This window comes from Mesoplodon mirus, assembly GCF_964341445.2.
Source record: "Mesoplodon mirus genome assembly, chromosome: 18".
Classification (NCBI taxonomy): Eukaryota; Metazoa; Chordata; class Mammalia; order Artiodactyla; family Ziphiidae; genus Mesoplodon; species Mesoplodon mirus.
Window position 1 is genome coordinate 8,791,478 of NC_138994.1, and position 115,328 is coordinate 8,906,805.

The 115,328-nt window shown below is 50.5% G+C and overlaps 1 protein-coding gene across 10 annotated transcripts; it reads left to right on the top strand.

Moving 5' to 3' along the window:
• Positions 1-11,448: 11,448 nt before the first annotated feature.
• MAPT (microtubule associated protein tau) lies at positions 11,449-112,602 on the top strand. 10 transcript variants are annotated; one of them, XM_082603436.1, is made up of 15 exons: positions 11,449-11,571; positions 65,029-65,148; positions 69,261-69,347; positions 71,883-71,969; positions 76,098-76,163; positions 80,208-81,320; positions 83,931-83,986; positions 86,567-86,764; positions 87,826-87,958; positions 89,161-89,214; positions 90,954-91,219; positions 101,116-101,208; positions 105,295-105,376; positions 107,301-107,413; positions 111,958-112,602. In XM_082603436.1, the coding sequence occupies exons 2-15, from the start codon at positions 65,046-65,048 to the stop codon at positions 112,171-112,173; spliced, it is 2,667 nt and encodes an 888-aa protein (XP_082459562.1). In that variant the 5' UTR covers positions 11,449-11,571; positions 65,029-65,045; the 3' UTR covers positions 112,174-112,602. The 10 variants fall into 10 exon arrangements, with proteins under 10 accessions (XP_082459562.1, XP_082459567.1, XP_082459569.1 ...); XM_082603441.1 differs by having other exon boundaries at positions 80,415-81,320; XM_082603443.1 differs by having other exon boundaries at positions 81,015-81,320.
• The last annotated feature ends 2,726 nt before the right edge of the window (positions 112,603-115,328 follow it).

Here is a 115,328-nt window from a genome sequence, read left to right on the forward strand (position 1 = left end):
CTGGCCATTGCCTGCAGTTCCGACCCAGACAATGAAGTGAACCTGGGCAGGAGAGGCAGCCCTCCTGCGAATCCTCACCCATCACAGCCCAGATTGTCTTCCCTGCCATCCCCTGCTATAGTCACAAGAGTGTGAGCCAGGGGTGGGTCTGGTCTCAACCCACATCACTTAATTCTTTTTTTTTTTTTTTTTTTTTTTTTGCGGTACACGGGCCTCTCACTGTTGTGGCCTCTCCCGTTGCGGAGCACAGGCTCTGGACGCGCAGGCTCAGTGGCCATGGCTCACGGGCCCAGCCGCTCCGCGGCATGTGGGATTTTCCCAGACCGGGGCACGAACCCGTGTCCCCTGAATCGGCAGGTGGACTCTCAACCACTGTGCCACCAGGGAAGCCCCACATCCCTTAATTCTTAAAGCTGGTTGCGATAAATTGAATGGCGTTCCCTCCAAAAGATAGTCACGTCCTAATCTCTGGAACCTGTGAATGTTACCTTATATGGAAGAAGAAAAAGACGACTTGGCTGGGGTGATTGTTAAGGATCTTGAGGTAGGGAATCTATCTTGTATTATCCAAGTAGGTCCTACATGTAATCACAAGTGTTCTTATAAGAGGAGGATTACACACACAGAGGAGGAGAAGGCAATGTGAAGATGGAAGCAGAGCTGAGAGTGATGTGGCCACCAGCCAAGGATTGCCAGCAGCCCCCAGGAGCTGAAAGGGGCAAAGAACAGATTCTCCCGGGGAGCCTCCAGAAGGAGCACTGGCCTGCCGACCTCTTGTTTTCAGGTCAGTAGTCCTGATTTCAGACTTTTGGCCTCCAGAACTGTGAGAGAATGAATGTCTGTTGTTTTAATCCCCCGAGATTGTGGTAATTTGTTACAGCTGCCACAGGAAACTAGCACACTGGTCAGCAGGTAACCCTGACACAAGCTGCCTGAGTGCCCAGCACTGTGCCTGAGAATTAAATGTCTCACAGAGCAGACGAGGCAAAGACACAACCCCACAGCAACACACCTGGTCCTTCCCGCTGGGGAGAGCGGGGCACCCGGAGTCAGTGAAGGAGAGACAGGAGTTGGCGGTCTCCACTGCAATAGCCAGTGAGTGTTTCCCAGTTCTAGCTGCTTTATCAGGCTCCAGGGATTTCTTTTTATCGTGATTTTATTGTGCTTTGGAGAAAAAGTGGAGAGCACAGAAAAGTAGGAAAAAAGCACAATTCCTGTTAAACTTTGGTATATTTCCATGCAGTCATTTTTTCCCCATTCACAGGTTTTTATTTGTGTGTTTCATTTACATAGTTACTATCAAAATGGATATATACATTGGTATTCTGCTATGAATATTCTATGTACCCTTTGAACCTTTATTTGGAATGGGCTATGTATTTATTCCATAGCAGATATAACTTCATAGACTTCACATTCTCTTTATTGGATGTTTGATCTGTTTCCTACAGCACCGTGAGGAATATCTTTGGCAGTAAATTACTTTACATGTTTTAGGAGATTTCTGTAAGATAGATCTAGTGGTTGTACTTCTGGGAAACTAGGGGTATGAAAATCTTTAAAGATGGTAATGCATTTTGCTAAATTACTTTCCAAATTGTGTGTGTGTCAATTTATCCTCTGCGTGTGCTGTAAAACATGGAAGTAACCATTTTACCACACTTTCACCAGGATCTTTTCCAATTTACTCTGATGAAAAACAATATCACTTTCAATCTGCATGTCTCTACTTAACAGTGAGGTTGGACTTTTATTTCCACACTCTGGTTTATTAACAGAATACTCTCCATTCCCGGGCTTAGCACGGTGTCCAACCAGTCACAATTTCCTGGTGATTCTATGCTAGGAAAACCTCTGGGATCTATTTTCTCCTTCCCATTTTTACAGGCTTATTTCAAGGTGTCACCTCTCACCTGGGGGTGAGAGGTCATTAGGATCCTTGCGAAAAAAAAAGAACACAACTATTCCTGGTCGTGTCCTTCTGGCTGAAAGACCTTGGATGCCTCCCCACTGCCTGTCAAACCAAGCCCAGCTCCTCGGCTTGGTGTTTAAGGCAGTCCGTGATCAGCCTTCCCTACAGCCAAGCTTGCCTGCTATATCCCCCAGCCACCCTGTGTGTGTAGCCCTCCACACAGGCTCGCCCAGCTCTGTGCCTGTGCTCACCTCCCACTCACTTGGAATGTCCTCTTGCACCTTCCCCTAATACCTATGCACGTTGTATCCAGAGATTCACGCCACACTCTCCAGCACCCCTGTGCAGGGCCCTGTCCAAGGTCCTGGACACAAACATTACCCGGGATGTAGTTCCTGCCTCAGAGGGTTTCACCTTCAGGAGCGGGTGGATGAGGGCATAGATTCGTACATTCTGATTAATTCAGGCCCTTTGGCTTCAAGGAACAGGAACCCATTCAAAGTATCTCAAGCAAAAAGAGGAGCTTATTGGAAGGACACGGGGTTTCTCAGAGCACCAGGGCAAACAGCCCAGATGGGGCTCATGGGAATTGGGAATTCGAGAGCTGTCAGAAAGCAAAGGCATCCTCTGCCTCTCCAGGCTGGACAGGCTCTGTGCATCCACTTCCTCTCTTCCCCTCCCGAGCCAGCTGCCTCTGCACACTCATTTTTGCTCTTGTCTCATCGTGGCACTGGTCCCAACTCTGCATCGTGGTCTCTGCCCAGGGACCACCACTAGTGGGCAACGGTCTCTATTCAGACACCATTCTGATTCTCAAGAGAGGGACTCGGCTGGGCTTAGATTTACTCTATGTGGTCAGGGTCTTTTCATTGGTTGCTGGTGAGCCCATAGGCCCTTGATTCAACATCTACTCTTGGTCCAATCCGCTGAGGCTGGAAAAGGACAGCGAGAAGAGCAGGGTCAGATAATACAAAGGGTTGTCAGAATCTGAATTATAACACGAATACTAAACATCCTTAATGCTTGAAGGGTCCATGCCCTGGTGCTTACCCCACCCCCATAGAATCAGGTCACCTTGAATAAGTGACCTTATTGTGAATAACGAATTCTGTGTTTCAAGACCCCCAGGGCATGGACCATTGCTAGGTGAGGGGGACTCCCCATTTTGTCCTCTGGTGCCCCCAGTGCTTGTTCTTGTAGGCCCACAGGTGTCCCTTCCCACACACAGCACAGCGATTATTCACTGTGTTTGTGAGCATGTCCCTTCCCGTCACTGGTTTACTTTCCAGATGCTTAGTTTTATCTTTGGGAATACTCACTCTTCACAATGAAGAGTGGCCCCTGCTTGCCGCAACTAGAGAAAGCCGTCGCACAGAAATGAAGACCCAACACAGCCAAAAAAAAAAAAAAAAAAAAAATTGCATCCTCAAAGACCCTTTTTCCTAATTAGGTCACAATCACAGATTCTGGGTGGACATATATTTGGGGAGGGGGGCACCGTTCAACACACCACACCACTGGCCCTGCCAAACATTTGGGACCAGACTAGGGACAAAGGGTGTCTCCACCCCATCTCCTTCCTTATCTAGAGTAACTACAAGTGACAAGATTTCTGTTTAGCCCCATTTTAGAGCCAGAGGGAGAAGAATATCAAGACACAGCCCCCCTCCTCAAGGAACTGATGGTTGGGTGGAAGCAGAGCAGCCAGGAAGGGCGCCACCTTTGCACCCCCGCCCACGGCAGTGCCCACCCCCGCCTGCCATCTCCCGTCAATTTCCGGAGCTGTTGCTGGAGGATGAGGGAGTGGCCTAGAGGGGGCTTGGAGAGCCCTGGGCGGTGTTCTGGGAATTGCAGGGGCCCCAGCGATACCAAGATGCACACTCCCTCCTTCTGCAGTTTCCATTCTGCCAGGGCAGGAGGTTTTATGATTGCCAGGACAGCAATTAAAGAAGGGACAATCAGCCAATGGCACATTCTTGGACCTCGGCAGCCAACTTTCTCTGCAGCCTGCCTCAGAGGGAGATGAGAATTTCCAGAAAGCAAGCTGCTGTCCAGAAAAGGCCCATCCCAGATGGCCTCTAATGTCATTAGCCCAGCGATGATGAGTGAAATGAGGTACAAGCGAGCAGCCCTGGCCCCACTTGATTCTCTGAGAGATGCTGATAAGAACATGGTCTCCCAGCTGGGGACCACAGAGCATGGACCAGGAGAGAAAGGAAGCAATTGAGAGGCAGGAGAACTGAGGACAGGGTGTTTGTAGTGGAAATAGGCAATCAATAGACCTGAGTTTTCATTTCACTAATCAGCTGTGTGATCTTAGAAGAGTTCTTAAATAAAGAGCCTCTGCAAATCATTATAAAAAGACAAACAGTCCAGGGCTTCCCTGGTGGCGCAGTGGTTGAGAGTCTGCCTGCCGATGCAGGGGACACGGGTTCATGCCCCGGTCCGGGAGGATTCCCACATGCCGCGGAGCTAGTTAGTAACATTGGCAATAAGGAATCCTAATAATTAATCAACACTCAGGGTTTCCATGTGATGTTTGCAAACTATTTAAGAAAAAATGTAGTAATGAAAACTTATCCTGGACAGGTATGACTTTTTTTTTTTTTTTAAGGCTTAAAGTTTAAGCCATAGGGTTTTTTTTTAACTACATGAATATTAAATTGAATTTTTCTCTTTTGTGCATTTATCTACAAAATGTTTTATCTTTTTTGTCAAATGGTAATGAATCTTAGCTTCACATTTCTTTGCCGTTTACCTCCACTTCTGGAATCTCAGGATCTAGAAGCAAACACTTCAGGGCACCAAGGGAATTAGGACAGAAGACTTCTTTGTAAAAGAGTTGCTTTAGTCATTGGTCACTCTTTCTGGTTTATCTAGTTTGAATATTCACATTTGTCTTCCTTAAAGAGACATGCACCCCTATTGTTATCATGTCTGGTAAAATTTTTCTTCTCTAGACTGTTCATAATTTTGATTCCACACCCCAAACCCAAAGTCATTGGCCTGAACTTACAAGAAGAAAGTAGTTATTGTGGATGAATATGCAAAGCACATGGGCCCTGAGATGCTGTTGTTGGACACAAAAGCCCCTCTGTGACTTTGTAATAGCCGGTCCCCCACATCACACAGAGCAAGAAAAAGGGCACACGCTGTGCTCACGCTCTGTTTCACCCTCTTGAATTTGTAAACAACTGAAACATAACACAAACAAGCCGTTTCTTTTTTTAGCTTGCTGGCGTTTTTAACTCAATAAAATGTTTGTTAATTAACTTCATGAACTTTTTTTTTTTTTAACCCCAGATTATCTTGGCATTTGAATGGACTCCACTGGCTGGTTTGAATGGGATGGTTTCTTTGAATATGGGTTGATTTCTGTGTATGCCCTTGTAACAGTCAGGATAAGCTAGATTATGGTGCAATAACAAAGGATACCCGAATCTCAATGGTTTGACAGAAGTTTGCTTTCCTCTCATGTTACATGTCCCATGAGGATCAGGAAGGAGCTTGCAGTTTATGGTAATCACTCAGGGGCCCTACCTGAAGGAGGCTCCATGTAACCTATGCCTCCACTCACCTCAGTGGACGGAGAGAACTCCGGAGGGACTCACACAAGCAATCAAATGCTCCAGCCTGGAAGTGACACCCATCACAACTCATTGGTCTGAACTAGTCACGTGACCCTGCACATCAGTAGGTCCATTGCCCTGTGTGCTCACCAGACCTCAGCATATACACACACCACTCACAAGAACCCCACCTCCATACCGTGTCCAGGGAAAAGCCTCTCTAAGGAGAGCCCAGTGCCGAATCAACTGGTCAAACATTAAGTACCAATTATGAGCAAGGCCTGGATGGAACTAAGGAATAAAGACAACCAAAGTCATAGAAAATTTTCACCTAATTTTATGGTACATGAGTTATATTTCTTTGTTTTTTAACATCTTTATTGGAGTACCACTGCTTTACAATGGTGTGTTAGTTTCTGCTTTATAACAAAGTGAATCAGTTATACATAAACATATATCCCCATATCTCTTCCCTCTTATATTTCAATTTAAAAAAATTGATGGGTTCTTCCATGGAGGAAAAAAGTCATAGAGGTGCTACTGATATCTACCGGGTAGAGGCCAGGGATGCTGCTACATGTCCTACAACGCACAGGACAGGCCCCACAACAAAACTTGTTGTCTAGAGTTCTTCCAGGCACATAAATCTGAGGCCAGGTCTCACACCTCACTCCTGAGCCCACCTAGGATCATGGGACAAGTTCATTGTCCCATGGTTGCCATGGTTGAGAAGCCCTGTATTAGAGTAATGCAAAATTCACATTCTGAAAACACAAAACAAAAACAAATCCCCAAACCAAAACAAGCAAAAGTCTGCCTTGACTTCGGCCCCTGCATGTTGGATTAGCTGGGAGGTTGTGGTTCCCATTGCTGAAGCCACATGGAAGCATCCATTAGATGGGCTGCAGCTGGGCCCTGCATGGGGCGGTGACCAGATCCCACTTCTGATAAGTGCTTACAAGTGGCCTTGACTCTCCAAACACTTGTTAGCACTCCTTCCCAGCAGTGAGGGCAACCAAAAATGTCTCCAGACGGTGTCAAATGTCCCTGGAGGCAAAATCTCCCCCAGTAGAGACCCTGTTTTAATAAAATTTTCAAGTTTGCAGAGAGTACAATTCCAGTTGTGCTGCAGAGGAACAAACCCTGGACTGGGAAATGGAGGGCCTGATTTTAAACCCAGCTCTGCCATTAATCACTCAGGGCTTCCCTCTTTGGGCCTATGCTTCCCTATCTATAAGATGAGAGGCTCGAACAGGACGATTTCTAAAGTCTATTCAGAGCTTTCTAAGGCTCTAGGGCTGGGGTGCTGGAGTTTTTCATTCTAATACTTTTCCAGTCACAGCCTCACCCTCTCCCCAAAGAAACAGTGGAGTGAGGATTTCAGCTGCACGGTGACACAGTTCATGTGACAGGAGGGGGCTGATAAAGGGACCAAAGAACATGGAGGGCTGACAGCCAGTGGGGTGGCTGGGCAAACAGGAGGAGAGGGGAGAGGCAGTGGAGGTCCTGAAACCACCAAAAGGCAGTTCCAGCGCTGACTCTGCACTAAAAAGTCATCTGCGATCCAAGGAATAAGAAGAGGTGGGCAGGTTACTGAATGGTTTTTGGAGAAGTTTAGATAAATAGCATGCAAAGTACACAGAGAAAAGAGCAATGTACCAAGAATGGGAGGGAATTGTGTGTGTGTGTGTGTGTGTGTGTGTGTGTGTGTGTGTGTGTGACTCTGCTGTTTCCTTGCTAATGACAAAAGAAATTGAACAATTTCAATTCAGCTTGAATCTGCCTGTGAGCTTTAAAAAATCATAATCACAGGATTATTAGATTTGCTGGTCTTTTACTGGCCTCTTGACTCTTGTTCAGCTGTAATCAAAAGACAGGGGCGAGGGCTTCCCTGGTGGTGCAGTGGTTGAGAGTCCGCCTGCCAATGCAGGGGACACGGGTTCGTGCCCTGGTCCAGGAAGATCCCACATGCCATGGAGCGGCTGGGCCCGTGAGCCATGGCCACTGAGCCTGCGCGTCCGGAGCCTGTGCTCCGCAACGGGAGAGGTCACAACAGTGAGAGGCCGCGTACCGTAAAAAAAAAAAAAAAAAAAGACAGGGGCGAGAGGAGAAAAGAAAGAGATGCCCGCTTGCTCCTTGCCATCCACATTTCCTCCTGGTCCATCTCAGAATCCAATCAAGCTTTACAGTGCGGTTGAATGGGAGTGAGAGGTATTTAACAAAAGGCTGTTCCATCTAAACAATGATTCAGGACTTTTTGGAAGCTGGGAGAGACAAGCTGAATGGCCCACTCCAGGTCCCCTAAAGAGGGTTTATGCATATCTTTTATTTGTCTTAGGTTTGTACCTGTTCTGTTGCTTTCTAGCCACATCAACACTTCTCTGGATTGCCAGTTGAGCTCTCAGGCTCTGCTGTATCCCACAGTCTGAAACTGTTTCTCAGAAATGTTTCACCCAGTTCTTCTTTTATCCATCCAGTCTACAGGCCTCTCATCAGCTGTTTATGAAGCACCTACTGTGTGTCAAGTACTGTGTTATGCAGTAAGGTGAATAAAATACAGTTCAGGCCTTCCAGGGCGTCACACTCAGATGGGATAGACAGGTACACAAGCGATCACCCCCCTCCCAGTGTGGTAAGTGGGCCTCCCAGGGTAACACCCGGCCCTAAAAGGCAGGTCTCAGGGGAGGCCTGCTGAGGAGGGTGTATCGGAGCTAAGTCTTAAAGAACAGGAGGAGGGGGTATCGGAAAAGAACAGCTTGTAAAAAATAAAGTACAAATGCCAGACTATAGCTCGTGAGATGTGACTCAGGTCTCAATATTTTGGTAACTTTTAGAATTCTTACTTTTTTCAGTTTTATTAAGATATAATTGACATACCGCACTGTATAAGTTTAAAGTGTACAGCATAATGGCTTGCAGATGTATATTGTGAAATAGCTGCAACAATAAGTTCAGTTAATATCCATCACCTCATATTGTTACAAAAAATTTTTTTCCTTGTAATGAGAACTTTTAGGATTTAGTCATCATGTTGTACATTACATCCCACTTTTAGAATTCTGACTACATCTTCTATAGAGTGGGATTTTGCCAGTGATGGTACAGTTTAAGTGAAAGTTAATATTTAACTTGATTTCAAGTTCTGTATTTGGGGCTCCCCTTTGAAAACTCCCCAAATTACCTGACACTCTCCTAGGCAGGCAGATCCAGAGTGTCTGGGCAAAGCCAAATATAAGGAGAGGCTGATCTCATGGATCTGTTATGCCTTGTCCCTATTTCTGGGCCCCAGGATGACCTTCGCTTTTTTGACAATAGAGCTACACTGTTGAGTCATGTGTAACTGAAACCCTCGTCTGCAGTTTGTCCTGCTTCTTGCTGGAATCCAGAAAACCTAGACAAGGGGCAATGTTCTCAGCAGGATAATGGAGGGAAGGAGAGGTGGGTAAGAGGCATTCAGGAAATATAAAGACAGAAAGGAAAATTTGGGCCTAAGCGATAATTAGCGAGAGGTAAGTCCAGAGAAACTAAGGCATGGATCTGCCTCCTTTTATGTAATTGAGGTGTTTACAAATTTGCCTGTAAATCAACTTACATTTCAAACGCATCAGGGGAACTGACATTTAGGGGAATCTGGATATGGTTCCTTTTGCAGAGTAAAGCATTTGTCTGTAATGTTAATACTCACTTTCTAATCTAGCTGTATTATTGGAAGGCCAACTGGCCCGAGGCAGGGGAATGCAATCAGATTCACAGGTTGCATCAGACCGAAACTCTCCGGACCACCCAGTTCCAGGAACTGACCTGGGACCTTCCACCCGGCCCAGCCTTCCCGCCTTTCGAGGGGCGGGACTAGCGGTCCCAAGACCGATGTAACCCGCACCAGATATTGCCACGATACCCGAAGAGACCACCAAATAAGGAATACCCTGCGCCCTCCCAGATTCACCACACCCCTTTCCCTTCTTCCCCTATAAAATCTTGCCCAACCCTCGCCGGGGTGCAACTTCTCTGGCCCGTTTCTCTCGGACCAGTGAACCTTGCCCGGTAGCGCCCCCTAATAAAGCTCACTTGAAGCTTTCCTCTGTTTCGCAATGCCGTTTGTTAAGATCCGACCTTACAATTATATTGATATTCCCCTACGTTGGCTTTGAGAGAGGACTGTAGGTGTCTCATCAAAGCACCTTGCCTAGCAGACAATTAAGCAGGACAAATACACTTCAGGCTGTGCAAATACTCTGCCTGGTTGTAAATATGCCTTCCAGTTGGAATGATTAGGGGAGGTTTTGGTAAAATTTGAGCTAGGTTTCGAAAGTTAGGTAGGATATTGGTGAAGAAAGAGCAAGAACTTTGTAGGCAAAGGAAAACCCCAGGGTAGAGCAACAGTTCCAGTCAAACAAGCTCAGTTGGCCATAGAGTAGATAAGAGAGAAAACTGGAAAGGACAGAGGCTCAGATGATGGGCTGGTGGTGAGGGGCGGGCGGGAGGTGCAGATGAAGAGAAGTTTAAGGCTAAGGACTTTAATTTCACTTAGGGAGAAGTTAGAAGCCTTTAGGCAGGATGAGCTGATATAGAAAGAAACAGAGAAGGGACACCAGTAAGGTCACTACATATCGAGAACCAAGATAAGGGTCTTTAGGATGGTGGCCGTTGGAACAACAAAAGGTCAATTCTAGAGACTCAGAGCTTAAGAAACTGGCCCCCATCTCCATCATCCACTCAGTGCTCCCAATAATACATTAATTAAACCCCTGTGAATAAAGCATCTTTAATTACCTGCTTTTGTATTAATCTGTAACATACAATACTGCTTTGAAAAAAATATATGAGCTATGCAAATTAAAGCTTTAAGGCAAATTCCCATCTTAGGACAAGATGGCTGTCTCCAAGCCCTCATACACTTAAAACCTCCCACTGCCAGGGCTTAAATTAGATGTTGGGGAGACCAAGCTAAGGACAAAACCTAGATGCTGGCTGACTGAGAGAATGAAAGCCTCTGGTCAGTTTCAGCCTGAGGCAGTGTTATCCAGGTGAGAATCTCCAGCAGGCATTTAGAAATTCAGATCTCAAGCTCTTTTTACAGTTTAACAGTGTTTCACTGTAAAATAACAGTGTTTCACAGGTAAAAATAACTGTATATGTGAAGATGCTCTGTAATGTGATAAGTGCCATTTGAATCTTCATCTAATTTAAGATTTTATTCTTGGGTCACAGATGAATAATAGATTCGAATGCTCCTTGTTAAAACAAAAAACCAAAACCCCCCAAAACCTTGCACTACCGTATTACAATTGAGTTAGCCTGTTTTCAGCATATCTGCTAAGGAAATAATTCACCTTGATCAGTAACAAAAAAGGTGGACAGATTGAAAGGAAGCAGATCCGGGGAACTGATCTCCAACAAGGGGAATCATTTCGGGAAATTCAGGGGAGGGTCAGGGTGCCAGCGATAAGGAGGGCAAGCCCGAGGGAGGTTTAAGGTCCAGGGTGGACGGACTGGAGGGCTGGCCATGTGGAAACCCGCTCAGAACCTTTCCCAGACAGGACATCACCCCAGGGGAAAAAATGGGGCAGCGGACCTGGGGGCGGAGCACCCAGCCTCTTCTCGACCCAGAGAGCACCCAAGCCTCCCTCCCAAGGGAGGAGACCCCTCAGACAAGACAAAAGCTCCCCTAGCAGGAGGAGGGCCAGAGTGCGCGTGCGCGTTGCGGTCAGCGCCGCGGCCCAAGTCGTGGGAGGGAGGCGAGACCCGGGAAGGAAGCCCAGAGAGGAGAGAGCCGAGAGGCGAGGATAGGCCGATCCTTGGAGCTCTCGCGCGCGCCTTCTGGTGGCCGGAGGAGAACACGCTCGCGGAGGCCTCACGGCCCGCCCCTCCCCTCGGGAGGCTCGCGCTCCCGCTGCTCGCGCCTGCGCTGCCCGCCGGTCTCGGGAGCGCGCCCTCTTCGCTCGTGCGCGCGCTCGCAGTCTCCACCACCCACCAGCTCAGACACCAGCAGCAGCGCCGCCGCCGCCGCCGCCCACCTTCTGCCACCGACACCACAGCCACTCTCTCCTCTGCTTCCCTCTACTGTCCTCGCCCTCTGTCGACTATCAGGTAAGTGCGAGGCTCCGAAATCTGCCTCACCGTCCTCCCTCCTGCAACCCCATGCCGCCTCCCCTCGCCTCAGAGATGGGTTTCATGAGGTGAGCATTCGTCGGGGGCAAAGGCGGCGGCCCCTCCTTGCTCCCTCAGCGCTCCGGCGCCTGGACTGGGGCGATTTGGAAAGGGACCCATGCAAGGGATGTACGCGCGCGCGCGCGCGCTCGTGTGTGTGTGTGTGTGTCCTGAGGGGGGGGGGTTGTCTACACGACCCGCTTCTCGCGGACCCGTCAGATGTTGTGCCCACAGGGTGGGGCGCGGATGGCGGTGATCTGGGGGAGGGGGCTGCTATGCACTCTCGAACACCGCCTTTTGCCGCAATGGGCGTATGACTGTGTGTGGGGGGCGGGGGTGGAGGGGAGTCCGGTGACGACCCCCGAAACCGAACCTGTAATCCATTTTCTCTGCCTCGGTTTGCCATCAGCTCTAAGGAAGGTATTGATCGGGTTCTAGAAAAGATGACTCCCTGCCTGCCCCTCCCCGGCAGCGATTCCAGTGAGGCTTTCGCTGCCCTTGGTTTAAGGCGGTGGCCCACCCTCTCCTCGGTTTCCTCCTTCAGAAACCCGCAGGGGACATTTGAGGGCTGGGAGTGGAATCGGAGAAATGGGGAGGGGTCCCGGCGCTGTCACTTTAGTCGCCCTTCCCCCTGCGCGCTCCTGGCACCGAGACGCAAGCAGCGCCGTGCCCGAGAGAAGACAGCGCGCGGATCCCAAGGTGGAGGCTCGAAAAGGCAGGGGTCACCTGGCCTTGCGATGTGGAAGGATTCGGCCGCTGCCGATCCCGGCTCGAGGGCGCGCACAGCCGCAGCCCGGCACCGACCCGCTCAAGGGCTGCAGGTGCATTTCGGGGCGGGCCCCATTCTCTGCGCTCCGCGCCGGGCGTCCGGCTTGTGCGCTCCCTGCCGGAGGCGAGGGGCTGGCGCGCAGGGCTCGCCCCTCACTGCGGCAGTGGGTGTGGACCCGGGTGGGCTAGGAGGGGGAGGGAAGGCTTTGCCTCCTCCCACTTCCACCCCTGCTTTTCTCCCCTCCGAACGCGAGGTGCCATCTTTTTGCGGTGTGTCACGTCTTCACAGTACCATGCCAAGCCGGGTGGCTGGGCTTAGAGGACAGGGCGGGGACTGTCATTAAAGGGGGGAGCGCAATTAGCGCTCAAATCTTGGCATTTTGCTGCTGCGGTCTTGAGCACCGGGGGCGTTCACCCGGAATCTTCCTCGGGGGCCCGATGCTTTGTTTGTAGGGCTTACGTGATCTGCGTTGCCAGCACTGGTTTTTGGCTTTTATTCTACGAAGGTGGTTAACCAAGGTTCCCACACCTCCTCCCGCTTTTTGCCCCTCATTTCCGAGCCCTTTGTTCGCTCTCAGAGCTCGCCGGGGTCGAGGAACTCGAGTTAGCCTCAGGGCACGCATGGAAAGGGCGTCACCCCGCGCAGCCCCCTCCCAGAGCCGGGCCACGCGCCAGAAAGCATCCGCGGGGCTGAAGGGGTGGGGTTCCAGGTCTCCGCGCGCCTTGCGGGTCGCCGCGAAGGGACGATGCCCCTCCCCACACCCGGAACGTCCCGGGGGCCGTGCCCCACCAGGCTGCCCACCAAGGAGCACCAGTGACTCCCGGTGGGAGCTCGCAGGCGGGGCCCCGCTTCGCTTCAAGCCCTGTTGCTTCGCCAGGCAGGAGATTGTGAGGAGGGGCCGTGAGGTTTCCTCGGGTGCTGCGGGCCACACCCATTTTTATCCGGAGGACTCGGATGGGGGGCGCCGAGGGGAGGTTGTCATGGAGACCACACGCTCCCCGGGCCCTTGGGGCGTGCCCCGCCCCTTCCCAGCAGAGATGGAGAACCCTGGGACAAGCAGGGCCGCCCCTTCTGGCTCCTGGAGGACGCTGGAGGGAGAGCCGCACCCCCAACCCTGAACCCGTGCCTGTTCCTAATTGGACTGCGGCGGCCGCAGCCACCCAGATAGGCATCTCTCGTGTGTTTTTATTATTATAGCCGAATATTATTTTAGAACTGTGCGGGATTTTCACTTAAGATCCCGAGTTCGCCGCCGCCTTGAAACCGGGAGGCGGGGGTGGGGAGGGAGGGATAGAGAGGCGGGTACGGACCCCGGAGAACAAATCCGAGCCTCGCCCTCCTTCCATTAGCCGGAGCCTGGCCGGCTTTCTGGTTAATTCTATCGCTGGAGACTGGTGCGGGGGCGCAGTTCTGAGAGGGATGAGCATTTTAGGGGCCCAATCGTCCTCTCGAGCCGCGCAGATTGATCTGAATATTCGGGAATGACTCGGCGGGGGGTCGAGAGGCTGCCCGGGGCCAAGCCGAACCTTCTCGTGGCTTCAGGATCAGAGCCTCCCTGCAGGGCTGGGCTCGGCACGGGTGGGCTGGAGAGGTTCAAGCATCAATTCGAGCATCGTCCCCGCCCCTCCCCCCCAATAGAGTTGGACAGGAGATTCTGGTACCAGAGAGAGCGAGGGTCTCAGAGCGGCCCTGGGGACGGGGAGCCCGCGGCCACCGCTGCTCGGGATGGACCGGGGGCAGAGAGGTCATCTCCTGTCGGTTGGGGGAAAAGGTGCGCGGCAGAGGCGTTTAGCTCAGTGCCGGGAACAAAGCGCAGTACGGGCACCCGCGACTTTACTCTTTGGAAATGTGTTGGCGGTTTGGTAGGGCTCTCTGGTCGGCAAGGCCGGGGTTGGGGGGCTGTTAACGGAGGAATCTCGGGGGCCGGGGACGGTCCTTCGTACGCGTATCGGGAAATTCCATCCCTGGCTCTGGGCGCGCTTTAACTAAACGGCTTCCTACCCGGGAACGCGAGAGATGCCCCGTTTGCGCCCACGCTCCGACGCTGAAGCTGGGGCCAGCCGCCGCGCCTGGGTTTCCCGGGCACCAATTCGAGGGCCATAGACTCCTGTCCCCGAATCTCCAGCAAGTGGGGGCTATTTTAAGTCCCGGGAGACCCCGCTTGGCGTCAGGCGGTCCGGACCCGTAACTCCATGCGCGAGTCTCCGGCTGGTCCGGGTTGGGATGGATGGTGGGGCCTGGGACAGCGAATGCCAGCCTGCTCCTCTGGGCCACCGCGCGCTCAGGCTCAACAGGACAGCTTTGAGTTTTGTCTGATTCCCGTCCCTCCAACTGACCGATCCTACGACAGAAAGAGAATTGAATGCCTTTCCTACCATAATTAATTAAGGTATTTTTTGTGTTTTATGATGTTGCTTATGTTTACCACATAAGAATTGCTTATCCATTCCTCCATCTCCAAACCTTCCCCTAAACAAATTAATAACACGCTTCTCCCAGAGCCCGCTTCAGAGTGGCTCTTGAAGCTAATCAATTTCTTGACCAACATTTGCTTCTGTAGCAGGTTGTGTTTACTGCAGTAACCTAGCTTGACTCTTGGCGTTCAACGTTGGACAATTTGGGGAAGGTGTTTGTTGGTTATACTGGTTTTGGATGAATGACAGTCTGTGTCTGTCCGACCTCCTCTGCACATGCCCATCTTTGAGTGGTTTCTAATATCAGGCACAGATCCCCCAACAGGAACAAAAGAAAAGGATTATTCCCACAAATTACAAGAAGAAAACTTACAATCAGTTTGATTTAAGAAGGGTCAGATTTATTCCAGTTGGGGAAAGAGTCCCTGCTATTGCACATGCCCTTTGAGAGCTGTGGCAGCCTGGAGATGTGGTAGGATTGGGTGCCCTTTGTTTAGGCTGAGTTTTTCTTCTGCCCTTTTAACATCAATTCATGAAGCCCATTGGTTGAAAATTTTAAGAAATTGTTTTATTCTACCTTCCCTCGAGATTTATGTATATAAATGTATGTATATGATTTGGGTGGCTCCACAGCTGTGTACATGAACATATGTTAGTTTTCAATTAGATTGTGCCTTCTATTTAGTTAATTAGTACCTTCCTTCCTCTCACCTTGAAATCAAGAATCACTCAAAAACAAATAGGGCTTCCCTGGTGGCGCAGTGGTTGAGAGTCTGCCTGCCGATGCAGGGGACACGGGTTCGTGCCCCGGTCCGGGAAGATCCCACGTGCCGCGGAGCGGCTGGGCCCGTGAGTCATGGCCGCTGAGCCTGCGCGTCCGGAGCCTGTGCTCCGCAACGGGAGAGGCCACAACAGTGAGAGGCCCGCGTACCGCAAAAAATAAAAATAAAAAGATAAAAAATAAATAAAAGCACCCTGAGGGGCTTAGTACAGTGCTAGACATACAATAGGTCTTTGGGCCCTGCTCATTTAACAAATAAATGGATAAAATGGGAAAATGCAGGTTAAAAAATGTGGTGAAAAGAAAGCAGAATTGGAGGAGGGCTTTATTCGAGGTCATGGCATCAAGAAGTTTGGGGGACAAAGCCAGTCCAGTTTGTCCCCTGCTCTGTGTCAAAATGACACCCAAAAGCTGCCTGTGCCCCTTGGTGCACCTCCATGCCCTCCCCTCCCCCACTGCTTCCCTGCCTTCTCCCTTCCTGCTGCATATGGTCCCACAGCCTGGTCCCCACTGCTCACCTCACCCTCATTGGCCAGCAGGGTGGAAAGGGGAGAGACCACATGCCACCCCCAGGGGGAGGAGGACCCTGCCCTGCGACCTGCAGGTGCTACTCCTGCAGGAGGTCAGAGGGACGGCGGTGGGAAACCCCCTTTGCCTCTGCTCTTTTTTTTTTTTTTTTTTTTTTTGCGGTACACGGGCCTCTCACTGTTGTGGCCTCTCCCGCTGCGGAGCACAGGCTCCGGACGCGCAGGCTCAGCGGCCATGGCTCACGGGCCCAGCCGCTCCGCGGCATGTGGGATCTTCCCAGACCGGGGCACAAACCCGTGTCCCCTGCACCGGCAGGCGGACTCTCAACCACTGCGCCACCAGGGAAGTCCTGCTCTTTCTTCTTCCTCCCACTTTTCATCATCCCACTTAGAGGACCCCCCAACCCCTCCACATCCCCAGAAACACCCACCTGCCCGACCATTCCTAACTTGCCAGCCTAGATGCTTCCACTAGTGACTTGGAGCTGGCATGGGAGGGCCACCTCAGCAGGTGAGGGGAAGAGAAAACCCCAGCCTCACCAACTGGGCTACAGCAGGGAGAGGAATCCAATGTTCCAGCTGGGACTCTCAGCTGTTTTCCTGTAAAACAGTGGTTCTCAAGCCTTGGGGCCACTTTAATGTCTAGAGACATTTTTTTGTTTTGTTTTCACAACTGGGCAGGGGTGCTACTGGCATCTAGTGGAGAGAGGCTAGGGATGCTGCTAAACATCCTACAAGGCCCAGGGTGCCTAAATGATCTGGCCCCAAATGTCACTAGTGCCAGGGTTGAGAAGCCCTGCTATAGAAACATTGTTACCCTGGCACCATCATCTTAGTGGCATCTTATGTTCATTGAGTAGCTTCTTGGAGGCACTGTTCTAAGTGTTCCTCAGAGATTATCTCATTCAATCCTCACAACAACCCCTTTAAGTAGCAGTTTGTATTATCTCCGTATTACATATGGGGAAACTGAAGTGCAGAGAGGTTTAGTAACTCACTAAAGGTCACACAGTCAGTGAGTGGTGGAGCTGGGTGTCTGACAGGAGCCCCTGCCCCTTCTCAGCTACATGTGGGCTTAATAGGCCTTTGTGGGCTAGCGGGAACCAAAGCGCGATCTATAACATTGACCCAGTGGAATATACTAATACCAAAACCACTGACGCGCATAAATATACTAATTCCCAAACCACTGACACGCATGTGAACTTTTCTAAGAGTCTGTAATTGGAGCACAGCCTAAAGCTTGGAATTTCGGCCTTGACACATGGAACAAGAGATTTTACTCAACCTCTGTGCCTCTGTTTATAAAACAGGGAAGATATCCTGGGGACCTTAAACCTCTTCCCCCAAATCCAGGATTTCAGGACTGCTCTGTCATACAAAGGAGCAGCCAGGTCTGACTGGCTTAAGGCTGGAAATCAAGATCGGGGAATCATGACATAGACTCAAAACCAAATCACTGAAGTTTTAGAGACATTAGATCTCCATCTTAGGTTCTGCACCTCAGAGGCTGAAGCTTTGGCAACAGCCACTGGGACCCAGCTCGGAGCCTGTGGGTGTGAGAGGAGTTGGGCAGGCATAGGAAGGACCTCAAGCGAGAATCTCAGTCTCCCTTGGCAAAGGTGGGCGTGGGAGCTTTTCTCACTTCCTGGGGCCTGGGCTCTGCAGTAAATATCCCGTTATACTGTGGTGTAGAGGGACAGACTGGAATCCTCCATCCACAGGACTCACTGCCACTCCACCCAGCTACGATTCTGCTGCTTTCCACAAGCGCCTGTGTGGGCGATCAGACACACACCACACACACCGGACTCACTTCTGTTCCCTTGCCAAAGGGGTTGCTGTCCAAGACCTCTTTCCCTGCCTCAGGTGCCATGCTCCTGCCATCTCTGCCAGGTTCCTTTCTTGCACAGATGGCCCCCACCTGAGTGTGGGGAGGGAGCTTGAGGCCAGCTCGGGGTGGTTTTTAAGCTTTGGGGGTTCTTTGATTAGGAAACATTCTGTAGGTGTAGGAATCGGCTTCCACAAAATGCCAGCTTGAATGACCTCCAGGTGGATTATCTGAAACTGTGTTTTCTTTGTCGATATTTCTGTGCTTGCCCCGATCAGGAAGACTAAGAATTCACCCCCAAAAAATGCATTTTGTGCCTCAGCTATTCAAGGAAAGTTTGTGAATGCCTGGAGGGCAGATGCTGGTTTTCCCTGGGTGGGTTCCCCAGTGCAGGGCAGTGTCCTGCATGTAGACACAGTAGGTTTGGCCTAATGGTTAAGGGTGGGGCCTGGGATCAGAACTCCTGGGTGCAAATCCCAGCTCCCCTACTCACTGCGGGGCCTAAGCTGTGTTGTTTAGCCTCTTGGAGAGTTGTTTTTGTTTGTTTGTTTGTTTGTTTGTTTTGCGTTACGCAGGCCTCTCACTGTTGTGGCCTCTCCCTTTGCGGAGCACAGGCTCCGGACACGCAGGCCCAGCGGCCATGGCCCACGGGCCCAGCCGCTCCGTGGCATGTGGGATCTTCCTGGACTGGGGCACGAACCCGTGTCCCCTGCATCGGCAGGTGGACTCTCAACCACTGCGCCACCAGGGAAGCCCTTGGAGAGTTTTTTTTTTTTTTTTTTTTTTTGCGGTATGGGGGCCTCTCACTGCTGTGGCCTCTCCCACTGCGGAGCACAGGCTCCAGACGCGCAGGCTCAGCGGCCATGGCTCATGGGCCCAGCCGCTCCGCGGCTTGCGGGATCTTCCCAGACCAGACAGGGGCACGAACCCGTGTCCCCTGCATCGGCAGGCGGACTCTCAACCACTGCACCACCAGGGAAGCCCGAGAGTTTTTTTATTGTTTGTAACTTGGGGTACCTATCTCACAGTTGCTGTGGGGTTTAAATGGGGTAGTGCTTAGCCCAGGGCTCAGCACATAATAATTGCTCATTAAATGGCTTCGTGGGCAGCAGCCTGTGAGCAGCCCCTTGTGATTGGATGAATGTGCAAACTACTGACCTTGGTGATGGAGTTAGTTGGAACAGATACACTGTTACACTGAGCAGGGATCAAGATAGAAGTGGGCAGTTCTTCCTGGAAGCAGGCGCTGTTGTCTGGCTGGTAGTGGAGCCCCCGAAAATCACACACACCCAGGTTTAACTGCACACAACAGAACTCTTGCCACAGGCAAGCAGAGTGACTTGTCATTTGTTGTCCCTGCTTCTGCCCTCTTCCTTCCTGAAATCTGCTGCATGCCAGGAATAGCCTGTGTACTGTCCACGCCAGCCTGAGCTGAACCACCCTCCCTCCCACCAGCCTGGGACTGGTGACCTGGCTTAGCAGGTCGGTTCCGAGATCTTACTAGCTTACTGATTGAATAAAAAGTGAGCACTGATGAGATTGAGAAAGTAACAGAACTAATGGAAGACAATGGAGGAGAGATTCTACAAATGAAATAATGAAGCAGTGCTGAACTTGGTAAACTCAAAAGTAGGCTTCAGGGCTTCCCTGGTGGCGCAGTGGTTGAGAGTCCGCCTGCCGATACAGGGGACACGGGCTCGTGCCCCGGTCCAGGAGGGTCCCACATGCCGTGGAGCGGCTGGACCTGTGAGCCGTGGCTGCTGGGCCTGCGCGTCCGGAGGCTGTGCTCCGCAACAGGAGAGGCCACAACAGTGAGAGGCCCACGTACCACAGAAAAAAAAAAAAAAGAAGAAGAAGAAGTAGGCTTCATGGTGGCAGCTGAGAGTCAAGATGAAAAATGTTAAATAAAGCAAACTCAACATGCTCTGAATCCAGGGAGCGCCAAGCATTCGATAACCATAGTTATATCTGAATTAATAAATCCGGTTTAAGAAGCTTTCTTATCCATGGAGTGAATACTGAGAGTGATAATACATGTTTCTTTAAAAAAGTCATTAAATCAGAAAATCAAAGGGACTTCCCTGGTGGTCCACCAGTTAAGAATCCACCTTCCCATGCAGGGGACACAGGTTCGAACCCTGGCTGGGGAACTAAGATCCCGCATGCTGCAGGGCAACTGAGCCCATGTGCCACAACTACAGAGCCCACATGCTGGAGCCTGTGCTCCACAACTGGAGAGAAGCCCGCCTGCTGCAACTAAGACCCAATGCAGCAAAAAATAAATAAATAAATAAATAATTTTTGAAAGAAAATCATAAAAAATGATACATATATATTTTAAACATTTAAATTAACCAGATAGTTGTGTATTTATTCCTCCATCTTTTGCTGTAGGGCCCAGGCCTCCTTTTGGTGTTTGGGTCAGCTGGTTGGAATTCCTTGTCTTTTTGGCCTAAGCAACACCCATAATGCATTGTCTAGGACTTCCAGCTGGTTGGAACAAGGGCTTACACTGTGTATAATCTGAATGCAGAGTCTCTCTAGAGTTTTACTACTTTTTTCACAGTCTTTAACATCCTATTTGATGGTTAAAAATTTACTCACCTTTATGAAGTCTCTCCAAGTATTCAACTTGATTTTCTTAGAGTCAGTGAATGATTTTCAGAATTCATCTTACACTTAACACTTGAATGTCATCAGCTTGCACTGTATTTAATTTGTGTGACTATTGTAACAAATATGATGGACCTAGAAGGCTGGTGGTGGTAGGAGGAGGCCCTGGCTGTGGACATCAGGCCTTGTGGACCCAGCCTTGAATATTTACACTCCTTCATTTCTGCTTCTTACTTGGTGTCAGGCAGGAGAGGGCCTGCTGTGGAGACTTTTGTGTTAAGTAAATGGTGGGTGTCATCTTCCCCACATCTCTTGCCTGTCTTCCAGGACTAGCATGGCACTTGGAATTCATTCACATAGAATCCCAACTAAAGGGGGCATTGCAAAATTCTCCCCATAAAACTCAACATAAATTTAAATTCTCTTTACCATGTTAACTCCCCTTAGTGAAGGAGTTTTAGATCAAGATCCAACAATTAAAAAGCCATTTTTAAATCAGCAAGTTAGAATTAAATCTGAAGCCATTGATAATGATGTTTCATTCATGGGCCTCCCTTTGGTCCTGTCTGCTTCACTGCTAAATCAGGCATCAAAGAGAAGAGGGACATCAATTATCTCTGGTCCCAGCTGCTGGTTTTCCTTCCAGCCTATCGCCCAGTTTTCTGGTTTTCCGGGAAGGCTGGGTGATGTTGTCTTGGGACCTAAGCTTGTAGTTCTACAAAAAACCTCAGGAGGCACTTTCATCCTTGTGTCCTCCTCTTCAGGACATTAAGGATATTAGAAGACCCCTGGGTCCATAATCGCCTGTGATGTGATCCACAGCCTAATGCCAAGAAGGAAGTGGCAGAAAGGACCAATTCATGGAATCCTAGAACTGTGCCCCTCACCCAGGATAAAGGACAGCCCTTCCTCCAGGAGTAGAACCAGAATTCTAAATTATGTGTCAACAGAATTGTCCTGGATCAAATCCAGTTCTGCCATTGATTTACAGATCATTTCAGAGGTGCTTATTTTCAGTTGTTCTTGATTGGACAGTGATACCAAACCACTGTCTTACCTCATTCCCTCTCCCATGATCTCAAAAAGAGGCTTATTGGATAATTAATAATCTAAAGGCTTAAGGACTCCCCTAGGGGTCCAGTGGTTGAGACTCCACACTTCCAGTGTAGGGGGCACGCGTTTGATCCCTGTTCAGGGAAGTTCTGCATGCCATGTGGCACAACCAAAAAAAAAAAAAAAAAAAAAACACTATAAAACTCTTAGAAGAAAATACAGGATAAAAGCTTCAGATCATTACATTTGGCAGTGATTTCTTAAATATGATACCAAAGGCACAGGCAACAAAAGAAAACATAGACAAATTGGAGCTCATGAAAATTTTAAAAATTAAAAAATAAATAAAAAATAAAGGCTTAAGTGCCCAAAAGAAGGTTACAATTGACAGAGTCTCTTTGGTTTAATATTTAAGTATGAATTTTCACTACCTTATTTATTTTATGTCTGGGCTTTTAATATTGGGTTTGCTGAAAACTGGAACAGCTTTCAACTTTGGTACTGGTAAGGCATCAGAATTTAAATCAACGTATGTTGGTAAGCCAAGCAAAAGTTCTACATACAAATAAAATAGTTGTATGTAACCTGCTACTTTGGGGCAAGGTAATAATCGTTTGGTTATTGGTATTACTTGGTAATAATGGTTTGATTCACATGAAACTTGTCCCTTCCGAAGTTGCCACTTGCCAAGAATCACCGGGAATAGCTGTTTGGAAGAGTCGCTAACTCTTCTGCCGTCCATTTTCTGCCTTATCTTTTTCCTAAGAACAGGGAAATTCTACACTGTCCCCACTCCATGGCACAGCAGTTCAGCTTCTGCCTCTGCTGTCGCCATGAGGTTGGCTTAGAAACGAAGGATTTTGCAGAACATCCCTAAACCCGCTTGAATAAAGGACTGATCATTCAGAGACTCACCTGAACCTTTTTTAAACCTGTTTAATCTTTTCCCCGGGGTTAATCTTGTGGGGATAACATGCCTCCTGGGTGTCTCTCCACTGGGTGCATTTCTTCCCCCTTTAGTTCTGAAGTCCCTCCTTTCTTAGCAGCACAGTGAGAGATGGCTGCACTCTGTTCCCTGCAGAGTATTAATACAGACTGAATACATTGAAATAAATCCCTTTTAATGTCACTAACGTGCTATGAATAATTATGAACCAATGTTTGATGTCTCATGGGAAATGCAGGAAAAAAAAATTTTTAACCGACAGGATTCATGTTATAAGTTGACAATCTGGGCCAAGTGAATATCTTTTTAAAACATCTCCTGATCTGAACAATAAATCTTGCCAGCAAGACTGAATTCCAGAAGTTAGCCATCCTCTTATTTTGTGGGGCCTCTGTTATCACTCACAGCTTGGGCTTACCCAGCCCTGAATTTTTTTTTTTTTTTTTTTTGCAGTACACGGGCCTCTCACCGTTGTGGCCTCTCCCGCTGCAGAGCACAGGCTCCGGACACGCAGGCCCAGCGGCCATGGCTCACGGGCCCAGCCGCTCCGCGGCACGCGGGATCCTCCCGGACCGGGGCACGAACCCGCGTCCCCTGCATCGGCAGGCAGACTCCCAACCACTGCGCCACCAGGGAAGCCCCCCAGCCCTGAATTTAATTGCAATCTTCCTGTTTACCTACCAGTTGCGGCAATAATTAAGATTTCCTGGAATTCCCTTGCGGACCAGTGGTTAGGACTCCGAGCTTTCACTGCCAAGGGCTCAGGTTCAATCCCTGGTTGGAGAACTAAGATCCCACAAGCCGTGAGGTTCGGCCAAAAAAAAAAAAAGATTTCCTGAACCTTCATTTTCCCATCTGTAAAATGGGGATTATTCAATCTTCCTTCTCAAAATGGACAATAATGTAGTCTTTCTTCTCACTGGGTAATCACAGAACTGAAATGAAACAATCTAGGAGAATTCCTTTGGGCTTTTCAGAAAACAAGTGCCACAGGGATGGGGGATGCCTCCTGGGAGCCACAGTCATGCACCTGATCTGAAGTCCCTCTTGGGCTGAGCCTGGAATAGTATAGCCGCTGCTGCTACCTCTCTCCTTTAGCGCCAGCCAGACGGTGCACACTGCTTCCCAGGAGTGCGCACCCAGTCAGCTGGGCCTGAGCCCTGGATGGATAGACAGATGGCCGCAGTCCAGCCTGTACTGGTCTTATCTGCCTCTTCTTTGGAGGGGAAGCCGTTAGCCAGGTGCAGGACAGTGGGTGGGGTGCCTTTAATATGACCTCAGATGATACCCCATCCTGCCAGTGGGACTTCCTTGGCTCATGCTGTGACCCTCAGAGGGAATTAATTTCCTGGGAGCCTTTCTGTTTTCTCAGGGGGGTTCAGTTTCCTCCTAATCGAACAGGGACTTGGTGCAGAATCTCATATTCTAATTATGCCCAGGGGCAGCCTCTTCCCACCACTGTGTTTAGCACGTGCCGGAATCGATTAGGTCAAGAGCGATTAAAGTCTGGAGTTGACTTTGATGGTATAATATTCTGATGGCTGTTTGGCCGCAAGAGGCATAGTGAAGGCTCATTAATTGAACATTTGCACTGGGAATTTGAATTGAGCTGGGGCTGGGCTGCAGTCTGTTTGCCTTTGCCCTGGGAATGGAGGGTTTCTCATGCAAGTGGACAGTGGGAAGTATTTCAGGGGCTGTGTCACCCCGCCCTGACAACAGCCCGGCTGTTCTACTGAGTGGCTGGCCTTGAGCATCAGTCCTGGGTACCTGGTGTCCCCACATCATCAACCTTTGTTTACCCTGCTATCCCCAAAGCTGTCCTTGTTACATACGCCATGGTCCTGTCTGCTTTGGTCATTGGAACCTGCCATCCTCAAGTCCCCATGTAGCAAACCTTGGAGTCTTACACTTTTCTCCCCGCCACCCACCCCCCCCCCCCGCTTTTCCTGGAACAGACTTAACCATCATTTGCTTCCTCCCAGATGTCACCTGGACCTGCCCCTCCCTTTCCAGTGCTTCCTCACCAGCACTAAAAGGGATGTAGGTCTTATCACTTCACCCTCGGATCACTGTGGAAACAATAATGGATTGTTCCCAAGTTCGGTTCCGAAATTGACATCCAGTCCATTTTGCAGACCATTGCCAAACTCTTCTTCCCAGAGTAGCCCTGTCCTCTGCCCCGCCCCCTCCAAGCATGAGTCCAAGATTGCCTTTTCTGTCCCTTGCTAAGTCATGTCCCACGTCTCGCTGCCTGCCCAAGTCCGCATGCCTCGACCTGGCCTCCCTGTCTAGTCCTACGGGTCCGGTCCCACCGCTGGCCAGCCTGCCTCTTGGCTCCTTCATAAACATCGTGCTCTTTCTGCCCCAGCTCATCCATGGTACCTTTGCTGAGAATGTCCCCTCCTCCTTCCCCTCTCCCGACCTTCCCTAACCTCTATCTCCTCTGAAAGCCTTCTCCGGCTACTGCACTCAACAAGATCCATGGATCTACACGTTTCATCTCTCAGCAGTCATCAGCACTGCAGTGGTTAACGCTTAATTGTTTGACCTCTTGACTTTCTGTGTGTGCCCGTCTCGTCTTCCCACAGGTTGTATGTTCTCTGAGGGCAAGGCTTGTGTCTTGTGTGGCTTTCCTGCTCCCCTGGGTCACAGAGCTTGCCCAGTCACAGAGCTGAGCACATACATAGCTCAAAATAATTACTCTTGAATCACGAAGCTGGATACTAATAAATCAAACAGGCTGATGTCAAATGAGTTTTACCCTTTTAAATAAAGTACATTCTCCACCTCTTAGTACATGGTTCTATTGTTCTATATACTTAAAATAACAAAAGTCACATTTCCTTTAATATATTCTATAATTGTTGCTTTGCCTTACTTCAGACCAACTTAACTGTTAGTCCGTATTCGTTTTGCTCTGTGAAGATGCTGATAATAATGGTAGTAACAGGTTGCTTTTATTTTCCTAAAAACATTGCTGCATTGAACCCTCACTCCCCTACGAGGCAGGGATTATCATCCTCATTTTGCAGAGGAGCAAACTGAGGTTCAGGGATTTCACAGCTGGGGAGGGAGCCAGATGGTGCCTCAGTCCAGGACCTTGTCTTGCTGCCTCCCTGCCCTCAGAGCGCCCCCGTGGTTCCACCCTCCGTGCCAGCGGGCATGTCTTTAGTGCTAATGACTGGAGAAGCCGTGCCCTCCGGCGTCGGTGATCGGGTCATATGTAATATGAGCCCGGAGAAAATATTTTAAACTGAAAGCTAGTCTCTAAACTGGGCTGCTGCTTCATGTCACCGGTGACGGCAGAACCAAATTTAGTGTCGTGGGCAGGTCTACACTTACCAAATAGTGAAGCTCATTTTTCTGCCAGCCTGAAAAATGTTCACACCTGCCACACTTCCATGGAGGGGTACATGGGACCAAAAGCCTGGAAAATGTGGCCCCAGAGGAGCCCTGGGGTATAGACTCAGGGAAGATGACATTCAGGTTCCCAGGCAGTGTCTGCAGGGAGAAATTTAATTCACCGTGAGTGGTTTCCCTGGGCGGCCGAAGCAAGTCAGGCAAGTCCCCTGCCGGCCGTTAGGGAAAACGGGTTACAGTGGGAGAAGAGGGAGGGAGGGAGGGGTTGGGGCCAAACCTGCAGCACCAAGTCCCCTGGGTACTGTCTCATCCTCCTTACTCAGCAGTCCACTTTATATCCCGCAGGTCTACACCACTGCCGTTCACGCTCTAGGACCAGGAAAAGTGACGGGGATCAGGGAAGAGAGGGACAGACAGCCATGAGGTTGAGGTTGCACATACTACATTACTTAAAGCCACAACCTCACCAGGCAGTTTGGTGGTGTTGAAATACACTTCCCATAGCCACCCTTCCATCTATAACTAAAACAAGAGTCTGGTCTCAGTTCTGTTCTTGCCTCCTACTTTCTCCCCCAAATTACAAGAAACAAAAAAACACCGGCTATAAAACCAAGATACCACCTGTGAGATCCTGCCCTAGTTTCTGATCTGTTGGGGTTTTTTGTTTTTTGTGTTTTTTGGCGGGGGCGGGCACAGGGATCATTTCAGTCTATACATTGCCTTCAGGGTGAGTAGTAAGTGTTTCTTCAAGAAAATTCTTTAAAACACCGCAAACAGAAAGTTGGAGTGCCTGGTGGTCCTTGGCGCTGGGCACAGACCTGGTTAGCTACGTGGTTCCAGGCAGGAGCTGAGGGGTGTGGGACCCTTTGCACACAGACCTGGATGCAAAGTTAAGAGGGGGAGGGATAAATTGGGAGATTGGGATTGACATATACGCACTGCTATGTATAAAATAGGTAACGAACAAGGACCTACTGTACAGCACAGGTAACTCTACTCAATACCTTGTAATAACCTATAATGGAAAAGAATCTGAAAAAGAATAGATATATATGTGTATGCATAACTGAATCACTTTACTGTACACTGCTTCCCCCCCCCCCACAGGGACAAAGAAAATGTTTTTTTAAAATTTATTTTATTGAAGTATAGTTGATTTACAATGTTGTGTTAGTTGCAGGTGTTCAGCAAAGTGAATCAGTTATACATATGCATATATCCACTCTTTTTTTAGATTATTTTCAGGCAAACCATTTAAATCCCAGCCATTTCAGGAGTGGCTCAGGCCCAGGTAGGGCTGTCAGAATTAGCAAGTTAAGACACAGGATGCCTAGTTACATTTGGATTTCAGGTAAACAATATATTTTTTTTAAGTGTAGTAGGCGACATAATGCCCCCCCCCACCCTGAGATATCAGATCGTAGCCTCCAGAACCTGTGAATATGACCTTATTTGGGAAAAGGATCTTTGCAGATATGATTAAATTAAGGATCTTGAAATGAGATTCCTGTATTATCTGGCTCCTAAATGCAATCACATGTGTCTTATACGAGCCAGACAGAGAGAGATGAAAAACGTGGGAGAGAAGATGATGTAATGACGGAGGCGGAGATGAGAGTGATATGTATGCCTGCAGCCGCCAGAAGCTACAAGAAGCAAGCAAAGGATTTCCTCCTAGAGCTTCTGGAGGGAGCATGGCCCTGCCAACACCTTGCTTTCAGCCCAGTGACACTGAGTTTGGACTTCTGGCCTCCAGACCTACGAGTGAATAAATATCTGTTATTTTAGGCCACTCAGTTTGTGATAATTTTTAACAGTAGCCACGGGAAACCAATACAATTAAATACGTCTCATGCAATATTTGGGACACACACTCAAAAAATTATTTGTTGTTTATCTGAAATTAAAATTGAACTAGGCATCCTGTATTTGATGTGGAATCCTAATTCCCAGGACCAAAGAAAGGGGCTTTTGAATTTGCAAGAAAGCTAGTTGAGCCTGTCAGGAAGTGTACCTCCTTATGTTAGGAGTCTTTGTAAACACAGTCCAACTGAACCAATTTGAACTTTACTAACTACCCTCTGGACAAAAGAGGGGGGCAATTAGACAGGTGTTAATGATTTATTTTTGAGCACTTCCCATAAAACAGAAGCTCTGTGTAAGGGTGGAGGAGATAGCCGTTAATCTGGTACATCTAGGCTAAATTACAAACCATTCCAGCTACATCACATGAAAAATGGCCATTAGCAGAGCCTAAGTGATGCCGCAGTGCATTGCTGATACTTGAGCTGCCCCTGGGAATCTTGTACCCTTTCACTGTTGGATGGTGGGGCCCGAGCAGAACAGCTGGGTAAATCCCAGTTGCTGAAGGAGAGGACTTCATGGCAGACCTGAAATGGAGGGAGGGAGCGGATGTTGCGGGAATGAGCTAGCTCTGGATTCCCAGGAGGAGCTCTCAATGGAAGTAGACGCAAAATGTCTCCATTGTGTCTCGTGGCATCACACCCTAACATGAGTTAAAGACAAACTGGCCCATTCTCCCATGCAGAGAGGGCTGCCACGCCCAGGCCGGGACATCTATCTTCAGAGGCTCAGACTCAGGCTCAAGGCGGGGCTGAAAGTCGCAGCTTTCCCTGCTGGGCTACTGAGGGCTTCTCTCGCTTACCATTGGGCTCTCTGAAACCTGGACAGTCCCCGGACCCTCGGGCTTTTAATGATGCTCCCAGAATCCACAGTGTTAGAGCTTCAAGGGACCTTGGGTCATCCAGAACTGGCAGGGGGTCCTAGGACACCCCAGAATTGCCCCCAGATGCTTTACCATGCCTCGGAAAAGAAAAAAGCAAGTAGTTTACAGGAGAAAAAAAAAAGTGGGGCCGGGGGTTACTAAACATGAAAGAGATGCTTGACCTGGCCCACAATTAAGGGACTGCTGATAAAACCACAGTAAGATGCCACTGTTACATGGATGAGATGGCCAAGATCCGGAGGGGCGGTAACCCTTGGCTGGCCGGGGTGTGCTGTCGGTGGGAGTGGAAAATCACCACTTCTGGAGAGAAGACTGACCAGATGCCCTTTGACAGAGCATCACTGCTTCTGAGAATTTGCTGTTTCTGTGCGAGCAAAGGCTTATATATGGGGGTTCATTGGGGAATTATCTGTTATGCAAAAGTATGGAAAGAGTCGGTATGGAACTGGTTAAATAAACTGTGGTCCCTGGAGAAATGCACTAACTAGGTCCATAGTCGCGGCTCTGGCTGCTCCCTCAGATACCTTGTTAAGCGGAGAGCAAGGTAGGCATCATGTATTACCATCTGTGTAAAAGGCGGGCGTGTACATGTGAATGAGTCATGCATATGGGGCCTGACACTGGAAGGAAAGGCGAAAATCAGGTTTTGATGGCAGCCTCTGGGGGGAGAAATTGTGGGTGGGGGCAGGAGACGCCATTTTCACTCTGTACTCTTTTATCTTGTGTACCTATTACCTTTTTTTAAAAAAACTAAATTTATTTATTTTTATTTTTTTGGCTGCGTTGTACCTTCATTGCTGTATGCGGGCTTTCTCTAGTTGCGGCGAGCAGGGACTACTCTTCATTACAGTGCACGGGCTTCTCATTGCGGTGGCTTCTCTTGTTGCGGAGCACGGGCTCTAGGCGCTCGGGCTTCAGTAGTTGTGGCACGTGGGCTCAACAGTTGTGGCGCACGGGCTGAGCTGCTCCGCGGCATGTGTGATCTTCCCGGACCAGGGGCTCAAACCCGTGTCCCCTGCATTGGCAAGCAGATTCTTTTTTTGTTTTGTTTTTTTTGTGGTACGCAGGCCTCTCACTGTTGTGGCCTCTCCCGTTGCGGAGCACAGGCTCCGACGCGCAGGCTCAGCAGCCATGGCTCACGGGCCCAGCCGCTCCATGGCACGTGGGATCTTCCCGGACCAGGGCACAAACCCGTGTCCCCTGCATCGGCAGGTGGACTCGCAACCAGTGCGCCACCAGGAGAGCCCCGGCAGGCGGATTCTTAACCACTGTGCCACCAGGGAAGCCCCCATATTACCTTTTTTAAAGGTAAATTTATATATATGCTCAGGCCCTAGCTCACTTCAAAAGGATAAGCATATCTGGTTCTTTGAGAGCCTCCCCAGGTGTTGCATGACAACCCCTGGTGGAGAAGCTCTGATCTGGCCTCACCCTCATTTCCCAGAGGGGCGGAAGCTCTGTTACCTGGCCTGCTAGCCTGAGCACTGCATGCCTCAGACAGGGGAGCCTTCCAGATAAGCTGGAGGAATAGGACTTAGCAGGAGCACATGCACAGTGTGTGTGTGCAGTGTATATAAAATGTGCAATGCAACACAAGAGATCACCTTCTAGAATGCTCCCTTGGGAGTAGAGGAAGACAGGGGAAGGTGGGCTACTGTGTTATGTAAGTGTCTAATCCTTGTCGTGGTTTGTGACAACCCAGACTAGCCCCATGAGCCACCCTGGTCCCCGGAGTGCCTGGTGACCTGTGTTGCAAGTGAGACCCCCGTGGACGAGTTCCGAGGCCAGGCTGCATGATGTGCCACTTTACAATGTTAACGCCCAATCCTTTTATATCAAAAACAGCCTCAATGTTATTTCTTCTCTTAGTGCTTCATACAGATGATCTCATATCATCCTCCCAGCCACTCCAGGCTGGGTGGCACTTCCTGTTGGGAAAGGGAAGTAACGGAAGCTGCCATCCCAGAACCTCAGCAGTGGGACAGGGTGAGGGGTTCCTGGTCCCAGCCCTGCTGTGGGGCAGGAGCCTGTCTCTTCTGGAGTAACTTCCGTGGTGCAGGTTCCAGAGTCCCTCCAGAACCCCCTCATTCCCTGAAGGATGTAGGCCACAGCCCCTGCTATTTGGGGACGCCTGCCACGCCCAGAGAAGCAAAAGCGCACTGCTGGTCTTCTCTTTCAGACACAGGACTGCAGCCCTCAGGGACATTCCAGCCAATCCTCTGAGGGCCTCGTTTCAGTTTTAATTATCATGTTGTCCCATCGGCTCTCTCCAGAGAGGCCGACGGGCGTGGCCACGGCTAGAATGTAAGTTTCCTGAGCCCAAGGCCTGAGCATCGCCTACTGTTTGTTAGTTAAGGGTCACTCTGCCTGGCCTGTGGGACCCAGACCTCCCAGTACCATGGAGGGGCAAGAGCCCCCAGAGCCCACCCAGTCCCACCTCCCAGCCTCCCTGCAGACCTCCTCCTCTGTCTTCCTGACAGAGTCACCCCGGCTTCCCTGTGACGGCAGCTCACGGCCTGACAAGGGGGCTGGGAGGGAGGAGAAAGAAGGGGCCAGAGAGGAAGATAAAAGTGTTGGGAGCAGCCCCCAAACGGGTGACATCCTTAGAATGAATCACCACCTTCCCTTCAACTCTTTCTTCTCCTGTCGGGACCTCCCTTCCCCCACACCTCCCTGCTTTCTAAAGTTATACTGAGAAAAATCCACAGAGGTGCCAGCACAAGGTGATAAGGACCGCAAATTTGGCATTTTAACAGATGCCAGAGCCACTTGAGAAATGAGGACACAGCCCAGAGAGGTAAAGCGACCTCCCCAGAGTCACACAGTGAGTTCATGGCAAAGCTGGGCTAGCCCAGGTCTCCTTCCTCCCCACACAGATGCCCTCCCATGCCCCATCTCGCCTCCTTCCCCAGAGAGGGACCCTCAGCCCCACCTGGCCAGTGGAGCCGACCCAGGGTGGAGGCCTGACCAGGAAGCACCAATATTTGAGGTCCCAGCAAGAGAAGGTGAAGCCTCTCAGATGATGGAGGCCAGTCTCTGGGACACACGATCTGATTTACGGATGCGTCCCTTGAGCAGCAGCTTTCCAGAACATTCCCACTTTCTTGCATACTGAAAAGACCTCTTCTCCTGCAGTGTCCTGCTGGTGTCCTCCCAAGGATCCCTTGTTTCACTGATTTTGACAAATCATTTCACTTCACAGCAAGTGTGAGACCTGCCTTAGAGGGATCACATGAGCCTGTGTTGAGTAATCAGCTCTGAAGCCAAGTAGTTACCCCTCAGAGGAGCAGCAGCGGAGCTAGAGTGGGTCTTATGCCTGGACGTGCCCTCAAGGAGAAAAACAAAAGCAAAAACAACTCTGAGTCAAGGTTAAGAGACCTTTCACTAAAGCAGTCAGGCTGGGGCTTCCCTGGTGGCGCAGTGGTTGAAAGTCCGCCTGCCGATGCAGGGGACACGGGTTCGTGCCCTGGTCCAGGAAGATCCCACATGCCGCGGAGTGGCTGGACCCGTGAGCCATGGCCGCTGAGCCTGTGTGTCCGGAGCCTGTGCTCCGCAACGGGAGAGGCCACAACAGTGAGAGGCCCGCGTACCGCAAAAAAAAAAAAAAAAAGCAGCCAGGCTGAATTGTCTTCACTCCTTTTGAAAGGACAAGCATACACCCTGCTTAAAAAGAAATGCTGATTTTCCTAGAGAACGTCCACCATTCCTGGAGGATGCATGGGTGTCCCTAGTGGAATAGCCTTCCCCTCCGGCTGCTTAAATAACAGATGCAACATTTGTTGCTGGAAAATATCAATTAGGTTAATGAGGTTTTTCTTGCCCAGAAAATGAAGCAGTTCCCGACAATGGACACACTGTATGGGAAAAAAGGGCAGAACTGCCAAGCCGTTTGGCCCACCCATGGGGTGAGCCCCAGAGCCCTTCATTTTTCTGTCCCCTTTGATTATTTCCCCCCTTGCTGTCTCCTGGAACCATCTTCCTTTCCAAAGTCAGCCCATCCCACTATTAGCACAAAAGCTGCTAAGGGGGCTCCTCAACGGTCATCTCTCCCTGCACCTGCCTGGCCTATTCTTAGCCACTCAAACAATTTTCCCCAAGTGTTGTTTTAGTCATTATATTGTTACCATGTCATACTTAAGTAATGGACATGAGATGCAATTTACCCACCTCTCCCTGCCATCCTGGATTGTGGATGAGATGTAGTGGGAAGGGCCCAGGCCTTGGAGGAGGGCTGACAGGGGTTGACTCTTGGCTGCTCCCTCCTAGCTGTGTGACCTTGGATAAGTAGCTCGACCTCTCTGAGCCCGATTCCTCATCTGAAAAATGGGAATAGTAGCACCTCTGTTTCAGGGCTGCTGTAAGGAGTGGTGGTGATGTCTGTAAAGCACAGAGCACAGTGAGTGACTGGCCCTTAGTTACACTACTGAACACCCACCATGGTAACCAGTCATCACGGTGGACCCATAGTTAGCGACCTGGAAGCATGCTCCTGCTTTGATAAGCTTTTAGAAGGCGGTTGTAGAACTGAATAGGGGTTACAGAAGTCTCTCACTGTCTACTTTCCGCACTTGCATTTTTTCTTAAATTCAGTAGGTCTGTATTTCTTTTGTGTGTGTGCGTGGAATTTTTTAAATATTACATAAGTAATACGTGAACAGATTCTCATCAGAAATTCAGACAGCAGCATGAATTTTATTTATTTTCTTTAAAAAAAATTATGTATTTATTTATTTTGGCTGTGCTGGGTCTTAGTTGCAGCACAAGGGATCTTCAGTTGTGGCATGCAGATTTCTTAGTTGCAGCATGCATGCGGGATCTAGTTCCCTGACCAGGGATCGAACCTGGGCCCCCTGCATTGGGAGCGTGGAGTCTTACCCACTGGACCACCAGGGAAGTACCATGAATTACTTTTATAATCAGGAAAAAAGAAACAAATAACATTTGGAGAAAATTCATCTCATCAACTCCACTTTCCACCCTTCTGATGTTATAAGTCTTTACTCCTCCTTCCACCTGGCCCGGGGGTGCCTCCCCAGGAAAGGTTTCTTCCCAGGTAGATTGTGTTTCCTCTTACATCCAGCATGCCAGGACTCACAGAACAGGAGGAAGGAAAGGGTGCCCTCCTCCCAGGGCACCCTCACCCCTGCCGAGGCCAGAGGCCCCATCCCAGCCCCTCACCTGCCGCTACCTGTGAAGGATTCCGAGGTTTCCTCAGACCCGGTGCAGAGAGCTCTGCTGACCGTTAGTTCCCGTGGCTGAACCCACAAACGACCTTGTGGGACACAGTGGGCTCGTCACCGGAGCTGGCTCTCATTACTCTGCCTGGTTCACATTTCTTTCCTCCCCCTCCCCACCTGCCCCCACGGCTGGGCTCAACTGGAGGCAGGTGAGACTTAAAGCTCAGAGGAGTTTAAAGGGGCTCAAGATGGGCCCGGCAGCTCAGAGCCCCTAAGGTCTATCTCAGACACACCCTGTGTTACTCGGCTATGGTGGGCTGGCCTGGGCACCTGGCTGCCTTAGACAGAAGAACCTTCCAGATGAGCTGTAGGCAGAGAACACAGGAGCCGGGAATGTTTTCCTGAACTCAGTGTGCACCTGTGATGCGCTGGGCACCACACTTGCTTTGTACAGATCCTAGGCCTCGGGTTCCTTTTTTTTTTTTATGTGGAGGGATGGATTTGGCTTTTCTCCCAACCCTCTGCTCCCCTGTCACCTGTCTGGTACTTGAAGCTGTTGACCAGCTGCCTGGCCGGAGTTGGCAGAGGCGATGGGAACAGAACCGTGATGGCTGGTATGCTCCTGCTTTATCTCCTTTCATCACTCTATCACCTATTGAGGTTGTAGATTCTACCTCCATTTTTTCACCTGGGGAAACGAGGCTCAGAGCGGCTAGGTAACCTTCCCATACGGTCCCTCAGCTCTCAGGGGCCACACTCAGCAGCACAGCCTGGAGGACCCTCCAGCCCGAGCATTGCTTCCCCAAGGGGCCTCCTCTCCCCAAGCTGTGGACCTCCTGCCTGCCTGGCGGCTCCATCATCCTGCCCTCTTTCAGTGGCTCAGATCTGGCCCAGGACCCTCCCCTGTTCCACAGGGATACCAGACTGGAGCACCCTGGCAAAGCAGGGGGTGGCTGCCCAGTGCCTGGGAATCCCACAGACACGCCCCCCTCAGTCTCCGAGGCAGCGGGCGTGGCTCTGCAGGAGCGCTATAGCGGCAGAGCTGAGGGGTTCTAGCAACAGCTGACTGGCGACTCAGGGCCCACATCACATCCCGCCCCTCATCTGGCATTTCGCACCTGGCACACCGTGGGTACTTAATGATAATTAAATTCAGAATGAACTCAGAAAGGCCAGCATGTGGTAAATGTATGCATCTTTGCACAATTGTTATACAGCATGATGAACAAGCCATTAACAGTTCATCAGGAATAAAAATGAATGTGGGAAAAATCTGATCACAAAGATCTGTACTCCTCCCTCCCCTCCCCAGACTTTTAAATGAAAGTTTAGGGATAATTGCTCTTCAGTGGTTCTTGTAGTAGGATTTGTCATGAAAAGAATTGGGACTAAAACCTTTATGCACTTCTCCGTGTAGATTTGGGCAGAAATTTGGAGTGTTTCTCACTGGTGAGGGCCGTTGCAGAGCAGGCTGTGGGAAGTTTTCTGGAATGGGCCATCAACATCCCTTGCAGAAAAATTCTCTTCTCCAGATCCAGATCCCGTGGCCTGGCAGCCATCTTGGGGGTGTGTCCTGCAAGACAGTGTGGGTCAGAGCACCTCTCAGCCCAGAATGCCGCAGCCTCTCTTTGCCTTCACGACCCCATGGGGACAGCTTGCCCTGGAGGAAGCTTGGTGCCCGGCCTGGGGTCACCAGGCGTGGAGGAAAAGCTGAGGGGGTTCATGCGTTGCTTCGTTAAATGGGTGACAACGAATCACTTGTTACCAAGGGACAAGGAGCAAAGAACCCAGACAAGCATTCTGTCACCAAATGCCAACGTTGGGGGGGCCTGGGGAGGCCTCCAGACAATGATAGTGTCCTGTGGACCCATCTTAGCCAGATCATTCCAACTTTTCAGGATACATCAGAAGTTGTCCTTCAACCAAATATCCCTATTTTCAAGTATGGCTTACTAATTTAGCAGCTTTAAACTCTGTAATATACTCCTGGGCTGTTGGTGTGGTTTAAACTCTATCTGGAGGAATTCAAGCCAGACAGCACTTCCTGAGGTGGGGATTTTGAGACCTTGGGGAAAAGGGGTATGGTGTGTCTTTGGGGTATTCTGGTGCCATCCAGCTGGAAGTAAGGGGCAGGGACTAGAAGATTCCTCAGGGAGGTTCAAAGCACCTAGCCCATGACCCTCAGCAAGTGTTTTTTTGACCGATGGACACTCCCTGAGTCCTCTCTCTGGTTCTGTATAATGGCAACTCTAGGCAGGTCTGTGACTCTCATTCCAAAGGCCTAATATTTTGCTCTTTGAGGATTCCTTTCATCTGATGCCTGTTGGGTGCCATCTTTTAAGTTTTAAGGTTAAGGGATGTTTTGTTTTGTTTTGTTTTGTTTGCGGTACGTGGGCCTCTCACTGTTGTGGCCTCTCCCGTTGCGGAGCACGGGCTCCAGACGTGCAGGCTCAGCGGCCATGGCTCACGGGCCCAGCCGCTCCGCGGCATGTGGGATCTTCCCGGACCGGGGCACAAACCCGTGTCCCTTGCATGGGCAGGCAGACTCTCAACCACTACGCCACCAGGGAAGCCCAAGGGATGTTTTATCAAAATTCCCAGCCAAAGTGTCCAGACAAATTATACTGTAAAATGTGAGAAGGTCCGATGTGTCCGTTTGGATGCCTGCTATGTGCTGGGTACCAGGCTACTTGGGAACCACTCAGTCCTGGCCCGTGAGAAGTTCAGAGTCTAGCTAGGGTACACACACACATATACACCCACACACTCACACTCACACACACTGTGGTTTTATAAGTCAGTTTTATATGTATGATAAAGGTGTTATGTTATTATGTTGATATACAGACTCTTAAAAGATAGGATGCCTAGAACAGGTGTTACCTGAAGCCTTCTTCCAGCATTGGTTGCCTTCTATCATGATTCAGGTGTTTCACTAATGAGATCGGAATGTGGTCCAAAGATGGGGCTGACACTAGGACTGGATCCCGACCAGGAAGTCAGACCAGGTTAGGGCTGATCCCCGGAACCATCAGGAAACAGCAACCCTTCCACGGCTGCTTTAGCTCAGAAGCCCCATAGAGTTTACTCCTGATTCAAGAGCACAAGACATGCCCGGGAAAGGGCAACCTGGACATGGTCTGGCCATCCTGGGTTTACTTGTGGGCACTTGGGTGAATGCCCAGAGTCAGCCGGTCTTCATTTTAGGTTCTGTGTGGTTCTGAGTTGCTCCCGTAAAAGGTAACCAAAGTCTTTCTCACTAGAGTCTTCCTCACTCTGCAGCACATGATGGGACTGCAGCTGTTATTGACTCAGCCAGTACCATGTTGCATGAGACCCTGATCTTTGCACACACTGTGGAGCCAGGTGGCCTGGACTCAAATCCCAGCACTGCTGTGTCCTAGTGGTTGGTGTAAACTTGGCCAGGTCATTCAGCCTCTCTGCCTGAGTTTCCTCACATATAAAATTGGAATAATGATAATACCTACCTCATAGTGCTGGGAAGAGCATTAAATGAATTAAGATTTATAAAGTGCATAGAAAAGAGCCTTGTATGTAGCAAGTACTAGCTAAGGGTTTAGATTGAAAAGATCCTTAAGTACACTCTCTGTGGATTTCACAAGCCCTTTATTTTGCACTTCACACCCAAGCCCGCTCTCCCTCGGGATCCAACCCTAGTTCTGCTTCACAGCTGTGAGACAGCCCTGGCAGGTCTACACAAAGAGGAGAGAAATCAGCCCCTCGTCCAATATGGTGAAACCAGGATATAGTGTCCTCACCACCCCATCAGGGGCTCAAAGTCTGGACTCTCCAAAGCCCACTTCAGAGGCAGGTGTAGAGCTCATGAGTGCAAGTCACCTGGGTCTCTGAAGGCTCCTTTGCTCAGTGCATCACCATTATCAGGGCCTAGGGACTAGAGGGGTGCTTACTGGAGAACGGTGGGCTGGCTTCCCAGCCTCCTCCACACCACTCTTCTTTGCCTGTTCTTCCATCACTTCCTCTTTGAAGGTAAACAAGGCCAAAAACCAAAGCGCAAAGTAGGAGAAGAAAGGCCCCAGAACTCCATGACGTCACAGACCAGGCTTTTCTCCCAGGGTGACTGTGATGCCACGCCCGCCCTCCATGACCATGCAGCCCCTGGGGGCACAACGCGTCAATTCCATCACACATGTGCGCCTGTGTGTGCCCATAGCCTCCCTGCAGGCTCTGCTCAGCCCATCTCACCCAATAGGGGTTGCTCCTGCCCATGTAGACAACCAGGAGTCGCTTACGGAAAACCGTCCCAGTGGAGTGACAGACAGCACGTCCGCGGCAAACCGCTGGGCCGGGAAACTGCTTTTCATCTCTGTAGCCACTCTTTGTCAACCGGCTCCTGGCAGAGAAGCAGCTGCTAGAGACCCCCCGCTGTTTCCTTAGGTAATGTCACTGCCCTTTCCTGGGCGATGCTGGGGGAGTGGCACTTAATTCACCCCTGACTCTTCCCTCCTGCCTCTTCATAGCTGCTTGGATTTGGGAGCTGAGTTAGATCGGGGCTTGTCTTGTGGGGGTGGGAAATCTGTAAATGATCAGCCTAAGCAGAGGTCAGACTCTCCTAAGAAAACCTGCTGTATTGCCCATGGGGTGGATTTTGTTTTGACTCCTGTGTGCCCACTGGCACGGTTCACCCCATGAACCCTCGCTATTTTCTTTTCTTTGTATCTTGTGTTGGACATGTGATGGGAATGCAGAAATACATGTTTGTGGATTTGTTTATTCATGGAGCAACCGTGTCTCGAGTGTCTGCAGTGGGCCAGGAGGAATGGGAGGCCTTGGGAGGCTGGGGTTTCTCCAGCCCCCACTCCTGGTTTCCACTGTGGAAGGTGATTTGTGACACGTTCTCCCCTTGGGGGTCACCCCCTGTCTCCATCTGTGCCCCTCAGTCCTTCCCCGATTCAACAATAGCATTTACTCAAGTCTGCTCCCGTACAATGCTAGTGGGAGGAAAATTTGGACCAATTTCCAAGAAGCACTTTGGCAGGATGTAAAGAGAGGCTCTAAAATGTTTGCTGCCCTTTGACCCAGCATTTCGCTTCTAGGAATCTGTCCTAAAGAAATAATTAGAAACATGAAAAGGATGAAAACACTAAGATGTTCATCAGTGTTTACAGTAGGAAATTTCAAAAGCTGGCTACATGTCCAATCTCTGGGAAGTGGTTATGTAGAATACAGGTAACCATTAGAAAATGATGTCTATGGAATTTTAAATTATCGAGAAAATACTTGACATAATAAAAGAGTATGGTAAAAAAAAAAAAGAGTATGGTACATATTGCATATTCAAAATAATCTTGACTGTGTTTGAAAATGCATGGGAGGGCTTCCCTGGCAGTCCAGTGGTTAAGACTCTGTGCTTCCAATGCAGGGGGTGTTGGGAGTCGATCTCTGGTCGATCCCTGTGGCTATCCCATATGCTGCGTGGTGCAGCCAAAGAAAAAAAAGAAAGAAAGAAAATGCATGGGAAAAACCCAAAAGAAAGTATATGAAAATATTGATAGTGATGTTTCTTGTGGTAGGATTATAGGTACATACTTCTTTATACTTTGCCGGTGCACGGAGTCCTAACCACTTCCCCTAACCAGGGAAGTCCCCATGTGTTGCTTTCATAGTAAGAAAAATATTGTTTAAAATTAAGTTTTGTATATAATTATACATACACATGCAGAGACTGACAGAGAGAAAGCAAATGTTGCAAATATTAACAGTTGGTGAGTCTACGAGAAGGATATAGAGGTGCTGATTGTATTATTTGTGGAACTTTTCTATAAGTTTGAAAAATTTTGAAGTAAAAGATTGGGGGAGGGGAGAGGACCAGGCCACCCCTGAGCTCTCTTTTGGAATGCTGGAAACATAACCAATGTGATTTTTTCTTTTCTTAACCACATAGTCTTTATTTATTTTTTTTTTATTTTATTTATTTTATTTTATTTATTTTTGGCTGCATTGGATCTTTGTCGCCGTGCGTGGGCTCCCTCTAGTTGCGGCGAGCGGGGGCTACTCTTTGTTGAGGTGCACAGGCTTCTCATTGGGATGGCTTCTCTTGTTGTGGAGCATGGGCTCTAGGCGCATGGGCTCTAGGCGCACGGGCTTCAGTAGTTGTAGCTCGCGGGCTTTAGAGCGCAGGCTCAATAGTTGTGGAACATGGTCTTAGTTGCTCCGCGGGATGTAGGATCTTCCTGGACCAGGTCTCGAACCCGTGTCCCCTGCATTGGCAGGCAGATTCTTAACCATTGCGCCACCAGGGAAGCCCAACCCGTGTGATTTGACACTTTAATTTGTTTTCTGTTGTGGGCAAATGGTCCTTAAATGCTGGGGGGATACTGGGATTTGGTAGTCTTAGGAAGTACCCCCAGGGGTCAAGGCGTTTTGCAGGGTTGACCTATGTGGGCGGCCCAGAGCACCTCACATGCTAACTCAGCACTGTTCTGTACTTGGCCAGAGTTTGCTGTGTGCACCTCTCCAGCAGCTCTTGGGTGACTCTGCTACAGCCAGACCCTCCCCCACCCCATGCCCTGGATTCCGTCCCTCCACCTCTCCCACCGTTCAGGAAGCTTGCTTAGCTTTTATTTCCCACCTTCTCCTGTTTCTGTCCTCTCCTTCTCTCCTGACTCCTTGCTGTTTTTCTTTAAAACCAAACAAATGCCCCCATTCAGTCCACCACACTAGCTCTGTCCTCCTCTTCCCAGACAGATTTCTTTTTAAAGCATCATCAACACTTCTGCAAACTCCATTTTCTCCCCACATGCCTGCCCTCCTCAGCTGAATCCAAGCTGGACTCCACCCCCTATCTTTCTACTAAAACCACTTGTATTAGTCAACGAGGCCAGGTTTATGCTGCAGTAATAAACAAGTCCCAGATTCCAGTGGCTTCACACCTCTGGCACCACCACTTTCCTCATCTTCCAGCCTCATGGGTCATCTTTTAGTTCCTTGAAAACTCTCTGCAGTTTCCTGCCTCAGGGCCTTTGCATGCACTGTTCCCTCTGCATGGAATGTTCCTTCCTACCCCCTCCCTTCACCTTGCTCACTTGTACTCATCCTTCAGGTCTCAGTATAAGCATCACTTTTTCAGGGAAGTTTTCTCCAACCCCCCAAGGCTAACAAGTGCCCATCTTAGACTCCAGTGACCTGCTGTCCTTTCCTTGTGACCCTTGTCTCACTTGATTGTCGACTATCTCCCTCATGAGGTGCCTTCACAAGGGCAAGGACATGTCTGTGTCACTGCTGTGGTCCCAGCCCCTGCACCCTGGTTGCCAACCTTAACTACACATTAGAACCACCGGAGGAGCCTTTAAAACTCATCATACCCAGGCCCCATCCCAGGCCAAATGAATTCTAATTTGAGGTGAGCCCAGCTAGCAATAGGTATCTTTTTAAAACACTGTAGGGAATTTTATTTTATTTTATTTTATTTTTGGCCCCGCCACACAGCTTGCAGGATTTTAGTTCCCCAACCAGGGATTGAACCCAGGCCGCAGCAGTGAAAGCACTGAGTCCTAACCACTGGACAGTCAGAGAATTCCCACTGTAGGGAATTTTAATGCGCAAGCTTGAGAACCAATGACCTGCATTGTGCTTAACACTCAATTTTTCTTGAATGAATAAATCAATCTCTGAAAATTTAATCTCCCCAAACCCCTCCAAAAGACAGGAGGCTAACGATATTCCGCTTAGGTAATAATATGTTAATTTCATATTTTGTGAAATTTCATATTTAATTTCAACCAAGCTTTATTAGGCACCTTACATGGGGCAGGCCCAATGACTGGGAAGGGTATAATTTATACCCACTGTACAGACAAGGAGAAGTTACTTTAGGTGAGGGAGGCACAAATAGGCAGTAAAGGATTTCAAGGTTCAGCCAGGGTGTATTTGTCTTTCAATTGCAACTGACAGAAGCCCAAAGAAACTGGCATAAACACAAAAGAAAATTTATTGGTTTCCAGATTTTAAAAAGTCAGGGATAGATCTCATGAGGTTGAGGTACAGCTGGATCCAGTCACCCAAATGATGCCACCAAGAACCTGGAATGCACCCTCTCTTGGCTCTACTGTCTACTATTCAGATAGTCTTCCCCAGGCGATGGTAAAAAATGACCACCCATACCTCTAGACTTGTGTCTTATTTAGTAGGGATATATAGAAAGATCTCGGTAAATGTTCTACCACAAAACAAAAACAAAACCTTCATTATGGGACTTCCCAGGCAGTCCAGTGGTTAAGACTCCACTCTCTCAATACAGGGGGCACGGATTCAATCCCTGGTCAGGGAACTAAGTTCCTGCATGCCGCACAGCATGGCAAAAAAAAAAAAAAAAAAATCTTTTGGGACTTCCCTGGTGGTCCAGTGGGTAAGACTCTGCACTTCCAATGCAGGGGCTCTGGGTATGATCCGTGGTCGGGGAACTAGATCCCACATGCATGTTGCAACTAAGAAGTCCACATGCCGCAACTAAGACCCAGCTCAGCCAAGATAAATAAATATTTTTTTTAAAAAAGGGCTGTGATGAAAAAAAAAAAAAAAAACCTTCATTACTTTTAAATCACAGCTTAGACCTTCCTTCTTTCCCCCTTCCTTCCTTATTATTCTCTCCCACCTGCAATCTAGTCTCGTAATTCCTAAGTATAGAGTGTTCTGGTGATTTATTCTTCATTACCCACAGTTTGCACATGTTTATTTAAAATACCAGGATTACCTGGCCATTGTTTGCTGCTAACAGATTCCTGAAGCCCAGGCTCCAAGGGGAATTGGTAATAGGTACCCAGCCCTTGCTGGCAAGCTATCCACCTTTTGGCAAGCAAAGTTCCTACCTGGATAAAGTTTGGTATACTCAGCATTCTTAGAGAAGTTTCTCTGCCTGGCCACCAATGCAGCCCTGAGATGGGATGCCTAGGCCCTACCAGGCTTTGATTCTGTCCCTGTAGAATATTTTGTGTCATTGTTGAAAACTAAAGGAGAGAGAACTAAGGTCCCGACTACCAGCTACTCAGAGAACAGACACAGTTCTCCTTCATCTCAGGACAGCCTCTAGAGGTGGGGTTATATCCCTACATTACAAATAAGGAAGCTGAGGCTCAGAATGATTGTCACTTGCTCAAGATCACACAGCCAGTAAATTGCAGAACCAGAATTTGAGCCCAGATCTTTCAGCTCCAAAGCCTGTTCTTTCTACAACCCCCTGATTAATTTTTTAATTTCCAAGATCGGACTCTTCCTCTATTCGTGTTGCCTGCCTCCCATCCCCAGAAAAAGTTGCACGCCGCTCACACTTTTTCTAGCATGGACTCACTTCAGATCCGCTTAATTTTGCTTCGTCACGGCTGCCCAGTTCCCTGCCGGTAGACTGGGAAGTAGGTCATGGCTGCAGGGACCACACACTCTGGCTGCTGAGAGGGCCAACCTCTGGTTTCAGGGCTGGGCAGGGGCCAGACTTGCAGGGAGCATCACCCTCTGAGGGCCCTGCTTGGATTTCTCATCCCTGGCCCTGTGAAGTCATCACAAACCTTCACATCACTGTAGAATTCACTGTCATGGTGGCTGCTGTGTGAGGTGGTGTTTAGAGAAAGGAACATAAGGATTAACAGGGAAATTGATGGTCTGGGGAAAAAAAATAATCTTCATTCTGTTGTAGATCTGTGGGTGATTGAGACTAACTGATTGTTGAAGGGGTTTGCCCTGCCATCACATGCCACTTTACAGAACAGAGGTACCGAGCCACTGGACACCCAGCCATTTAACTGTCCCCTCCTTTATGTGACAAAATTATCTTCAGAAATAACCGTGAAGGGCTTCCCTGGTGCGCAGTGGTTAAGAATCTGCCTGCCAATGCAGGGGACACAGGTTCAAGCCCTGGTCGGGGAATATCCCACATGCTGTGGAGTGACTAAGCCCATGCGCCACAACTGCTGAGCCTGTGCTCTAGAGACCACGAGCCACAACTACTGAAGCCCGCGCGCCTAGAGCCCGTGCTCCGCAACAAGAGAAGCCACTGCAATGAAAAGCCCGCGCAACGCAACGAAGAGTAGCCCCTGCTCACAGCAACTAGAGAAAGCCCACACACAGCAACGAAGACCCAAAAATGCAGCCCAAAATAAATAAATAAATTTATATTAAAAAAAGAAAGAATCATGAAATGAAACAATCCTAATAATTGCCAGAAAAGAAACACAGATAATATTTCTCTTATTGAACTCTGTACATGTAATTATGCCAGGATTTTTAAAATAAAAGTAAATACTATTAGTACAAAAAAGGAAAAAAAGCACAACTATTTATTAAAAATTATTTTCTTTACTGAGTTTTGATCCTTTGGTTGCAGCCTTATATAGTGATTACATAAATTATTATTTGTTACTAATAGGTGAACTTTAATAAAAGTGAGACATCTACAAATGTTGCCTATAATTTAGCAACTCCTAAATCGTACCACTGATGTACTGCTTTATTTTCTTGCTTAATTTTTAGTTTTAAAAGCTAAAACTCACAATTTTAAAAGAACAGATTTCCATTTAAAAAAATACTATTCAAACTCAGTAAAATATGTCACGTACGGAGTAAACGTTGTACTTACCGAGCAAAAGTAATACACTTCGCAGTTCACATCCGGTGTCACTGTTTTCAATTTTAAAAACAAATAAAATCTCCAAGTGGCCATGTGGAATGACAGAATTGAAGTAATTCAGCTTCTTTGTGATCACGGCACTACCACTGTTCAAGCTTAGAATCTACTGCTTAAATGCAGGAATGTGTGGTCTCACAGAGGTTGGAAATGCAAAGGTCACCTGAAGCAGGCTTGAAATTCTGAACAGTTGAGGATTTCTCTCCAAACGGCTGTGTGTAGCTGACTCCGCATATGTTGGGGCCGACTGTGTAACTAGGAGTTCTCCAAATGACTTCCATGGAGAAGACGACATTTAGTAAAGGACTCGTTTTTACACGTGCGAATTTGAACTTAAATATGTATTATTGACAGTCAACATCAGTACCAATTGTTCGTAACTTGGACCAAAAAGACGTTTTTCAGGGAGGAGAACGTTATCACTGATGTTGTTGAAGATTTCCAACACGTGATGCTCATAAAAATCAGGCTGACTTTTCGTCCGTTTATTTTTTTTTAATTTTTTAAATTTTTTGCGGTACGCGGGCCTCTCACTATTGTGGCCTCTCCCGTTGTGGAGCACGGGCTCCGGACGCGCAAGCTCAGCAGCCATGGCTCACGGGCCCAGCCGCTCCGCAGCATGTGGGATCCTCCCGGACCGGGGCACGAGCCCGTGTCCCCTGCATCGGCAGGCGGACTCTCAACCACTGTGCCACCAGGGAAGCCCTCGTCCGTTTATTATTGTTTTTGGATTCTCTACAGACAGTCCACCCTTTACTAGCTTGCCATGTGCAGCCCTCCGTCTACCCTTCACTTGGTCCCAGTATTATATCCAGCCCCTGGTCCTGGTGGAGGTGAAGGGAGATGGTAGAACATCTCTGGTGGAAATTCCCTAGTGGTCCAGTGGTTAGGACTCCATGTTTTCACTGCCAAGGGCCCGGATTCGATCCCTGGTTGGGGAACTAAGATCCCACAAGCCGCGTGGTGCAGCCAAAAAAAGAAAAAAAAAAAAAAGAAAAGATCTCTGGCAATCCTCCTAGGACTGAGGAAACCGCGTCAACTTGCTAGATCCCAGGTCCCTTGACCTTCTTCCTGGACAGGACCAGCTCTCCCCGTGCGCCCAAGAGTCTCTGCATCTTAACATGGTTTCCGATGGAACTTTTGCTCTGTTATATTGACTTCCTTTATAAAAGAAAACAGACAAGCAATTAAATGTTAGGTTTGAGAAGGTTGATGTGAGCAATTGAGCTAGAACGTGAGCTTGCAGTAAATTCTAGCAGGTTTTTCTTAGGAATAATATCATCTCCAGCCACTCGCAGTAGATTTATTCTGAATTCAGAAAGAGGCTTCATTTGTTGCTTATACTTTGTGTTATTGGTGTGTTTCTTTAAATTATGATCCTTAGTCATTAGGATATTTCAGTTCAGTGTGTTGGATCTAAATGATGCATACATTTGTTCTTTTTTGCAGAGTAGTTTATATTGTGGGTTTTAATTTAACTTAAAAATAATAGGGCTCCCCTGGTGGTGCAGTGGTTAAGAATCTGCCTGCCAATGCGGGGGACATGGGTTTGAGCCCTGGTCCGGGAAGATCCCACAGGTTGCGGAGCAACTAAGCCCGTGTGCCACAACTACTGAGCCTGTGCTCTACACCCCACAAGCCACAACTACTGAAGCCCATGCTCCTCAACAAGAGAAGCCACCACAATGAGAACCCCGCACACTGCAACGGTGAGTAGCCCCCGCTCACCGCAACTAGAGAAAGCCCACGTGCAGCAACAAATACCCAATGCAGCCAAAAATAAGTAAATAAATTTAAAAAAATACTAACCTTTTCTTGGACAATCACCCAAATGATATTATCAGCCATACGGTTGAGAATGTGTGTTCTGCAGGTGCCTCCTAGCGTTTTGCTTTCTGAAGGCCACTGGCTAGAGACTGCACATGAACAGGCATGGGCTGGAGCACAAGACAACGCTGATGTAAAGTCATCAATCCTCTGAAAAATGGATACCAGCTTTCTGAGCCTGTGGTACAGCCAAAGGAGCTCTCTATTAAATTAAAGCAGTGTCAGAGGCAGAAGCTAATTTCTTGCCTTGCTTGGCCGTTGACTAGCTGGGTGGCTTTGGGCAACTTGCTTAGCTTCTCTGTTACCTTCTCTGCAAAGTGGAGTCATCTCCTTACCAGACGAAGGTGGACCCTGAGCCTGAGGCTGTGTAATTTCCCCCTCTCAGAAGGACCTCTGATCCTATCAGCTGTTTAACAACCACAAGTTAATAATTGGGAAAAGCAAAGGGAACACTTCTGTTTAGATAATCATGTGTGGTTTTGGCCTTTTCTGGTTGGAAAGATGTGACTGGGGAGGTAACTGCGTGCAGTTGCAGCCTTCCAGGGCGGACCTCTCTGGGGAAGGTTGCTGTGCCCAGAGCCCGTCACCAGAATTTGAAAATTGACTGTCGTGGGGTCTGCTGACCTTGACAGCTAATGGTGTGCTGAGAAGTGTCCCTCCAAAGAGGCCTTTCCGTTCGGTCGGGAGTCTCTGGGCATCCCTTCCTAGGCGCCGTGATGTTGTCTCCTCCCTCAACCCCCCACCCCAACTGGTCCCTCTCCTTCCCTCCCCAACGCCCTCAACTTTCTCACAAGCCTTTATGCTGCTGCAGCCTTTTCTAATGAGGAGGTTCTGGCCAGGGCCTCTCTGCAGCTTGATCACGTGGTCCAGGGATCACCCTGAAAAGGGTGTCAGAGGTGGGCACACAGCCAGGGCCAGTCTGTTTACCGTCCGCACCTCCTTTGAACTTGGAGGCGAGGCGGTGCAGGAATTTGGACTCTGCAGGACTTAACAGCTCCAAAACCAGCCCCAGAGCCAAACGTGTGAGGTGCATGCTCTTTGTTCTTTGTTAAATTCCAGCAAACAGGACTGTCACAGAGAAGCCTGTTGGGAACTGTTCCCCTGATGTTGGCTCAGGGCTCCTAGCTGGCGCTTGGCCTTAAGTCTCTCAGAACTGGGTTCCACCAAAATGTCTAGTCTCTCAGCCATCACCCCTTTGACCAATGATGTCCCTTTGTCTGGTGATGACACCCCCCCACACCCCGTTCCTGATAATGACCCTGTCTCTACCCCCTGTCCAGCCTAGAGGAAGGAGTTTGTCCCTCCAGGTCTGCCTTCCCTTCAAGTCTTAGCTCAGGCTCATCTTCTTTCCAGAGCCTTCGCCAGCCTTCTTGACCCCCATCTCTTTCCAGCTGCTACAGCTTTGTCTCTAGCACCTATTCCACACTTAGCTCACAGAATCACAGACTCTTGGGGCACAAGCCAATCTGCCTTCTATCTTCTGATCTGTGGCCTTGAACTGTATTTATCTCTTTGTCTTCCGTCCCAAGCCAGATCCCAAGAAGTCTTCCATCCCTTTGTCCAGCCTGGAGACCCCCACCCATGGGAGGCAGCATTCCGAAAATGGAGTTGACCATGGGGTTGCCCTGAAATTATCCCTGTGTCATTCAGTATTTGCATATGTATCTCCCCGGCCAGACTGACTATGTCCAAGGGCAGGGGCCACATCTGCTCCCCACTGGGGGCTGGTACGTGACCTTCTCATAGTCTGTTCACTGCCCTGGTCCCTGAGGTCTCCCCAGCTGCTCAGCCAGGCCTGGGCCAGTGGGATTGCTCTGTCCTGGTTATATCATCTCTCCCCGCCTGACTTACCCTCCTGCCCAAAGGTATGCCTTTGAGACTGGAGGGCATATATGCACATGCATTGTGGGCACGGTGCACATAGATACAGCCCCTAAGCTCGGTGTCAGTAATGCATTTTATACACTGAAAGCTGCCGTAAACTTTATTTATTACACAACTGACATGTCTGAATTGGCTCCCAAATCCACCACCAAGCGTGTGGTGATTGGTGAGCCTGTCACTTAGGAGCCCACTTTTCTCTCTGTTTGTGAATAATAGATGCTTCTTACAGCCTCAGCTTGACAGCTTTGATTTAAAAGTGATCTTAAACCGAAGAGACTAATGGATGCGTCTGAATTTGTGCCTTTTAAGCACAAAACATGGCTCTTCTTGATTAACTGGATTTTGTCCACTGGTTGGAAAAGGCGCCCTCCTCATCGCATCATTAACTACCGACATCTGGACAGCGCCCAGAGCACATCTCAGGTGTGTTCCCCGATCGGGAGGCATCGAGAACCACCTAGATACACAGAGCGTGCACGCCTGGGGCTGTCTAGCAGCGTGAGACGCCCAGAGAGATGACTCCCATCCCATCTCTCCCCACCTGGAAGAGGAGCTTTCTTCCATCCAATTCACCATTCAGAGTGGAAAAGGAGTCTTCCCTGAGCGGCACATGCCCACTCCTGGTCTGCAAATACATAATGTGGTATGAGAGCATGTCAGTCAGCTGTCCTCAACGTGGGTCATGGGTCAGACTCCCCACTCCCCCTGCATCACTTCCTCCTTCCCGCACAGGCTCAGGTGCATTGTGCTTCTGTCTTTGTGCCCCTCCAGTGGACAGTGCAGAAGGTGGGACCATGGAAGGACCAGAACCGTGAGGAGAAGCCCCCTCCAACCACTGCCCTGGTCTCCAGCCCCATTCCCTCCGGGAAGCTGGTGGGTGCTGACACAGGGGAGAAGGGAGGAGGGGGTCCAGCAGGGCATGTGGAGAGGATGTGGCCACAACTCTGGGGCTGTCCATGTGCACAGTCAGACAGACCAGGCCCTGTGGGAGCTTTGTACCATTTAGCTTGAGTGGAAAGGAAGGCGACACCATCAATTAGAAAGCACTCTGGAGGCAAATAAACCTGATTCACACCCTGGCTCGGCCACTGTACCAGCCGAAGCGTTAGCACCTTGACCTCTTGGAGATTCAGAGCTGTGGGTGGCACACTGGTGCTCTCAGTGCCTACCTGGCCAGAGGGTGGAGGAGACTGTGTGGTATGTACTCCAGGGCCTCACACGATGCCTGCCACATGGCAGGTGCACCATCCACGTCCATTTCTTTCCTTTCTTTTCCCAGAATCAAGTTGTCATTATTAACCTGCTGGTCCACCTTAATGAGCAGACTTAACAGAAATTAACTAGTCATTTTCTATTTGCTTCTGTAACAAACTACCACAAATGTAGTGGCTTAAACCAACACAACTGTTTTATCTGACAGTTGTGGAGGTAGCAGAAGTCCGATACAGGTCTCACTGGGCTAAAATCAAGGTGATGGCAGGGCTGCATTCCTTTCTGGAGGGTCTAGGGGAGAATCTGTTTTCTTGCCTATTCCAGCTTCCTCGGCTCATGGCCCCTTCCATCTTCAAAGCCAGCTTGACTGGTTGAGTCTTTCTCAAATCACATCACTCTGACACTGACTCCCCTGCCACCATCTTCCACGTGTAAGGACCCTTGTGATTACATTGGGCCCACCTGGATAATCCAGAATAATCTAAAGTCAGCTTACTAGCAACCTTAATTCCGTCTGCAACCTTAACCCTCCTTTGCCACATAAAGTAACAAAGTATTCATAGGTTCTGAGGATTAGGACATGGATATCTTTAAGATGCTGTTCTTCTGTCTACCCCATTAACGAAATGCAAATACATATTTTTACTTAATGGAAGAAGATTTAGTAACTAATCTTTTTCAACAAGATCTGGAAGAGGTGGTATAAATGTATAAATTAAGATGCGAGTAATCTGAATCATATTTGTAATATCCTTAGTTTCATTGCCCATTTTTAACCAGATTTTACTAAATAAAATCAGCTTCTTTGCAGCCCTTTTGCAGTATCTTATCTCATCTTGCATTCTTTCACATAGAACAAGCCTTTAAATCACAGGCTTAAGGTGTTTAGACATTCTTTGTCGCTTGGATATCGCTTATAAATCAACATTTCATGGCTCCCTGGAAAATACTTTCTAAACAATAAGCCCCAGGATGCAAAGGAAAGGACAGTGCTCTTTAATTGCAAATGGCCTTTTACAAGGAGGTTTCTAATTACTTTGCTCTTTCTCTTGAGCTGAGGCATTGAAGTGTGGGTGACAGAGAATCATATGATGTGGCTTCATCCTGAGCCTCCGAGGACCCAGTCACAGAGCAGGCACACCCACTCCCAAAATGTCCCTGGGGCCACATCTGAGAAGGACCCTGGAGTTCGTGCAGGGCCTGCATTGGCGAGGGTTCCCTCTGAGTATGTTTGTTTCAGATTCTGATGCCCTTTTTTTCCTTTAGTGGAAAGAGGCATTCAGTGATCTTTACTCTGTTCTCAATGAACTCGCTTTCTCGTATTTTTGTTCATCGTTTGTGTAACTTGAAGGAATCAGATTATTTTCCTCCTCCTTGACGGGAAGCAGAGATGCAATGTCCTAAAATTGTGGTGGGAACTCTAAGAGAACAGAGAGTAGTAAAATCTATGAAAAGGGACAATGACGGCCTCTGTACTACAAGTTTCTAATTTTATGACAAAAACACTGTGGTATTTTCTAAGTAAACAGAACTGCATTTGAGCTTCAGTATCAAATGCATGGATCTGATGCTTGGAAAACAATGGTTTCTGCTTTACTTTGGGTGTGTTCAGTGAAATGTGCTCCTGACTTAGGTTTGAATCCTGGCTTCACTGTCAGCTAGCTGTGTGACGCTGGGCGAGTTACTTCACCTCTCTGTGCTGTCGAGGGCCTTTTTTTTTTTTTTTTGCGGTATGCGGGCCTCTCACTGTTGTGGGCGTTGCGGAGCACAGGCTCCAGACGTGCAGGCTCAGCGGCCATGGTTCATGGGCCTAGCCGCTCCGTGGCATGTGGGATCTTCCCAGACCGGGGCACGAACCCGTGTCCCCTGCATCGGCAGGCGGGCTCTCAACCATGCACCACCAGGGAAGCCTGAGGGCCTCTTTCTTTAAGGTCCATTCTAAGCTTAGAACCCAGGATTCTATGATTCTGACCTAGTCAAGCAGGGGCACCCAGACAGATGCCTGGAGAACAAGTCTGTTTTAGGGGGAGGAGAAGGAACCACAGTGGGACCTTGATGACAAATTCAAGGTCATTCCTGGTTAACCCAATGCCCAGATGACTCAGCAGTTATATCTCATTCATTTTGGTCACTTGAGGTTTGCAAAGCGGGGAGAGAATTTGAGTTCCCTCCCCTACCACAGAGGAATATTCTCTCCAATGGGGTGTGAGAGGTAGTTATCCAGGGAGCTGGGGTAACCCACACTAGAGAACAGGTCTGCTGTCAGATTTGCAACTGACAATGAGCTTGGGAAGTGTCATCGATTAATGTTGTCACCTCTCCTCCTCCATTCCACGGGAACCCATCTCCCTGCCCCCCAACTCCTTGGTTCAGCAGCATTATTGGGGCCTTCCTCCTGCCAGGTGTGGGACCAGGTGCTGAAGACATGATGGTGAAGGAGGTGGCTGTGGCCCTCCCATCCTCAGGGCATCAGCATCCCAGAGGATTACAGCACCAGGCAAGTGTCTGTGAGGGGCACACTCGAGGGAGTTTGGCAGAGTCAGGAAGGGCTTCTAGAAGCAGTGGCTGCTTTGATAGAGCCTGAAGCTTGAGTAGGAGTTAGCCAGACAATGGGGAGGGGATGTGGAGGACAGGGCTTCCCTGGCAGGGAGACCAGCTCTGGCAAAGGCCTGGGGGGGAGAAAGTGTAGCAGTTAGGGTCGCACAACTGCACAAGTGTAGCAGTTAGGGTCGAAGAAGTGTGAGGGGCGGCTTTCAGTTCACAGTCATTCTTTCGTTCATCCTGAGCACAGACTGAGCACTGCACTAAGTACTGAGTTGTTTACAGTGGTTTAAAAAAACAAGTACAGGAGAGTCTCCACCCTCGAGGAGCTTGCATTCTAATGCGGGGACTCATGGGTACAATTAGAGTATGGTGTGACAGGTACAACAGGAAAGGCCGGCCCCAGTGCTGAGTGGAAGGAGGCCAGGGAGGTAATAGATTCTTACCCATGTCTCGGGAATGCGTGAGTTTCCAGCCTAATCCTGGAAGTAGGGTCAGGGAGATGTGGTGAATTCTTTGGAAGTGAGGGAGTTGTGATGTTTCTGTTTCCCCGAGGCACCTGGTGTGTGTGTGTGTGTGTGTGTGTGTGTGTGCACCTCCCCAGCAAGCCCTGCCTCTCTCAGCCTCTGCCCGCCCTGAGCTTTGCGGGGACGGGATGGTGAATGCTGCCTGGAGGGGCCCCTAAGACACCCATACTCCATCTCTGCAGTACAGCAGCCTTCCCAAGCAAGCAGTTCGTTCGTTCATTTTCCCTCTTTTTGCTGTGTGTATCCAACTCCTGGTTTTAACAGGGAGGACGCTGCACCTCCCCTGCAAAGGTGTTTTGACCTGCCACCCCCTGACAGCCCGTCCACCTGGGAAGGTGCCCTTCGGCCCAGCGCTTTTCCTGGTGCCCCGCTGCACCCTGGTGGGCCACAGCCCCCCATTCGACAAAGGCCAGGACCGTTGAATGGGGTGGGGTCGTTGCCCACCGGAAGGAAAAGCTCAGATCATACAAACAATGCAAAGCTACCTTCGTGGTTTGTTTGTCACAGACTCCCCCAGGGGTTAGAATGGAGCCAAAGCTGGATGGCCCAGCAGAGAGAAGGTTTGTGTACAAGCTGCTTCATCTCCGCTGTTCCTCAGAGAGAACTGCTTTCTACCCGCCGGGGCAGAGGGCTCCACCTCCCCAGAGGAAGGCTGGAGGGCATCTGTATTTTTAGATTTGGCAAAAGAAAATAAATTTGACTTTGAGCCTCTTTTGCAATGTTTTAAAAACATCTTTATTGAGATTATGGTTCATGTACCATAAAACCCATCCCTTTAAAGTTACAATTCAGTGGGTTTTAGTATTCCTGTAGAATTTCGACTTCGATGGTAATTCCTAAGACACTAGGAAGACCCAGAAGCAGCTCAGGTGGGGGCAGGACGACAGTGCCGAGGCAGCTGTGCCTCTCTGTTCTCTGGATGCATGACTCCAGGTGTAGTGTCTTCTCCTTTTCCAAGAAGAATTTCATTTCCTATCATGTTTCTAAGTTCTTTGTACTTCTTTCTCGCCAGCTTTTTCTCTCTCATCTGCTCATTCTTCTCTTCTCTGCTACTTGACTGTAATTTCTGTTTCTGAACATAATGTCCAGGCCTTTCTGCTGGATAATGAATATTTTGCGACCAACAGAGGCTGCCTGGGCTTTTTCTGAAATACATATTTGGGGGCCCAGAGCCTAAATATACGCCCCTGGCTTTGACTTCCTGTTTCTCCCTGATCTGAATTTCTGCTGTGTCCATTTTAATTGATCCAGATATTTGTACACCTGGATTGGATCTCGTTCCAAAGCTGTGTTGAAATTCTTTCTTTCAAGATCATTTCCTCCATAAATTTTCTGCTTTCCGCTGTACTCCACTTTGTCAAGCATAATTATTTTATCCAAATAAGGGAGCATGACCCAGGGTCCCATGCTGGATAATATTTGCATTTTCTTATTTTAATTTTAATGAGAAGTTTTATTGATAAATATTGAAACTACTTTCCCAACCTCAATAGATGCAGCAAAATTGTCTGGTTTCCCCTTTATCTAAATAAAGAGCCTGTATTTTTATATTCTGACGTGGCCATGAACCCTTACTGCGCATATTGCATTGGGAAGTTACCTTTTCTAGGGCTCGTAAGGCTGTAACTTCAGCTCTGGTGGGGCTTCTCACCTCCCTGCTTCTCTCTAAATCCCTTTTCGGAACAAGCTAGATATAAATACATGAACAATTACAGCCCCCCGATGTATTTAGACTTTTCACTGGATCTTAGAGAATCACACTTGTGGTAGGCAAGGGTTTGTGACATCAGAGTGCTATGTCCAGGTGTCCCTGGCTCTCTGCATTAAATGTGTACCTGAAAGGCTGCATGTCAGCTGTTAGTGAATCCCATCTCTTTGCGTCATGACTCCCCCCCAGTGTGAAGCTTCCCCATCCAGGAGCCATCACTGGCTCCATAGGGCTTCCCCTGCTACCCCCATGAGGCACCTCTGGTGGCGTTCCTCCGGCCCCAGGTTAAGAATGCCCCTCACACATTGTCCCCCTAAGCGGCCTCTGTCTTCATGGTTGATCACAGATGTAGTTGAACACATCACACTGACGCCTAGAATCAGTATTAAGCCTCTTGGTCACCTTGACCCGTCAGCCATGCCGGTGCCCACAGGCAGCCCATGATTTGTGAATAAAAGGAGCAGCACACTGTGGGAAAAATCCTTGACTTTGTTACAGGGTGTTTTGTTTTGCCAAAAGCGGAATGTATTTATTACTTTTTGTCAGGTTATAAATACATGTTTAGAAAGCAGTATAATAAAACAAAAACGTACACAACAACAAGAGAAAGTCTCCCTAATTCCACTTCCCTTCCCAGATCACGTCCTTTACAATATCTTTTTTATTCTTTTATTTTTTTATTTTTGGCTGCGTTGGGTCTTCGTTGCTGTGCATGGGCTTTCTCTAGTTGCAGCGAGCGGGGGCTGCTCTTTGTTGCGGTGCGCGGGCTTCTCATTGAGGTGGCTTCTCTTGTTGCGGAGCACGGGCTCTAGGCGCGCAGGCTTCAGTAGTTGTGGCGCACGGGCTCAGTAGTTGTAGCTCATGGACTGTAGAGTGCAGGCTCAGTAGTTGTGGCGTACGGGCTTAGTTGCTCCGCAGCATGTGAGATCTTCCCGGACCAGGACTTGAACCCGTGTCCCCTGCATTGGCAGGTGGATTCCCAACCACTGTGCCACCAGGGAAGCCCCCTTTGCGATTTCTTGTCTGCACATATGCATATATATGCTACTGTCTTGTTTATAAACATTCTGTGCATGCACATTTCTAAAACTGCTTTTTTCCCTTGGTGATACAGGATGGAGCTCTCTCCATGCCAGTGTGTTCGCTTCTCCCCTGTCCTCCTCACAAAGGGGTCAGCTTCACACAGCATGCTCCGGGACACGGTTTTGGCCCCGTCTCCAGGAGTCACGGGACCAGGGGATGACCTCACCGGGTACACCATCTGCCCTGCCTGGCCAGAGGCTGCATCGGGAGGGCCAAGGGGGCACCATGTGTCGTTGGATCCAATATGGGGTGGGGCTCTGGGCCCTGAGAAGCTGTTTAGTCTGAAAATACAAACAGGATACAGAAAGGTTTGGCTCAAATAATGGGTGATAATGTTGTCATGATAATAACCACAGCTGGCACTTCGATTGCGTTTACTGTATTAACTCGTTTAATCCCCACATCTTACAGACAAGGCAATGAAGGCTCTGAGAGGTTGAGTGACTTACTCAAGGCCACCCAGCTAGTAAATGGCAGATCTGGAGTGGAACCCAGACAGCCTGACCCCGGTGTGTGCTCCACGCCCCTGAAATGCACTGTCAACTCCGCCCCTGATGCTGTGTGGGCACCTCTGTCAAGGGGGTAATTCAGGGACGGTGTGCTTGACCTGGGTGGTCTTTCTCCCATGGGTTCAAAGGACACTATTTGTTTTCCGTCCTTCCAGCCGTGCTGAGTTCAGGTTGCTCATTACTGACGGACATTGCCGATTAGAGACAGACTACGCCATCCTCCTGTGCCCCGCGTCCTTCAGGGTGTGTCCTCAGACTCAAAAAGTAGAAATGAAAGCATCCTCAGAACTACCACCTTCCCTTCCTCGTTTCCTCTCCCCTCCGCTTCTTCCTTGTTGTTCGATCTAATGAAATGTTGTAGCAAAAAGAGCCCATTTCTGGTCATTGCATGTGGCCTCTCAGACTTCCGCCTCCTTCGCTGCCAAGACGGGTGTGGACAATTCGTCTCTCCCCACCTCCCGGCATCACCTTCTCCGCATCACCTCCCCTGTCTCCTCCGTGCTCCGGGTGCCAGTGCTGGGAGGGGTGGGGAGCAGAGACACCCCAGTTCTCCCCCGATGCTTACCTTTGCTCTGTCACTTCCGAGACCTTCCTGGAAGGACCCCCTCGCTTCTCCTCCTCTCCCTGGGCTGACCCAGAGGTGCCTCTCACACGTCTTCATGCTCTTTCTCCCCCTCCTTCAGGGCAGAAGCACACAGGCTCTTGTATTGGCCCCTGATTTTATCCCTTCAGGTTAGGCCTCCTCTTCCCATCCTCAGATATCCTCTCCTTGCTCAGAACCCACGTGTCATACAACAGTACCAAGCATCAGTCTAGAACATCACAGTTCACTGAAGCACTCTCTCTCACGTGCATTTTGCCAGTGACCCTCACAGCCACCCTGTGACACAGGTGTCCTCGTGCCCATGTTACAAATGAAGAATCTGTGATTCAGAGAGGGCAAGTGACTGGCCCAGCATCGACCAGCCAGTGAGTGGTCCCTCCTAAGCCTAGAACCCAGGGCTCTGGACTTCACACCACGTGTCCTTTCTACCCAAATCCATGGAGCAGTCTGAACCGGCAATAAGGTCCTCAGGAAGATTTGGAGCCAGTGCCTACACCTTGGAAACCAAGGACACAAGGAGTCCAGCTGTTCATGCAACTAACAAGGCTGGACTTGGTGAATTCCACGAGAGGCGTTAGGGCTGAGTGGCCTCTCAGGGTACATGCAAGTATGGCATCTCTGGATCATGAGACCCTGCTTCATGGGAGAGACCCAGGTCCAAGGGGAAGCGAAGCAAGGGACCCTCCAGGCTCACCTTTGGGGGCAGGTTGGAGGGTGCCTCCCCAGCCCCTGCTGGGAGGGTGAAGCCGCGCAGTGTTCTCAGAGGGCCTTGAGAGGGGGCAGGCTAAGTGCTATTCATCAGTCCCAGGAATGGCTAATAGAGAAGCAGGTGCTCCCGAGAACCCATAATGGTCTTTGGCAAATGGCCCGAGGTGCCTCTGAGAGGCCTCCCAGCACCTGACTTGCTGCTGAGGCAAGACCCTGCTGCTGAGGTAGTTTTGAGGATGCTTTCATTTCAAGACCCTGTGGGGGGCCCATTCAACATCAGGTACAGCCGTGTCCTCACGCCCCTGACATCATTCCTCCCAGCGACTTCCTAGCCCTAAGCTGAGCTTTCCAGGAAATCACTACACGCCACACTCTGTCCCCAGCTCTGGCACTATCTCTAGCCTCTCTGTGCCTCAGTCTCCCCAGCTGCAAAATGGAGCTAAGATGACCCGTGTATCTCACAGAGGTGCAGTTGGAATGGCTCCTCCTATATCAGGGCTTCAGAGTGGGGCTTCATGATTTGTCGGTGAAGGTCTCCAGAGACCCACCCTGTGTCCAGCTGGAGGCTAGGGCTGCAGATTCAAAGCCACGCGTGCATCCTCACTCAGCCGGGGCTACTGAGCATCAATGCAAAAATGGGGATAATAAGATAATAACATTTCCTCCTCACATAGGTCATTGTGAGGATTAACTGAGATGAAATGTGTAAATAGTGCCGGCTACAGAAATATTTATTCAGGGAAGATCATGGATGGCTTAAAAAAAAGGGCAGGGTGGGGGGGACTTTAAAAGTCCCCCTCCAGAACTTTTTTTTTTTTTTGCGGTACGCGGGCCTCTCACTGTTGTGGCCTCTCCTGCTGCGGAGCACAGGCTCCGGACACGCAGGCTCAGCGGCCATGGCTCACGGGCCCAGCCGCTCCGCGGCATGTGGGATCTTCCCGGTCCGGGGCACGAACCCGTGTCCCCTGCATCGGCAGGCGGACTCTCAACCACTGCGCCACCAGGGAAGCCCTGTATTTAACTTTTTAATAATGACTATGAATCACTTTTATAAAACAATAAATTCTCTCTCTCTCTGTCTCTCCCTCTCTCTCTCAGGATTAAGAGTGGCTTGCCCTAGAAAAAAAAAGCAATTTTTCGCTGTGGTTTTCCCAGCTTTGACATCAAAAGAGATGGCTTTTTATCCATTTGGTGCTCTGAGTTCAGGGGATTCATCTCAGATACAGTTAAGTGGTGACCAGGGCCATTGGCAGTCCCTGAACGGGACAGAGGCTCAGCAGCCTGCCGCCACCCCCCGTAGGGGTGTCACATGGCAGTGCTGTCCTCGCTGAAGGCTAACTGATCAGAAAGGGGGTTGGAGGGAAAACTGCTGCAGTTCTGAAAACAAAGGCCACCCAAGCACGCCGTATCATCCTAACAGATGCTACAGCGCTGTTTGACTATACCAGCAGTTACAAAGGAGGTAAAAGAAATAAAACAGAATCCTTGAGCTTAAAACCAGAATTGTCCTCTCCGACACAGTTGGTGGATTTTCTTAGTGGTGGACGTCAGCCGGCTGACATCAGCCATGACACATGGTGTGTGCACAGCAACACCACCTCCCCCGAGAAAGCGGCCTTCATTCATGCTTTCATACAACTGTTGATTGTTCTCTTTGGATTGAGGCCCGGGATTATTCCAGTTTCTTCTCACCAACCTAAGTCTTTCCTCTCTGTGGACTCCTTTATCTTCTCTGCACTTAATTTGGCAGTTCTGCTTGAAATCCGGGTAGTATCATTATTATTGTTCAGATTTGGTTCTAGAACATTCTCTGGTACCCTGTGATAGGATGTGAGCACAAGCTCACACTTTAGAGTTCCTCTGAGGTTTGCCAGGCCATCTTCCCTCCAGCAAGTCTTCCTGAGAACTTCCCCACAGTGCCTGGGTGCTGGGTGCCACCTGCCTGTCGGGGGCGGGAGAGAAGAGGGGCAACACAAAAGGAGATGCAGCTCCCGGTTGGGATTAGCTGTGAGGGAAGAGCATCTGAAGCAGCAGAGTTGCCACGAGCCAGCCCAGTGTTTTCTTGAACCCTGGAGGCTCTTCCTCTTTCTTTAGATGCAGGTGGTTCCCCGCTTCTTAAGTATAGGGATTTCCTAATGACCTTGGGCCCAGACTTCACCTCCGCCAAGGAGACTACTATGCCTGCCCTTTCACTAATCTTTATATCTTAAAATAAAACAGTTGAACCGTAAGCATTGAAGAATAGACTGTAAATACAAAGAGAAAGTTTTCAAAGGAAACGAAAGCTTTCACTCAGTTGAGTGGGTCCTTATGTTCCTGAAATGGGTGATCTCAGTCACTGCTTGATTTAATCACGGTGTCAGTCGGCCTCACAAGGTCAGATTCTGGTGCCAGCCTGCTTGGGCTTTGAGCCCTGACTCCATTACATGTTTACTGTGTGACCTTGGGCAAGTTACTCAACCTCTCTGTGCCTCGGTTTCCCCCTCTGTAGAAGTAGACATAATAATAGGGGCAGTTGTGTTGATTAAATGAGTCAATACCTGGAAATGCTTGAAACATGGCTCCTGTCATGAGGAATCCTGTTTTCCACCTGAACGCACTGGCAAATTCATGATGGTGCAGAAAAGGGACCAGAGCAAAGGAAAGATGGGATGCGGGAGCCAAAAATAACCTTGGAGATCAAAGTTCATTTTAAGGTTATTTTTAGATTTCTCTCTACTTGATCTTCAACTATCTGAGAGATCCATTTAGGGTGTTTGTTTTTTTAATAACAGCTTTATTGAGATATGTCACATGCCATAAAATCCACCCTTTGAAGTGTACAATTCAGTGACTTAAGTATAGTCACAAAGTTGTGCAATATCACCACTCTCTAATTCCAGTTGAGTTTTTAACCTGAGGGAGTTTTAAGGGCCAGCGTCCTTTTTTTGGACAGAGCCACCTGTTCTGGTGGCGGTGATCCCGCTGAGTCACGGCAGCGGCCCGGGGAGCCTGCAGTGCTGCCTGGGGGATGAAGCTGGCCGGTGGCTGGGCTGCAGCGAGCGGGCACTGCGCCCCGGGATGTGCTGCCCCCTAGCGAGGGCTGCAGCTCCGCCCGAAACAGCACACCCAGCGCCTTCAGGGAGGGGGCTCTAGGATACAAAAAGCTCCTCCCGGGCTTGGACTGCACAGGCAGAGCGTCCTGCTTGGAGCCTGGTGAGCCAGGGTGCGGGACCAGCCCCTGACACGGGCTTTCTTCTTACCTCCTCGACTCTAATTCCATCCAGCCGGGACAGGGTCATTTCTCTGGGTCCTGGAGGGGACGAAAGGGCTATGTTTTTTAACTCTCTGTTGGGAAGGCAGTGATATGATACAATATCCGAAAGATGGGTTTTAGCATCAAAAGATCAGAGTTCATATCCTGTTCTGCCTCTTACTAGCTGTGTGACCCTCAGCAGGTTCCTGAACCTCTCTGAGCCTGTTTCCTCATCTAGAAAGTGAGGATAATTCCTCTCTTGGGGCTGTTGTATTACAGAGATTCGCTTTCTCTCTCTGAAGCCCCTGAGACTGGCTAATAGTCATGACTCAAATAAACAGATGCTGTTAATATTCCAAAACTGCCAAAAATGGTGTCCACTGTTGTCCTGGCTTACCCAAGGAGCTTTCTAGAATCAAGATGCATTGCTGTAAGAAAATTAAAAGGAATAGGAAGGATGGCAGTAGGTGTAGGAAGGCTATTTGGTCTTCATCTCCTTCAGGTAGAGACTGCCCCAGGTCAGCTGAAACCCGCAGACACCCTGGAGAACTGGGCAAGAGCAAAAGCCTGGGTGGGGAAGCAGACAGAGAAAAACAGGAAAACATACCTTGCTCTTGGGTGGGGACACTAAATATTGTGAAGATAGCAACTTTTATCGTTTTGGCTCGTCATGCAGTTCTAGCCAAAATCCCAATGGAATTTTGAGAATTTGAGGAAAAAATGTTCTAAAGAGCATCTGGTAGAGAAAATGTGCAAGAAGTTCAAACAATTTTGAAAAAAGAAGATGAGCGTGTCTGAGCCACCTAGAAAATAAGACTGGAGATTCAACACTTAAATCGGGAGGCTCTAGCACCCAAATTGACAGGTGAATGGAGCAGAATAGATGGTTCACTCACCTGGGGAAAGAGGGCAGATTGTTCTGTGAATAGGGCTGAGCCCATTGGTTTAGCTATTGTATTTGGGAGAAAATTTTTTAGATTCCCACCTCATATCATACACTTAAACAAATTCTAGATGAATTAATAAATTTAATACAAAGAATTAGATCACTAAAAAACCAGTAGAAAATATTTAGGATCTTTACGTACTATAGAGCAATGGAATAAATCACAAAGAAAAATAGACTTGACTGTATAAAAAGTAAAACCCGTCAGTAGAAGCCGTCAGAAACCAAAACGGGGAGTTCCCTGGTGACCTAGTGGTTAGGATTCGGGCTTTCACTGCCATGGCTCAGGTTCAATCCCTGGCTGGGGAACTGAGATCCCACAAGCTGTGTGGTGTGGCCAAAAGAAAAAAAAAAGAAAGAAACCAAAGTAAAAGGAGAAGCTATTAACCACAAATATGATAAAGAGTTCATGTCACTCATAGATTAAGAACTCATTCAAATCATTACAGTGATCACTGAGGCATGACAGAGAAGCAAAGGATGTAAATGGGCACTTTATAAAAGAAGCCAGTGCATCAGATTTTTACTTTTACACTTCCAGCCACCATGTTCCAAATGGGAAAACTTAGTCCTTGAAAGGAATTGATCAAATCTACAAAACAAAACAAAACCACGGGGCTCATTACACTTCTTAGTGTTCAGTAAAACCTTAGCTGCACGTTGAACAGGACGACCTGATTTGTCTGATCTGGCTCGCCAGGGCCAGGTGTAGTGTCTCCAGCCAGTTTGGGAGGCCTTGCGCTTCTGGGAGGATTCCACCGCTCCCGGGTGGGGCTCCTGGTGAGTCAGCAGGTGAGGTGACTCACGGACCAATCCCGGGCACGAGCAGCTGGGCAGTGACCAGGGACTTCCTGAGAGAGGCTTCACCAGGAAGCAGCGAGGGAGGCGTTACTTCCTAGAGTTGGGTGGGAAGCAGTAGGTGACTCCTTTGATAATGAAACTTGTTCCTCTTAGCACAGGGGTTCTTGTTTGGGGGCTTTCTAAGAGAAACAGACCATCCGTATATCTCAGGGTAGAGAATATCACCACCAAATCCTAAGTCTTGAAGGATGAATGGAGCTTTGATCTTCCCAGGATAAAATCCTGCTCATCCTTGGGGAGATATCAAAGGTTTGGAGATGATCAGCCTCAGATGCCTCTCCCAAGAGCTCTCTGAGAGACAAGGGCCTCGGTCAGAATGAAAAGTAGCTGCCTAGGAGGGGCCAGGCCACCCACCCTCTGCCTCACCCAGAGGAGGTCTCACTGACCTCATTCTTAGAACCATCCTAAGCCCTCCCATCTTCTTATCCTACATCGTGGGTGGAGGAGAGAGCTCAGACACCCACACCAGCGTGTCCTGCCTAGAAAGGAGAGAAATGGAGCTGGACCTGAGTATGCCAGTGGCCAGCTGGTATAAACACAGTGCCAGAGGCTGGCTGTCTCCCCACACCTATGTCAGTCTGGGAAGTATTAGGTGGAGTGTCTGCCCCAGGTGGACCCTCCCACCCTGTAGCCCACCATTTATATGACTTGCCCAATACCTGTCAGAGCTTAGTAAGACTATGGATTTTAGAACATTTGGCCACTCATAATGCATTTTGACAATGCATGACATCAGGTACGCCCTCCACACCTGGCCCATGGCAGAATTACTCATTGATCACAGAAGCCAGAGAGCTAGTACAGTGGAGGCTTGGAGGAGAAAGGCCTGTCCTCTCCAGTTTGTGTTACCAGTTCTCCCCCTGACAACTCGCCTACGGCTACTGAAAAACAGCCTGTGAAATGAGAACAGAAACATATAGAGGATAACTATTAACAAATTATAAAGGAAAACTAGAGATTTAAAGTAAAGAAAGCAAACAAAATTAGAATAAAGGTAAGAACATAAATGAAAGGCAGTAAAGAAAGGGAAATGGCCTCCCAAATTTTAAAAATGAAGACTAAATTTACGTCAGAATTATAAAAAATGATAAAAGTTACAATTATAAAAAAGAGAGATTAAAAGAAAAAGCAACCTAAAAGTTTAGAAAGATAGAAGATAACAGGGAAATATATTTTAAAGGGATTTCAAAAGGTTAATGACCCTCTGGGCAACTTTTACAGTCTCTATAAGTCTAAAATTATCTCAAAAAATTTAAAATATTAAGTGAAACGCTAACATGAATCTGGAGTGAAAATTCAAAGTAAAAATAATGAAAAAATAAGGATATAAATAAATATATGTAAAACAAACCAATAAATATGTGTAAATAAATATGTTTACTTAGATATGTTTTATTACATATATAGCAATATATATGTATTTATCACATATCTTTATATAAATATATGTAATAAATCAAATAAATATATGTAAAATAAATCAAGACATTACTGAGATTTTAAAAGGGTAAGAAATAAAAACCAAGATCAAAAATTATAAAAGTTTAAAGGGAGGAAGTAGAAGCAGCTAGAACAGGGGAGTTTCAAAGATAAGAAAAACTATAAAGTAGAAAATAAATAATATGAGATAACTAGATCATTTAAAAGGAAGATATCAAAGTAAAATACAAGAGACTCAAATTACAGAGATAAAAATGTCAAACATGGAATAATCCAAAGTAACATGAATGAACCACAGCAAAATGACATACTCAAAAGTTCAGAAATTCAAAGTTATGAGTTATTTTTAAGACAAAGAATTAAATATTCTCAGTAAGGAAGAGGGCAGAGTATGATTAAATGATCGTTTCTAGTGGACTTTCTTGAGCTGAAGCCACCTCTCAGCTGGGGCTTTTGGGGGAGGGGAGTGCATGCTGCTCTTCGGCCCCAAATTCATGCCCCTGCACTGTGCCCTGTTAAGGATGTAGCCTGGCCCTCAGAATGCACACCTGAGGGTCCTGGTGGGAACCAGTGAGGTGAGTGAAAGCCCGTCCCTGACCCCGGAGGGCCACCTGACCCAGAGCTGGGGAGTTGGGACACCCAGGTCAAGTTGATTCCATGGCACAGCAGCGTGTGATTAAATGATCACGTTGCTTCTCTGTGCCTCCTTTTCCTCACCAGCAGTGCCCAGCTGATGTCTTGCCTCTCAGTAAAAAAAAAAAAAAAAAAACCATCAGGGACTTCCCTGGTGGCGCAGAGGTTAAGAGTCCATCTGCCAATGCAGGGGACAGGGGTTTGAGCCCTGGTCTGGGAAGATCCCACATGCTGCAGAGCAACAAAGCCCGTGTGCCACAACTACTGAGCCCACATGCCACAACTACTGAAGCCCGTGCGCCTAGAGCCCGTGCTCTGTAACGGGAGAGGCTACCACAACGAGAAGCCCGGGCACTGCAGCAAAGAGTAGCCCCCCGCTTGCCGCAACTAGAGAAAGCCTGTGCGCAGCAACGAAGACCCAATGCAGCCAAAAATAAAAATAAATAAATTTATAAAATAAAAAAAAACCCCATCAAACTCCCAGTCAGCAGCATTTACTTTTTAATGAAGTGGAAAGAGCAGTGAGCATAGTAACAAGTCAGGCCTGCTGAACCTGCCCACCTGATGGTTTTGGACATGAACTGATGTGATGCCAGTGAAATAAAAGTGCACATACAAGTAAGTCACACTTTGGCAGCGATACACCCCGCGGATGAGGTTGGGCATCTGGTTGTTGAGAGGGGAGGTGGGAATCTGCCTGCTGTGAACTGGGGAGGTAGCACCTCTCTCTCCCTGCCCCCTACCCCACCCCCAAGCACTTAGCCTCAGCACAGCATCCCAGCCCTCACCTCCCATCTTCATTCCCCAGGTGGGCTTTGAACCAGGATGGCTGAACCCCGCCAGGAGTTCAACGTGATGGAAGATCATGCTCAGGAGGACTACACCCTGCTGCAAGACCACGAGGGTGACGTGGAGCATGGCCTGAAAGGTGAGTGCACAGCCCTGCGTAACGGGCCCAGGCGCTGTGGGGATCACGGCCGACCCGATGGCTCTGGAAAGGGCTGGCAGGAAAAGTTCGCATCCTGAGTTTTAAAGGAGTTTTAAATACCTTATTGTGTTAGATTGTCAACAGACTTGAAACCTCATTAATTTGTGTAAGCCAACAGAACTCAAAATGTGAGGCTACTTGAAAATCTGCCTTTTGCAAAGGAGAGTTTGCCACATAGGTGGCTATAGTATGATAAAGATTGCTGGAGGCTTGTTGGTCTAATTAATACAAGGGTGCTCTGTTGAGTCTTTAACCATACCCGTTAACCTATAAATCAGCAGGATTTATTGCATACAAAATACATGACTTTATACATTATTTTTTTCTCTTCCTTAATAGGCCTGTCTGGCCCCTATTTGGCCAGAGTTGGTTAGCTCTGGGTTTCTTACTGTCCCTATTATACCTTAATAAACCACATCAACCTCTAAATGTTCTATAGTACAGTCTTTTGGCCCAATTGGCTTGGCCTCCTCTCTCCCCTTCACTGCACTGTCTGACCACCGAGATCGGGGAGCCCCGTGGAGCACACAGAGCCCTCTCTCTGGCTCCAAATGCTAGTCTCTGCATCGCTGATGGGAGCACCAAGAGGACCTGTAGGGCACTGGGTTGTACCATAAGGAACCCTCTGCCCACAGTGTCACTGGTGGCCAGTGCCCCCTGGAGCAGCCCACCGTGCAGCCCCGGGATAAGAAAGACGAGGTCCCTGTCTTCTAGACCCATTTCTAAGGAGATGAAATGGCAGTCTACTTTTCTCTTTTAATGCTAAAAATAACAAGCCTGGGGTGTGCGGTGTCGATGGCAGTGGTAGAGCTCCAAGGTGGGGAGGGAACTCTTCTGGGTACATCTATCTGGGAAGGTTCCCTGGAAGAGGCGGGGTTACCAGAAGGAGGCCTGGGTTGGGGGAGCACATGGAGAAAACATCCCTACCTTGGAGACGCTTCAGGACTCGTTGGGGGGCCTTGTTTCAAAGGCTGACTTCTCTGTACCTGTTGAAGCAGAGAACATATTAGGAGGCAGAGGTTGGGAATCAGACAAGTGGGCTCCAAGGTGGGGGAGGTGAGGGAAGAAACGGGCTGTCCCCGGAGCTCAGAGGCCACCCTCTGGCCTTCTTGGGAGCACACCCAGCCCGAAGCTCTGGGTGAGGGGAAATGCCTGCTCCCATTCGGCTCGACCCTCCCCTCCTGGTGAAGGGCGCCAATGGTGGCACGAAACGTGCATTCTGACCTCTCCCGGGCCACAGCCTGGCTCCAGCCGGAGCTGCTAATTTTCAACTCCCCAAGGGGTTGGAACGGCAGCTGGGCCCTGAGAGCTCCCTCATCTGAGGACCTGAGCCCACCATCCCTCCACATGCGTGTTCTGCCTCAGTATCAATGGCTGCTTTCACTTTCAAGTGTCCCTGTTTGGGTGATAAAGTATATGGCTTCCCTACTTATAATGGGACTTCCTTAAAATGATGATTCAGGTGACTTCCCTGGTGGTCCAGTGGTCAAGACTTTGCCTTCCAATGCAGGGGGTGTGGGTTTGATCCCTGCTTGGGGAGTTAAGATCCCACATGCCATGTGGCCCAAAAACCAAAACATAAAAACAACAGAAGCAATATTGTAACAAATCCAATAAAGACTGTGAAAATGGTCCACATCAAAAAAAATCTTTAAAAAAAAAAAGATAATTCAGGCATTTTTGTAGGACTCTACAAAAGTTGGCAAAGGGCGTTAGCCACCGACGTCTCAGGTAGTGCTCACAATAACCAGGGAAGGCGGAGGTTGCCTTCCCCAGTTTACAGATGACAAAGTTTCGTGTGAGATTATGGGGCTAGTATATAGCCTTCAGCTCCAGGTCAGCTGTTTTTGCCTCTGGTCACCCCTTAGCCAAGTCTCCTTGAAGCTCCAGTTATTAAACTCTTGTGGGTGGAATCCAACTTAGAATCCCAGCATACTGAACTCTGCCCCAGATGAATTGTGCCAATGAAAAAATGATGCTCTTGGGAATTCCCTGGCAGTCCAGTGCTTAGGACTTGGCGCTTTCATTGCTGTGGCCCAGGTTCGATCCCTGGTCAGGGAACTAAGATCCCACCAGCCAAAAGAAAAAAAGAAAAATTATGCTCTGTTTAGGGTAGCCTGGTTTAAAAATTAAGTTAAAATATATATATTGTGTTGTCACAAATGTACCATAATAATGTAGGATGTTAACAATTTGGGAAACTGGGTGTGGGGTATCCTCTCTGGTCTATCTTTGCAGTTTTTCTGTAAATCTAGAACTGTTCTCAAATAAAAAGTTCATTTTTTTAAAGTCCGGGAAAAAAAGTGGTTTTTACCACTTTTATTTTTTGAAAGAGAAACGAAATTCAATTTGTAAAGTAAGAACAAATTTACCAATTTATTTCGTGTCTCAGAGGTGCTTAAAGTATGTTTACTGAAACTCCTCAATTCTTTTAACATAAAACGTGATTGGAAGTTCTCTCCTGAAACAGATGTATGTATGAATATGTATAATATATATATGCAAATTTTATGATGCTAATAACCTTTTTGTCACTGCTTTGAAAGTGTTTGAAGACAGTTTAAACAAACTTACCCAAAGAATGTACTTGCCAAGAAAGCAAGTTGATACCTAAGAGATTTTCATAGTTCTCATCAAATTTGTTCTTGCTACTAAGGATTTAGAATGAGTTGTTTTTATATGGGGAGTGAACAGTGTGACTTGACAGAAGGTGTCACTTTACAAGCAACATTTTAGATAAGTGACAGAGACTTTTTTGAATAATGACAAGAAACCACATGTAAAATACTAAAACAAAGAGCATCTGCATTGATGCTAAAAGTTGGAATAGGATTAGATAGAGGCAAAGAGAGCTGCAAAGTGGGTAAAAGCTGGTTAACCGATAAAATAATGCACCCACCTGAATTAAAAGGTGTTAACGAGTTAACTTGTTAGACCTTCCAGAAGACCCTCAGAAGAGGCTTCTTCCTCCTTCCTTCCCTCCCTCCAAGAAATTTAACAAGGATAAAGCAGATGATGACCGTTGTAGGCTGGGGATGGATTGGGGGAGGGGTGTTTGGGGGACAAGTGTTTGAGGCACCGTCACACCCATAGGCTTCTGTGCTCTGACAGTCGAGGCTGGTCCGTAATAAGACCCGGCAGACAGTCTGCATCATGCTCCCTCACCATGTGTCCAGAGCCTACTTGAGGGAGTTGGCAGGTTTTTGCAAGCTCTAGGACCGGAAGCTTCTTTAGAATCAGCCCTTCTTTGGCTGGATGGGTGCAGCCAGGGCTGAGTGTCCAGGGATGGTGTTCTAGCAGAGGGTGCGACGTGTCTGATCTCGAAGTGTACTAGAACACCACTTGCCTTTTTTCGTCTCGTGAGCCTGCTTCATGCAGAACCAGCTCCCTGTCCTCTATCTCCAAGGCCACCCCCACCCCAGGTGGAGTGGCTTTTGCAGAGTCCATCAGAGCTCCCTTGGCTTTGGATTCTGAACGGACAGTTTTCTTATAAGTAGCGATGGCTGACATTTCAGGTGTTGGGCGGTACTTGGAGGCACAGACAAGTGTACAGTTAGAAGTAGGTACTGTGTCTGCCCTGAGCTAATTCCTTGGCAGAGGAAGGAGTTGGATCTCTGAGTGTTTTCCCAGGTCATTAATTGTCATTAATTCATGGCAGTGATCTCCCATGAATCTCTTCAGTAGGGAAACACAAAGCCCCAAGTTTACTTGTGGCTTAGCTTTCTGGTGTCAGCTGCCCGTTTGTCAATATAAGAGCCTTTGTCTCAATTGAAACCACAAGCTAATTAAAAGGCAATTTCTCCTCTCGTCCCAGAACAGGTAAACATTGTGTGCCTCTTTGCCTGGTGACCCTGGTTTGGGGGCCCAGCTGTGTTGGGGTGGGGGTGGGATTGGTCCCCTTTGTGGTTTTATCATGTGGCTGTAGTCCATCCATCTGGGTTCCACGCTGGGTGATTTCAGCTCCAAAAGACACTGTCCCCAAGGTCCTCTGAGGTCGAAAGCAGGGGTGGAGAGAGGCAGCCATTCTGAGGGGCTCATTGTATATGTTCCAGAATCTCCCCTGCAGACCCCGGCTGATGATGGATCTGAGGAACCAGGCTCTGAAACCTCTGATGCTAAGAGCACTCCAACGGCGGAAGGTGGGGCCTCCCTCTTCTCATGGCTTTATTCAAGCAGCTCCTTCCATGCTCCAGCCTGCGCTTAGCCACGCTTTGAGCTCATACGTGCCGCCCTTCCTGGCTGCATTTGCTGTTGCCTCTCCCTCTGGCTGAGAGATAGCTCGCTCAGTGCTTTGCAGGACAGGGCTCAGGCCCCGGATGTTGTGGGAGCCACGCTCTGTTTTGATGCCTTGCTCGCTAGGGTCAGGTATGGGCAGCTTCATCGTGTGTTGAGTTTTGAGGCAGCCACACTTGAACAGGCTGGGACCTGTGGCAAAGCAGGGCCTGACCTCAGCTCCACAAAGCCCCTGCCCATTGTCGTCCCCAAACTTCTTTCATGAGCCACCAGGTCCTAAAGCAGCCGTTTGGCTGAGGAAAGGGCAGGTCAGTGCACATCTCCAAGCTCACACTTTGGGACTGGTCTTGGTTTAGTAGCCTTCATTTCTTGAGCTTGGCCTCGGTGTCTGGACCTTGGCCATGGTGTTAGTCCCAGCCCATCTTCTAACCTGTCCTCTGTAGACATTTGGTGTCTAAGTTATTACAAAGCTGCTGATGTATTTCCTGAAGTGTTCCTTGGTCCTGATTTTGACCATCTTCTCTTGCTTCCCATCTATATCAGTCAAGACTGTGTTGATCGCAGGTAATGGAAAACCCAACTAACTGTGACATACATATGAAGAGGTTATTTGTCTCACATAACAAAATGTCTGGACTTGGGCAGCAGCTTCTCAGTGTCAACTATTTTATCTTCTGCCATCACTAATGGCTGGATTGTTGCCTTATGGTTACAGAATGGCTGCTGTACCTCCAGGCATCACATCTGCCTTCAAAGAAGAAAGAAAGTAGCAAAGCCAAAAGAACCCTGAAACCAAATGTGTGCCCTTTTTATTAGGAAAGCAACAGTTTTTCTGCAGGCCCCACCTAACCAACTTCTGTTTATGTATCATTGGCCAGAACTGGGTCTCACGGCCACCCCTGGCTGTAAGGGAGGCTGGGACATTGAGCATTTTGCCTTCCAGGCTCTTTAGCAAGAAAAATCAAGGGATAAGGGCATTGAGAATGGCTTTTGAGTAACCAGTCGGCAGTATCTGCCCCTCCATCTCTCCATCGTCTCCAAGGTTCTATTCTCAGCACTTCCCTGGGCCCTGCCCATGACTTTGATGAGAACCTGGCCCCAGCATCTCCCCAAGAGTCCACCTTTGGATGAATTCAGAAAGTGGCTGTCAAGTGCCTGCCAATTGATGGTGCATCCGTGGAAGATATAGTGGATGTGGCCCTTCCCCACCTTTGCCCCCCCACCCCAACCTCTGAGGTTCTCAGCCTAGTGAAGAGAATACCAGACCAAATGCTGTTTGCTCTCCTTCTTAGAGCCAGTGATGTTAAGACATAGCCTGCTGATCTTGTTAGGACAGTTTTGCAAGTTGCCTACTGCCCTGAGAAGGTCCTGAAACACTAATGCCAGATTTTATGCCAACCTTCCAAATCAGCTTTATTCTGGAAGAATCTACCAACCAAGTCTTGCTGCATTCTGGACCCTGTCCATGTGTGCATCCCAAGAGCTTCAGCTCTGGCCCTGCAGGGAATGGGGGAGTCTGCTGGGGCTGGACTCTGCCAGGCTGCTCCCAAGACAACTGTAATAAAATGGACTCCTTTTGACGAACCTGAGTCAGGCTCTTGGGAAGCTTTCAAAGCTGACAACTCCTTATGTTTGCCCAGAATGGCCTGGGGATATGCCAGGGCATTGCTCAGGGAAGAATGCCGATTTGGAAGTGTTCACCTCGATGAGAGACCAACAGCAGCTCCTGGTGGTGGATCTTTTCCTCCAGCCTCTGCTCTGAAGGTGGATCCATCTGTGGGCCTGTTGTCAAGCACCTGACTCCAGACAGGGCCGGCCTGTTCGTTGCCACCCAGGGGAGTCTGTGGTTTTAAACCATGGGTCATGGGCTCCGGGAGACAGGGGGATTAGAACTGGAAGAGAACTTGGAGGTCACCTGGTGGTGATACTCCCATTTTGTAGATGAGAAAACTGAGACCCTAAGAGGATGAAGGACTTGCCCAAAGCTAGCCTCCCAGCAGAGCCATAGACTCCAGCCCTGACTGCAGGGTTCCTGCACTGCCTTGGTCCCAATCCCATTCTCCTGTTCTGCCCTGCTCTAAGGATCAAACACCTGTGACCAGTCATCTGATTTTCAACACTTCCTCCTTAAAACACTTGCGACCGTCCCCAGCCATCCCTCTCACTGCAGTGTTTACAGGGGGCTGTCCTGGCTTTCCTGGCAGACGGCCTGGGTGTCTCATGCATGGGTGCCACTCAGAGTATTGATATGCTCCCTGGAGAGATGTCAAGGCTGGAGCACGGCTCTGGGCCCTGCTCTGTGGGGCTGCTTTTTTGCATGTGGCTGAGTTCCCTCCCCCTCCCCCTCCCCCTCCTTGCATCTCTGCATCCCCAAAGAGCAAAGGTGAGGGGTGTGGCACAGCTCATCCCGGCCCCCTAAGGTGACTCTCCGTGGTTTCCAGACGTGACGGCACCCTTAGTGGATGAGGGAGCCCCCGGTGAGCAGGCGGCCGCTCAGCCCCCCACGGAGATCCCAGAAGGAACCACAGGTGAGGGTGACTCCCAGGTCGGGGTGCCCAGCTCCCCTGCTGGAGGATGGGTGCACGTGGGGTTATGCCCGTCTCCAAGTGCAGCAGGAATGTGGGTGGACACCAGCCTCTGGGAATCTCTGGTTGTTCTGAGCCTGATGCCCTTTTGCTTCCATGGCTGGCTGGCTGCCTGCCTGCCTCCCAGAGAATAGAGGACCTTCTGGATTCCTTCTAGCTCCTCCTCTGCTTGTCTTAGCTCCAGAGAGTTCTCTGAGGCAGGCTGGTGGCAGATCCTGCCTTCACCCCCAAGGTCAGTCCACCCTCCTGCTGCGACTCTGCCAGCAACAGGGTTACTTCCTCGGAGGTAAACAGCTGCCTGGGGGGGCAGCCGAGTGTGCAGCAGCATCAAGATGGCCCACCCACACCTTTGGAGGATTGTGATTGGACAGTCCCCGAGGAACTCAGCGATGTAATCTAGCATCCATTTTTTAGGACTATCTTTTCAAACGTAGCAGTGTCGAACAGATATGACGAGACTGTCCTGTCAACGCAGATGATGGGGAGTAGCCCAGACAGGGCACTGACCAGAAATAGCACTGGACTCGGGGCCGCCAGAGTCACCTGTGAGCTGCCCAGGCCCTTAGGGAACAGCGAGCACAGCCCAGAGCCCTGGCTGTCACTTCCTTCACGTCCCCTTCCCTGGGCTTAACGCACGACTCCAGCCGTTGGCTTGGAGATTTGGAGGGTGCTCAGCACGAAATGCAGAAGAGTTCTGGACCGTATGTCACCAGCAATGGACAGCGGGGGAAATGTCCCCCGGCAGGAGTTTTCCTTCCTTCCTGAAGACGGGGTCTCAGGGCAGCCGTTTAGGAAGCCTGCAGCCCTCTCCCGGGCCTGTGTGCTGGGGACACTGGGCAGGGGCCGAGCAGCACCACGGCCTCCTCCAGGTAGTTTCTATTTGCAAGTTGGTCTTCTGAGATGGGTGGAGGGGGATGTTCTGGAAGCTGGCAGGCCCCGTCCTTGGCAGTGAAGGTCCTTTGAAGGCCATGGAACGACTCATGGTAACTTGGCTTTTGTCTCCCGCTGTCCCTTTACAATTGCGTCAGTGGGCGAAGCTCTTCCCCTGCCTGGGGTGAAAACTCTAGCCACCTCTTGGCTTTTGATCACTTCTGAGTTATCAAAAGTGTTTTAAGTTTCCAGGGCTTCCCTGGTGGCGCAGTGGTTGAGAGTCCGCCTGCCGATGCAGGGGACACGGGTTCGTGCCCCGGTCTGGGAAGATCCCACATGCCGCGGAGCGGCTGGGCCCGTGAGTCATGGCCGCTGAGCCTGCGCGTCCGGAGCCTGTGCTCCGCAACGGGAGAGGCCACAACAGTGAGAGGCCCGCGTAACGCAAAAGAAACAAACAAAAACAAAACCCAAAAAAAGTGTTTTAAGTTTCCAGAATCACAAAACCCAGTCTGAAAATGCTGATTAGAATGTCCAGTCCTGCATAAGAGCCAAAGCTGCAGCCCCTCCTCTCTGGGACTAGGGAGGGGGCGAGGACGGGGCAGGGGCAGGGGCAGGGGCAGGGAGGTTCTTACTGCGTTGGCGCTGCTGTGAGCCAGCTCCACGTGGTCTGCAGGTGTTTAAAGCTGACTCTTGCTCTGTGGGGACCGTTTTGGAATTCTTCCAGACACCCCACGCTCACCATCCCCATCATCCCTCCGAAGGCCCCTCCCTCTGCGTTTGATTCCAGCAGACATTTCTTCTCTCTTTGGCCCCTTGGGGTCTGAAGAGCCACCTCCAGCCTCTCGCCTGCTCACACCAGTGGCCCTGCTGCATGTGGCCTGAGGTGCCCCCTCCACTATAGCTGCCCTGTGCCCACAACAGGTCCATGGGGAACATGGGTGTTCTCTCCCCCAACAGACTGTGGGTATGCAGACTGCCCGTAGGCTTTCTCTGCCACCAAGGCAGGGCCAGCGTGTCTCTCCTCCTCTGGTTTTCCCAGGTGGGCTTCTGACAGCCGCCACCATGTCCCTAACCATAGAGAACTCACACCACGTGTTTCCCCTGCTGCCTTGAAACCCTCTCGATGGGATGAGATGGGAGGTGGCCAGGCAGCCACCCCCCATCCCCCAAGCTGCTGTCTCTAAAGAAATCCTCCTCAAAAATTCTCCCCCCCTCCACCCTTTACATCCTCAATGAAGCGGGAGGTTTTAGAGTTGGGGGGACATTTTTTCAGCTGGTGGCTTTAACAATATGTGCCTTAATTTAGCACCTCACTTGGGCATGTCCCCTTTGCTGTATCTTGGTTCTCCTATGAAACTTCCCATTTGAGGTCCATTTGGGGGTGCAGTGTGGCCATCCCTTTGCAGGAATCCCTGCCTTGCGGGGTGAGCGTGGAGCCCTCTTGGGGCTCCAGGGATATGGAGAAGCCATATAAGGATGTGACGGCCCAGCCACTGTCACACACCCTCGCTCTCTTTGGCTTCTCTGAGCATCTCCCTTGCTGGGATCAGGGGATGTCAGAGATGTGGGCAGCAGCCCGCAGTTTCTGATTTGCATCAGGACCAGGATATCAAGACACCGCATGGGTAAGCGAAAGCGGTGGGCTTCCCAGTGCCATGGCAGTGATGTCATCGGCATGCCTCCTCATGTCCTCTGTCTCCAGGACTCTGTGCCATTTAGCTAGTCTTGCTGTCACTCTGAGCCTTTCTTCCATAACCTTGTCAGAAACTCAGGTCAAACCTATGCTCGGACCTGTGCTTCCCAGACAGTCGGCTGTTGTCAACTGACGCGGAGCTGTCACTGTTAGACCTCACAGGCCGTACAGTGTCAGCGTGCCGGGGACCCAGAGATGTTCCTGCCTAGGAACTGGCAGTGGGGGAGCTGCCCGAGCCCACTGCTGGCCCCCTGCCCCTCGCCACAGCTGCCCTGGGCCAGCCAGAGGCCTGGCTGTTTATAAGGCCATCATGCGTCTGTCAAGCGACCCAGGGGCTCTTTCTTTTGCCTCCGCCGTGTTCTCTGTGGTGGACCCGTATGGCAGGTGGTGGTAACCTGGCATTTCTGGTTTAGGTGTAGAGACTGAGTCATTGCAGGACTGGCAGAGAAGACTGGTGGCCCAGCCAGCAACTGGTGGGCATTTCTCAGGGTGGTGGCCTCTCTGTCACTGTCCATCAGGGCATGTTGGCTCTCCTGGGATCATGGGGTCACCGCACGTCAGAGTGTGACATGACCAAGTTGCCTTTTAGGGGCTCTTTCTTCTGGACAGTTGTATGCATTGTCCGGCCGCAATATCCCGATTTTTTTCACGATTCAGAAATTGGTGTTGTATGAAAGCTTATTGATTTTGGTACCACTGATGATCAGTAGCTTTTCTCAGTCTTTTTTTTGTTTGGGATGGACTGTAGCTCCCTAAGCAGGAGCCCAAGACACCCCAAAAGCTGCTCACTGACACTGCTGGCCTCCCTTTAGCCAGGTAGCCCCTATTCTAAGCATGAGGTTAAAGGGCTTGCCCAGCAGTTTGGAGGAAAGAAACTGAACCGCCGGGTGGGCCCCTGCTGTGTCCCAGGCACTTTGCTAAATACATTCACACCATTTTGTATGAATCCTCACCACTCTCCTGCAGGGTGAGCCAGTGTCATCACCTTGGGATTCTAGAGTTGGAGACAGAGGCCCAGAGAGGCTGAGTAATGGTGGCACCTGGGTTTGAACCCCAGCCGGACTCCACAGCCCGCGCCTAGTCTTTCCTGCACCTCTGCCGCCCGCCGCCCCAGGAGCGCTGGCTGGGGCTGGGAGGGCAGCCTCTGCCCCGACACAGCTCCCACAGCAGTGGCCGAGCAGCAAATTGCTTCTCTGACCTCACCTGTCCTGTGTATTTGTTGAGTGGGGTACTGAGGACCCTGGGCCCATTGTGGAGAAGGTCTTTCCTACTGAACTGTGTCACCCGTAAGGTGCGTGGTTGTGTGGGTTTTGTTGAGTGAACTGTTTTCATCCATGTCCCCAGCAGTCACACTTGCAAAGAGCCAGAGGTGCAGCGCCTTGGTGCTGCTAAGGTGTGCCTTTCCTGAATGCTTTCAGAAACATAGCGGAAGAGGCGGGGAGCTTTGTCTCTAACAAACAATAACCGTCTTTGCTTTTATCTTCTTCATTTGCTGACACACAAACCAGCTGAAGAAGCAGGCATTGGAGACACCCCCAACCTGGAAGACCAAGCTGCTGGACATGTGACCCAAGGTCAGTGGGCTAGAATTGCCTGCCACGCATGACGTGGGGGGCTGGGAAGAGGGGGATGGCGACTCAGATGGACCCTACCTGCCCTGAAAAGAGAATTTGGACCTGGGCCTTAATTCCTGATCTTTAGGAGTTGGTTTTTATCAAAGGTGGGCTATTCAGATAGAGGAAGAGCTCTAGGTCTTTGTAGCCATTTCTGAGTCTTTCCTGAGGTGTTTAGTGTTCTGAAAGAAGCTGGCCCTGCCCAGCATGGGGAGTCGAGAATCAATGACCAGCAGAGACACAGATATGTACGATGAGTGATTTCCCCTGTAGGCGGCCCTCTGGCCTGTCCCGGGAACAAAGCCTCAACCAAATCACCACTGAGCTATTTCTTTTCAGCTCTCTTCTGTGCAGCCTTCAAACCTTATTACGATTTTCTTCTCAGGGACCAAAACTGCTGTGCTCAAGAAAAGCAACTTTGTATAATCACTGAGCATAAATGTTTTAAGAACTCAATTTTTTAAATCCCAGAGATTCCTGATCTTAAGAAACGGAGACCTCCAATACAACCTAGCTGGGTTTGTTTTCCGTCATTTGCTACATAAATGAATTTGACAGTCTACTGTGTAATGTGGAAGCTTCTAGATTGTAAGAAAGCAGGGAAAACACTGTTCTTTTCTCCAGAAAGTGATTTGGGATTTGTATAGCGCCACCACTGGGGCCATCTGACTTTAGGAGGACTCTGGGCACTGAAGAAATGTTTCCTTGAAGGTGCTTTGAAGCCTAACTACACATTTCTGCTCCCCAGGGCTCCCTGCCCTGTAATGGGCTAGGGTTTCTCATCTCACATGTCATGGAAAGGCGTGTTTTCATTCTTAGGCTTACAAAGAGCTTCAGAAAATATTAGAAGGGATAATCATTATAAGGGAAACCTTAGTGTATGTGTTAAATAACTAGAATCCTGCCTCCTGTTTCTTTTAGGTTATGATTTGCAGCTTTTAGGTAAAATTAGAGGTTTTTATAACCTCTGGAAATGATGATCTAGTTCCATAAAAAGAAATGAATGAGTTTTTTCTACCAATTTTTATTGCAGGCTATGTCTCCATGCCCCTAAAACATATTCCATGCAACAAAAAGATCAGGCCATCAGCTTTCCTAGAAACTTTACTTTTGTGCTAACTGAATTTTTGACTTTCCCAGCCCTGGCCTACAGTCATATAGATATAAAGATGAACACCAGGTAACATCTGCAATGGGACATTGGCACCAAATCTGTGAACACAAGGAGATTTCTACCTCTACTCCCAAGGCCAATATTTAGTGTCTTGACTGGAGCTGCTGATCCAAATGGCCAAGCCCAAGCTCCAGTGGAACCTTGTGAAATTCAGGCACACTGGTGATCTGCAGACATTTTATTTGACACAGGCCTGCAGTCTGTTTTGTACAAAAACAAGCAGCTTTAGGGAGAGCCGTGTGTACAAAAGCACAGCTGTCATCTCTTTCTTGCCTTCCTGCTGCCTTGCCTCTGGCAGCCTGTGTTCATGAAGTACTAAGACAGAAAAGATGTTTCAGGATGGAGCTGCAATTGCTGAGCATTAGGTGTAGGGAGACCCTACCCATCTCACCCCTGCTCACACCAGGGTAGACCTTTCTTCTGTGAGTGTCTCCAGGACCAGGTCTCCCAAGGGAGTGTGGGGACACAAATTTAACACATCCAACTGTGTTTTCCCAAATATTTTTTTACCTTGGACCCACCCCCGGTGATTGCTACGTTTAATATTTACTGAGCACTTTACAGTCTTCTGGGAGCTGAATAGAATGTTCTCCCAGCCTGGCTCCTTCCTCCAGGAGCGCAATGGCACGAGCTAAGGTTCCTCACACACACATGCACACGCACACATGCACACAGAGGCTGTACTATCGTCTATTGGTAACTTTACAGGCTGCGTTTACTCTGTATGTTTGGTGCCCTTGTTTCTATTTAATGAGGGGCTTTTAAAGTCCTGAAGCATAGCAGAGTACGGTAACATCCACATCACGAGCAATTTCTAGGAAGCTCTGGAGGAAAGCTTTTTCCAGAAGGCGCTGGAGACCTGGCCCGTCCGTGGGCGTAAGGACCGGCAGCTGCTGCCGCTTCTGGTCTGTTGAGCGGTGGGTTGGGAAGGAGAGGCACTGAGGCACCTGCTCAGGCTGCCTGCTGCCCAGCTTGTTTCCTCCGTCTCTGTTGTTTGGGCGGTTCTTCCCCGAGACTGACCAAGGGCCCCCGTGAGGTGCCTGTAGACCCCGCGGAAGGCGGAAATCAGCACGTTTTCCTGACACGCCTTCATGATCCCTGGCCTTGTGGCAGGCTCTGTGGCGATGCTAGGAACACGAGATGAGTGAGATGGTGAGCTCGAGGCCCCAGTGTAGGGGTGGGAGGTAAGGGTGAGCCGGGCCTCTTGACAAGGGTCCAGCGGGCAGCTGCAAGGACTCCGACTGGGTTGGGGCGAGAGGGACGTGTTACCCATGTGTGTGGACTCCTGTGTTCTCCCACCTCCTTCCCCTCCCCTCATCCAGTCTCTTTCTCTTCCAAGACCCCCAATCCTTTGGGGTTCCAGATTTTGTTTAGAGGAGAGCTGTGACGTTGTTCTGGAACTAGGTAGGATGTTTGAAGAGCTGGGAGTTAAAACAAATACAGGATGTTTATTAGGAGAATCAATAAGCATACGTCTCCTGTCCTTAATACACAGATACTTTTTTTAAAATTTATTTTTGGCTGTGTTGGGTCTTCGTTGCCGTGCGCGGGCTTCTCACTGCGGTGGTTTCTCTTGTTGCGGAGCACAGACTCTAGGCGCGTGGGCTTCAGTAGTTGTGGCACGCGGGCTCAGTAGTTGTGGCACATGGGCTTAGTTGCTCCGCAGTATGTGGAGTCTTCCCAGAGCAGGGATCAAACCCGTGTCCCCTACATTGGCACCTACATTGGCAGGCGGATTCTTAACCACTGCACCACCAGGGAAGTCCCAATACACAGATGCTTTAAGGAGGGATTCATGTGAATGTCGCGTGAATGAAGCAGAAAAAAGGGAAGTGTGCCCTCCATCCACTGGGTTGGCACACGGCAAGTGGTGTGATAGGGGTGAAGCAGTGGTCCCCGTGGGCCGCGCATGTCTTTGCCGTGCAGACCACCTTTACTGCCACGGTGGTCGCCTCACCTCGTGCAGAAGGCTGTCCATAAGCCACGATCTGGATGCCCCTGAACCGTGTTTCTGTTTACTGGGGTCTCATGGCAGGTCTATTAGTAAAGACTTGAGCCCTGATAGTGATACGTTTTGGGTTTTTCAAATCTGTCAGGGTGGGTTCGTAGGCACCTGCTGGTTTCCTTCAGCAAAAAGGGGGAACAGGGCTTCCCTGGTGGCGTAGTGGTTGAGAGTCCGCCTGCTGATGCAGGGGACACAGGTTCGTGCCCTGGTCCGGGAAGATCCCACATGCCGTGGAGCGGCTGGGCCCGTGAGCCATGGCCGCTGAGCCTGCGTGTCCGGAGCCTGCGTTCCGCAACGGGAGAGGCCACGACAGTGAGAGGCCCGCGTACCTCAAAAAAAAGCGGGGGGAACAGAGAGAGAAGGAGAGCAAAAGAGATCCTCACTGTGCCCCAGCCAGGTCCCAGCTAGAGGCCAGAGTCTTCGGGGGGCTCGCTGTCCCTGGAGAGGAGGACAAGCTTCGTGGCTGGTGGAGTTAGTGCGAGGCAGCCCCAGTTAATGACAGGATGTCAGAGCCCAACCAGACCCACGATGGGCAGAGGGATAATGCTGGCACTAGACGGGGCTTTGGTCCAGAGATGAGAAAACTGAGGCCCAGAGAGGGGAGGTGCTCACCCAGCAAGTTGGTGGCAGATAGACCAAGAGACATTTCATTCTGAGCAAAGAAAATCAACAAGGGTGAAGCCAGAGCGAGGGCTCCTGTTTCGTGGTTAGGTGGGCTTGAGATGCCGTTTAAATGTCCTTTTCTTCTTTCAAAAGCGTGTCCCCTCTCTTAAACACTTAATGCGCTCTTGCTAACATTTTGCCACCTCCGCCTCTTCAAACCCAGAGGAGGGGAGAGTCCCGGGCCAGCAGAGGGAAGTGTCTGAGAGGTGCCCTGCTAACGGGCTTAGCTCTCAGGTCCAGCCTTCACACGGCCAAGAAGCTTCTGGGGTCTCCGAGCTGCATCTGGGGGAGAAACAGCCAGAAGCTCCCATCCTGGCGATCTCTCACCTTTCCCAGCATCATCCTGTCTGCCAGCCACCTCTCCCACCAGGAGGCCCTCAGGAGCCCCACCAGGAGTGGGGACCAAAGCAAGGGCAGCAGGCCGAGGAGGGGCTGGCCTTTCCGAAGCCCACCTACACTGGATGTCTCCAGACGGAGCCTGGGAGTGTCAAGGTTGTCCAGGAAAGCTTCCTCAGGGAACCAGGGCTCCGTGGAGGTGAGGCCACAGACCCCGGGACCCCAGGTCTGACCTGCCAGCACGTGTCTGACATGCCTGGGGCTCCCATCCTGCCCAAAGGCCCCAGAGAGGCCACACATCAGCAGTCAGGGCCAGAACCTGAGGATGCAGACGGCAGCCGCTGCGGCTCTGAGCTGCTGGAGTGCCAGCTTCTGGAAGACCTGACCCAGGAGGGGCCGCCTCTGAAGAGGGAGCAGGACAAAGAGAGGCTGGGGGTCGAGGAGGTGGATGAAGACCGGGACATTGATGAGTCCTCTCCCCAGGACTCCTTTCCCTCCCAGGTCTCCCCACGTCTGCAGAGCCCCACCACCCGAGGCGGGCCAACCCCCGAGGCAGTTTCTGGAGAAGCCCCTGGGATCTCTGGTTTCCCAGCCAAGGGTGCCATCCCCCTCCCTGTCGATTTCCTCTCTAAAGCTTCTGCAGAGACGCGGGTCTCAGAGCCCGATGGGCCCGGGGAGGGCCCCCCAGCGGAAGGGCACGACGGGCCCCCCGAGTTCATGTTCCACGTGGAAATCAAAGCCAATGTGCAGAAGGAACAGGGACCTTTGGAGGTGGATTTGGAAGGGGCTGCACTTCCTGGGGCCTCTGGAGCAGAACAAGAGCCCTGGGGCCCCTCTGAGGGCGAGGACACAAAAAAGACTGACCTTCCAGAACCATCTGAAAAGCAGCCTGCAGCTGGTCTGCCGGGGAAGCCCGTCAGCCGGGTTCCTCTACTCAAAGGTCTGTGTCTTGAGCTCCTTTGCTCCTGCCCGGCGACCTTGTGTACCACCCAGGCTGCGGGCACTGCCACTGAGCTTCCGGCCCTTCCTTGGCTCCTACCGCTTCCAAGGCCCCCCGGGGCACAGCCACCAAACCGGCCACCTGGGCCTCTGCTCACCCTCCCGCCTCCTCCTGCCCTTCAGGCTCCTCTCACGCTTGCCCGCCGTTTTGCATGTCACCAACACCCCCCGCCCCGTGCTTTCTGCCCCGTTCGCTTCTCTGGCCACTTGATTTATCCACAAGGTTCCATCGGCCCGCTGGAGGCTGGTGGGCTGCACTCCACAAAGAGCATAGCAGCTCCTCCCACTTTGGAGGGCTTGTTATGTGTTTCAAATTCGTTGTCTAGAACCCTCCCAAGTGGGCATATTAGCCCCACTTTGCAGATGAGGAAACTGAGTCTCGGAGAGGTAAAGTGCCTTGCTGAAGGTCACTGAGTATTAGGTGATGGAGCCAGGTTCGGAATCCAGGTAGGTCTGCTCCGAAAGGCCCTTCCTTCCCTATATACCACAGTGCCTTCCAGAAGGTCCTGAAGTGTGTCCTCCTAGCCCGGAGACTCAAAGGGCACGTGCCTGTCTTCTTCGGCTGTCAGTGGACAAACACATCACATGTAGCAGGCGACACACACAAGCATTTGGAGGTGGCCCAGAGTCCCCACCCCCACTCCACTCCACCCTGCCTTGTGTCGGGATAGACAGTGAGCAGAAACAAAAACTCCCCGTGGAAGAAAACACCTCCTCCTCCCTCGGCAGAGCTCAGGCAGTCCCTGTGCTGGGATCGCAGGGGTCTCAGCCCTGGCCCAGTCTTGAGCCCTGGGAAGCGTCACTGCAGCAGCCCTTCAGGAGCTGGAGAGATGGGAGGGGAGGTTCCCAAGGGTCAGGGTCTGTGTCCTGTCAGTGAGAGGACAGTTTATACTCCAGAGGGGGCCTCATGGCCACAAGTCGGGCGCATTCATATATTTAGGTCCTGTAGCATTTTAGAATTATTTGCGGGGCCCAGAAATTGAGGCTACTTAAGCTGTCAGTTGCAGACATCTGTTAAATGTGGATTAGAGTCTACTCGTCGTGAAAACTTTGAAATGTTATAGATAAAGGAACCTGTATTTAAAATTTAAGTCAGAGAAAGAGTCCTACTTTAAAATATCCTAAACTCCAAAATAGTATGGGACAAAATACTGTGACTTGACAGATTACAACAGTGTTTCCTGAAGTGGCATTTTATTGAATACTGGTCCACTGGATGTTGATAGGTGTGTCCAGGGAAAAAAAGAGTTCCATGGTCCAATTAGTTTGGGAAAAAAAATAGGGGAAACAAATTTAAACAGGGTTTGCTGCAGCAGAACTTGTCAGAGCCTTTAATATTCTAATGTACATTATGACCCTCTGAGAAGGATACATGGTATGCATTTCCCCAATTCGCCAGTCAGCACTGGGAAATGCTGATCTACCAGATGCTTTTGTTGTGACATAGATGATGATGGTCACTGGGGCAAAAGATGTGAACTAGGTCCACCTGGGGCTCTTGTTAAAATGCAGATTCCTGGGCCCCACCTTAGGCTTACTGTCTCAGAGTGAGCCCGGGATTCTGTATTTTAGGAATCTCTCCCAGTGGGGTTCTGCTGCATAGTAAAGTTTGAAAACCTCTGGGCTAGGTCATCCGTGCTGGTCACTCTAGAAATCTGGTCTCCAGTAAGCAGTGAGATGCTCCAAGCAGCCCCATTGTCCCTGGAGCAGGGGAAATACAATATTGAAGCCGAAGACAGAAACCTATAATTAGTCTTCGATAATGAATGCCAATAACAGGAGTGAGGTAGAGGTGACACTGGTAGACAAGTAGATTCGTTTCACCAAGGGGCGTGGCTTTCCAAACACAAAAGCCGTCCATGGTTTGGTCCTAAAATCCAGAGGTTATCTAGAGGATGTTTGACAGTAGCTAGATTGTTGCTAACTTGGAGAAATGGCAAGCATTAGTCCTCTTGGGAGAGCCTGTAAGTGGTGAGAAGACCCTCCAGGGTTGGGTCAAGGGTGGGATGGGCCTATCAGAGAGCCAGCTGGGGCTGGTCACCGAAGCCCCCCATTAGTGAGGGGCGGGCTCTGGGAAAACAGACTGAGCAGAGGGTCCCGCAGGGATCGGAGCCTGGCTGAGCTGCCCCATCCGTGGCCCTGGGTTTTCCAAATGCCCCTCCTTGGAGTGGGGTTGGCCCCAGCTGTGGGAGGCTGACCCCGACCGAGACGGGGAGGGAGCCTGTGAGAGGTGGTCCTGTACTGCCTACCTTCCCTGATTGCCCCTGTGCCAACATATGCCTGGAACAGTTTCCCCTCTGCATGTCCCTGCCCTCGGCCAGCCTGCTGACCCCTCTTGTCAGGGTGCTCCAAGCAATGACTCCAGTGTGCTGTGTGGATACTAACAACGAGAAGCTAACAGATTCAGGGGGAAAGAAAATCAACTGGATTTTCACTGGCCCAACTGTAAAGACACGCTGTATGGGTCCTGAGACATCAGCTCCACTCCGTTGGGCTCTCTGTGAGCTGTGCTAATGGGTGTAACATACATTCTCATTTTATATTTTATCAGCTCGCATGGTCAGTAAAGGCAAAGATGGGGCTGGACCTGAGGACAAGAAAACCAAGGTAAGCTGACAAAACCATGAACCTCTCTGCTGCCATCAAGTTGATCAAGAAGCCATGCTTTGTATCTGAAATTAATCTTTATATATAACATGTGGAGAGCGTTTCTCCCTGAAGTACACCTGTCATTCAAAGTGCTTTGTGTTTTTATGCAAACTTTTAAAATTCTAGCATTTATCCATGGACGCTTGGGCCAGGGAAGGACAGTCAGCAAGTTATGAATTAATTAACGCGCCTAATTGTAGTTGCATCAGCATAGTTTGAATTAAGACGTTCACGGTAAATGAAGGTGTGTTTGAATTTTCTGCAGTGAAGTTTGAATTTTGCACATTTTACACTTCCCGCTACAGGTCTAGGCCCAGCAAATATGTATCTATATACATACACACACACAGATATATTTAAGATATATCTAGAAAATACCATTTACTTAGGGGGCTGAGGGAGTACTGAGCAAGAAAGGGATCTCCAGCCTGAGGTGGAGGGTCCTGGAAAAGCCCTAGAAGAGAGGACCTGTGAGGCAGGCCGAGAAGGAAATATGAAGGGGGTTGGTGACGTTCTAAGGAGTAGGACCAGCACAAGCAAAGGCCCGGGGGCACGAGGAGACTGTTTGGGGAGCTCTGAGCACATCGGCTTGGTTGCTGCCGAGCTCAGAGTGGGGCTGACACAGGCTGGAGGAGGGAAGCCTGACACACACCCTACATGCTGAGTGGACACGTGGGCCATGATGCCATGGACGCTGTCCTGAAATCCTGCCAGCCGGTCTTCAGGAACCCCCCGAGGACCAGAAAAGGAAGCAACTTGCTCCCCACCAAAACCACACCCGGAACAATGTGGTCCTTCGCATGCCCCCTTTCAGCTGTAGTTTACTCTCCTCCGTGACTGTGCATCTGGGAAAAAGCTCCTGTAACTGCATGGTAGTGTTTTGCCAGGAAAATCTCACTGGGGCCCTAGATGAAGACCTGTTTTTCTTAAAGGCGTCTCAAATGTCCCATATGCATGCTGCCTGAAACGCCTGGGTCTTAATCAGTCCTGGAGGCCTGATGGAGTCCCCAGATGCAGAATGAAGCCCTAAGCGTTTGGTCATGTGTGCTGAGGGTCGCTGCCCGAAGTGCCTGCCCTAGAGGAAGTAGGGTTTGCCATCAGGACTCTGCCCATCAGTGGGGCAGCTGAGGGTCCTGCGGGAACTTGAGGGAAGACAATAGCTGCTTGCCAATCATGATGCCCATTCAGGGGAATCCCATCCTCATGCCGGCATGCATTCTGTTCACTCATCCATCAGGAAGCTGGCCCTGCCCTGGAGCTGCTCATAGCCTCACAGCAAGGGGGTCAGATCTCTCACGTACCTTGGCCACTTGGCCAGGTAGGGAGCAGTGCTAGGGGAGGGGAACCTCGCGCAGCTGAGGAAGGAGGGGTTGCCAGTACCCACCCTCAGCTTTTCTTGTCAGCAGCCCCAGGGCTTCAGCCCGCATTCCTCCCCTCACCCCCCTGCTCCATCCCTCTCGCCCTTGTCCTCCCCAAGGCTGGTAGCAGAGAGGGTCTCAGCCACCTTAGTGATGAACCCCAGTGACAAAGTCTCTGGTCAGGACCCTGCTCTGTAGCTCTGACTTCCTCCTTGGAACACCTCTGGACTTGGCCTCTTGGTTGTATTCCTGAAGGCATGGCCCTTCCCCCTCCCAGGCCACCCTTCTCTACCAGGGCCACACATCCCCGTCCAAGGCCCCTGGAGGCCATCCAGACAAACCTCAGGTGTCGGCCACCATCCTTCACATGCTTTCATCTCCATGAGGTCAGCCAGCTCACAGAACCCTGTCCCATTGGCCGCCTGCCCCACCCAGCTTATTTCCTTAGGTGGATCATGTCCAAGAGTAAACAGTGGCCAGATAAGATTCACCAGGCAGTGTTTAGTTTTGAGACTTTATTCAGAAAGTGTGTGTGTGTGTGTGTGTGTGTGTGCACGCGCACACGTGTGATCTAAGTGGTGTCAGGCAGAATCTTCAAGACCTGGGGCAGGCACAATTCTCTTTTTAGCAAGTACGGTTCTATCCATGTGGTGGAAGAGGGCCAGGAGTTAGGGGGCCAGCCTGAGCTCCCCACCTGGAATTGAGCAGAACCTGGGGCACTTCTGACCCATGACACATTGGAGATGTTTTCTTGAGAAACATCCTAAGAATCACATACTTTGGGCGACCTCCATCAACTCTTTGGGTGCGAGACACCTTTAAACCAGTGGTCTCCAAAGGGCAGAGCTGAAGTAGATCCAATGGGCTGGAGAAGGAACGTACCAGAAAGTCTATCCATTTTCCAAGTTCTGCCGTATGAAAGTTTCATAATGTTCATCATATGTTAGCATCGTAGTATATGTATTAGCTGATGCATAACTACAAGTACATGAGATGCATGGTCACTTTCTGTTCTTCCTGATAAGAAGGACTGATAAGGGTGCGTGATCCAAACAGTTTGGAGATCACGGCTTTAAACCATTACCTGTCTTATTATTTATAGTCACTGTCCTTTTTTCAGTTTGTTCATTTCTCCCATGTGCTGACTTTTATTTTGATTTTATTCATGTTTATGTTTAAGACATCCACATCTTCCTCTGCTAAAACCCTGAGCAATAGGCCTTGCCTTAGCTCCAAACGCCCCACTCCTGGTAGCTCAGACCCTTTGATCAAACCCTCCAGCCCCGCCGTGTGCCCAGAGCCATCTTCCTCTCCTAAACACGTCTCTTCTGTCACACCCCGAACTGGCAGTTCTGGAGCAAAGGAGATGAAAATCAAGGTAAGGAAACCACCTTTGGGAAGAATCAGGCTGCTCTACTGTGGTTTTCAAGTGTGTGCTTTTCTAGCTGCAAAGACCTTTCTTTGGATAAGCTCTTACCTAGAAGCGCCACGTAGAACAGTTAAAATTCTGGTTGAAACAAGGGAAAGGAGGCACAGTGCTGTCCTTCCTGGCACCCCTTCGGCCCTCGTTGCAGCAGCCCCTAAGGCACCGGCGGGGACCCTGGCTTGGAAATCACCACTCTGTTTGGGTTCCTTTGTCCATTTCTGACTTTGGTAACCGGGGGTGCTTCCAGGTTGCCCTCATTTTGGGTTGCACAGCATCACTCTGCAGCCGTGCCTGTCCCACCAGTTTACTCCTTCCTGGTCCATCTCGTGGTCCTCAGTTCATGTCAGTTTCTTCTTTGAGTTTTTGTTATATGTCAAGGTCATCATCTGGGTCCCCAGACCCCAGTCACTGTCCCCAGTCAGCTGACTGTGCTTGTGCACCTGTGCTCCACCTTTGGCCAGTTTGCTAATTGATGCTGGTGTTCACCCGCCAAGGGCTCTTAGCACACCTGAGGTGGTACTGAAGCCTGAGGCTCGTTTGGGAGAGAACAGGAGGATAGGGCCGAGCTCTCGGTCAGTTTCAACAAACTGTCTCCGTGTCCCTCTGAAACTAACCACCACCAGTCAGATAAATCCCTAAGGGAGTCAGAGAATGGTGTCCACGTAGGAAGAGTCTACAGATGTCCTGCCTGCCGACACTGGTTGGATGATGAACTCGACCATTGCTATAAGCTCTGCTGACTTTTTATTAAATACATTAGCTCAGCTCTTGCAGATAACTCATGTAAAATGTCCCTCCAGGAGGAAAAGGTAGGCATCTGGGAGGGGCTGTGGATTTGTGTGCCCAGCAAACCCTCGTGATTGTAGAGGACATTTGTTGTATCTGGCTGGCAAAGTGTCAGCCCGACCGTAGTCTCATTTGGAGTCACGGTGGTTGAATGGGGCTGGCATTGACACCGGGTGGCAGGAACCTTTCCCAGTCGTAAAAACCACTCTACCGTGCTTCGTTTACAGGGGGCGGATGGTAAACCTGGAACGAAGATCGCCACACCCCGGGGAGCGGCCCCTCCAGGCCAGAAGGGCCCGGCCAACGCCACCCGAATTCCAGCGAAAACCACGCCCACCCCGAAGACCTCGCCAGGCACTGGTAAGATGGATGTTCTCTGGAATCCAAGTGTGGCGGGGGAGAGCTCGCTGTGGAGACCCTGACACTTAAGCTCTGGTAGCTGATCGATGCCTGCAGTTTACTAAGCACTGAATGTTCATTTTCTAATTCTTTTAATTTTCTGAGCTAGATATTGAATCCCCACTTTTTACCATGAAGAAATCAAGGCTCGACTAAGTCTAACCAGGCTTTTAAGCATGAGGAAAATGCAGCCGTAAGACTAATAACTGATGGAAAAGGGGCTTCTCTGAGATCCTTGGACCCCACATCCAGGGCCCCTGGGAGGTGTTTTTCAGTCCCCAAATGAGGGTTAGGTCACTATAGGTGACCTTACACAGGGCACGGCCCCTGCTAACTTGCTGCGATATTAGTGACCCTCAGATAGAACCTAAGAATCTTAGCTAAGCAGTCACACGCTGGGCCCGTTCCCCTGGGCTCCTGTGAGTAAAACCCATGTAGTTTTGCGTACCAGGCAAGGCTTCACTTGAGCCATTTTGCTTCCACTGGGGCAGCCAGGCTGAGTGCCCCTGTCTCACTGCCCTGGGGACTATCCCAGGAAACTGGGTTTAGATTGTGCATGACTCGGAGGGCGTCTGGCCTGCGCTAGCTCCGGGGCCCTGTGGATCTTATATGGGCTGTGCACGAGGCCTGGGCTGGTGCCACGGGGCCTCTGCTGCTCCTTGGCCCCGGGGTGGCCGCTCAGAGCCCTTGTCTGCTGCATGTCTTGGCCGTGGTGTTTCTCGAGGTTGCTGTAGGGTGGGGCCTGCATGGACGCCCGCTAGCTGAGGCCCGTACATTGGTTTTCTCCCACCGGGTTTTTCCTCATGTATACAATACATACGATACGGGGTAATTTGCAGACTTGTGACTGGAATTTTTACATGATTTTGACCCTGCTTTTTTTCACTGGACATTATGCCAGGTGATTCACGCACTGGAGTCATAACTTGAAACAAGAACGTGTGTTTCTCTTTGGATCTCACCTGCTCTTGGTGGGGCAGATCTCCCCCAGGTTGGCCTTGTTTCCTGCCAGATGGGGCCCCTGCTCCCTGACCCCGTTCCCCGCCTTGCTCGCCTCTGTGGATGGCCTGGCTGGGCATGACTGGGCGCCCATAAGAAAACACTCATTAAGACCTCTTTAAGCTCGATGATAACGAGGCTTTCTGTGGATTTTTCTTTTTAAGCTACCAAGGAAGTGCAGAAAAAACCACCCCCTGGAGGGGCAAAATCTGAGAGAGGTAATTCTGAGCCTGCTTCGCCCAGCGGGGTCATGCCTTTTGCGCATGTGGCTCTTGGTTGGCTTAGGTTTTTAGAGCTGGGAGGATGTGCTTCTGAAACGTAGGTTTCCCACGTTGAGCCTGAAGTTGGAACAGTCAGAATTCCTGCTCCTCTCTTCGTGTGGTTTGTGCGGATATGTCTGTCTGACGGGCCTTTCTAATCCTGCGTGCTTCAGCCGAGGGCTGTGGTGGGCCCAGGGGAGGACGTGGCTCGAGCTGATACGGGGGCTGGAGGTCTGCACTGGCCCTAACCAGGTTACATGTGAGATCGCACTGGCATCCTGTGGGTGATGGTCACTGTGCTGGACCCGGGGAGGTCGAGTAACTTGCCTAAGGTCACTCTGCAATTCAGTGGCGCAGAAATAATTTGAAGCCACCACCAGGTCCACCAGCCAGCCTGTGTGCCTGGGGGCAGAGGGTGGGGGGCACCGAGCCTGGAGGCTTCATCTGCCCTGCTGCTGCAGAGCTTGGCACCGTGAGGGAGTTCCACAGACACGGAGACTCCACTAAAAGCCACATGCTCCTCCTCCCCTCGGCAAGAGAAGTCGCCACTTCCAGCAAAGAGCCGCCCTTCTCCAGCCTGGGGCCCGGCAGGTCCCTGTTTGGTACAAATGGTTCCTGGGGTGGGGGCATCAGCCACCCTCAGAGCTGGAGCCCAGTGGCTCTCAGACTCGAGTCTGCTCAAGAATCCCTGGGAGCGTGGGAAGCACCAATTTTGCAGGCCCCACCCCTAGAGATTCTGTCCTATCAGGTCTAGATGGGGCCTGGAGATCTGCATCTTACAGGTCCCACTCCTCCGTGGTGGCTCTGGAGATTCTGATGCAGGGGTGCCTGGGCCACACTTGGTGAAACATGAATCCAAGAGGCAGACGGAATAGCCAACTATTAAAGTGGGATGGGGGATGAGAAGTGCAGGAAGAGACGCGTGTTAGGGAGCCCAGGGCTGCTCTGCTGGGAGAGGGATGGGCCCAGCGGTCTTCCTGGAGGGCTTGGCACCCGCATTGTGCCTGGAAAAGTGCACTGCTATTCGCTGCGTATCGCTTTGGTGGGGAGAGGGTTCTCGGGAGGGCAGGGCGGCAGGAAGCAGCATGGCTTGTTTGGAGAGCCAGGGACAGATGGACACGAAGCAGGTATGCCACTGTGGAGCCCAGGTACCACAGAGGGGCTGGGAGTTTGGATGGGGTCTGAGGGAAAGGGGGCCTTGAACTTGGTGAACAGCTTAAAATTCACCCTGTGGTTAAAGAGTCCAGTGGATCCAGATGGGCCCCTGGCCCACCATTGCATTGCCCTTATTCAGGGCACAGGCCACGTATCCCTGTCCGGCCTCACTCACTGCAGGCATTACAATTTTTTCCCTCTGAGCTCAGAGTGGGTAAATGACTTGTCTGAGACCACACAGCTAGCTGGAGCCTCTCCTGACCCCAGGGCCACAGGGCAGAGTTGGTCCCCCTCTAGGGGGTACAGGGTGGTCCTTGACGACCACTCTTTTGCTTCTCTGGGAAGCAGGATATCTCTGTCGCAAAGCAGCACGGCTGGGAATGGAGACGTTTCTCTAGAAATGGGACCGAGGGCACCCTCCTGCTGGTTTGACTGAGCTTCTGACCTTGTTCCCACGTGCCTGATCCAGCCCTGAGTCTGGGAATGGACCCCAGGACAGATAGCCCTTTGCTAACTGGCCTCATGCCCTCCTTCCTTTCCAGGTGAATCTGGGAAATCCGGGGACCGCAGTGGCTACAGCAGCCCCGGCTCCCCAGGCACTCCGGGCAGCCGCTCCCGCACCCCTTCCCTGCCGACCCCGCCCACCCGGGAGCCCAAGAAGGTGGCAGTGGTCCGCACTCCACCCAAGTCGCCGTCTGCAGCTAAGAGCCGCCTGCAGACCGCCCCCGGGCCCATGCCAGACCTGAAGAACGTCAAGTCCAAGATCGGCTCCACGGAAAACCTGAAGCACCAGCCAGGAGGCGGGAAGGTAAGGCCGTGCAGAGACTGGCTGTGCAAAAGCAGGCGGGTGGGTCCCCCGCAGCTGGGCTGGAGGCAGGCGAGCGGCTCTCCTCCCACCACCAGCCTGGGTCCCCCGCCGCCCCCCATAGCACAAGCGCCTCCCTGGCCTCTTCAAGGAAAGACAGCAGGTTACTGTTTGGTTCTTTACTGGGGTCACCACCAGGCCGTGAGTGCCCTGCTCAGGGGAGAGAAAGTACCGGTTCTTCCCTTCCTCACTTCAGCCCTTGCTGATTGGACGGACCTGAGGTCACAGGCTTGTAGCTCCATGACCTGGCGGTTCTCAAAGTGGGTGCCACAGGGGTTCCCTGGCTGCCTTGTGTTTCCAAAATGAGACAACCAGTCCATAGGTGGGTGTGTCTCTGGTGTTGGTTGGACATTTGTTTAGGTCCCAATTCTGGGGAAATTCGTGATTCTGTTTTGAACAACTGATTCTTCCAGGGACGAATGGGTGCTCATGACATTTTTGGGTCTCCCAAAGTTGGAGAAAATGAGCTTCCAATGGCCAGAGGTAGAGAGAAATGGGGACGGCCTGGACCCTCTCCCTCCTCTTCTTGACCCCATCCCCCATTGTATGAGTTTCCTAGGGTTGACATACAAAATACCACGGCCTGGGCGGCTTATACAACACAAAGGTAATGCCTCAGAGTTCTGGAGCCCAGAAGTCCAAGATCAAGGTGTCGGCAGGGTTCGTGTCTTCTGGGGCCTCTCTCCTTGGCTTGTAGGTGCTGCCTTCTCCTCATGTCCTCACATGGTCCTTCTCTGGGTGTCGCTATGTCCCAGTCCCCCCTTCCTGTAAGGACACCAGTCATATTGGATTAGGGCCCACCCTAATGGGCTCATTTTAACTTAATGAGCTCGTTAGAGACCCTGTTCCAAATACAGTCCCATTTGGAGGTGCTGGGAGTTGGGACTTCAGCATGTGGATTTTGGGGGACACAATTCAGACAATAGCAGTCCTCCCCCACGAGCACAGGGTGGGGAACAGAGAAGGGAGAAGGCAGGCGGGAAAGGGATTGGAGGGCCAAGACCCAGCTCTTGTGTTGGGCCTTCCAGGCTGGGCCGTTTTGGGGGCAGTGAGCCTCCTGGTGGGCAGGCGCCAATGTTTCCCTTTCAGGCGGGACCCCCAGCTGGGGCCTCCGCACTCTTGATTTTATTAATTACTCTTGTCTGGGGCCTGGGTCACCGCGGAGGGAGGGTGTCTCGGAGCACCTATGGTCCATGTTGGTGCCATTGCCTGAAACCGTGCACTTTGCTTCCCGTGGAGCCTCAGGGACCCCTGCTGGCCTTTCCCATCCTTGGGACCCGAACGGTCCTGCCCAGTGGGGAGGTCTGGGTGCCTCTCGGGGTCTCATCGCACTGGTCTCTGGGCCACAGTGCTGGGCCTGAGCCGTGTTTACCTTCCTGCAGTGTTTGCTGTGCTTCGTAAAGATGCCTGTCTCCTTCCAGAAGGGGCTCTGGCACAGCTGGCTGGGGCGCTGGCTTGAAGTTGACCCCTCTGTGAGGCTCTGGGGGCAGAGGGACCCACAGGGAGAGGGTTTCCAAGGTGATGGGATGTTTCCCACTGGCGTTCGCACCCCTCCCTCAACGCTGTGGATGTCCTGTGTGTGCTCTGCACAGAGCATTTGCCTCTGTTTTGAAAACTGAAAAACAAAGCCCCACACGGCCAATTCTGCACCACTGAGAAGGTTGTGGGGCTGTGACCAGCGTGCTCATCACGGCGAGAGGCAACCATGACCATCAGTGTCTCCCAGCCTGCGGGGCTCTGTCACACACCCGCAAACACCCGCCGGCTGCCCCAGCCCATTTGGCCCCGTTCTCGTAACTCCGCTGAGAGCAGCAGTGACAGGGCTGACGGGGAGGAACCCACCCCTCGCACCTGAGCTGCCCGGCCCCAAGGGCCAGTGACTTGATGCTCAGGGCGGAAATGGGGAGGGTGCCCCCAGGTTATGGCCGCACCGCGCTGGGCACAGACGTGTGTCCATGGCAACTGAAGGTTAAAGAAGAAGAGTGACTTTTCTTGGGGCTTTTTGGGGGGGAGATGTGAGGAAGTGCAGAAGGGGAAGTAACAGCTTCCCCTTAAATTCCATGGAAAACCTAGAAACTTGTGTGAAACAAAGAAAACCTGACCCACAACAAAGCTCAACACATTAATCTCTAGGGAAAACGACAAGAAAAGGAAAAAAGAAGGCACCTGGGATCCACACAGAAGGCCTTTTAAAATGACTAGACTGGGACTTCCCTGGTGGCACAGTGGATAAGACTCCACGTTCCCAATGCGGGGGGCCCGGGTTCGATCCCTGGTCAGGGAACTAGATCTCACATGCATGCCGCAACTGAGTTCGCATGCCACAACTAAGGAGCCCGCGTGCTGCAACTAAGGAGCCCGTGAGCCGCAACTAAGGAGCTGTCAAGCCACAACTAAGGAGCCCACAAGCTGCAACTAAGGAGCCTGCCTGCTGCAACTAAGGAGCCTGCCTGCTGCAACTAAGACCCAGTGCAACCAAATAAATAAATAAATAATAAATAAATAAAAAATAATAAAACAAAATGACTAGACTGAAGGTCCCTCAAGGTCCCCATGAGATCTTTGGGTCCCTGTGGCCTCTCGTTCAGCCCAACATACAATACAGTAAGTGCTCAATCACTGTTTATTCGGCTACAGAAGGGACAACGAATGCTCCAAGAGTCTGAAGGATAACTCAACTCCCGGAACAGATGACACCTTGAAGAAGGAGAAGCAGGAGACGGTCATGTTTGTAAACCTGCAGAGACTGAAAACCGCAGCAGATCACTGGTTGGAAAAAAATGTAAAACATCTGGTTTCTGCTTCGTACATTTCTCTGTTTTCATGATTTGCTACAGTGAACATATATTGCTTGAAGAGTCCAAAACGAAATTACTTTTAAAGGAAAATGCAGATGATCACTTGGCCACTTTAACAGAACCAGCTGGATCCACCAAAGGTGGGGAGGGCAGGAAGGCGTAGCAGTTCTCCTGTGACTGCAAAGAAGAATCCCCTGGGGCAGGGAAGGGGGAGGATTCTTTTAAAAATCCTAGAGCCAGGGCTTCCCTAGTGGCGCAGTGGTTGAGAGTTCACCTGCCGATGCAGGGGACACGGGTTCGTGCCCCAGTCCGGGAAGATCCCACATGCCGCGGAGCGGCTGGGCCAGTGAGCCATGGCCGCTGAGCCTGCGCGTCCGGAGCCTGTGCTCCGCAATGGGAGAGGCCACAACAGTGAGAGGCCCACATACCGTAAAAAAAAAAAAAAAAAAAAAAAAATCCTAGTGCCAGAGCCTCTCCCTGGCCCGTGAGAATCTTGAGAGGGCCTGCCTAGGGGTTCCCAGTGTGCAGTCCAGGCTGAGACCCCATGGGGAGCTAAGATCCCACATGCCTCACAGCCAAAGCATAAAACAGAAGATATATTGTAACAAATTCAGTAAAGACTTTACAAATGGTCCACATCAATCAATCAATATTTTAAAAAAGAAAAAAATGGATAGAAATACAGTTGTGACTGGAGGTGTCACAGTAGATATTAGTAAAGTAAAAGATAAAAGGACAAAGAAAGTCCATGTAATTGAAAAGGGAAAATTAACAAATATCAGGAATTAAACTGTAGGGCAAAGGGTTTATCTGTTGTTAAGAGTTCAGATATTATGTCAATAATCTATTTAGTCCATAAAGAAAAATACCTATAAATATAGAGAAGCAGAAATTGCTTCTAATTTCTAACCTCAGTGTAATACACCAGAACTTCATTGTGTGCATATCACCAATATGACCACAAATACCTGGGAATTAAAAACTTTTCCTTTGGGCTTCCCTGGTGGCGCAGTGGTTGAGAGTCCGCCTGCTGATGCAGGGGACACGGGTTCGTGCCCCGGTCCGGGAAGATCCCACATGCCGCGGAGCGGCTGGGCCCGTGAGCCATGGCCGCTGAGCCTGCGCGTCCGGAGCCTGTGCTCCGCAACGGGAGAGGCCACAACAGTGAGACGCCCGCCTACCACAAAAAAAAACTTTTCCTTTGTCACTGCTCATTCAGTTTGGAAGTGAAAGTGCCTTTTCCAAGTGCCTTGATAACAAATGCCATAAATTATGTGGTGATGCCCCCAAATTGTACTTAGAAGGAATTCATAATTTTAAATGCTTTTATTATTTAAAAAAATTAATGACTGCAGCATATAAATTATGTTCTTATTGGAGGGAAAAAAGAATACAGAAACAAAGATAAGAGCAGAAATAAGTTAGAAACCAGAACGTACAATAGCACCAAAAGCTGGTTCCTTCTCTCTTTGCTTTATTCACTGACCCAGCATTCCTGGGGCACCTCTGAGCGCCAGGCCCTGTGCTACGAGAGTTTCTGCCCCTAGGCCCAGGCAGGAGAGAGAGACATATGAGCATATAAAAAAGGGCAAGAGGAGAGGTTGGCCAGGGAAGCATATGCAGGAGGGAGCAGCCTGCACCACCAAGGGTCCCCCATACTGAGAGGCACCTGTGTTGTGGAGTTTCACCCACAATATCAGTTGATACCAAGTCAGAGAAGATAGGACAGACCCTTCTTTGGGACCGTCATTGGGTCTTTGAAAGGACAGTCCCCCATATAGAGTGCTGGAGACACAGAAGAGAGAATAGTGGGAAACTGCACCTGGAGATACTCAGAGCAAAAGCAAAATAAAGCTAAAACTGGTACCAGCTGGGGTAGCAGAAGGGCGTGGGTTAGGGTGGAGTTTTGTCCGATTACGCGAGAACTTTGGAGAGTTAACAGCTGCTAGAGGGAGGTCCCTGCTGGGTCTGCTGTGAACCAGCTCTGTGTTTGCCCCGACAGGACAGGATAGGATGGTGAAGAAAGAGGGTAGTGGAGACTCTGGCTTGGCTGTCAGTGAGTCACGGAGGGGGAGGTGAATAAGAGGGCAGGTCTGGGCCCAGCCCAGGTGAAGGCAGCGCCAACCTCAGCAGCGTCGCTGTGTGGTCAGCGGAGAGCACAGAGGTCCCAGGTACCTTCCATCGTGAGAGAGACGGAGCTCATATGGGGCTGAGGCTGCCAGGTAAGGAGAACTGAGGGTATCCCTGTGGCTTCCGAGGTGAGAAGGGACATGCAGAGTCATGACCGGAGCATGGGGAGGTGGTCTGGTTGGCTTTGAGCAGATGGAGCTAAAGTCACTTCCTCCAAGGATGTCCAAGGCAGTAACCGGGGTGCGAAGGCCCCAGGCAGGACAGAAACCTACCAAAGCTGCCGGGCTTGGAAAGCCTTGGGCTGCAATATTCCAGGTGGCCACAAGATGGCGACGGCACGCTGCGTCTGTCTCCATTCTGGAGAACTGTTTCAAAAATTGGTTGCATCTGTTGAAACTTTGTCTCATTTTTTAAAAGAACACGTGTAGAACATTTATGTGGAGAAAATAAAGTGAGTCTGTACCTAGGATAGTTTGCTTGTCCTGGGTCAGGGCCAGGCACTCAGCTGTGCTTGAGCTGAAGTGTCAGGCTGTGCAGAGCCAGGCTGAGAGCCTCCTCTGGGATAGCCTTGTAACTCTGAGACTCTCTGGGCATCTCTCCCTATACATAGCATCTTTGTTTCTGGAAGAAAATCTTGTGTAAATCCCATCATTATAAAGAATCTTGGGGCAGTCACTGTTTAAAGGAACAGTATAAATAGTTCTAAAGGTGACTCCCCTATTACTTGATCTCCTGTGTCAGTTCTCAGGCTGACCACCTTGGACTTGAAGAGAAGGCTTGCTGGGGGCATCCAGTGCCCACCCCAGGTTAAATTCCCACCAGAGCATCCCAGCCCCCCATCCTCAGCACTGGGCCTGTTGACCCTAGCGAGGCTAAGCGCCAGGCAGTGCTCGAGACAGGCCTCACCAGGGGTGACCCAAGGACACTGGGCCAGCCTGGAAGCTGCTGGGGTGGGATTGGCGAGGGCTGGGCAATCTGGAGCACCTCAAGAAAGCTGAGCCCAAACAGAACCAGAACAAGGTCTGATGAGGGTTTGGAACCATTTGGGACTCTCCAGGAAATGGATTAAACCAAACTGGACCCGCTCCCAGGCTCACACCACCCCAGCCTCTCCTCCAGGGTCGAACCGTGACCGCAGGAATTTATCCCTTGACTAGGAGTCCCCGGGATCAAAATTTGGAGCTTCCAAAACATTGTTTTTTTCCTTTGGCTATTTTCAGTGTCTGCCCAGAGCTGAGTCTCAATATCATACATTTACTCTAGTTGAGAAATTAAGTTTCAGGATTCCAATTTCATAATACAAACCATTGCCCGTTTTTCTCCTTTCTGTAAATCTACCATTCTGAAAAGGGTGTTGACTTAATTTGACAACTAACAGTAATTCAGGTCTGCTTTGTAAATATCCTTATGTCTCCTGCCAAATCCCACAAAAGCTCGTTGCCTTTTTTGCGGGATTGGAACAAGAAAAAGCTTCACAGAGAAAACATTTCTGTGTATGTTGCACATCTTGTTATTGCTTAATGGCTCTTGAGTTTTTTTATGATGTTCTTGTAAGGATTAATACAGAAAATAAGGCAATCCTCCTTGAAAAACGGGTAAGTTTTCTTTGTCAGATAAGAGAGTTATGTAACCCAACATGTTTTCGCTTTTTGCCTTGGCTTCCAGGAAGCTCAGAGTTAAGTGTAATGATCAGTCTTATAATTGTCAGTCCTGATGACCTCCCATTCTTTTATGATTGTCTTTTCAATCTTCTTGTTTTATTATTTTGTGTGTTGGTGTGTGTTTTCTAATTCTAAACTGCTCCGATTCTCTTATGAAAGCTGGAAAGTCTGCTTCTGGGACTTATCCAATGGAAAGTTATCAATAAAAAATGATCCCCAAAGCAGGAGTTCATGTGGGACTCCTTAAAATTTGAGGGTGGGATGAAATGATTCAAGGACATTGTGCAGAGGTTGACAGCAACTGCGTACAAAGCAGGGTGAGAAAACCTGTTCTACCTCTTGCTCCCAGCTCAAGCCTGGGCTAAGACGTTGCCATGCTGTCTCCTATATGGCAGGAGAGACGTCACTGTTCACCTTGAGAGAGTGTTGTTTTTATTTGGTTTATGAGACAACAGGCTTGAGAACAGCTCAGGCAAAATATTGTTGTTACGTAGGTAGCCGTGGCCGCAGAACACCCAGATCTAGATTCCTGTGTGGATTCTGCCACTGACTTGAGAAAGTCACCGAACTTCTCTGGGCTTTAAATGGCCTCTTCATCAGAAAGGTTGGGGGCGGGGCCGGGGGGATGGCAGGTGAGAAGGGTGACGTGGAATTAGGTATTTACCCAGCCTCTAAATGAGGGATGGTTTTTACATTTAAAAACCAGGGAAGTTACAAAGGAAGTATATAAAAATGTCAACGTTTGTATGTTAGAAAAAAATAATACAACTACTAGCAAAAAAAAAAGGACAAAGGAACAATTTTAATAATAATCAAAGAAATGCATAATAAGCCAATAACACAGATCTACTTATTTTAATCAAAGAAATAAGAAAAACAATTTCTTTTAATGCACAATGCTGGCAGCAACATGGTGAAACTGACTTTCTCAACTGCTCACAGGAGAAATTAATCTGACCCTTTTAGAAAGCCATTTGGAGAGCTGTGTGGAGAGTTTTTAGAGTGTTTGTAACTTTGGCCCAGAAATTGTACTTCTGGCACCCTGTGCTATGAAAATAATTCACAAAATGGGAAAAAATCCTTGCAGAACAATGTTCATGATGAGACTGTTTGTATTCTTTAAAATGGAATCAGTATAAATATCTGATAGCACAGATAACATGAAATGGAATATGACATTTTTTAAATTAATGCTTCTGATGACTGTAGAACGTGGCAAATACTTGGTAAAGGAAGATATAAAATAGTATGTACATGATATTTACTACCATTTATATGTCTGAGATGGTAGTTTTATTTTTATATATGAGAATTGAAGAGAATTCAAGAAAATGCAACAGTGGCTGTGCTGGGTTAGCAAGAAAACGTTTTCTCCTCTTTCTGGAACCTCTGTTTTTCAAAATCGTAATGTCCTGTTACTTTTTTATGATGAGAAAAGGCATAGCTTTTTTTTTTTTCTTTTTGTGGTACGCGGGCCTCTCACTGCTGTGGCCTCTCCCGTTGCGGAGCACAGGCTCCGGACGCGCAGGCTCAGCGGCCATGGCTCACGGGCCCAGCCCGGCATGTGGGATCATCCCGGACCGGGGCACGAACCCGTGTCCACTGCATCGGCAGGCGGACTCTCAACCACTGCGCCACCAGGGAAGCCCAAGGCATGGCTTTTTACTTTAAAGGAACATAAAAGAAAACAAAGCAATGGCTTAGATGTGTGCTTCCCAGGTTTTTCAATTCAGAGCAGTGAAATTAAGGAAAAAAACAGGAATGGGGTTCCAAGAGAAGATGACTATATTTAATTTTGCCAGGTTAAGGACATCTAAAAATAATATCTCCTATCAATGTAATTTAATAATTAATAATGTAATAAAGCAAAGGCCATTTTATTTTCATTTTTATTTTTAATTTTATTGGGGGAAAGGCCATTTTTAAAACCAAAATGTAGGACGGACAGATTTTGCTATCATGTACTTATTTCCTCCTTTGGCTGAGGACCTGTGGACCCCTTGATGGCCGCCTCTGGCTCTTGGGTCAGATTTGGGGCCCTTCACCCTAGATGAACCAGGCCCCGGCTCTGACCCCCCAGCCACAGCTGCTCTAAAAGCTGCCCCTGGGCCTCAGGGGCAGCGGCCCCCACCTGGCAGCAACTGAGGTCTTGGTGCCATTTCCAGAATTTCAGAGGGCAGTGCTGGTTCTTCATTGGAAACTTCAGTTGGCAGTTATTTATACCTGTGATTAATAGAAACTAAGGCCCACTGGTTCCAAATCCAGCACTCCTGATGGAGGACACCTGGCGAGGATGTGACCCCTGCGCTAGCAGACAAAACGCAGTGTTTCAGCTCCTCTTGTCTGCACTATGGTTGTCTATGAAATACACAGACAAATTGGGTAAAAATCATCCCCCCCTGGAATGTTGATAGCCCCACACCCTTTCCCTGGTGCCTGGAGAAGGAGAAGCCTTGCAGAAATACAGTGGGATCTCCACCATCTGGACCACAGCTGCCCAGGAAAACTTAGGGAAGGTTCCCTGGGAACATCGCTCCATTCCCTCTGAGCGCCTGGTGGTTTGTGGACGAGGGAGAGCCGACGGTGACGGGCAGGCACTTGCCCTGCCTTCCAGGAGGCCAAGGCCTCCCGTGGAAGGGAGTCCAGATTTATCTTCTCCATAAAACCACCTGTGTCCTCCCCATGAAGTCCGTGATTCTTGAACCTATAGCCATGCGTCTGAACCAAGCACCAGGGGTGCTCTTCACAAGCACAGAGACTGAGATTCTAAGGTCAGGAGTGAGGTCTGGGGTTTTAAAAATATATCTGCAGGCGATCCCAATACCTAACAGACTTGAGAACAGCCGCCTAAAGGTCTCGGTGAACGTTCACAGGGGTCTGGTAGGTGTATGAATGAGGCCAGAGTTGGGCTTTTATTTATTCATTTAATAATGTAACTGAGTCCATTTTGCTCCATCCCAACCTGGTGGACACTCGCCTCCGATTTTTAGGCCTCCGAGGTGCTCTGTGAGGGGGCCTCCATAACGCAATCCTCATGTAAAGGGAAGAACTGCCTCCTGATGGATCCGTTTTGTAAACCCAGTGCTGTAAGGTGGGGTCCACCTCCAGCCACTCACAGTTCGGGAATGCTTCCCGGGGAGGTGTGATTGAGCCCTGCCCTCCTCTCCCTGGCCTGCAGCCAGACAAGTTTGTGCGGGGCAGATGCATCTGAGTGTGGTGTGTCACTCATCCTTTTTTCTGGCTATCAAAGGTGCAGATAATTAATAAGAAGCTGGATCTTAGCAACGTCCAGTCCAAGTGTGGCTCAAAGGACAATATCAAACACGTGCCAGGAGGCGGCAGTGTGAGTACGGTCACACTATCCCTGCGCCGAGCTGCGGTTCCGGGTTTGAGAAGTGGCATGAGTGTTTGTACTTGCATATTGCATAGAATAAACCATTCTCAGGCTCGGAGTCTCTCCGGGTCCCCAGGTAAATGTAGCTCAGGCTCCCCACACCCGCGCCTACCGTTCCAGGAGGGGTGCCCCAGAGCTGCATGGGCGGAATGGGGAAGGTGACTGGTCCTCTCTCTGACCTGTTCCTGGTGGCTGGGTCCTCACAGCATAAGCCCCATCTTCACCCCCGCTCGCTGGGAGCCCCACAGCCCGTTTGAGTTTGGGCTGAAGGTGGCAGCGCCTAAGACCGCTCCGTCACCTGGGCAGGTTCACTTTAAGGGGCTCCACTGGGGACAGCTGGCCCGCTTGTTCTGACGAGCCGACACAATGGTCTTTACCATCCTACCTCAGAGCAGAGGCCGTGCTCTGCTCGCCTTTGACTTCTGCCTTTGCAAGGGATGAGCTGATTCTTAAGCCTCTCAGCTCCTGTTTGAAAACAGCTCCACCCCCTGGCAGAAGCTCCAGGTGCGAGAGAGCCCAACAGAAATGCACCAGGGACCTGCCCGCAGCCGAGGGTGGACAGAAATGCTGCTTGGAGCCCTTTTAAATTCGGCCTCCTCCAGATGTCCCTGCGGACTCCCTGCGTCCCCAGTGGATGTGTCCCTGAGATTTGGGGCTGGCATCCTCATTCTCACCTGCCCACTTGACCGGCTCTGCGGTTATCCTACAAGTTCACAGACAAATGGGTGCAGACTCGGCATCCTGAGGCTCGGCCCCCCTCCTCCGCAGCCTCCCTCGCTCCCCCAGCCTTCTTGGTCAGCTGTAGGCAAATGTTTACACACGTCGGGGAACGGGAGGTTCGAGACCCTTTGAGGTCCACCCCTGGGGAGGAGGATGGTTTCTGAGAGCAGGCATCTGGCCTCTGGCTGGCAGTGCCGGGGTGACAGTGGGAGCCCCCGGGTGGGGCGCTCTCTCCAGAAAGTGCCCAGCCTTGGCCCGCATATCCGCGTCCGGACCTGGGGGTTTATTCTTGCAACAAGCTGCCTCCTGCCCTGAGCGCCGGGTCCCGGCTCTGCCACTGACGAGGCTGCTGCATGGCGCTTCACTCACGCTTCCTCACCAGTGTCCGCTCAGTATCTCTGCTGTGCCCCCGGTCCCTGCTCTCCTGTTCCAATGCCACCTCGTCTTCCGCCAAGAGAAGGGGTGGGGACCACCCCAGGCTGTGATCGTGGGCTCCCGGTGACGTTGCTGTTTTAGCTTTGACTCTGGCGCTCTGGCTTCCCTGCAGACGGCAGCCTCTGGCCAGAGAAGGAAAGACATGTGCTTTCCGGTTTAACTCGCGTCTGGTGTGTCTGGTCAGCTGGTGGGAGCTTGTGCTGCTGGGGCTGAGGGGTGGGGTCCAGTGGCTGCAGTCAGCGCCCCCCGCCCCCGCTCCTTCAGGCGGAAGGTGGGGGCAGGGTGTACACTCCCTCTGCCCAGGACATCAAGGGACTTCCTCAGGGGCACCTCCCCTCCCCCCTGCACTCTCTGCCAGCTGGTGGGCTAGCCTGTGACCCCAGCAGAGTGCCACAGGATGTCCCGGGCTGGCCCCGAGCGCTGTCCTTGGCCTGTGGCCACTGCAGTAGGAGCCACCATAGAGAGCTCTTCTCCTGGTGAAAGGTGGCTGGGGGGTGACAAGCCCCAGCACAATGTCAGCCTCAGGCGTTTTGGGGACAGTGGACTCTTGGCCTGGGCTCTGCCTCTGTTTGCTCCCGGCCCCTCTTCTCTTCAGCTGGGAGGTGGCTCCCCAGCAGGCAGGCTCTGTTCCTTCTCCTAGGGATTCTCCCTGCCTCCTGGCCGGCTCCAGGATTCACTCCAGAGCCTGGCCGCCTCCCTCCCCGTCCCCGGCCTCCAGTCTGCCTGACTGCCCCCCCCCACGCTCCCCCTGCCCCATTCCTTTCCCCTTCCCTCCCCCTCCCCCATTCCTTTCCCCTCCCCACTTCCTTTCCCCTCCCCTTCCCTCCCCCTCCCCATTCCTTTCCCCTCCCCCATCCCATTCCTTTCCCCTCCCCCATTCCCTCCCCCTCCCCATTCCTATTCCCTCCCCCTCCCCATTCCTTTCCCCTCCCCCATTCCCTCCCCCTCCCCATTCCTTTCCCCTCTCCATTCTTTTCCCCTCCCCATTCCCTCCCCCTCCCCATTCCTTCCCCTCCCCCATTCCCTCCCCCTCCCCATTCCTTTCCCCTCCCCATTCCTTCCCCTCCCCCATTCCCTCCCCCTCCCCATTCCTTTCCCCTCCCCTTCCCTCTCCCTCCCCATTCCTTTCTCCTCCCCATTCCTTTCCCCCATTCCCTCCCCTCCCCATTCCTTTCCCCTCCCCTTCCCTCCCCCTCCCCCATTCCTTTCCTCACCCCTTCCCTCCCCCTCCCCCATTCCTTTCCCCTCCCCATTCCTTTCCCCTCCCCCATTCCTTTCCCCTCCCCTTCCCTCCCCTCCCCCATTCCTTTCCCCTCCCCCATTCCTTTCCCCTCCCCATTCCTTCCCCTCCCCCATTCCTTTCCCCTCCCCTTCCCTCCCCCATTCCTTTCCCCTCCCCATTCCTTTCCCCTCCCTGCCAATCCAGGCTCTCCCTTCTTCACAGCTCCACCCTCCCTTTTCCCCCACTGGTTACCGAATCCAGGCTGAAGGGAAGAGAAGGAAGCCTGTACACACCAGCCTTCACTTTCATCTCCCGCATAAAGGGAAGGAGGGGGGAGTTCCCATAGCCCTGCCCCACCCCACACCCGAGGGCCTGTTGTGCTCAGAATCCGTCCTTAACTCACCCAATGGCCACAGGCGCGGGCTCTCCACACCTCCCTCCACGCACCCACGCACACAGGCCACGTCCACCTGTCAGCCTGAATCAACTCCATTAGTAATCGGCAGACGCCAGTATGATTTTGATTAACTAGTGTAATTTGGGATTCTTCCAGATGATTTAGGCCTAAGTAAAAACTCCTTTTTTTCTGATGTCCTTGTTAACCCCGTTCTCAGGCACGAGCCCATCTCTCCCCTGGGTGACTCCAGGGCAGGGAGCAGGGGCCGATTGGCTCCACGGTGATGGGCCTCCTGTACCCTCAGGTGACCTCACATGAGGGAAGTGTCACTCAGGGACCATCAGGGACCCCTCACAGCCATGGCTTTGTAGAGACTTCCTCTAGGAGACTCCTCTGCTAATGCTGGGTCCCCATGGGTTTCTCCTCTGGGGGGCTGAGGTCAGCAGGCGGCTGGGGGGTGGCTGTGTGACCTGGCCACATGCTGGACCCTCAGGCTGGCTCTGAGCCCTGAGGCCCTTAGGCCTCCCCTACGTGTGTCTGCTGAACCTGCCTGAGACACTAAACCTGTGATTTCTGCTGTGCCGCCTGCCCATCCTGCTGGTGTTGCTTTGCTCCTTTCTGTAAAGGACCAAAATGTCCAGGACACTGTGCCCTGGGGCAGGGGGGCGGGGGCGGGGGGTGGGGTGGGGCTGGGTGGCGGGGGAGGACAGCTGGTGCTTAACTCTTACTGGGCTGTGGGACTGCTCTGGGGCCCTCTCGTTGGCCACCACTGCTGTGGTGGGCTGCTGGGTTTGCGAAGCTTCTCCTGGGAGGAGTGCTGCTAACAGCCCCACACCGCCCTCTGCTCTCAGAGGCCCAGCAGATATGGCTCTCTTGCTTTTCCAAGATTTTTCAAATGCTGCACAAACATCATATTGATCCCTTCTTTCTTTCTGTCTTCACTGAACCTGATCTGTGGATTTCATGTCAGGAAAGAGAATAACTTTTTCTCATGTAAGTGTTTGCTAAACCAAAGGTGTAGGCCCTGCACAATGGGGAAGTAGCCCTGTTTTTCCCTGAGGGTCCTTGTCCTGTGGAATTGAAGGCACTCCATTTGTTTTGTGAAGACCCAGCTCCCCTGGGGCAAGGTTGGCAGAATTCCAACACATTTTCCCACCCTGACTAGGGTGTTTTCCTCGTGGCAGACAGGAAAACACTGTCTGAGCGGGGCCTGGACCAAGAAAATAATCCTATTGTCCCTCTCATTCTCTCTCTCCTCCAGGTGCAAATAGTCTACAAACCAGTGGATCTGAGCAAGGTGACCTCCAAGTGTGGCTCATTAGGCAACATCCATCATAAGCCAGGTAGCCAGCCCTTGTAGAAGGCAAGGACGGGGCGGGAGGCCTGAGGGGTGGGACAGGATGGGGTGGTGGTTGGGAAGGACAGATGGGATGGGCCATCAAGGAGAGTGTTAAGGGTGGAACTTGCTTCGGCCTGGGAGGTGTGGCTCCATGTGTTGTTCCTGAGCAGGGCCAGGCTGGCCAAGACAAGATAAGGAGGGAGGGCAGATGCTGGTCTAAATCCTAACCCGCAGTTCTCCAAGCAGGCTGCACACGGGGTATGTAGAGCTGGGAAAGGGCCTGAACTGGCCCCCAAAGCCTGGCTAATGTGGATGTCCCAGTTTGGCCCTCAGCCAGCGTGAGGGGCATTTCACCAACTGCCCCAGCTACAACATGGGACCCTGGGCTGTTGCCATGCTCCCACTGTCACTTCATTTCAACAGAAAATGATGCTGTTGGAACTCCCCATGCTAACCTTTTCCCTCTTCATCTCATGCCGTATAGAAATCAGTGCTATCTATAGATCTTTCTGAGACAGTGGAAATGTTCTATACCTGTGCTGTTCAGTATGGTAGCCACTAATGACATGCGACTATTGAGCATTTGAAATGTGGCTGGTGCAGTTGAGGAACTGAACAAATTTTATTTAATTAAATTTGGGGAATTCCCTGGCAGTCCGGTGGTTAGGCCTTGGCGCGTTCACTGCCGGGCCTGGGTTGGATCCCTGGTCGGGGAAGTAAGATCCCACAAGCCGCACGGCGTGGCCAAAAAGATAAAATTCAATTAAAATTTAAAAATAAATAAATGCAATTTAAGTAGCTACAGGTGGCTACTGGCTACCGTCTTGGAGAGCTAACTTCTGCCTGAAAGGCCAGAGCAGGGCCTTCTGCTTTAGGCCCTGTTCGGGGCTGAGGTCTTTACTTGAACTGTGACTGCAGGAAGAGAAGGTCATCAGAAACGTAGTCTAGAAAGTGTGTCATTACTTCCTGCCTCCCTTGGACATCTTGTGGGTGTTCAGTCTCTCCCAGTGAAAACTATGCCTCTCCTGAGGCCACCATCCTACCACACTGGGAGCAGCTTTCTTTCTTTTTTTTTTTTTTTAAATAAAGTATGGATATCTTTTTTAAAATTATTTATTTATTTTTGGCTGTGTTGGGTCTTTGCTGCTGTGCACGGGCTTTCTCTAGTTGTGGCAAGCAGGGGCTACTCTTCGTGGTGCAAGGGCTTCTCATTGCGGTGGCTTCTCTTATTGCAGAGCATGGGCTCTAGGTGAGCAGGCTCAGTAGTTGTGGCGCGCAGGCTCTAGAGCACAGGCTCAGTAGTTGTGGCACATGGGCTTAGTTGCTCCGCGGCATGTGGGATCTTCCCAGATTGGGGCTCGAACCCATGTCCCCTGCCTTGGCAGGCAGATTCTTAACCTCTGTGCCACCAGGGAAGTCCCAAGGGAGCAGCTTTCTTAAGTGGCTTTATCCTTCCAAAGAAAGTAAAGTAGTTCGTCTCTTCCTCAGGCCATATCCCCCCTACTTGGGCATGGCATCAAGTGTCTGAGGAGGGAGAAAAGGTCAGGGCCGTTCCTTATTAAGGGTGCATTTTGCCATTTAGTTTAATTCTGAGGTCTGATAGGGCTGTAGCTTATAGGATGTTGGCATAGAAAGACTTGACTCTTTGGAAGCCAACTAATTTAGAATAATTTCTCGCGAACTGAGCTGTCATCTACCTTTGCATCATCTAAGGAGGAAGAGTTTGCTGAGTAAATATTTGATGTGCACCCTGATTAGAGAGAGAAAGCAAACTGTTTCCAAGCCCTTTGGAAGGACCTACGTGCTCCAAACCACGCTCTATATAAAAGCTGGTCTTAGCTCCCCCTCAAGGTAGGCGTCTGCATGGAATCACTCACTTGCTTAGCCCTCACTCAAGGCTTGGTGCCCTTGTGTGTATTGTGTTCCAGGAGGTGGCCAGGTGGAAGTAAAGTCTGAGAAGCTGGACTTCAAGGAGAGAGTCCAGTCCAAGATTGGGTCCCTGGATAACATCACCCACGTCCCTGGTGGAGGGCATAAAAAGGTAAAGGGGCAGGGCGGGGAGGAGGCTATAACAGAGTCAGGTGGACAAGGCTGGTCCAGTTTCCCACGGCAGGAGAGCTGAGGGTCCTGTATTGACTGGCTTGACATGGATTCTCAGCTACCACCAGGCCTGCGGGGCTCCACCTGGGCTGCCCTTTGATGTACCCTGGGAGCTTTAACACACTTGATGCCAGGCCCCACCCTGGAGATTCTGACTAATTGGTCTCAGGTGCCATCTGGGCACCTGGAGTGGAGCTTTTAAAGCCCCCAGGTGACTCTTTAGTGCAGTTAAAGGTGAGAGCCACTGCCCTATGCCCTGTGGTGGGCAAGCATCCCCAAAATGAAGTAGCCATCACCAAAGCCAGCCCCAGTCACCAAGAGCCAGTCACGGGAATGTAACCTAACTTTTTAAATGGGTCACTAGGCAGTTAGAGCAAAACAGTGATGCTGGAATCCAGATTTCAGGAAAGCCTCTCTAAGTGTCCATAGGGAGGCTGCTAGACCAAGGACCTCAGCGTTCCCTGCAGTTTCTAGAGGCCCTGGGTCTGGCTCTGGGTGTCTGTGTGCAGTGGGGGCCGGGGGACACCAGTGTCTCCCTCTGGGCCCATTGCACAATGCCGTCTTGTGGCTGCACTTTTCCCCTTCTGCATAAATACAGCGAAGTGCCCTCTGGGGTATCCTGCCCACGCCCGCCCTGAAGTTCTGCAAGCGGCTAACTTTCCAGTCTTCAGTGCCTCCCAGCAGCTGACTGAGGAGTGGTGAAGGGAGAAGGGATGTCCCAGAACGGGTGTGGCAACTGAGACCCGACGCAGCAGTGAGCAGCGGTGCAGCCCAAGGGGGCCCCGCTGGTCAGAAGTGGCAGCCGGGCCTTGCTTGGAGGCCGCCAGGGTCCCCAAGGCAGTCACCACCCCTCCCCCCATCACGCTCACCACCTCCTCCTCTGGTTCTGAACAGACACACCCCACCTTTGCAGTGAAAGCCCGACAGCATAGTTTTGGAGAAGCCTTTGCTGGCATGTTCTTAGATCACAGGTTGCAAACTGAGACCTCGGGGCCGACCTGACCCGTGATGGAGGCGCCCGAAGGCGGGGGGGGAGGACGGGGTCCTGGCTCCCTGACCATCAGGCTTCCACATACTGGGCTTCCCCAGGTGCAGGACGACTTCTCAGTGCCGCCTGGGTCTCTATTAAAAGTGAGACCCAGGGAAATGAGAAGATTTTCTGCAAAAGCCCAGCTTGTTTCCATTGCCTCCCCGAGCCTGTTTAATGCAGGGCCTCCCTGCCCTGGGGAGCTTTAAAGAGACCACGTCCCACCCCCAGAGAGTCTGACTGAATATATTGTATATGGAATGAGTCTGGGTAGGCCTGGGTGTTGGTGATTCCCAGTTGAAGGAAGGCCTCTACCCCTGACTCTGGAAGGTTCTGTGTCCTGGGAAAAGCTCTGGTCTTGACTCTGCTTGGAGGCGAGACCCAGGCAAGATCTACAAGCCATCTCAGCATCAGGTTCCCCTTCAGCAAAGCGGATGGAAACTTTGCTGTCCCAGGGTGGTTGTGAGACCCGGATGAGGCAATGTTCAGGGAGGAGGCCTGGAGCTTTGTACTCATCAAAGAACATGAATTAGAGCCAAATCCGAGCCAGAACTTCTCCTGTTTGAACTCATCTCTGTGATGCCTCAGAAAGGGTGGGCTCTGCCCTACCCACTGCCCAGGAGACACTGACCTGGTCCCAGAGGGTCCTCTTGTGTTCAGTCCCCTATTTCCCTCTGTGATGAGCAAAACTGCTGACCAGCAGTGGAGCATAGGACCCCCGCCACCTGAGTTCCTTTCAGTTTGGGGGATGTGGGGACATTCCCAGGATGCTGTCCCATTTTTCTTAAGAAAGTAAGTGTTCTTATCAAAGCTTAGATCAAAATGGCCTTTCAGTTGTAGTCATATGGAAGAGTTCTTTGTTCAAAGTAGTAACCCAACGTGAACAAAAGAAGCATATGGCTTAAATGGGAGCCTGGTTTTTCTCTACACTCAAATGCCCCTGCAACAGGCCCTCTTTACCTGGGGTCCAGGGACTCCTGAAATTGTAGGGAGCAGTTGTCACGTGTGTATGAGAGCAGACACACGTGTGTACACATTTTCCTGGTCTCACCAGATGCTCAAGGAGGTCTTAGGACCCAAAACAGGCTGAGAATTACTGTGTTCACCACTCCAGGACTCAGCAGGAGAGAATTATTATGTACTGCTGGCATCTCCAGCTAATGCTTTCTGCTTCTGAGCTTCCCAGGAATCCTTTGGAGCCGAGACCTCTGGGTCAAGGATGCTCTACTTTTTGTTTATTTTTAAATTGAAGTATAGTTGATTTACAATGTCGTGTTGGTTTCAGGTGTACCGTACAATGACTCAGTTATACATACATACATATATATATTGTTTCTCAGATTCTTTTCTCTTATAGGCTATTGCAAAATATTGAGTATAGCTCCCTGTGCTATACAATAGGTCCTTGATGGTTACCTATTTTATATATAGTAGTTTGTACATGTTATTCCCAACCTCCTAATTTATCCTCCCCTCCCCTTTCCCCTTTGGTAGCCATAAGTTTGTTATCTATGTCTGTGAGTCTCTTTCTGTTTTTGAAATAAGTTCATTTGTATGCTTTTCTTATTTAATTTTTTAAATTGAAGTATAGTTGATTTACAGCATCGTGCCAATCTCTGCTGTATAGCAGAGTGACTCAGTTATACACATGTAGACATTCTTTTTTTACATTCTTTTCCATTATGGTTTATCACAGAATATTGAGTATAGTTCCCTGTGCTATACAGTAGAACCTTGTTGTTTAGCCATCCTGTATATAATAGTTTACATCTGCTAATCCCACACTGCCAGTCCTTCCCTCCCCGACCCCCCTCCCCCTTGGCAACCACGAGTCTGTTTTCTATGTCTGTGAGTCGGTTTGTTCTGTAGATAGGTTCATGTGTGCCATATTCTAGATTCCACATATCACACATAAGTGATATATGGTATTTGTCTTTCTCTTTCTGACTTGCTTCACTTAGTATGATAATCTCCAGTTGCATCCATGTTGCTGTGCAATGGCATTATTTTGTTTTTTATGGCTGAGTAGTATTCCATTGTATATATATACCACATCCTTTTTATCCATTCATCTGTCGATGGACATTTAGGTTGTTTCCACGTCTTGGCTATTGTGAATAGTGCGGCTGTGAACATAGGGGTGCATGTGTCTTTTTGAATTACAGTTTTGTCTGGGTATGTGCCCAGGAGTGGGATTGCTGGATCATATAGCAACTCTATTTTAGTTGTAGACTTTCTGATGATGGCTGTTCTGACTGGAGTGAGTGTTACCTCATGTGGTTTCGACTTGCATTTCTCTAATAATCAGCCTGAGCATTTTTTCATGTGCCTGTTGGCCATCTGTACGTCGTCTATTGGAGAAATGTCTATTTCCGTCTTCTGCCTACTTTTTTTTTTTTTTTTTTTTTTTTTTTTTGCGGTATGCGGGCCTCTCACTGCTGCGGCCTCTCCCGTTGCGGAGCACAGGCTCCGGACGCGCAGGCCCAGCGGCCATGGCTCACGGGCCCAGCCGCTCCGCGGCATATGGGATCCCCCCAGACCGGGGCACGAACCCGTATCCCCTGCATCGGCAGGCGGACTCCCAACCACTGCGCCACCAGGGAGGCCCCTTCTGCCTACTTTTTATTGGGTTGTTCTTCTGATAGAGTTGTATGAGCTGTTTGTATGTCTGGGAACGACGCCCTACTTTCAAAAGGGCTTTGTTGCATCGTGTTTTCTAGTCTACCTGCCAGGGCTGCCCACAGCTGCTACCACCTCCAGCATCCTCCTCAGTCACTGGCAAAGGGGAGGCACGTGTGTGGCTCACAGCTGGGCGGCAGGGGCTCCGGCCCCATCCCTGAATCTCCTCCAGCCTCTCCTCCCACACTTTCATTTGCAGTTTGGCAATGTGTGTAGGTCACAATAAACTGCGCACGCCTTTTGACCTCGTAGCAAGTCCACTTCTGGGATACGCTTACAGTGCACGTGTGAAATGACACGCCTACAGGGTTATTCAAACACAGCATTGTCTGTGAGAGCAAAAGGCTGGGACAACCTAAATATCCACCCACAGGGGCGTGGATACACTTTGGTCCGTGTGCTGTGACAGGAAACCACACAGCCCTCAGCGAGCAGTGAGGGAGCTATGTACTGATGACAATGCAAGGTGTTAAGTCTGAACACCAGAGTGTGAAGCTTGTGGTTGTCGTTGCCTTATGTATGGTATTTTTTCCCCTCTACTCACACATACACGTTTGCGTGTGTGGTGGCCTATCTCTGGAAGGGTACGCAAGAAACTCACAGTGGTCGCTGCCTCTGGAGAGGGGGCCTGGGAGGCTGGCTGGCAGGTGACCAGGACCCTGCAGCAGCTTAGCCGTCGGGAAACGATGAAACTGTGGTCCCCACCACACCTCCCTCCCACCCAAGGCCAGCAGTTGGCGGGGCCCCTCCGCCTCACCCTGCCCTCTCCTCTCTTGCAGATCGAAACCCACAAGCTGACCTTCCGCGAGAACGCCAAAGCCAAGACCGACCACGGGGCGGAGATTGTGTACAAGTCGCCCGTGGTGTCGGGGGACACGTCCCCACGGCACCTCAGCAACGTCTCCTCCACCGGCAGCATCGACATGGTGGACTCACCGCAGCTGGCCACGCTCGCCGACGAGGTGTCCGCCTCCCTGGCCAAGCAGGGTTTGTGATCAGGCCCCCGGGCGGTCAGTAATCGTGGAGAGAAGAGAGTGAGAGAGTGTGGAAAAAAAAAGAATAATGATCTGGCCCCTCGCCCTCTGCCCTCCCCCAGCTGCTCCTCACAGATCGGTCAATCACGTAACCTGCTTGTCGCTCACCTCTGGCTCGGGACTTCCAAATCGGTCACGGGAACGAGAGCCAAGTTCATCTTTCCAAATTGATGGGCGGGCCAATCGTAATAAAATATTTTTAAAAACCTTAAGAAAGATGGCCCTACCCAGAATTTCCTTGGGCAGTTACTTTCGATTCTTTTTTTTTCCCCTCTGAGTGCAAGAGGGAGGAGGAGAGGCTCTGAAAGCTGCTTCTGGGGACTCTCGAGGGCCTGGGCGGGGGGCGCCCCATTCTGGGGGTGTCACAGAGGCAGCAGCGGCAACAAGGGACACGGCACTTGGTGCACAGGTGGAACCACAGGCGTAGGGCCACCTCTGGAGGAGGACGGGGTGCGGGGGGGGGGCGCTGGGCAGGGGGGAGGGCGAGGTGACGGGGCGGCGGGGGGGAGGGCGCGGCGTGAGGATGCCGGAGGAACTCAGGGAGGAGATGCTGAGGACGGCCCGGAGGCGCAGCAGGCAGGGCACAGCCTCCGCCGCCCACAGCAAACTCGGACTAAGTGGCCTCCGGTTCTTGGTGGCCCGGGGTCTGCTGCGGGTCGGCGTGCCCCCCTCTGGAGGGAGAAGGGCTTCCACCGGGGGCTGGAGGAGAAGGAAGGTGGCGGGAGGAGAAGGCAGGCTGCGGGAGTGGCATCCTGGGGGTTTCTTCCTCGGAGAAGACCGAGCGCTGGCCCCTTTCTCCCTCCCCGCAGGGTGGGGGTCCTGAGCTGAGGGGCTTCCCTGTGCCCCGCGGAAACCCTGTTTTGTTGAGTTCTGAAGGTTGGAACTGCAGCCACGATTTTGGCACCTCACAGACCTGGGACTTTAGGGCTAACCGGTTCCTTGTAAAGACCTGTGCCTCTTGGGGGACATCCGCCTGTTCCCAAGCCTGGGCCTCTGGCATCTCTGGAGTGTACGGGGACCTGGGAGGTGGCTCCTGAACCTCTCATCCCTCCCACGGCCACCGCAGCCACCTGTCTGCCCCACCATGCCTGTGTCTGCCGTGCGGAGCCCAGTCACCGCCTGTACCCCTCATGACATCACGCTGTCCAGAGTTCCCAGCCTCACCCCACCCCCCTTTCTCAGTAACGGACATTGTTTAGATGGGGAGGCACCTCCTCTAAACCAAGGGGGAAAGTCAAGGCGGGTGAGGTCCGGACACGGGTGGGGGGGGGACCTCAGTCTCTCGGTCTAAGTTGTACTCACCCAGCTGGCACGTCCTTCACGATGAACCTGATGACCTCACTCGGTTCCCTGCCCCTGCCCCCATCCCAGATGGGAGCCAGGGTGGGGTTCGCAGTGACCCTGGACGTTTATGCCTTGTTTCCTTGGAGAACCTTTTCTCCCAGAAGGCTTGGTTCCCTTCCTGTGCCGAGCTGGCAGCAGGTTGGCCGTCCTGGATGCCAGAGATGGCACGGGGGACGGGCAGGCAAGGCCCCCAGGGCAGGACCACACTCCCTCCGTTCCTTACGTCTGCCCCAGCTTGTGACTGCCAGCCTCTCAAGAGAGCCCAGCCGCTGCTCAACCCCAAGAGCGTATAATCCGCCCTCACCCCAAAAAGGGAAACATGCCCCCTCGGAAACGGTTCTTCCCCCAGTCTCGGCTGGAAGCAATGCTGTCTTGTCCTCCTGGAGCAGCTGAACATATACATAGATGTCGCCCCTCCCTCCCCATCTGCACCCTGTCGCGTTGTAGTCGGATTTGTCTGTTTATGCTTGGATTCACCAGAGTGACTATGATAGTGAAAAGAAAAAAAAAAAAAAGAAAAAAAAAAGGGACGCATGTATCTTGAAATGCTTGTAAAGAGATTTCTAACCTACCCCCCATGGGAGTCCTAGATGTCTCTCACCCCCCAGCTGGGACTTGGATCCAGAAGGCCAGTGTGACTCTCTTCTGTGGGGCCTCCCAACTTTTGAAAGACTTTCATCAACATCTGGGACCCAACAGAGCCCAGATGCTGACATCTGAGAACCCTCAGCTGCAAAGAAGGCCTGAAGCACAGGAGGAGGAGAGAAGCTATGGTACCCCCTCCCCGCCCCCGGGGCTCCCTTCTGTCAGGCAGGGGGCAGTGTGTCTTGTGGTGAAGATGGCCCTGGAGAAGCCCCACAGCTGTACGACCCTGAGAGAGGGTCGTACAACTAACTCCCTGCGTCACGAGTGCCGGCTGGGGAAAGGTCTGCAGCCCACCCCCCAGCCCGGGGTCCCGCTCCAAGCTCTCCCGCAGGAAGGCTGGCCCAGGCCTCCCCACACGGGGCCTGACGGCCACAGCAGGGGTTGGGATGCACTGCCTGCCCTGGACTGGCCCCCGGGGCCTGAGCCGCCTGACAAGGGTGACAGGTCAGGAGACACCATTTCCAAATCCTTGGCCAGAGCCCCTGCTGACCTTGCATGAAATCCACCTCCTGCCATGGGGAAAGGGAAGCAGCCTTTGTAGAAATCCGCTGTTTGAAGAAAATCAGCCACCTCGGCCTGGTTCTGCCACTTCTGATTTGGGTACAGTTAAAGGCAACCGTTTGGGGCTGGGTGGTTGGAGTCCAGGGCCAGACGCTTCATCTGCAGCCAGAGGATCATCTGGGCCCAAAACTTCCCGCAGTGAGGCTCTCCTCTGTCCTCTGAGTCCCAGCTGGTCTTGGAAGGGTTCTGAGGAAGGAAGAGGAAACTTGGTGTGAAGATCTGGTGGCTGTTAGAGATGCAGCCCCTCATTACTGCCACCAATTCTGGCTGCATTTCTTGAACCTCTCCCTGCAGTTTCTGCGCCCTGCTCAGTTCCTTATTCCGAGGGCCTTACTCAGCGGGCACCTCGTGTTGCGTGGGCTGTTGGGAGCAGCCTAAACATCGTGGTTTAGGGTCATCAGGTCAGTGCTGGCGGGGAGCCTGCAGAGCGCAATGCTGGATTAGAACCGTAAACAAGGACACCCCGCCCCCCCAGGGCTGGGCACTCCCCCACCGCCGTTTCTTCCAGGCTCGGTGTCCCTCGGGTGGGCTAGATAGGATGCACTATCCGCCTGGTCGCTTCAAGC

Bases quoted from the DNA above. Each gene is read 5' to 3' on its own strand.
- MAPT (XM_082603436.1), top strand. From the start codon at position 65,046: ATGGCTGAACCCCGCCAGGAGTTCAACGTGATGGAAGATCATGCTCAG. The intron at 81,321-83,930 runs GTCTGTGTCTTG...ATATTTTATCAG, and splicing joins CCGGGTTCCTCTACTCAAAG to CTCGCATGGTCAGTAAAGGC. The intron at 101,209-105,294 runs GTGAGTACGGTC...TCTCTCCTCCAG, and splicing joins ACGTGCCAGGAGGCGGCAGT to GTGCAAATAGTCTACAAACC.